General features: G+C 36.9%; 5 protein-coding genes and 1 long non-coding RNA gene across 13 annotated transcripts in view; 3 read left to right on the plus strand and 3 right to left on the minus strand.

The window, feature by feature from the left end:
• Nucleotides 1-584: 584 nt before the first annotated feature.
• On the plus strand, nt 585-8,888 carry stat1b (signal transducer and activator of transcription 1b). Of its 2 annotated transcripts, none has more exons than XM_084121882.1 (23): nt 585-700; nt 1,310-1,437; nt 1,528-1,672; nt 1,755-1,850; nt 2,134-2,223; nt 2,358-2,436; nt 2,572-2,666; nt 2,772-2,938; nt 3,638-3,796; nt 3,987-4,079; nt 4,198-4,257; nt 4,415-4,444; nt 4,799-4,889; nt 5,005-5,043; nt 5,113-5,196; nt 5,309-5,407; nt 5,497-5,632; nt 5,730-5,785; nt 6,637-6,731; nt 7,188-7,327; nt 7,447-7,635; nt 8,547-8,619; nt 8,718-8,888. In XM_084121882.1, exons 2-23 carry the CDS (start codon nt 1,310-1,312, stop codon nt 8,743-8,745), a joined length of 2,172 nt encoding a protein of 723 aa, XP_083978008.1. In that variant the 5' UTR covers nt 585-700; the 3' UTR covers nt 8,746-8,888. The 2 variants fall into 2 exon arrangements, with proteins under 2 accessions (XP_083978008.1, XP_083978009.1); XM_084121883.1 differs by having other exon boundaries at nt 2,787-2,938.
• Nucleotides 8,889-16,407: 7,519 nt separating this feature from the next.
• Nucleotides 16,408-69,335, minus strand: glsb (glutaminase b). Of its 4 annotated transcripts, none has more exons than XM_084121267.1 (18): nt 68,889-69,335; nt 49,872-49,962; nt 49,379-49,500; nt 45,057-45,186; nt 44,878-44,957; nt 41,557-41,720; nt 41,372-41,430; nt 35,788-35,820; nt 35,637-35,695; nt 34,887-34,953; nt 34,562-34,612; nt 33,399-33,575; nt 31,952-32,083; nt 29,446-29,538; nt 19,431-19,492; nt 19,273-19,349; nt 18,998-19,061; nt 16,408-18,060 (listed from the first exon to the last, which is right to left on the minus strand). In XM_084121267.1, exons 1-18 carry the CDS (start codon nt 69,170-69,172, stop codon nt 17,904-17,906), a joined length of 1,902 nt encoding a protein of 633 aa, XP_083977393.1. In that variant the 5' UTR covers nt 69,173-69,335; the 3' UTR covers nt 16,408-17,903. The 4 variants fall into 4 exon arrangements, with proteins under 4 accessions (XP_083977393.1, XP_083977392.1, XP_083977395.1 ...); XM_084121266.1 differs by having other exon boundaries at nt 49,872-49,968; XM_084121269.1 differs by lacking the exons at nt 16,408-18,060; nt 18,998-19,061; nt 19,273-19,349; nt 19,431-19,492 and adding an exon at nt 26,304-27,836.
• Nucleotides 69,336-76,234: 6,899 nt separating this feature from the next.
• nab1b (NGFI-A binding protein 1b (EGR1 binding protein 1)) lies at nt 76,235-99,650 on the minus strand. 2 transcript variants are annotated; one of them, XM_084122716.1, is made up of 8 exons: nt 99,389-99,650; nt 94,496-95,301; nt 94,084-94,217; nt 92,385-92,436; nt 87,960-88,079; nt 86,013-86,181; nt 80,334-80,474; nt 76,235-79,329 (listed from the first exon to the last, which is right to left on the minus strand). In XM_084122716.1, exons 2-8 carry the CDS (start codon nt 95,297-95,299, stop codon nt 79,250-79,252), a joined length of 1,500 nt encoding a protein of 499 aa, XP_083978842.1. In that variant the 5' UTR covers nt 95,300-95,301; nt 99,389-99,650; the 3' UTR covers nt 76,235-79,249. The 2 variants fall into 2 exon arrangements, with proteins under 2 accessions (XP_083978842.1, XP_083978843.1); XM_084122717.1 differs by lacking the exon at nt 87,960-88,079 and having other exon boundaries at nt 79,113-79,329; nt 99,389-99,522.
• A 12,053-nt stretch (nt 99,651-111,703) lies between these two features.
• LOC311087950 lies at nt 111,704-113,938 on the plus strand. Its single transcript, XR_014607397.1, has 2 exons — nt 111,704-111,821; nt 113,540-113,938. It is a non-coding gene; the product is annotated as an uncharacterized lncRNA (long non-coding RNA).
• A 12,124-nt stretch (nt 113,939-126,062) lies between these two features.
• Nucleotides 126,063-135,366, plus strand: nemp2 (nuclear envelope integral membrane protein 2). The gene is made up of 9 exons (XM_084122177.1): nt 126,063-126,290; nt 128,960-129,069; nt 129,163-129,394; nt 129,468-129,540; nt 130,359-130,452; nt 130,763-130,877; nt 132,678-132,903; nt 133,343-133,531; nt 133,769-135,366. The coding sequence occupies exons 1-9, from the start codon at nt 126,200-126,202 to the stop codon at nt 134,073-134,075; spliced, it is 1,437 nt and encodes a 478-aa protein (XP_083978303.1). The 5' UTR covers nt 126,063-126,199; the 3' UTR covers nt 134,076-135,366.
• Nucleotides 135,367-135,533: 167 nt separating this feature from the next.
• Nucleotides 135,534-144,179, minus strand: part of mfsd6b (major facilitator superfamily domain containing 6b) — a 12,710-nt gene continuing 4,064 nt past the window's right edge. The window contains exons 3-7 of one of the 3 annotated variants that reach the window (XM_084122174.1): nt 140,663-140,760; nt 138,931-139,092; nt 137,905-138,003; nt 137,537-137,814; nt 135,534-136,224 (exon numbers count right to left, since the gene is read on the minus strand). In XM_084122174.1, coding sequence (XP_083978300.1) covers nt 135,964-136,224; nt 137,537-137,814; nt 137,905-138,003; nt 138,931-139,092; nt 140,663-140,760 — 898 coding nt within the window. In that variant the 3' untranslated portion in view covers nt 135,534-135,963. Of the gene's footprint in view, nt 136,225-137,078; nt 137,264-137,528; nt 137,815-137,904; nt 138,004-138,930; nt 139,093-140,662; nt 140,761-144,179 lie in introns of those variants that run through there. The other 2 variants (XM_084122175.1, XM_084122176.1) reach the window with 2 other exon arrangements.

Here is a 144,179-nt window from a genome sequence, read left to right on the forward strand (position 1 = left end):
AAAACAGCACATTCAAAAGCCAAGGGGTCCCCATGAAAACATCCCGTGGCATAGTATTATGATAGGGAACTGACGCAAATCCTAGTTTCGTTTCTCTGTTTAATTCCTGCATTCAGTTCGTTTAGGTCTCGCTTTCTCAGAAAACGCGTGCTTGCCTTGATGGCTATGCCATGAGTTTCACAACCCCCCTCCCTCGCTCCATCCAGACCGCAGCCTATCAGAATGAAATACTGCTCCACGGAGGTGCTCCAAATGTATTTTTTATTGGTTGAAGGAACTTAGCTGCTTATATTATGAATGTTTTTTTTTTTTAATTATGTATGTATGTATTTATTATTCATTTCTAGTGTGTCGCTAAGTTTCTGTTTTCTCAACAGTTCCTATTCTGTAATCAGATAGTCAAGGGAGGGCTGTGCTTCGCTGGAACAGCCATTCGCTAAAGGGGCGTGGTTATAGTGTACGCACTAGAACATTATTGGTTGTCATCACTAGGATATTTACATATGGTAATTGCAGCATTCCGATTGGCCTACAATGACAGCGTGGGCTGTAACCTGCGTCGGTTTTTCATGCATAACCATTTGGGGGCCACTGAAGAGAATAAAAGTCTGAAGCAGAGACAGTTTAATCTACGTGTGTCTTGTCTACTTAGCCCGAGAAATACTGCTTTTGTGCCTTGACCCAACTTACATGTTGAAAGGTAATTTTCTGTTACATTGTCTAGCGTTTTATCTGTGTTCGTTCTTGTACTGTGGGAAAACTGAAGAATACTATAGTATAATGCAATGTCATGTAAAGCAGTTTTGTTTACCATGGAATGAAACATCAGACATAGTATATATTATTTTATTCTGTTACATACAGCTTTAAAACTAATGGATATTAATTGTATGATAGAATAAAAGCATTTAATTAATCTCTAAAATTATATTTAGTCCTTTAATCTAACTCATGTCATAAAAGGACAGTAATGAGTGTGAAAGTCATCAAACCCTTGATTTTAAGTGGTTTTAATGGATGAACACAGCACTAAAACTCTAATATTATGTTTATTACATAAAAAAAAAACCTTTTTATCAAAGTCTAATTTATAATTAAATATTATTACATTTGTGCATTTTTATAACACATTTTATTTATTTTATTTTATTAACTGTTATTATTATTATTATTAGCTTAATGCCTAATGTTAACATAACTGCGCATAAACAAGGTGTTAGGTGACAAACGTCAACACAGACAGGATGTAGTATGTAAACAGTTAAAGTATTACAGTATATCATAATGGTTTGCGTTTTTATGTTTGCAGATGACGCTGTGGAACCAGCTTCAGCTGCTGGACGCTCTGTATTTGGAGCAAGTGGACCAGCTTTACGATGAGGCTTTCCCCATGGAGATCCGACAGTATCTCAGTCAATGGATTGAAAGTCATGACTGGTGAGATTTTTTTGTAATTTCATATTTCATTTGATTTAGTAGCATCACGAATAGCTGAAAATAATTTTTATGCATTATTATTGGTTGCAGGGAATCCGTTGCATGTAATGTATCCTTGGCCACCCTACGCTTCCATGAGCTCCTCAACCAACTGGATGAGCACTACAGCCGTCTCAACCTGGGAAACAACTTCCTCTTACAGCATAATATACGCAAAATTAAGCGTAACCTACAGGTGCAAAAAAAGATTACATTCAATTTAATTATTTTCATTATTCTAGAATGAAATGGTAATGGAATTTATCGTCTCCCATTAGGAGCACTTCCAGGAGGATCCTGTTCACATGGCTATGATCATAGCGAACACTCTGAAGGAAGAGAGAAAGATACTGGAAACTGCACTTAGTACACAAGTAAGGCTTTTAGTCTTTCGTTGGTTGTACTTTATTTTACAGTCCTGTTCCCCATGTACATACTATGTACTTATTATAGTAATAATAACTACAGTAGGTACTAACCCTCAACCTAATCTCCTTAACCCATGTAGTTACCTTATATTACCCAAGACTTACTTGGATAAGTACACTAAGTTCACGTAAATGCACCTACTGTAAAATAAAGTGCAACTGTTGCGTCACAGCTGTCATTTCAAACTTTCGCGTGTGTTGTCATTCATCTCTGTAATTTTGTTTTTAGGGTAAAGGGAACTCATCACAGGGGAATTTCATGATGGAACAACAAAATGATTTGGGCAATAAAATCAACAATTTGAAGACGAGCGTGCAGGTAAAACATCTCTAGGTTTTGGAGCTGATATTGAATCTTTTTGGGTCTTTACCACAAAAATTACCCACATTTCCGAAAAACTATGTCTAGAAGTGACTACAATTTCACAAACTGTGGAATATTTGCCTCTCTAGGAAATAGAACAAGACATTCAGGTTTTGGAGGACGAACAAGATGAGTATGACTTCAAGAGAAAGACCTTGCAGAGTCGAGGTAACAGATACATTCTTAGCATTTCGCCCTGGTATGATATCAGATGACATTTTGGGATATCTGTTATTGGTTAGATCAATGTTAAATTTTAACAGAGTCTGAATGAACTAATGATTTTTATTCTTATGGTTTCAGTGGAACTTGATATGAATGTCCACAAAACAAAAGAGATCCTGCAGGAGGAAATGGCAATTCGACAAATGTTTATGGCGCTAAGCATGAAAAGAGAGGTAGGTCGAGATTATGGGAAATGCACTTGCATGCAGATTTGTGTTCACATCAGTAGGAATTAATGTTGCCATTTTCTTCAGTATCATTTCTTTTCTACAATATAGCATATATGTGTGCAGGTGGTGATAAAGGAAATGGCTAACGTACTGACTCTAGCAGAGCAGATCCAGCACACACTCATATCAGATGAGTTACCCGAGTGGAAGAGGCGACAGCAGATGGCTTGCATCGGTGGTCCGCCCAATGCGTGTCTGGACCAGCTGCAGAGCTGGTGAGAACCTCTCCAAATTACCTGTATTGCTAGCTGGAAACAAAATAATGGGTGCTTTCTGCTTTCCAAACGGAAGGCTGGATCCTAGTAAGGCTGCATATCTCGGCTGCCACGTCATCAAGCGCCACCGAAGGCCGTCTCAATTTGAAGGACCTTCGTTCCGAACGCGTCCTTCATTTAGCTCATTTTGAAGGTTGCATCAAGTGTATCCTCCGCGTCCTTAAATCACCCACAATCCATTGCACACATTCCCAATTCACAAAGAACTGATGAAAAATGAGTAGGCATTGAGCTTGTCTGAGTTCATTATGACATGTAAGGAAAAAATAATGTTAACTAATAACTTAATAACTTAATTTTGTCTTTCAGGAATTGATTGGATCGTTGTCATTTGCTTTTGCTGTGATGTCGAGTGATGTCGAAGAGGGAGGGGGAGTTATTTTGATTAAAGAATACAAGGGCACATGAATTGAAAAAAAATGATGATGTGTGCACAGATAAATCATTTATTATTAATAATTTTCATTTTTTATTTTATGGTGACTTTAAAATGTTCTTTTTGATAAGTAAATCATTTTTATTATCAAATAATTAGCTGGAGATAATGAGCTCATATTGCCCGTATATTTGTTTTGGTGCTGTCCTTGGTACTGATGTATTATTTTTCTATAATGAGCTACTGCATGAATTGTGCTGCAGGTTCACAGTGGTGGCAGAGTGTCTGCAGCAGATCCGTCAGCAGCTGAAGAAAGTTCAGGAACTGGTGCAGAAGTTCACCTACAACAACGACCCCCTCACTCTGGGCAAGAGCCAGCTGGATGAACAGGCACTTTCACTCTTCAAAAACCTTATATCAAAGTGAGACACAACACCGTGACTATTCTTCCCTTTGTATGTAGAAGCTGCAGAAAGACAAACTGCTGGTTATTGATACAAGGATTTGTGGGTTTAAGGTTCACGGGGGAATTTAATATATTCTGTGGTTTACGTCACTTCTGAAAGATCATAGTTTTGAACAGGATGACAGCGGTTGTGACGTGTCTTTCAGTTCTCTTGTGGTGGAGAGACAGCCGTGTATGCCCACACATCCTCAGAGACCCTTGGTGATAAAGACAGGAGTTCAGTTCACAGTCAAGATCAGGTGGGTTAAAGTTACAGTCACTGACGCTCTAAGTCTTATGTCACTCAATTTAGATGGTATTTCAGTGATGTTGATGTGTAGCCAATATCCAATCTAAATATGTTTTATTATTTTGTAGATCACTAGTCAAACTCCCTGAACTGAACTGTCAACTGAAAGTAAAAGTCTCTATTGACAAGTAAGTCATTTCTGTCTATCTATCTATCTATCTATCTATCTATCTATCTATCTATCTATCTATCTATCTATCTATCTATCTATCTATCTATCTATCTATCTACTGTATTTATCTATCATCTGTGTATTCATACAGTATATTTGTTTTTCTCCTGTAGAGATTTAACAGAGAATGACACAGTAAAAGGGTACGTAACATATTACGCCGAAACTCAGAGTTCAAATGTGATCTATTACTATAATGTGTTTTGAATGAGTCGATGTATTTAGATAGGTTAACAAACATTTAATTGTGGCCCACACAACAACCACAAAAGCTTCTGCAACCCACATTTGAACAAGACTGCAATCCTGCAACTATATTACTATACTGTACAGTATTACAGTGAGCAATGTAATAATCACTAGATAATAAGCCTGAAATACATAATGACAAACTCTGATTCTGTTTTGAATAAAATATTTGAATGGCTCACCATTAGCATTTTAATACATGCCACCAAAGCTCAAATAATCCAATTGTCTGTTTTCTAATGTCCTAGATGTAGAAAATTCAATATTTTAGGGACAACTTCTAAAGTTATCAACTTAGAGGAATCCAATGGATGTCTAGCAGCTGAATTTCGCCATTTGGTATGTTGTGGAAAACCCCCAGGACAGACAGATAAGACATTATTGCACATCATAAATACATGTTAATGTCTGATTGAAAACTTTGAAAGATTGAAAAATTGTTTTCTCCCCACAGCAATTAAAGGAAATGAAATGTAGCAACAGAACCAATGAGGTAGGCCATAAAACACATACACTGAAATGGATCATTATGAATGGCTGATGTATTTTTCTTTTATTACAGACTTCTCTCATCATTTCTGAGGAGCTGCACTTACTTAGATTTGAAACTCAGTTAATTCAGCCAGAATTATGTGTTGATTTATCGGTAAGGTACTCTGAAACATAGTTACAATGTCAGTAACATGGGTAGACAAGACATTTGAACTGTTGATCAGACCAGTAATTCTGACCTGACCTGTTTTATTGTGATTAAACAGAACATATCACTTCCTATTGTGGTGATCTCTCACGTGAATCAGTTACCTAGTGCCTGGGGCTCCATCTTATGGTACAACATGCTCTGGAGTGAACCCCACGTATGTCCGTTTCCCATCATCAGTGCTTTTGTCCTCTACTGATGCTTCCATTCTGACTCTCGCCGTCCATCTCTCGCTGTCTCTCTCAGAATCTGACGTTCTTCTTGAATCCGCCACCAGTGAAATGGGAGCAGCTTTCAAAGGTCATAAGCTGGCAGTTTTCTTCTGTCACTAAACGAGCGTTGAACTCTGAGCAGCTGAGAACGCTGGCCGACAAACTTCTTGGTGAGTTTATTTATATTTTCTTATTTCTTAATAAGAAATATTATTTATATTTTCTTAATATATAGCACATTTTTTCAGATTTCGTATATGTTTTCAGGTCATGAAGCCCAAGGTGACCCCGAGGGTCTCATTTACTGGAATACATTTTGTAAGGTAGGTTTATGATAGTGACTGAAACAAAGACAGGAAAGTTGCTTTCGTTTTCTTTTACCGATCTCACTTTTGTTTGTTCCTCTGCTGTCAGCACATGATTTACTGATAAAACAAAACTTAGAGAGAAAACTGAGACTGTGGAAGAACCTGATACCAAATAGAACAGCTGGGCTTTTAGAACTCGACACTAACTGAATATATATATATATACAGTATATATATTTATATATATATATATATAGTAGTCACCATTTGAAGTGAATCAAAACCTTTCATCAAAGTTACCCATGAATTTTAAATAATACCCGTTCTTGTCTTAGGACAACTTTGATTAACTTTTTTGAATCACTTTAAATGTCTATACATACAGGTGAAACTCGAAAAATTTGAATATTGTGCAAAAGTTTGTGTATTTCAGTAATTCAAATTAAAAGGTGAAACTAATATATTTAGTATATATATATATATATATATATATACATATGCATGATTATACTTTTCGGAGGGCCGACATTTCTGTATTTAAAATCCTTTTTTTTATTGATTTGATGTAATATTCAAATTTTCTGAGATTTTGAATTTGGGGTTTTCATAAGCTGTAAGCCATAATCATCAAAATTATAACTTTTGCACGATATTCAAATTTTCGATTTTCACCTGTATACACACACACATACACACACACACACTCACTCACACACTCACTCACACACACACACGCACACACACACATATACATATATACTGTGTAATAAAAATTGTCAAGGCCATACCATATCCACTTGCTTTATCTAATCAAATGGAGGTAGTATAAATGAAATAATAAAATAAACTTGTGTGTTTTCACCTAGATGTCTCCTAATGAGAGGGGTCTAGCGTTCTGGCTGTGGATGGATGGAATTCTGGACCTTATTAAAAAACATCTGCTCAACATCTGGAATGATGGGTAAGAGTTCCATCATTATTATTATTATTATTTAATTCCAATTCTAATTTCAGTTTGAAATTAATTAAAGTCAACACGAATTCAACATTCACCCCATTTTCTTTATTAATATATCTTTCTGCTCTTATTGTGTATGATTCAACAGTCTGCGTTATTCCAAATAAAACTAATTGCGGTAACACTTTATTTTACAGTGGCATTGTTACATGTTACATGTAGCTACTATAGTAATAACTATAAATTATGCATAATTACATGCAACTAAGCTTAAACCAAACCAAACCCTAATCCTAACCCTATAGTAAGTACATGTAGTTACAGTACTTAAATGTACAATTACAGTGTAACAATGACAAATTCATTCACATTGAAATTTGATGGATATTTTTATTCAATGCCACAAGCTACCAAAAACTTTATTTATATATTTTTTTAATTTCTCATAACAATATGCAGGTATATTATGGGGTTCATGAGTAAAGGGAAAGAGAAGGCTTTGTTGATAGACAAACCCCCGGGCACTTTCCTTCTGCGCTTCAGTGAAAGCTGTCGAGAAGGAGGAATCACCATCACGTGGGTGGAGCATTCACAGGACGGTGTGTGCTGGTTTGAACTGAGTATTTTATAATCATTTTAAAAAACAAAACAATAATAGTGTGCATCTGGCAGTCTTTTACTGCACGTGAATGAGTATCAACATGTGTGTAAATTATAGGTAAACCTAAGATGCATTCGGTGAAGCCCTACACTAAATCAGATCTGGCGAACATCTCTTTGCCTAACGTCATCCGGGACTACACCCTCACTGCTTCAGAGGAGGTTCCAGTGAATCCCCTCGTCTACCTTTACCCAGACATCCCAAAAGATGACGCTTTTGGTCGCTACTATAGCAGCTCTTGTGATGGTAGATACAAGTCCATTCATTCATTCATTGAGTAAAAACAGGGGTAAGACATGAATGTAAAAGTACATCATGTGGCCAAGATTATGATGCAGATCTCATGGGTGCAAAAAAACATCACTATATAACACAAAAGGTACATAGTATATTTTAAAGGGATAGTTCACTCAAAAATTCTAATTCCATCATCATTTACTCACCCTCATGTTGTTCCAACCCCATAAGCCTTTGTTCATCTTCGGAACACAAATTAAGATATTTGTAATGAAATCTGAGTGATTTCTGTCCCTCCATTAAAAGTCTATTCACCCAAAACTATGACAATTGAAGACATTCATAAAGAGATTGTAAAAGAAATCCATATGAACCAAGCAGTTTAATCCAAGTCTTCCGAAGAGACACAATCGCTTTATATGATGAACAGATTTAATCTGATCAGCAAACAATGCTTACAGCATTTAAGTTTGCAAATCTCTCAGGTTTCATTAAAAATATTAATTTGTGTTCAGAAGATAAATAAAAGTCTTTTTTGGAATGACATGAGGTTGAGTAAATGATGACAAGGGTTAACTATCCCTTTAATATATTACAGCACATTTCTCTTCTAACTGTATATATAACTGTATATATAGTATATAGTGTCCCCAAATATATAGTCAGTCACACTTAACAATGAATTTCATTGCATTAAGAAACAAAATATTGAACCAAGTACCATTTTTTTTTTTTTTAATGAGAGAGCACAAGCACTTTTTTCAAGCAAAATGGTTGACAAAATTTTGTTTGTTTGATCTGAAGTCACAGAAAACAGATGTAAGTGGAACTGTGTTCAAAAGCATTTTAGGACCACTGTATGTTAGAGACCACGTGTTTTGTCAATATCAACACACCTTACATGTTCTTTTGTCCATCAGATTCAGAAGAGATGGAGATAGACAAACCCATCAAACCATATATAGACAGACGCATGATTTCTGTGTCAGAAAAGTAAGCAATTACTTTTCCTTACTTTCTACTCTCTTTTTTATATGTGTATTTCTGTTTCTAAAAAACTATATTCATGTTTTATTTATCCATATTTTTAGCCCTGTTTCAAGACTCCAAAAGTGTTGAGCACATTAAGGCAACGCTGGTTTGAGGAACTTTTCTCCACCGATGCATCTAAATTTAATCCAAATTTTTTGGGGAGAATATGATCCTGTTTCTAGAAGTACTGCATCTGTCACAACTATAATGAACGATGGAGACAGATAGTGATACCCAAAGGATTCATCTTTGCACAGATCTTCTCTCTACTAAATTAGTCATAAAAATATACTACATTTATTCTTCACTTCTTATGTGATGAAAAGAAGCCATTTTCTTTAGTCAGATTACAGAATACATTTACAGCTAAAACAGTGTAATCCTATTTCTTTATATATATATATATATATATATATATATATAAATGTGAACATATGGTCAAGAAACTTGCATTTTGTTGTCACTGAGAATGTATGTAATAATTATATTTAGTGAGTCTGCGTACCAGTCTCTCATGCTAGATATATGAATACATGCAAATTCTCTGTTTCTGTTAAGACATTTGTTTGAGAAAAACCTCCTCTCTTTTGTGAAGTATGTATTTATTTTTGCACATCAAAACAATCTTTACTGTATATACCATTGCCATAATTGCACAAACACACACTCTGATTTCAGTCAGCCAGATACAATAATAAACAACAACCGACCCTCTACAGTCAGCAACTGCTTCAGATCCAAGCTGGAATAATTTTGTGATCTATTTTTGAACATTAGACAGTGTTACATAATGTGAAGTACTAATAAAGACTATTACATGTTGTTTTTCATGTAGTTTAAACATTTTTGTTTTTTGTTTCTCAACAGCGGGTTCTCTCATTCTATGGAAGCATATGGGTTGCAATATTCAATTTGAAAGATTAAAAAGAAAATGTATTACAGAAATGATTAGGTATGTTTAACATGTTCAAGCAAAAACTGTAGCAAAATTATCATTTAATGCAATTTTTCTTAATTGCATTTACACTCACAGTTAAGACACTTGTGATTGCATTTACATGAAATGTCCCGCAATTAATGAAGCAAAATTGTGCAATGTGCATATTGAAAATGCATTCAGAGCCGATCACGCCCCGCCCCCTCCCATCCTGTCAATCTCTGCGTGAGTTGGCCCCGCCCCCACCCAAACATCGGCAAAATAGGCTCAATCGTTTTTACTTCGTTTGTGCTGGAATTTTTTGTTTGTTTGTGCTGCTTCGGTTTTTTTAGATATTAAAATAATATTTGTAGGTCATTCTGAGGTTACCCAGCCCCCACATGCTCCAAATAAAACAGTCTCGTTTGTTTGTGCTGGTTTGTGCTGCTTCATTTAATTGCAGGTGATGACGTCACCAGTCCCCCAGCTACGGTTTTTAAAATATTAGACAATGAATTATAGACGTATAATTATAAAACCAAACGTTGCACACATGTAATGGAAAATGTAAATTTAAATACAGAAATACATTGCCATTTTACATATTGCATTGTCATTTTACATATTGCATTGACATTTTGCATATTACATTTCAAATTGAATATTGCTACCCATATGCTTCCATATCTTTCATCCACCATCTTACCAAAGCTTAAAGGGATAGTTCACTTTAAAATGAAAATTATGTCATCATACTCACCCTCATGTTGTTTCAACCCTGTTTGAATTTCTTTCTTCTGCTGAACAAGAAAGGAAGATATTTAGAAGAATATCAGTAACCAGACAGTTTCTGGTCCCATTGACTTCCATAGTATATATTTTTTCCTATGGAAGTCAATGGGACCAGAAACTGTCTGGTTACTGATATTCTTCTAAATATCTTCCTTTCTTGTTCAGCAGAAGAAAGAAATTCATAAAGGATTGAAACAACATGAGGGTGAGTACTGTATATGATGACAGAATTTCCATTTTAAAGTGAACTATCCCTTTAAAGATAAAGTATGTAGTATGTTCGTCTGAGGCCACTAGTGGCAACAAACAGAACTGCAAAGTGAAACTAAATATTATTATTTTTTAAATGCAACGAATTGACGCGCTTATCTTTTAATGAAGAATTACTTAACGCTCACAGGTAAATTTATAATGGTAAATTAGAAAAGGTTACGTTGAACTTTCAAGCAATCATAACAAATAGAATCACATTTTTTTAAAACTTTTTTTAAGGAAATATACTTAAAAAATAAATGTAGTGTTTTTTATTTATTTATCATGCATTACACAATAAACCCAAATAAGTCAACCAAAGCATGTGATAACAAGTCAATATCTGTAATTTCCTCTATTAATTTGTCCAGTTTCTAGTAGTGTAGGCTTGTGAAAGTAGTAGTTGCATTTTATTCTGAACATGCATATCTTGACTGAAATAACTTCCTGCATGGGTATAGCGTAACAAAACCAAGCAGGACTTCTTACAGGTGCACTACTTTGCTTCCGTTAGGTAAAGTCTGTTTCTCTTCCTATAAAGCATCGAACTCCAAAATTAGATCCTTGTTTCAGGCGGACCTATTCTCTATTTCTTCTGCATCCTTCTATTGGAATAAGTTTGACCTTAAAGGAGCTGTATGTAAGAAATGTATTTCAATTAATCATAAAATGGCCCTGATGTCACTAGACATTAAGAAATCATGTTCATTTCAAATACTTATATCACTGACAACAGTAGTCCGGCCAGGATATTGTCATTTAAAAAGTGAAGTTGCAGCCCTCAACTGATGTTGATGTTGTCATCTTGTGTTTTGGCCTGATGCCCCACCCTCCACCTATCTACCAATCACGAAGTCAGTAGTGTTTCGGCATCCGGGTTGCCAGCTCTGCTCTAGTTACCACAGCTGCAGCTACAAACATTCCTGCTGGATTCTGCAGCCTATCTGGCAACCTCGAGTCAGGGGGGAGGGGGAGGGGATACACTGCTCTACAGTAATTTGAAAGTGATTGCAGTACCAGTTTTGGCCACAATCTTACATACGGCTCCTTTAACATAGACTGGGAAAAAGTCTGGTCCCTACCCCAGAAGTTCCTTTTAACTAACAAAATTAAAGAAGTCTCGTTCAAGTTACTATACAGGTTTTACCCCACAAATGTATGCTTAAATAAGTTTAAGAATGACATTGATGTAAAATGCTCCTTTTGTGGCTTACATCCTGAAACTATTTCACATTTATTTTGGTCTTGTGAATTCACATATAAGCTCTGGAAAGACATTAATTCATTTTTAGTTGACAATATTCTTCCTGAGTTCTCCCTGTTCTACAAAAATGTAATTTTTGGTTGTTTTAGTGACTGTGGGAAGGACAATGATGCACTCTTTCTAGTAAACCTAATCTTATTTGTTGCCAAATTCCATATCCATAAATGCAAATTCAGTAATAAAAAAACACTTTTTTCGGTGCTAAAAACTGAAATGGAACAATATATTTCTACCATCTCTTCCATACAAAACAAAAAAGCTGTTAAAACTGTGGTTAATTGTACTATGTTTAATGTGTTTATTTGATTAATAATCTTGTGTTTTGCTCAGTGTCTGTATTTTTTTTTCTCTCTTTTTTTGTGTATTTCTTTAACGTTTGCTCCTTTGATTGTATTGTTGATTATCTTCAATAAAGTAAAAAACAAAAAACAAAAGGTGCACTACTTTGCTCTTTGTTCCGCAATATTGTAAAGATACAGTATATTTATAATAATTTTATTTTGTGTAGCATATTTATATTTCTCGCACTAGGAGCACTTATGAGGACATTGTTTACATGGCTACGATCATATCCAACACCCTGAATGAGGAGAAGTCACTTGTTTGTAAAGTAAGTTATTCATACCTTTTAATATACTGGCATTCGTCGAAGTAGCCTATACGTCTAATAAGAAGTTGACTCATCACAGGAGAGTACGACGATGGAACAACAAAATGATTTGGACCATAAAGTCAACAAGCTGAAGAAGAGTGTGCAGGTAAAGCATCTTACTGTAGGCTAATTAATATGGCACTTTACTCTCACTTTCAGTCATTCTTAAAACATGAACATTCAAATACACAACAGACTCGTCTGTTTGGATATTTTTCATTAACTATATGAAACTATCTCGAAACATTCAACACAGTAGCTTCCTTTTATTTCTTCAGGAAATAGAACAGGACATTCAGGTTTTGGAAGATCTGCAATATGAGTATGACTTCAAGAAAAAGACTTTGGAGGGTCAAGGTAAAATGAGAGCAATATTAAGTGTTTCTGCTCTGTATAATACATAGCAATGGATCATGTGCATCGTATATTCAGACTCCAAAGTTTACATACACCTTGCAGAATCTGCAAAATGTTAATAATTGTAATAAAATAAGAGGATAAAAAAAGAGAAGAACTTTCACATAGCAGATGTTTACATTTACACCACAAGACAAAATTATAGCTGGATTTTTTTTTCTTTTTTAAATAAAGAAAACATTTAAAAAGTGACTGTTAATACTTTGTGTCGTTACTTTTTGAAAACAATGATCACGGTAAATTGTAATGTTTTCTGGGAAACAAGCATGTAGCTTCAGAAGGCCAGTAAATGAAAAATAGGGCATTAAAAGACAATTAGAAAATTGTACACAAACATTTACACAGGAGGAAGTGTTTCATAGATGACAGCTTAATGGACATTATCATTATATTTTCAGTGGAGGCTGAAACAAAGGGTCGGACAACAACAGAGATGCAACAGGAGGAAATGGCCATTAGACAAACGTTTACTGTCCTAAACATAAAAATAGAGGTAGGTCAGTAAACACACCTTCCCATAGAATTAACTAGAAATGTGGGGTAATGTCTATAATGTACTGTATATAAATCAGTGGTACACTGTAAAAAAAACGTTGCTGCCTTAAATTTTTCAGTACAATCAACTTGGATGTTTAAGTCATTTCAACTTACATTAACTTAAAAAAAGTTGCAAATTGCATAACTTATTTTGTTGAGTTAAAGCAATGTAAAAACATCAAATCAAATCAAGTATAACCGAAAAAACTCCATCAAGTGACCTAATGGTGTCCTAAAACTCCATCAGGTGACCTAATGGAGAAAAAAAAAAACCTTGGGAGAACCCAGGCTCAGTCGGGGCCAGTTCTCCTCTGGCATTTATGAACTAGAGGCCGGATTGTAGTTTGAACTGTAAGATTAAAAATATTATATGAATGCCTGGTCGAAAAGATGCGTCTTTAATCTAGTTTTAAACTGGGAGAGCGAGTCCGAGCAACGAACAGTATCAGGAAGACTATTCCAGAGTTTCGGAGCCAAATGTGAAAATGCTCTCCCTCCTTTGGTGGATCTGGATATCCTAGGTATGACCAAAAGCCTCGAATTTAGTGATCTTAAAGAGCGCGATGGATTATAGGGCGATAGAAGATCCGTTAAATAGACTGGAGCTAAGCCGTTTAGGGCTTTATAAGTCAGTAGCAATACCTTGTAATTAATACGGAACTTTATAGGTAACCAATGTAGTGATGATAAAATCTGTGTTATATGATCATATTTTCTTGATCTAGTAAGAACTCTAGCAGCTGCATTTTGAACTAACTGTAGCTTGTTTATTGAGGATGCAGGACAACCAGCTAATAAAGCATTACAGTAATCTAGTCTCGAGGTCATGAATGCATGAACTAACTTTTCTGCATCAGAAACTGATAGCATATTACGTAGCTTAGCAATGTTTCTAAGGTGGAAAAAGGCTGTTTTTGTAACATATTAAATATGATTTTCAAAAGACAGGTTACAATCGAGTATAACACCCAGGTCTTTTACTGTAGAGGATAAAGTAACAGGACATCCTACGATGTCAAAGTTGTATTGTGAGAGGTTCTGTGGGCGGTTTTTTGAACCGATAAGTATTACCTAGGTAATACTTATCGGTTCAAAAAACCGGAGGAAACCGCGTAATTTTCTTTTATTAAATCCAGACAAGACAGAGCTCTGTCTTGTCTGGATTTAATAAAAGAAAATTACGCGTCATCCAATCTTTTAACACACTCTGTCAATTTGGATAATTTAGCGTTTTCATCCGGCCGTGATGAAATATATATTTGAGTGTCATCAACAATGGAAACTAATTCCATGTTTCCTTATAATATTTCCAAGTGGCATCATATATATTGAGAATAATAGAGGGCCCAACACAGATCCCTGCGGCACTCCATAGTTTACTGAAGTTATGATCAAAAACATGTTGTCATAACATATTGATCCATCCCTTTAATATAGCACTGCTCATATCAGATGAGTTACCCGAGTGGAAGAGGCGACAGCAGATGGCTTGCATCGGTGGTCCGCACAACACGTGTCTGGACCAGCTGCAGAGCTGGTGAGAACCTCTAGCAGGCGCTGTTTATGCCATAAATTACCCATAATGCATCCTGGGCAGAAAATAACAGCCAACAAATGAGAGCCATTATTATGCTGTTTTTTCTGTTAATACCATTAAAAATACTAAGACTGCCTTTTGTAAACTTAAGCACTGTGACGGAGAAAGTGTCCCACATATGTTATTGAGGATATAGCTCTCTAAAACTTCTCAATCTCATTGTCTGAAAAAGGTGAAAAAAACTTCTGAAGAACATGATTTTCAGTATTTTGAAATTGATTGACGACTGGGGCAAATAGCTCCAAAATGACAAAAAACATATCATAACAGCAGTCTGTATGCCTCTTGCCCCATATTACAAGTCTTCTAAAGCAATATGATAGCATTTTGCAAGGAACTAACTAAAATACCCCTCTTGCCCCCTCACTCTGGGGGCACTAAAAACGCGTTGTTTTGTGTGTGTCCCTTTAAATGCAAATGAACTGCTGGGCACAGAGGGAAGAGCTTCAAGAGCTTGTGTGTGTGTGTGTGTGTGTGTGTGTGTGTGTGTGTGTGTGTGTGTGTGCGTTATCAGCTCCTATTACCTCACGCAGACAAGCACTAAAATGTCAGAAACTGTTCTGCCTTTTATGTTTAAACTGGAGTCGAACAATGATGGAGAGACTCAAGAAGAAGTGACAACATGTAGAATGCAACAGGATGTTTATGAATGGTTAGGTGATGAATTTTGGAGTTAACTATCTTCAAGTCTTTGATTAGCATATTCTGTCATGATAATCTGTGATAAACAGTGACTTTTATTTTTTGGCCGGGCAGTGCATTACAATTTCAGTTCACCCTCCAATTCTGCATCTGTTCTGAGACTCTTGTATGTGTGTTTTTTGTCCTGGTAATTTACACAATTTTGGACTAAAATAAAATTCTGTTCTCCTTTAGCTCTATAAGGGATGAATGAAAATATAGGACAGTACTACAGCACGTCTGGACATCATGTGCTCGTGTGCTCAGCCGGACTCATCTGATCTAAAGGATTTATGCTTTGAACTGGTAGAGCATTAAGTTAGCGATGCCAAGCTCATGGGTTTGATTCTCAGAGAACTTATCAAATGTAGCCTATACCTTGAAGTTGTTTTGGATCCATTGCATAAATGTAGGAAACAAAATAATTTTGTAATTGTGTTAGACAAACATCTCTATTACTTTTGCTCATGGTTATTAATTTCAGAGCATAACTCCTCCTGTTTCAGCTCTGAACATGACAACTGATTGTTGAGGTTGTTGTGCAATTACTTTAGATATACATTATAAATACAGTGGACAAAACTACATAAAACACTGAAATTCTGCTTTAGTGAGGTTATTTGTATGAGAAAATCACACCCTTTTAATTACCAACAGATTTTATTAATTATTGCACATCAAAGCTAAATCTTTACATACCATTGCTTTAATTGTACATGTACACACACCAACTTTAGTCAGCCAGATACAGTGTAATATAAATCAGAAAAAAATATTTGCTTCAATCCGATTGTATCTAGTGAATACTGAACAGAGTTAAAGTGTCTTTAAAATAGTTTACATTCATTTACTTTGACAAGTGTTTGGTCCGAGTGAACAGGGTTGACATCATATTTCCTCTGCTAAAACAAATGTGTATAGAAACTACACTTACAGTAATTTAACACGTCATCAATTATAGTGCAGATTCAGATGTTTGCACAAATACATGGTGTATTTTATTTATACATAATGAGCAGTTATAAAAGAGTTTTTATAGTATACAACAAGCTGGTGTGGATGTAGGCATAAATATTATTTATAATGGGATTTTTTTAATTTTTTTTTTAACTTCATACAGGTTCCTGTATGTAAAATGTCTCAGTAAAATGTAGTTTTATTTTTGGGATTGCAACATTGTGTACTTTCTCAAAATCCAGGCATTTTGGGGGACCTGCATGCTAATATTATATGATTGTGCGTACACTGAAGAATAGATATAGACTAACATAAATAACATGAATTTGGCAGTGGTTAAAATGTTTAAATCATGTGCTATAATGAAATAAAAGTGGTATACATGTAAAAAAAGTTATCTACAGTTTTATTCTCTACTAGGAGTGCATGCAACTTTTTTATATTATGAAAATAAATCCTTTTTTTTTTTTTACTCAGGACACATTTTTGCATTCCTCCTGCAATATTTTGTATTACTACACAGCCCGGTGGAATACTTCATTCTGATTGGTCACAGATGCGGTGAGTAGACATGTAATAAGCAGAATCATGTCGTTATCGCTGGTCAGCATCACAAAAATAATCAACCTGTCACATGAGATCGCGGTATACATCACAACAGGGAATAAAAGACTCGCAACTACCGTTTTCATGCTGACTTTGGAAGAGGCTATACTGTATGTTGTTCAAAAGCTTTTATATAAAGTCGTGAGTGTTTTTGTGGAACCGTGCCAGATCTCAAGAACGCATCCTGTTTGAACGGCTTTACTAAACAGGATTGTTTGGTATCAAATCTATACTGTATAAATATGTTTAACCGTTTGTCATCAGGAAAACAATGGCATTTGATTTGTTTAATCATTCACATCCACACCTCAATCACCTTTTCACTTGCACAAAAGAAGATAAAATTTCAGCGCCTATTAAGAGCGTTTCACACCACTGAATACGGACATCATCACTACTCACACCCTGACTTGCGATGAGGAAGTTGAGAACAAGCCAAAAATGTCTCACAAAAGCATACAAAAACTAGGCTACTAGAGACAATGACAAAAAAAAAAAATGTTTTGACAAAAAACAGCAGAACCAGTCCTTCAGTGAGTTGCTCCAGAAGAGTGTCCTCTAGTGGTGGGAATGGTTACGTCTCCAGCATCCCATCCAGGTTTTTTTCAGTGGTCTCTTTATCTGCGACAGGATTGACCGCTGGGCTGTACTTACTGGTGTACTCCTGTAGAAGCGTGAGCACCTCATGATGCCCGAAATGTGTCGCCTCATCAATCGGTGTGTTGCCCCACCTGAAGGAAATATAAGTTATTTTATTTTCATGACCCTTCCAGTCATTTGATTACTATATAATGTATAATAATATATCATTATTAACTCAGAAATATTTGATCTATTTTTGCTCTGTAATTTTTTTTCATTTAATTATAGAATTATTTTACTTTACAGTTTTAAATTACAACACTTAAATGGTTAATTCATCCAAAAATGAATATAAACAAAGGCCTTCTGAAGTGAAGCCATGCATTTGTGTAAGAAAAATAGCCATATTTATAACTTTATAATCTAATTGATTATAGTTTATAAAGTTTTAAATATGGATATTTTTCTTACACAAACGCACGGCTTCACTTCAGAAGGCCTTTATTAACCTTGATGGCTTCAGGGTGAGTAAATCATGGGCTAATATTCATTTTTGGTCACTATCCCTTTAATATGTCTTCATTTTTACAACATTGGAGATGTATGTTCCTATGAGAAATGTAAAATATATTTATTTATTCAAAATAATTATTATTATATAAATGAATGTATATACATTAAAATTATACAAATAACTTTAATTTATAAACATATATTTTTTTTAACTATATTTTTCTCTCTCCCTTTTTTGGATTTATGATATTATGGCAGTGGTGACAATATTTATGATATTATGGCAGTGGTGACAAAACTGCCTAATTTTTAAGCAATTTTTTTTCTTATTTATATTGAAAGGCTGTGGAACCTCTTTGTACTATGCATTGTGACTGTACTATGTTTGTACTTTTTTTTGTTTTTGCTTTTCTTACTTTTACCTGTGTAAAATTCAAGTGCAATGTGTGTATAATTACTTAAAATACAGTCGCTTAATTTCTGATTAAAAAGGCTAAGAAATATTTACTCTAAAAATCAAAAGTAAATGAACCAGGCATTGGTGGCTGAATGTTGGAGAGTGTTTTTTCTCACCTGTCCTTGGGACCAGGATTCACCTTGCAGGCCTCTAGCAGAAAACGCACAACTTCAACATGTCCTAAAATCAAAAGGAATATATATATATATATATATATGTATATGTATATGTATATGTATATGTCATCTGGATAACTCCCCAGTGCTATAATATCTGAAGACTTATATTTACATTAGACAATCAGATACCAACAGATATAATCTAAACCAAGCTAACAGATACCAATGGTTCTTGACCCCTAACTAAAGTGACGGCATGTGCAGTGGTGTACCCTCAGCGGCTGCTACGTGAAGCGCTGTCCTGGAGTCATAGTCCCGCTGCTCCATGTCCATGGAGGACAGTGCAAACCTGGAGTCACCATAAGGGAAATGTTACAGAAGTAGAATAGAAAACACTGTAGAGACTTTTAGGCAATAAAGAACTCTGTACCTTCTCAGAGCAGACACATCTCCTGTGTAGGCAGCAAAGAGGAGGTTGATGACAGATTTCACCTGGAATGATACAAAAGAGCCTTTGTGGAATAGAAATAAGTTATTATGGACAGATGGTGGGCAGAAATGGACGCCTCCAGAGCGTCTCCTTTAGCTCTAGTGGACAGAAATGAACAGAGAACTGGTGAGAGGAAACATCCAATCAAAAATGCAACTTCAATTAAGTGCACTGAAACACAAACACCTACATTTTTCGGGTGGAAAGACAGGAGAGGAACAAATTGAGTGTTGCATTTTAAGCCTTGCATATAATAATATGCATATAGACTCATTTTATATTACTTTTTAATTAGGTAACTTCTAAACGATTAAAACAATCGTTTGCAATTACTGTGATTTTTACATTATAAAAGTTATGGAAATTTCTAGAATTATTCAGCAGCCAGTCTTCAGTGTCATATGATCCATCAGGAATCATTCTAATATGCTGATTTGCTGCTCAAGAAACATTTCTTATTTATTATCAATGTTGAAAACTGTCGAGCTGATTAATATTTAATATTAAGACACTTGCCTCAATCAAAACATGACTTAATTTGATTTTCTAGCAGGATAAATTTGGTTTTAAGCAGCATCTGATTATATAAAAATAAAACAAACAAGCAAGCCATGCAAAAAGAAGAAGAAAACCTTCATGCACTTTACATGCAAGCTTGTGTTTTAAAGCTTGTGAGACAGAAAAGCACCGCTAGGGGGCATCAGCAACCCTTCATGTTAGTCAGCAAATCTCAAATACCAAGACAGAAACAAGACGACTTACAAAAAAAGTGCCAATCTTGCTGCAATTCTCCTTTGTGAATTTTTTTCTGCCTTTCTTATTAAAGTTTTGTTCAAAAACGTAATCATAAACCAACCAAAACAATCAATAAGAATAACCATCAAATGTTTGAATACATATCTACAAACTGGATCAGTTTTACAGCGCATAAACATTTGAATTTAACCCTAAACAAAACTGTACATTAAGAACAAAAAAGAGAGATGACAAACATTAATGCTTAATGATAACACATTCAGACAGTTTACTCAAACTTTCATGTTCCTGGAGAAAATGTTAATAACCCTGTTACCAAATTTTGGGACATATCTAGTCTAAACGCTAGTTATCAACAATAACGACAAGATAACAATAACTTTAGCGTCCACACCAAAGAACGATAACGCTCTGTTTATTCTAAGCTCGCGCTGCAGGTTTGTCGTCTGTCACTTTAAATGCTCGAGCTCTTTAAAGCAGGATGGATTCTGATTGGCTGTCAATGTTTTTACCACCCATAAGCTGGAAAGAAACCTTTTGGAAAGTGAATACAAGTTTCTCTGTGCCGTTATTATAGTTACGGTGTGGACTCTGCAATTCTTTTATATTTATAAAGATTTTTAGAACTGTATCTTTATCGTTAAGGCCCGTTCACACAAAGAATGATAACTATAAAGATACATACTAGCGGGCGATATCGTTCTGTTTATTCTACGCGCGTGCTTGTCTGCCGCTTTAAATGCTCGAGCTCGTTACAGCAGGATGGATTCTGATTGGCTGTCAATGTTTTTATCTTTCACCAGGTGGATAAAATCATTCTTAAAGTGATTCCAACGATATATTTTCTCTGTGCCGTTATCATTAAAGCTGGGATTTAAAGTCTGCTATTCTTTAAAATTGAGAACGATATTTAGAACTATATATTATCGTTATCTTTATAGTTATGGTCCTTGGTGTGAACGGCCCTTTTAAAACTTTGATTTGTGTGATTTTTTTAACTTATTATCGACGATAAACATCAAATAAAAATGAAATAGGCCAACAATGTATGAAATAAAATGAAAACTACTAAAGGAGTAACAAAATAATTTTGACTTAATTGAACCATTTGAAGGAATAAATAAGTTAAATTATATTTATTTTAATTACACAATATGCTTATCTTAAAATATTCAGTATTCTCACTTTCCTTTTCACAGACATAGAGTGAAGTCAAAAAGTGGGAGAAGGTGTCAGTGTCTTTGGCCCAAAATATCATCCGAGAAATGTCAGTCCCATTACGTGTGTGTTTAATTATAATCTCTATCAATGTAATTACATACAAGTCAGTAATGTCTTAAATTGAAAAAAAGGGCACTATTCCTGTTTGCTATAACGTGTAATCCTCATTCTCCAGAAATGTGCATGCTAATTTCAGATGAAGTCAACTAGAGCAAGACAAACTTGCGTTTAATGTTTAAAACTGCTTTAAGGTCATTTTGAATGTTATATAACATCTTTGCAGGCCCTTGCTAGGAAGCTAGTAAATTAGAAAGCAAGCTAGATAGATGTCAGTGTATCAAGTTGCAGTGTGCCATCAGCATGCGACCCACAACCTGCTGTGTGAATGAACATGTAACATGAGTCAGTGTTTAGATTCACATTAGAGCCGCTGGATAAATAAAAAATGAACATACAGTTTCATTCCAAAGCATAAACTACTACATATTAGGGGTAAAATGATGATGATCTTCAGATCTTAATATTTGTCTCAAAATCAGGCATTTGGAATGTAACTGTACATCAACATAACAAAAGATGAATTAAATATATTTAGCTGCATTTCTAATGAAGTATGGATCACAAGGGAAAGTTAATAACAAATGTAAATAAATAGAATGTAATCAATGTAATAAATAGTCATGGAGAGAAAGTTGACTACAAGGAAGTCCAAAATGTGGGAAGCATCAATAACTATTTAGCACAAGAACCTCAGGTTTACACAGGGGTGCTTCATGTGCTTGCTGTTCCTGCACAGCTTCATTTCTCTTCCTGGATCAATGGAAGGTTCTTTCATCACCTCATGCCAATGAGAACAGGCTGTGCTGAGAACTGATAAACAATACATTTCAAAGACAGACTAAACATTAATTCAACACTAAAGCACAACAGAAGGCAGCAGAGAAGCACTGGACAGCAGCTCTTTAAAAAAAAAAAAAAAAAAAAAAAAAAAAAGTTCCCATCTTCTGAGTGATGAATTTACATGCCTTTTCCAGTTGTGCCACCATTACTGAATAAAGATTTAAAAAATGTTTACAAAAAGATCATCTTTTAGATAAGAAAATATTTTGTATAAATATAATTAAAAAGAAAAAATTTATAATTATATTTAATACAAAAATAAATGTTAGAATTATACTCAATTATATATAATACACAATTTTATATATAAATTATACTTTATAATAAATGTGAAAGAATTTATTACGATTTTATTTACCATGATTTTTCAGGCCTGAAAAATAAATAAATAAATAAACATCACAATTTGAAAATTCCATATTTTCCATGAACATGGGAATCCTTTCATAGAGATATTGTCCGTTATGTTTTTGTGCTGAGGATTGTTGAAGCTGTCATAAACCTGTGGTTTTTGTGTAGGCTGTATTCAAATAGGCCTTTTTAAAGATACAATATGTAGGCAAATTTTTTTCACCGCTAAGGGTCGCTAACCTCTTACAATAACAAAGGCGTAGATTGATGACGCAGTGATAAGTGGAATGATGGGACTTGCTGTCATGCTGATGGACATAATCATGTTTATGGATGAGTGAAAACATTTATGTTTTTTATGTTTGACTGTGGTATGAAGCAGGGCGCGATTGCTAATAAGAGACAGATATCAGTGCCATACGCGAGTCCCGCGGATATAAAGGAATAAGGACATTTAATTCTACCGAACTACCCGCAAGTGCTGAATTACTGCTCACACATGTCAGTTTATTTGACGAATTAAACTTGTGAGGTAACGCAGCGCTGTTTCACTTGGTCTAACGTTACACTATCATACTAAACAGCATTTGAGTGTGTTGAAAGTTATAATGTTATTCTTTGTGTTAATTTGTTTGCTATATGAGACTAGCAGTAAGCTAGATCAACATTATGATCATACTGATCGTATTCTCACATTTCATCATGTTGAGCTATATACATTAGCTCACCTGTCCAATAAAGTACGTGCAAGAGCGGCGTCCCTGCCAAGTTATGACTCGTGAAGCTCTGTCAAGTCCAAGTTAGTCGCGGACGTGGAGCTCTCGGCATCTCGAAAACGCCACACCGATATTGATCCTCATTTTAGTTCTCTCTTTGTCCCAAAGTCTGCTTGCCATGGTCCATAATGTTTGAACGAAACAAGAACACCGCTAGACGTTACACACTACGCAGTTGTCCACGTCTGTCGCAATCGTTACGCCATGGCTATGGCAGTACAAGCGGAAACCAGGGATATTACGTCATTGACAGGCGACAAGTGAACAGGGACGGACACTTTTTAAAATTGTGAATTTCCCTGAATTTACAAATTCTTGGAAACATTTAGGATAATAGAAGTACACAAATTAAAGAAATATATAACACTGTGCAAGTGGTTTTTGGATGTTTTTGGATATTTTGATACAAAATTCGTGCATATTATACCTTTAAGCAAAACTATGGCACTCTAGCAAACAAGGATGAATTTTTTTTTGTTAGACACACTTTAGAAAACATAAAACAGCAACAAAAGCGAAAGCAATTGATTTCAGGTAACAATGTGATGAGATTAAATACATTTATTAATGATACAAAAAAAGAAAATCAGAACAAATGACATAGATACACAATGAGAAAACAAGAGAAAATAAACAGAACTGTTATGACATGAGTGAAATCAGAAATAATATATATTGTGATGAGGAATTTTGACAGCCGTTCTGTTAGAATCAGGCCAGTAAGTAATCAGAGCGAGCAGCTTCCTCAAGCGATAAACTCATTGACTGTTAAAGCAGTCAGTAAGATCATGAGAACACTTCTCCTTAAAAGCATATGACTGAAGCAGCATAAGACCATGACATGAAAATAATAATACAAAAACACACACACAAAAATGGTTAAACTAAGCAACAAAGCCCACAATAGTTTCTGCAGATATACTGTACACAAGCTTGTGAAAGCATATAGTAAATTATACAAAAATAAAATTAATTTATAATGTAAACATTAATATGTATACACTGCAATATATTTACAGTTGTAATCAAAATTATTCAACCCCCATTGCAAATCGTATTTTGCAAAATGTACAGACTTTTAGTTGTTTGCAATTAATAAATAAAACAAAAGTCATTGAAATAGCTCAACACAACAAATGTTTCAAGTGGTTTCCTCAAATTCAACTGAAAATGCAACTTTTAATGAATAGAATTCTCATGATGAATGGGCTCAGATTCCTCAGAAACGCTGTCAGAAGCAGGTGTCTGGTTATACATCTCATTTGTAGCAGGTCATAACAGCAAAAGGGTGTTCTACTAAGTACTAAAGATGCTTGCTATGAATAATTTTGAGACTGCAGAAGTCATTAAAAGTTGCATTTTCAGTTGAATTTGGGGAATCGACTTAAACATTTGTTGTGCTGAGCTATTTCTATTACTTTTGTTTGATTTGTTCATTACAAACAGCTGAAAAGTCTGTAAATTTTACCAAAATAACCTGGTTTGCAATGGGGGTTGAATAATTTTGATTACAACATATATGTATATATATATATAATTAACTAAAACAAATTAAAAGACGTTCTTGCAACACATAAAAAAAAACCATATATATAATACTTAAAAACCTAATAAAGGCAGCATCTTTCCCATTATAAAACAACTGCTGAAGCTAATTGAAGCTTAGTATGATATAAACCGACATTCTGAATTATCAAGGTGCAGAAATGTTTTTAGCAATAATATATGATAATAGACAGAGCAGACGGAACAGTGGAAGGAGTGTAACATTATTGATTTCACCTTAAATAAGGCTGAGCAGTACTAGTGGGGCTCTATGATGCAAGAACTGCACATTACAACAGCGTTCAGGACATGGAGACATCAAGACAAGCAATTCAGTAGAAACGCATGCGACTAATCTAGAAATCAGTAACTAATTTGGGTCAACAAGTCCTTTTTAACCTTACTTTTGGATCACATTGTGTCCTAAGGGAGAAGCAATTAAGGAACAGTTCAGCCAAAAAGTTAAATGCTACTTCACCTTCATGTAAGGAACATTTTTGAACCTTCATGCAGCTCTTTTCAAAAGAACAACAGTTTATAGTAACCTGTCAATCTCCAAAAAGTACCAAAAAACAACCATAAAAAGGGGTCCATATGACTTGTGCGCTATATTCCAAGTGTTTTGAAGTTATATAATAGTTTTGTATGAAGAACAGGCAGTTATTCAAACATCTTGTGGAGCACTCTAGGAGTTTAGTCAAAGATTTCTTATCCTGTTGCACCCTCTACAGGTCATGATCAGCGACTTGTCGATAGTCAAGCTTAAAGCGTCATGGCAGAGCATTATAGTCGACTAGTCTGCGCAGCCCCTGATATATAAATATACAGTACATGACTTGCACACTACATTCCAAGGGTCCTATTTTAACGATCTAAGTGCAAGGTCTAAAGCACAGGTGCTCTTAGGGTTTGTCCAGATCCACTTTTGAAGGTTTCATTCGGGAAAAATGGTTGGCGCGTGCGACGCATTGTCTAAAAGGGTTGTCCCTATTCTCTTAATGAGTAATGGGTGTGTTTTGGGCATAATGTGAAATAAACCAACCAGAGTCTCATCTCTCATTCCCTTTAAAAGCTATTTGCGCTCGTGCCATGGCGGATTCGCTATTTACATGGCGGAAAGACTGAACGCGTCTCCAGAGCGCAAACGGATCTGCTCGTGAGCGAGGTTAAAGCGCGCAAGCAGATCATCTACCGGACAACCCGGATTCCACCATATCTTTACGTACACAATAATAATCTTTTACATTGTTATCCTTTTATTTTTAATATTTGGCTATTTTGTGTGCTGCTGCATGTCCCTGTGTGTTTAATAAGCAGAGTGTACGCGCGTTGTGGACCCGCCTATAGGCGCACGTTACTAGTGCGCTCTTTAAATAACAAAAAAATATTGCACCATTAACTTTAGACCAGGTTTTTGTTGGTCAATGGAGTCTATTTTAGTTGCCTCAAAATAGCAACGCGCCAACAATGCACCAGACACACATAGTTTTCAGACCATGGGCGCACAAATAGGCGCAAATGCATTTGCTATTTTAACAACGTGGCGCAGGACGTGAAAATGATAACTGCGTCGGGCTGAAACTAGCATAACACACTTGTGTTTTGAAGTCATATAATAGTTTTGTGTGAAGAACAGGCAGAAAATTTGCCATTTTCAAAAGATTTTCAGTAAACAAGTCATTATTTTTCTTTTCCCTCAGAAAAAGCTATTACATAGCTTCAAAGCCTTTTTTTATGGGTATTTTGGATGAAGAGTGGGAAAAAAGCTGCATAAATTTTAAATTCCTCAAAAATGTACCTTTGTATTCCACTGCAAGTCAACATACAGGGTCAAAATGACATGAGGGCGAGTATATAATGACAGAATTTTCATTTTTTGGACGCACTATTGCTTTACTTTTGTTTTAGCAACACACATAGAAAAACAAAAATATATATAATACTTAAAAACTTGCTGATAAGGGCACCATATTTCCAAAAATAAAACCACTTCAGGCGCTAATCGAAACTTAGTTTGATTTAAACTAAAATGTACTTTTGTGTTCCACAGAAAAACAACAACAACTACATATGGGGTCAAAACAACATGAGGGTAAGCAAAGGGTTCCTTTTTTGGGTGAGCTATTGCTGTAATTCTGACTGAAGGTCATCCTTTCCGGCCACCTGTACAGTACTTCCTGCAAAAAGTTTCAGAGAACATTCATGTGGTCGTGACACCATCAAGTTAAAGGCCACACTGAAAGACTCCATGTGTGGTAAGAGGCGTCAATTATTCATGACCACAACATGCCATTGTAATGAAAAACAGAATCACCTGCAGTCTCCGTTCAGCAGCCAATCCTAAACTTCCACCAAAAAAAAAACAACTGCTGGTCTTTGAGAGAAAACAGAGCCTATAAATCACACTGCACCTAACATCCACCAAGCAGCATTGCTTTAAGCATTTGCTCAGATAGATAAACAGAAGCCAAGGCACACAAGTCCATATCCTCAACCACAGTCATTCATATTCACTGAGAAAGATACAGTGACTCTGGTGACAAACCATACACGTGTTCAGAATGAGATTCATTGAAAATAAATAACTGTTAATTTACATAAATATATATTGTCAAAAAGCTTGTTGAGGTTATTCAGGTCAGTTTTAGTTGCCATCTCTGACATTCTCCATCCTGTAGACTACAGTAGTGGAACTGTCTTCATTGCACTCAGTGGGCGAGACTTTTGTCCACACAGTGTCTTTGAGAGCCAGCTCTTTCTGAAGGCTCTCGTAATCCATGGGTCCAAAGGTTTGCGGCTGTGTTGAGCAACACGGAGAACAGATTAGTTTTTTAGGGGCCTCCAGGGAAAGTGTGAGACTCACACTGTTCAATATGGTGATTTTATGAAAAGATTTCAAAGTCAACAAAAACAAAGCGAGCCCTTGTATTCACAAAGCTGGGAAAATGTCAAAACAGGTGCGTCTTATCACAGAAATTGCACAAGCCTCATTTAGGTGTCAGTAGGCAGCAAGTCGTGATCATTATTAACTGATGACCAGTCCCACACGGAATCTGTGCACGCAGATTTCAGATATGATTTTAGATTTCAGATGATTCACATTAAATAATAACAGTTATTATAATACAATTTAATTTAATACAATTTAATTACATTTTAGATTGAATAATATAATAAATAATATAGAATATTATGATAAATACAATAATGCACAGACATACATTATGTGAGTACGTTATTGTATTTATCATATTTCATATTTTTTATATTATATTATATATATTTTATTAATAATATTATTGAGTCAAGTGACATTGTTATCCCCTGAGGAAAATTTCATAATGAAGATCATAAAAATTGCACATGCCTCATTTAGTTTGCACTAGTCGGATTTAAGTCATGATCATTATTATCTGTGCAGCCTTACATAATAATAATAATAATAATAATAATAATAATAATAATAATAATAATAATACAAAATAGTATAATATTTTACATTGTATTGTAAAATACAAATAATGAATAATATAATTAATAATACAGAAATATAGAATACATAAACTATATAGACAGATTATACATGTAGTATTTTAAATATAATAATAATAATAATAATAATTATTATTATTATTATTATTTAAAATGATATAATAATTGACTTTTGACAACAATTAATTTTCTTATTAAATAATTGGGTTTGCACGAATCTGTAAAATACATGTTTTTTTTGTTTTTTTTAAAACTTTTTTCAACAACAATTGTCTCTACATTGATTTTTGTAATTTTTTTAATCGGGTCTGTATTCAGATTTAAATATTTTAACATATTTTTTTAAAGCTATTTTTTAGCTATGTGTAACATTTTACCATGTTTAAATGCATTCCACAGATTTTTCTAACGTGGAAAAAGTCTACAGATTCCATCTGGGCCTGCCGATTATGAATCTGAGGATGCAGACTGAAGCAAGCAAACAAAAACAATCTCTTTGGCTAAAACGGCATAAAACATGGGAAATTAAGAGGTGGCACTCAACATGCAAAATTAAAATCTCATGCAGAGCTGAGAACTTTGACGAATCAACGCTGCTCTTTTCTCGCTGCTTTAGCTGTGCTGCTTCATTGAGACGACAGATCAGCAAAAACGGCCGAAACCAACAAAACTCTTTGGGTTGTAATATAGCTAGCTAACTAGGTATGTAGTGTCAAAAGGCTCCAGCAGGGGGCGTGGTGTTTGTGCATGTACCAGGTGTTTAGTGGAAATAAGCTTTCTCTGCAGTATTCTCAGCTTCAGAGTCTTAAGTAAATTATTATGTGCCGTCAATCATACAAGACGTGGTGTAATTATGCTCCGATGGGGCAAGTGGGGAGGGCAAGACTGGCTGGCAAATAGAAGAGGACACTCACCCGCTGGTCTCCTCCCTCCCGGCGAGGATCGAGCTTCTTGGCAAAGTGCCTCAGGTTGTCATAGTTGTGAAAGTTGAACAAGGACACCAGATCCTACAACAGGACAGAAAGCCACAGGAGTCAGTCTGAGAGGTCAAAGGCTCAAAGCGCACACAACTGTGTATGTCTGCGTTGAGTGTCTCTAGGTGGTCTGCTAGTGACAGGAGATTGTGCAGTGCATTTCAAGTTTTCATTAGAGCCTTTTGTACCATCATAATGCTGAAATTAAACTTCATCACAATGTCATTAAACTCCTCAGCTTCCTGTTTTCAGGGTCATCTGAGGTTTAGTCCATGTGATCTTTATATAGTCTTTAAAGGTGACATTTCAAGCAGTGCCAACAGTATCCGTTCCTTGTTTATGTTTAGCTTGTTGTTGTTTATTTTTGTGTAGCCGTTCTGAAAATGTAATCAAAATTAACCTCATAAAAAGGTGACATTTCAAGGTTTAGAAGTGTGATGTTGATTAGGAAATGATTTACTGGTCCATTGTTTTAGACATAAGCAAAAGTTACAGTTACTTCCATTTTAAGTGTGAAACACCAGTTTAATATATTTTACTGCATTTTCAGGGTTAGGAGAAACCACATTTTTAGTTATGTTCTTTATTTCTAAGTATATTCAATTTCAATTCCCTTTAAAAAAAAAGAAAAGAAAGTCTTTCTTAGGACCTGAGAAGCAAATTACCATGTGCTACATCTCCATTTTAGCCTTTCAGCTAAGATAATGTTTTTAAGTCCTTATACTAATAAACTATTATTATTATCATTATTATTGGTAATAATAATAGATTATGTGTATATTAGTAAAATAATAATAGTTTATTATTATAAATAATAGTTATTAATAATAATTAATTATTATATCCGCATCTACCGTTTTGTTCTACTATCAGAAACCCAGAAATTTTCTTTTAAGACACTGAAGTTTGTGTAACACAAGCAGTTAAACCTTGAAGCTGACCTTGAAACTGCACTTCACTTTGTAAACTATGATTTATTTTAAAGGGCTCAAATATTCAGAACACTCCCTGAATTTGAAGAAAGAGTTGGCAGGAACGTCTGAATGTCTAATATTACGTCCATTTGCTGTTTTATGACCCCCTGACTAGCCAGTCTTTACTGTGACTGTGAGACTGTAGAAATGTGTCAAACTGTTTATACCATGATATAAAATTCTGGACTGGTCTTACTGCCCTGCTTAATTAACTCCACCAATTAGCTCTGGTTCTGTTCCTGGGGTCGTTCCGATTCAGACTGTACCCACTAATGAGTCCCAGACATGGAGTCTGATTTCCTTAAGACACACAGGGCGTAATTATAGATTCCTTGACCTTTTACAAGGGTCTGAGAGGCTGTCGAGATATTCAGACCCTGAACCAGAGCTGGTTCTCAGAAAGACCTTAAAATAACACTGACAGATTCTGATCATTTCAGAGTTATACGATGGGAACCACTCATGAGGACAGGATCATGGGATCAAAAATGCAGCAAACAGAGAAGACTAACTATAGATGAAAAGCATAAAAGCATATTTCTAAACACAAATTCTGTTTCTTGTACTGATTGCAGATATGTAACTACAGCTAGGCAATATAGCAGTACAAAAATAATAAATCTCTATAATTTTTAGGCCTCTGACAATTTTCAATATATAATTCAATATAATATTAATGTATTAACCCAACTGTAAAATACTGTACAAATCTAGTTAAAAATAATCTATCATTTTACACACAGTTTTTCACTGTTTTTAAATGAATAAATAACTAAACTGAAACAATAACAAAACATAGCAATAAACAACTAAACTACCGTTCATAAATTTGGGGTCGGTAAGATTTTTGTAATGTTTTTGAAAGAAGTCTTTTATGCTCAGCAAAGCAGTAATACAGTAAGATTGTGGAATATTACTGCAATTCAAATAACTTTTCTATTTTTTAAATAGTCACATGATCACATGATCCTTCAGAAATCATTCAAATATGCTGATTTGGTTCTCACGAAACCAAAAAAAGTTGTGCTAGTTAATATTTTTGTAGAAACTGTGGTAAATGTTTTCAGGACTCTTTGATGAATAGAACATAGAAAGAAGAACATTTATTTTCATGTAAAAGTCACTTTACTGTCACTTTTGATCAATTTAACATGTCCTTTCTATAAAAAATAAATAAATATATTATATTGATGGTAAATATACACTACCGTTCAAATTTTTTGGGTCAGTAAGATATATTTGTTATATAAAAATGTTTGACATATCGCCCGATCCCACACGTCTTACATCTATCATGTGAAAAGCACATACTTTACATCTCTTCACAAAGGCATGTTTAATGTCCTTGCATATCTTGGGTAATCATTAAAACAAAAATCAAGTTTCCAGTACATGAGTAGAACTTTTTAAAATTAATTTTTAAGTGTTTATATTGTGTGTAGGTGTGTTGAGAAACAAGAACATTCACATACCGTGCAGAACTGGATGCCCCTGACACTGTTGCCAAGTTTGTCTAAGGGCGGAGACCAGCACATAATGCCCATCACATTGGGCACAACCAGCAGAATACCTCCAGCCACACCTGACTTGGCTGGAAGACCCACCTGGACAAAAATTAAATACATTAAAATAACATAAAACAATTATATACAAACAAATACTAGAATAATAGTTGAAGATGTTGTGTTTGGCTAGAAGATACTGGGTGAGTTCACTGAGAATGAATAGAGTTGTTTATTTTCATGTTATGTTTGTCATGTTATGTTGTCATATTTAATGTTATAACGTGCTTGGATTAGCATATACAGAAGGTGTGTTTGTCCAGAAAAGATTATTGCACACCACAGTTTCGTATGTTCTACCATGAGTAGTTGGGGAATAAGCCACAGGGTTTTGTCCTGAAATACTGTGCGCTATAGTGATACAACTGTTTAATGAATTTGAAAGAAAAAGTGCACTTTAAAGGGGTCCTATTATTCCCTTTTATGAAGTCTTGATTTTATTTTGGGGGTGTACTAGAACCCCAAACTATACTGTTTCATGCTTGATCGTTCAAAAACGATCAAGCATGAAAAAAAATAAAAATAATTATATATATATATATATATATATATACACACACATTTTTTTATATTATTATTTTTTTAAACATATTTTACATTAATCACAGAACTCTCTCCCCAGTCTGGCTTGAACACGAACATTAAGGATGGCATAAATTTTAAACCAAGCCGAGCCCGATTCAGACCCTGACAATGTTAACAAACAAGTGGATCGTCCAGAACGGATTTCATGCACAGACTTTGCAAGCACGGATTTCACAGGACGTTTCAGAGTGGTATGTTTTTTGTAATTTTCTCATACATTATAGATAGCCCACTAGGGGCCTCAGCAAACTTCTAGCGGGGCCTCGAGGACTTAAAATGTTTTAAAACAGAGATAAAACATTAATATAAGCTAGATATTTCTTATTTTAATCCACCCCCTCAAGAACTGTTTTTTTTTTTCTTTGAAATATTATAAAAGTGTAATGTCTAGTCCAATAAAAGTCATAATAAAATATAACCCCATGGGCATTTTTATACATTTTATAAATATATATATTTTTTTTTTGTTATTTCAAGCTCTAAAATATTTTATCAGGTAGAAATTTAGTAAAATTCTATCCTTTTCCTTAATCTACGTCCAGTATATCACAAACAAGTGGAATGTCATGGGGCCTTTGAATATTGTTGTGAACAAAGATAAAGGTAAGAATGACAAGGAAAATGTGAAATGTAGAGAAAAAGAGGTACAAATTATGTTGTGAAATAGTACCCCAAAATAACAGGAGGTGAGTTAGCACACGTATTGTGTGAACTATTGTTTTTTTAGTGGGTGTGTTTATGCATGTGTGAACCTCCATGCACAAAAACTTACATGGAAGGCAAACTGTCCAGAGAAGTCATACATGCCGCAGGAGTGCATGAGGCTGAGGGTGTTTCGCACGGCCTCGGGGCTCAGCACACGCTCGCCTGTGATTGGACAGAAGCCGCCGTTGGCCAGCGTGGCAGCCATGACGCTAGCACTCTCACAAGTTACCTCGATGGAGCACAGCTGCACATATAGACGCAATCACAAATAAACACACATGAATAAGAAATATGATTAGGCCAGGATGCCTTTCAATAGGTTTCATTTGGCAGCTTTTGAAATGGATTTTATTGGTGACAAAAACCTAAGAATGAGACCATTTGTGTGTTTGTGTGTGTGATCAGGTGGGCTGATCCCATTACACACAACACATGATCTCAGAGGCACATGATAGGAGTCAAGGGACAGGGTCACCAGACTGCATTCTGACATGCTTGTGCCATGCCAAACTAAGCCTGAACTGTCAATTCTAGGGTTGGGCATCAACAGGGAGTCGCTAATTTGATTCTGATTCACAAGCTCTTGCTTTGATTTCAATTTTGATGTGATTTCATACTATTTTGACTAATCTGGGAAGACACTACCGTTTAAAAGTTTGGGGTCAGTAAGATATTTTCAATAAAATATGAACAATTTTATTCAGCAAGGAGAAATTAAATTAATCTAAAGTGACAGTAAAGACATTTGTAATGTTACAAAGATTTATTTAAAATAAATGCTGTTATGTTTCACAGTTTCCACAAAAATATTAGGCAGCACAACAGTTTTCAACATTGATACCAACAAGATATGTTTCTTGAGCACCAAATCAGCATATTAGAATGATTTCTGAAGGATCATGTGACCGTGAAAACTGGAGTAATGGCTTTGCCTTCACATGAATACGTTACATTTTAAAATATATTAAAACAGAAAACTGTTATTTTAAATTGCAATAATATTTCACAATATTATAATTTTTTGGATCAAATAAATGCAGTCTTGATGAGCATAAGAGACTTCTTCCAAAAACATTAAAAAGATTATGACCACAAACTTTTGAATGGTATGTATTTCAGTTACAACGTCAACATTTTGGAATGCTATCCCAGAATGCTTTGCAACAAGTTCATAACTCTTATGATGCAATCCGACAGTGACACAGAAATGAAAGTCATCTCAGTACACACCTGAAAGTAGAAGTCCAGAACAGCAGTCATGTCTGTGCCATCTGGAAAGCACTGCATACAAGAGAACGAAAGGTTAAAGTCAAAATTCAGAACGTAAGGGGCCGTTTACACAACATCGTTTTGACAATGGTGTCGTCTGTACACGAAAAATGCAATTCCTTTAGTACATAGTTGTCGTGTAAATGTACCCTAAATAGACAAATAAGTCACTGCATACAAACAGGCAGACAAAATGTGAAGGAGAGAAATAGAGGGATTGCTGGGTGCAATAAATCAAGGGTGATAAAGACACTTAACCATCTCAAAAACGCCCTGAGAAACTAACCTTCTTTTCTTTCAGGTAGTAGCCAATTGCGAAATTCCTGTCTCCTGACTCACGCTCCGACTGGAATCTAGATCAGGTGAACATTTAAGATAGATCATGTGAACATTCAGATGCCTCAATTGAACCAACCATGCAAATGATTAGGGCTGCACGATATTGATGAAAAATGCGCTATGCGATAACTCATTAAATAATGCGATATTCGATACGATAATGCTTAAAGTGTGTAAAATAAACTTAAATTATCTTTAAAATATTTTTCAAATTATATGACCTACATACATGTTTCACATTCTTTTTGTGGCAAGAAAACATCCCTACAACTTCTGAAAGTGAACAGCAGTGTTTTACTGTAGCATAAGAAGTGTTATTTTAACATCAAACCACTGGGTTTAGGGGTTCAGGAAGGCCTACATTAGGTTTATTTAACAACTGAAACTGAATAATCAAATGTAAAAATAAAACACTGCTTAGTTTTCACTGTATGAATTAAATATATACTGATTCTTATTAAAGCTACAAAAGTTATTCAGCCAAGAGCAGTGAGTGATTTTCTCTTTGTCTTTTGTTCATGACCCGTTATTGCAAGCTGTTGCGATATGCATATCGCGATATATACATTTGCGATATTTTGATATATTGTGCAGCCCTACAAATTATGCATTACATAAAAACAGAAATTGAAAGTGGACTACTTATTTTAACTGTATGATCCATGATCACATCTACAGAAATTGCAGCTCAACATACGTGGCATTGCTGAAACCAACATATTCATTTCCTGCCATCTTCTTCAAGAAGTTCATGACCTGCAGAAGAGAAATCAGAATAGGTTAATCAAAGTTAATCAACAACAACTGCTGTGAAAAGATTTATTGTAATCCTTTGCTAATTGACTCACATAATCAAACTTCTCAGCATTGCCTGCTCTTTGCTGAAAAACAGAGGGAAGAAATAAAAGACATGTAAAAATATTTTGCCCTCATTGAGTGTTTATTATACTTCTATTCTAATAAATCATTAAAATAGATAAAAAAAATACATTTTCAAAATAGCATAATGGGGAAAACATTTATCAGAAGAGTAACCAACTCATATTGATATTGATAATTTCATTCCTTAAATATTACCAGTACAACGCTAAAATCTTCATTCCTTAAATATTATACCAGTACAATGCTAAAATCATCATTCCTTAAATATTACCAGTACAATGCTAAAATCATCAGTTAGTAGTCTGTTGTTAGAAATCAATAAGAGGATAATAATCATTTCATGTTTACTACAGTAAAGTACTGTTATGCTCTACAAAGGAAGTGATGATGAACCGCTACAGAGCGAAGACTGGAGTTAAACATGTACATGAAGACCTGTAGGCCAAACAGAGAAGTGTGTCAAAAACCAGAGTGGATGTGAATCAGCATCTTAACATCTTAAGATGATGTGTGAGGAGGATCTGTGCATTGTGTGTTGATGCGTTTCTGAGTGAGTGTGGATCAGTGTCCAATAACCTACAGCTTCCTGCCAGACTGAGTGTGGGTTTAGACACCCATCAAATGAATGCAAAGAGCTAAGAACCATTGAGCTTGATAACATTACTGCCATTAATGAACACTGACTAATGTGGTTGTTTGACTGTCTGTTAGATTGCTGAACATCAGGGGTGTAAAGTACTCAAATAATTGCACTTAATCACTTAAAATTGTATTCTTACTCAATTACATTTCTATATACACTACTGTTTAATAGTTTGGGGTAAGATTTTTTTTGTAGTTGTTGAAAGAAAGTAATAGTTTTACTCAGAAAGCATGCATTAAACTGATCAAAATAGTAAAGACTTTTACATTGTTATGATTTTTTATTCTTTCTATTCATCAAAGAATTCTAAACAAAATGTATCATTGTTTCCACAAAAATATTAAGCAGAACAACTGTTTTCAATATTTATAATAAATAAGAAATGTTTCTTGAGCCCTAAATCAGCATGTTAGAATGATTTCTGAAGGATCATGTAGCCTCAGCCTCAGATGGGACATCCCGCCCACTGACCAACCACTGGTTGGCTGACCGTCTGATGCATATGGCACACAAACTGGGAAACACTTCAGGAGTTTCGAAGTCATCATCTGATTGGTTGAATTCTCAAGGTTTTCTGGGAGACGTGTGTGTCGAGCTCTTTATCGGTCTGCCTGAAAACAAAGCCGCCGTGACGCCAAACCCCCTCATGGAAGAAGAAAGCCGTCCTGTTTACAACTGTGACAATGAGCGCTTATCATCAGGATCAAGTAAATTCTTGTTTTTTCAAAAGTTTTTGAAGTTCAAGGTGCCATTGTTGCAGTAAACTTGCACAATGTTCTTGAATGTGTAATTTATTAGATGCATGCTGTTATCTGGTCTGTTATCGTAGGGACAGACTTACATTTTCACGCCCCTAAAATGTCACGGAACAGGTCGAGACCGTTGACACTAAAGTCTGGAGTAATGGCTGCTGAAAATTCAGCTTTGCCATCACAGGAAAAAACTGCATTTTTGTATACATTTAATTAATCTTAAGTACAATATTGTATACTTATTCAGCCAATTAAATCTATTTTAGTCTAAAATGTAATCAGAAGCCATGACACCTAAAGCAATTTAATTTGAAGATGAACCGTTGTTGATCTAAACTAGAGTCTATAATGCTGCTAATTTCAATGGTTTGCTAAAAGGTTCAATCCCATTTATTTGTATAACACTTTTTACAATATACATGTTTGAAAGCACCTTTATATGAAAAAATAAAATAACACAAATATAAATAATAGAAAACAACTGTGTCATACAAAATCTTTTTGAGCAATACAAAAAGTCATAAAACAAAAAAAACTTAATTATATGAGCTGCTTTTGTTTCTTTATTCTGTTTAATATTTAATAACAATTAAATGTGGAAACCTTTGTAATATTGTTTAATACATTTTTTTTACTCAATTTAAAAAAGTCCCAGTGCCTATAATTTAATGCAAGCACACACTTTTTGTACTTTTTACACCCCTGTTGCACATTATATCTTACAAGAGGGAAAAAGCTGCATGAAAAAATGCTGAATGTACTGCACCCAGTGTACTTCAGAAACCCACAAGGGCCATGCATCATTATTTTTTATCAAGCCCTCAAGAAAAAATTCAGAATAAAATAACGCATGGCCTCTGTGGGCTTCAGTAGCTTCCAGCACTAAAGATCATTTAGTCCTGCACAGATGCTCTATTTTATGCAGTGGCCGTCTTATTAAGAAACACAATGGCACTACTGATATTTTAGTATCCAGGCTTGTTCATGGGGAGGGAGGAAAAATGGAAAGGAAAAATTACCAACGTCATTGACCTGCAGCAGTGGTCAAAAAATCCCACAGATCCTACGTCTGCAAAATATGCAACAACATAAAACAGCACACAGAGCCTTCAACAGCATATCACACGCTTTTAGTACACGCTCATGGCGGTGCTCAAGGACTCGGAAGGAAGGGGAGGAAATGATGTCATGCGTTACTTAGGTGCAAAGGAACCCGACAGGCACGACTTACATTCAGCACTGACCTATCAGAACACATCAGAGGGGTGAAAGACAGTTTGCGTCACACCACTATCATTCACAGGAGAACAATATGGGAAGAGCAATCACAATGGTTGAGTTCAGGTTTGATGGGAGATGTGAGGCTGAATTTCAGTTTACAGGATGCCGGACATTCATCACGCAGAGTGATGGTGCATCCTTTTAATGTGTGAATTGGTGCTGGGTTCAAATAAATTCTAGGGCTGTCAATTGAAATTTTAATCAAAATAATTACATGGTTTGCAACAAATTAATGAATAAAATTGCATATTACCCATATTTGCTGAGAAAAGCCCCCAAATGAAGATAAACAAAAGATTTTAAAGACATTACAAAAGATAACTTTAGAAGTCAATGTATTGTTTTGTCCATTTACAGCGTTTTTTCCATGAAAAAGCAGCACTAGACACTAAGTAGATTATTTTTGTAAGATTTACTGGACTAAATTAACAAATTAAATTGACAGCCCTCATAAATGCATACAAATTTGAATAGTTTCTCTTATGCAAGCCTGTCGAAGCGGAGAATGACAATAGCTCCTGTCTACCCAGCTTGGAAAAGCCTTCTGGAAATGTGTGTGTGCGGATTTGTATGTGTGTTTTGTTTTGAAATTATAACTTTGCATAAAACATAGACATGTATTCTGTATACAAGGGCTCAACTGTGAGCATATTGTAGAGTGTCAACTCAAGGCAATATAGACATTGCATTACAAAACCACAATTAACCCAGCTGGAGTGTTTTTCTTGTCTTGTGTGTTTGCACATGGACCAAAACACATAAACGACCAAGGTATATCAGCTGTGACACACAAACACAACCAAAAGGTGCAAACAACTACAAGAAATACCAGCCAGGCTTCATAAACCCACTACTCTAAATATGTAATATGATGCATTTTAAGGATGGGCGATATATCCGATATTCACAATATACTTGCACTGATTTTTATGGTGATATAAAAATCAAGCAACACTGTGAATATCATATCGATTTTAATGTAAAGTTTCATGAAAATGTTTTAAAAGTGTCTTAAGTAGCAAAAAATTTAGCATAACATTTAACAGCTTTAACATACCAATGTAACCTTCCTAGAACTATTGGCGGAAGTACCCGTTTTTTGGCGTGTTCGCACTGCAGGAAATAGGAACGATTTTAGTCTTAGGAAATCCTTTTGGAGGAACTAATTTAGCTCCTACTTCAGAGGAGGGTCTAAACCAGCACTATAGGAACTACCAGTGGCATTAGTATACGTTGGGCGAACGCACACGAAACAAGTACCCGCCATTTTTAAAAAAGCTGTGTAAACACACTGATTATAGCCTACATGTTTACTCCAAAAACTAACTCTATGAACATGGAAAACAGTGATAGATTGGCCTTTTAACCTTTACACTAAGGAGAAAACAAGCATGGTTTACATAACTTCAGAGTTCACAACAATTAGTTCTCGTGGAACCACCCTGGTTGCTAGTTCCTAGAACTACCCGGAAGCCCCTTATTAATCTTTACATAAACCTATTAAAAAATTCGGCTGCGCATTTAATATAACAAGGTTCAACACTAAGGATTAGGGTTGGGTATTGTTTGAGTTTTTTTTCGATACCGGTGCCAAAACGATACTTTTCAAACGGTACCGGTGCCTAAACGGTGCCTGAACCGATACTTCAGTTACTACAAAGAGAGCCTCAAAACGATGGTGAATGACATTAAAGAACGGCTTTTTTATTGAAAAAAAATTTAACAATTTTTTTATTTTTATTTTATATATTAAAAATTTCAAGTAAATATCTAAATATAAGTAGTTTAAACACAAAACACAAAAAAAATGACATTACAAATTCACAATAAAACCTAAGCTTCTGGTTACATACCGGTTACTTGGGAACCGGTTCCATATCGGTGCCCGGTTTCGGTACCCAACCCTACTAAGGATTTTTTTTCACTGGCTCAGTCGGGCTGGTTGATTTTTTCACTGGCCAAGTCACAAAAAAAGATATTGTTTTCATTGTTTTTGACCTACAGTATGTATGTAAACAGTGCTTTTTTGTATGTCTAACAGTAATATTCGGAAAGGAAATATAGCTACAGAAATTAAATAAAGTAATTAAATCTTATCGTGTTTGAATGGTTTAAAAGTATTTGAATGGTTCATATAACGATCAATATTTTTAATGCGTTAATTTTGACAGCCCTAATAGAAAATATAAATGTAGTTATTTTTTTCTTTAAAGAACTACTAAAAAAAAAAAAATAATCCCACAGCTTTTTTTTTTCAGAAAAAAATAATTTAACAAAATATATACTAAATTAGAACATATTTTTTGTGCAAGTTTTATGTAAATCACTCTTGGGGCCTTTTCTGAAACATTCAAAAAATGCCTAATTTATATAAAACTAAACTTAGAAATACAATATATTTATAAGGTTATATATTTTTTGTTATATCGCCCAGCCCAAGTGACAAGAGAGGGTGTAAAAAATGTGGAGAATAGAAAGTCTGGATGAATTTTACTTGAAATTCATTGCAAACAGACTTCTAACAATAATGGTCCTGAAAACAGGATGATCTCCACTTATTGTAGTTGAAATGAAAGTGGAGGCCTTGAGTAGGTGTACTGTGTACAGTAATTAAAACAAAGAAAAGACAAGAAGCGCCTAAAATACACACTGATGACCAGTTGGTCTTAGTCTAGGCAGCATTGCTCACAATTAATTATTCATACAGTCTATAAAATACAACATGTAACCTTTATCAACAACATTTGGCCAATACCAAATAGTCTGTTCTGGCTAAATCAAATTAGGTAAATGTGAGTACAGTTAGGAGAAGTAGTTTTTTACATGCAATTACTAACATGAAAATGAAATAAAAAACAAGTGGAAGATGCTTACCTTAATAAGAGAGGTACACACGATTGCACCAGCATTCACCATTGGGTTATGGGGTTTCTCTGTGGGAAAATAACATTTCTTATGTTCCTTAGGGTTACATGTTTAAAATGTAAGACACATGCAGACACTGTTCCCTGATTATAGAAGCAAGCAGTCATGCGTAAGCTGATGGTTACAATTCTTACCGTCCTCATCCAGGAAGAGCTTGTTGAAGCGTAAGCCACTGGGTTCTTTCCCAATGAACCGGTGCACATATTCAGTGCCGTGGTCGTGCACGGCAATAGCGTACTTGAGCGGCTTCACGCACGACTGCAGGCAAAATGGCACTTTAGTGTCACCCACTGTGTGTCTGTGTAAAGGAGTAAACAGAGATCAGAACTAGAGATATCATCCTATGGTCCACATAAGCAAACAAACAAAAGAATAAAAGGAAGCTGAACCTGAAGGCCACACTGTGATTCTAACATGATATGAAGATGTTCTGACAAACACACTCCTCTTTTCGCTCTCTCTAAATACAATGAGGAAAAAAAAACTTTTTTTTATTATTTATTACTCTAAAATAGTTAGTGGTGTCAATCAGGGTTTTTCCAGGGTCAAAAATCCACACACAAAGTACCCTACACATGTGAACTGCAAGCCCGGTACTGACAATAATACCCCTCAAAAATGCAAAATGATCCTATTTATTCATGAAATAAAAAATAATCACTGTCAGGACAGATCATAAAACAAAGTTCTTAGAATTATTTTATATTTAAAAATCTGTAAATGTATATGTAAAAAGTCCCTGAGTGACTGAATAGAAAAGTTACAGTAGAAATAAAATGAACAAAGAAAAAGTGGCAGGTGTATTATTTAGCATTTACACTCCATGGCTTAATGCACAGATCATTTGACATACAGTATCAGATTGTTTTGTTCTGTCCATTGTGATGTTCATCACTGTCAATCGGATTCAATCACGCATTTAAACACGGTTGTGAGAAATAGCGCGAGGTGCACAAAGCTGCACTCTTGCGAAAACTCCTTATAATCAATGAAGCTGTCTATGCTATGCAATGAATATCTTATTGACATCGTGTTTATACACTCACCTAAAGGATTATTAGGAACACCATACTAATACTGTGTTTGACCCCCTTTCGCCTTCAGAACTGCCTTAATTCTACGTGGCATTGATTCAACAAGGTGCTGAAAGCATTCTTTAAAAATGTTGGCCCATATTGATAGGATAGCATCTTGCAGTTGATGGAGATTTGTGGGATGCACATCCAGGGCACGAAGCTCCCGTTCCACCACATCCCAAAGATGCTCTATTGGGTTGAGATCTGGTGACTGTGGGGGCCATTTTAGTACAGTGAACTCATTGTCATGTTCAAGAAACCAATTTGAAATGATTCGAGCTTTGTGACATGGTGCATTATCCTGCTGGAAGTAGCCATCAGAGGATGGGTACATGGTGGTCATAAAGGGATGGACATGGTCAGAAACAATGCTCAGGTAGGCCGTGGCATTTAAACGATGCCCAATTGGCACTAAGGGGCCTAAAGTGTGCCAAGAAAACATCCCCCACACCATTACACCACCACCACCAGCCTGCACAGTGGTAACAAGGCATGATGGATCCATGTTCTCATTCTGTTTACGCCAAATTCTGACTCTACCATCTGAATGTCTCAACAGAAATTGAGACTCATCAGACCAGGCAACATTTTTCCAGTCTTCAACTGTCCAATTTTGGTGAGCTCGTGCAAATTGTAGCCTTTTTTTCCTATTTGTAGTGGAGATGAGTGGTACCCGGTGGGGTCTTCTGCTGTTGTAGCCCATCTGCCTCAAGGTTGTGTGTGTTGTGGCTTCACAAATGCTTTGCTGCATACCTCGGTTGTAACGAGTGGTTATTTCAGTCAAAGTTGCTCTTCTATCAGCTTGAATCAGTCGGCCCATTCTCCTCTGACCTCTAGCATCAACAAGGCATTTTCGCCCACAGGACTGCCGCATACTGGATGTTTTTCCCTTTTCACACCATTCTTTGTAAACCCTAGAAATGGTTGTGCGTGAAAATCCCAGTAACTGAGCAGATTGTGAAATACTCAGACCGGCCCGTCTGGCACCAACAACCATGCCACGCTCAAAATTGCTTAAATCACCTTTCTTTCCCATTCTGACATTCAGTTTGGAGTTCAGGAGATTGTCTTGACCAGGACCATACCCCTAAATGCATTGAAGCAACTGCCATGTGATTGGTTGATTAGATAATTGCATTAATGAGAAATTTAACAGGTGTTCCTAATAATCCTTTAGGTGAGTGTAGTTTGTATAAGGAAAACGTGTATATGAAAGGACATAAATATTGTATAATGAAAGGATTCGCGAGCGTGCAGAACTCCTGCTGAGACAAACTGATTGGCTACAAAGCTCAACGCTGCAAAAACACATTGAAAATAGAAACCTTTGACGCTCTGCACAGAGTGCTTTACATAAAACACTCACGGGAGCACCGGTACTGCAGAACAGCAGATATGGTCGCATTCAAAAATCAGATAAATCTTTGGCGGGACAAAGATTAATTTTTGGCAGCTGCCATAGTATGTTTAATGCAGGAAAAACCCTGTCAATATGCAGTGATCATGTTATCTGTCTTTTTTTGTTTTTTGTTTTTTTGGGGTTGTTGTGAGATTCAAATTGTGAATATGTTATTATGTAACAACACATTTCAGAGTATGACCTATTGTTGTATGTAGTTTTCTATTTATTTCATTTAGTAAACAACTTTAAAACTGTAAAATTGTGTGTAAAGATCAGAAAAGAACAAAGTGAAGTCATTCCATCAATTTCTGTCAATAGGTCAAGGCTCTGGCAGTGTTGTTGACTAAAAGAGCTAGTTACTGTGTAACAGGTGAATGGCCATAGCAATTACTACAGAGCTATGCAGGCACCGCATGTATCTTTACAACAAATTCTATAGCATGGGGTAAAACATATATCTATGTCCTTATTATCAGAGATCAAAGGATGTACCGTGACACACGGGTCTAAATATTGAGGGAATCATTAATTACTGTGAGTTTATAGTCCTGTTATCCATGATTCTCACATAAGAGGCTTAACATTTAGCATGTTTTTTCTCCACTGGATGACTAGTCCAGGAGAATAATGGAGCATTTATTGAATGATAAGATTAGCAGCCACTTTATCTGATGGTTTTGTGACCAATATATATGAAGTATTTCCGGTACTTGTCATAATGTACATAGTGAATGGTGAGTGATAGCGCAGTTCAAGTGGTTTGGTTAATAAATACCCAAAATGATTATCAAAGCTTGTTGAAATATGAAAATGTAATGCTACAACTGCAGTTCAAAGATTTTTTAGTGACAAATGCAGTGAAACCATTCACTGATCTCAGTAGATGATGCTAAAATAAGTAGATTAACCTAAAATAATCTAAATCTCATGCTAAAATAAGTAGTTCCTGTCAGTAGATGAAGGTGTAGGATTCATACCTTTGTCCATCTACTGTGCAAAGGGAAACGGCCCACAGATCTGGGCTGAATTTGGCAAGTTGGGGAATGTAGTCAGCAACCTGTGATCAAAAGAAAGAAGTGAGCAGAAGCAAAGGCTGTATCAAGTAGAAAAAAACATTTTAGTTGAAGTGTTATTATTTCCATTTCTCTCATCTTACCAGGCCCCCGGAAAGATTACGGCCTTTCTCATAAAGTGTATCGATGTGGGAGGCGAAGGTCTGGAAATCAGGGATGACAAACTTTTTCCGGAAGGCCTGGGTTAGGAGAACAATGTTGCTCTGGACACACCTGAAGAAACAAGAGCACCACAGAGCTGAAGAATGTATACCTACTAGTGGCTTGCTCAGCATTTATGGGGGAAAGAATGTATTTTTGTCTATCTGTGTAATTTTTTCCCTCCCGAGTAATTATACACCGAGATTAATCTGTTACTTAAATTAGACATAACTATTAACTCCACTATATGACCAATCTGCATAAACTGGCTACTTTATGCCATCAAAGTTGTGCATTTTAGGGAGACAAATGATAAAAGTGAACACTTTTGTATGAATTAAAGCCCTCAAGAATCAATGCAACACACATTAGAAAAACTCTTTCTTGAAGCAATTGTTTACACTCCCTCCTCAGGAAGCTAAATGTTTATTTCCAATTTGATCAAAAGGTAGAGGAGAAAAACGCTGAATCTGTTCCAATGCATATTTCTCGCTGAAAGATGAAAGATTTATTGTAAAATGTCAAAACATCTATGGCGTGAGAGAGGAAGCCATGGCTGGTTTCACAGAGCTGGGTGATTCACTTCCACTGCAGCAGAGAAAAGTACAGCGTTCACAGGCATCATAAACTCAAACGTCCCCTAAGATTGTGTCTGAAATATTGGTCCAGTTGCTTCACCAAGGTCCCTGAACAGACAGACAAGCTCACAATAGTTGTGCACTGTGCTGCTGCTCAGATTTATGTGGTTGTGGATGTTCAAAAGATAATCTATTACTTATATCTGTAGGGCAGGAGAAGCTAGAGAGCAACCAATTTTTTTTTAAATAGCATATTAGCATCCTACTATTTTCTGCAGTATGTTTACTGTGCACCATATACAATCTGTAGTCATAGAAAACCTGGATATCCAACCACTTTTGCAAAAATATGCATCGTACATCAGAGCACATGGCGGTAGGTACTATATCCCACAATGCAATGAGCCCAACTTGACTTCTTCCTTTTCCAGAGTAAAAGTAAAGAACACATACCTTGAACAGTTTTTCTTGATTAATTATTTAATCATATAAAGAATTTTTTTACAGAATATTTGATTTCAAAATGTGAAATCATCTGGGGTTTTTTTCCTTCAAGATCATAAATGGACACCACACACTAAATTAAACATGTAATGTAATGAGTATTTGTGCCAAAAATGCAGCACATTACTGTTTGAATTTAATGTTTATTGTTGCATTTCACAAACTGTTTAATTTACTAATTTATATATATTTTTTAAAACAGCAGGTGTATGCAGTATCCGAGCCTTATATACTGTATAATGCCTGCTATTTTTCACTAAAGATGCTCTCACTCATTAAGTACTTGTACTTGTTTTTTTATTTCGTTGGCTTTTCTTCGTCCCAGTGGTCTAGGGCTTCACATTAACACATATCGGAATAAATACATGAATTTGGTTTCATTTTATCTTTCTTTTGTTATTCTTTTTCATCCACGTTTCCTTTTTAACATTTCCTACTGCACACGTCAGTCAAATTTTTAGATAATTTTTTTTTATCTCTCTCTATATATCGTCTCTCTCTGTCTATTTATTGCCTTGATCGCCATGCAAGGTCACTCACTGCCATAATCTATCAAGCTTCTACAAGCTGACACCACTGCATCTATCTCTTCAGTCTGTAATGAAGCTGTCAGTGGCAGACAGATCGACCGGGGCGGTAAAAGCTGAAAAACAGACATCTATCAGGCTGGTTATGGAGGGAGGTGTTTATGGATCATGCCAGAAGAGTGACACAAAGCTAGAGGGAGCAGATTGTCAGGGATCGCTTGTGTTGCCAAAAGACAGCGATTACTAACTATCAATAAGATGCAACGTGCCGCCCATCAACCACAACTCTTATGCAAAGTATAATATATGCAATCAATCACCTATGTGTATTATCTAAATGTGTGGGGACTGTTTTAAAATCCTGATGTGTTTGTCAGCAGACAGGTCCACACAGAGTCATCAGTTTCAAGCAGAATCCTGTTAAACAAAACCTTGCAAGGAGAAAGCACTTTTTTATCTCTCTCTTTTCACCTGCAGGGCATTATTTTGACTGAGAAATGAATAATTTCTCACCTTGAATTACCAGGGAAACTGCATTTGGGCTAAATATAGTTGGGCTAATGATACAGCGGGGGAAATAAGTATTGAACACATCATCATTTTTCTCAGTAAATATATTTCCAAAGGTGCTATTGACATGAAATTTTCACCAGATGTTGGTAACAACCCAAGTAAGCCATACATACAAAGAAACAAACAAAAATAAGTTCAGAAATTAAGTTATGTGTAATAATGTGAAATGACACAGGGAAAAAGTATTGAACACATGAAGAAAGGGAGGCGCAAAAAGGCATGGAAAGCCAAGACAACTGCTGAAAACTTACAGTAATTAAAAAGCAATCCAGCCCCCTGTCAGTGGAAATTAATAACAGCTGGTTCAGTCCCAAATGATGGCCTACAAAAAGGTCTCATTGCCAAGGTGTCACACAAGACACATCTCATGATGGGTAAAAGCAAAGAGCTGTCTCAAGACCTTCGCAACCTAATTGTTGCAAAACATAATGATGGCATTGGTTATAGGCGCCATTCTAAGCTTCTGAATGGTCCATTGAGCACTTTTGGGGCCATAATACGGAAGTGGAAAGACAATAATTTCACCATAAATTTGCCTCGACCAGTGCTCCTCGCAAGATTTCTGATAGAGGAGTGAAAAGAATAATCAGAAGAGTTGTCCAAGAGCCAAGGATCACTTGTGGAGAGCTTCAAAAAGACCTGCAGATAGCAGGTACTGTTGTCTCAAAGAAAACAGTAAGTAATGCACTCCACCGCCATGGCCTGTATGCACGCTCACCACGCAAGACTCCATTACTGAAAAAAAAGCATGTTGAAGCTCATTTAAAGTTTGCTGCACAACATTTGGAAAAGCCAGTGAAATACTGGGAGAATATAGTGTGGTCACATGAGAGCAAAATTGAACTGTTTGGATGCCATAATACACACCATATTTGGAGGAGAAATGGCAGTGCACATTACTCTAAAAACACCATACAACTTGGTGTTGGCTCTTGGACAACTCTTCTGATTATTCTTTTCACTCCTCTATCAGAAATCTTGCGAGGAGCACTGGTCGAGGCAAATTTATTGTGAAATTATTGTCTTTCCACTTCCGTATTATGGCCCCAAAAGTGCTCACTGGACCATTCAGAAGCTTAGAATGGCACCTATAACCAATGCCATCATTATGTTTTGCAACAATTAGGTTGCGAAGGTCTTGAGACAGCTCTTTGCTTTTACCCATCATGAGATGTGTCTTGTGTGACACCTTGGCAATGAGACCTTTTTGTAGGCCATCATTTGGGACTGAACCAGCTGTTATTCATTTCCACTGACAGGGGGCTGGATTGCTTTTTAATTACTGTAAGTTTTCAGCAGTTGTCTTGGCTTTCCATGCCTTTTTGCGCCTCCCTTTCTTCATGTGTTCAATACTTTTTCCCTGTGTCATTTCACATTATTACACATAACTTAATTTCTGAACTTATTTTTGTTTGTTTCTTTGTATGTATGGCTTACTTGGGTTGTTACCAACATCTGGTGAAAATTTCATGTCAATAGCACCTTTGGAAATATATTTACTGAGAAAAATGATGACGTGTTCAATACTTATTTCCCCCGCTGTAGGTGCATTTATACGATCATACTAATAGTTCTGCAGTACATAATATGTAGTATACACACTGTATGCAATGTGCTTGACTTCTTAACCATCTGAAGAATTGGTTTGATGATCAACCAGATTCACCAGGAAAAATTCATGCTGGTCCACCAAGCCATTTTTAATTAGGGTATGATGAAAGATGACATTTCACAAATTCAAACATCTGAATCAGAATCAACCCAGCAAAATCAATTATATTTTAAAATATATTAAAACAGAAAACATTGTAATAATGTTTTAGAATACTGTTATTTATTTTTTGATCAAATAAATGCAGCTTTGGTGAGCATAAGAGATGTCTTTCAACACTTTAAGAAAAAAATCTTACTGACCCCAAACGTTTGAACAGTAGTTTACACACGATCAGAGCTGCTCAATGCTATTTTTTTAATATATTTTCCTAATCATTCTAGGCCCGCAAAATGTCCAGCTTTTTCCATGACCGTGGCGTGCATATATCCTGAATATACTACAGCACATTAAAAACAGTGTCAACTTACTTTTTGAACAGATGTCGGTCCAGCATTACGCCATCTGCCGTGGATTTGAGGGTGACTTTCAACATGTCCATACATTCTTTCAGCCGCGGATCTCCCGTCCGAAGTCCAGTGGCCTTCAGTGCCTGAATGCACACATAAACAAGAGATTTCCATAAGCACAAATAAGAGTTAACAGCTCATTTTCAATGCCATTATTCATTACTATCATCAATCAGAACACTCTTATCAGTGGGGTTTTACATCGTTTGTAAGCCAGGTTAGATAAAATAACCTTGGTGTAATGAAATATGGCTCTGTGCCCCATTTAGAGGCGCTGATAACAGCAACAACACATCAGTAACTGTACACACTGACCCCATCAGTCCTCCCTTCGGTCATACTATTGCAAGGAACAGTTGACCTACTAGCAGGAGATGTAAACAAAACATGCTACAGCCGATAATATCTATCCCTGTGCATTTAAACATGTGTAAAGAGGAGTGCTGTCACTCACGGTAATGAATTTGTGAGCTGGGATCCTCTCCTGGCCTTCTGCAATACTGTAAAACAGCAGGTCCTCCAAGCTGGGCAGAATGCCAGCCTTCCTTCTCCTGGGACAAGAGAGAAAAGAGCATTGGCACTGAGTCATCTGACTTTAGAAAATGACCTTTACCATGACAGAAACTACAGTCACAGGATATGACATATTATGTCAGCCTGGAGTGTATTTGAACACTATAATATTTGGTTAATTGGGGTTAATTTCAGAGAAAAACCTATTGCAGAGAAACAGAGCCATGCAACAAAGTTTAACAGAAAAAGGAGAGTCAATAGAGTTAAAAAGCCAATGATATTTCTTGATATTCCTGTGTTGACGAAATAAAAAAAATCTTTTTAAAACAGGTAATTGGGACAGGACATATACATATATTTTGTAAATAGCCAATTTAATATGTAATAAATAAATATAATTATCAATAAAATGTCTATTTAGTGTTTCCATGAAAATATGACAACACGTATATTCTAACTGTGCTGATATCTACAAAGATCATGTTACAGGTCTTCTGCAATGCAAACACACATGAGCATTGTGCAATGCAGCATAGTGCAGAGTCAGACTCACATTTGCCAAGTTCTATTAAGAGCCGACCTAACTTAGAGCCGTTAAGAGTCGTTGCATTATCACATTTAGATGGCTTTGAGTCTAATGGAGCTCTGTGTAAGCTGCTATGACACTGAGCCACAACAGAGTCTGGCCAGGACTGTATTTCCTACCAAAACATCCTCTCACAGACCACTTTCCCACTACACCACACACTAATAACATTTCCTTTCCCAAACTTCATTTCTATTAGCTCTATTCATTTTATGTTTCATTTGAATGCATTTTATTTGAGGACACATCTAAAGGTTTCATGGATATGGTACTGACAAACGATGGTTTTGATCACTAGGGTTCATTTGTGAGGATTATGAAACAGAGAAAGGAAAGTTGTTGAGAAAGGATTGATATTGTTGTAGACTAGAGGTGAAAGATTGGAAGTGACGATTCAAATCATACTTACACACAAACAAACAGCAGGCAGAGCAATGGGGGAGAGAAAAACATGCAGAATGAATGAGAAACATATGACAAACATATCAATGAATTATGACAAACTTAAAATGCTGAGAAAATATAATCAAGAGCCTTTCATGATGTATAATGTACTAAATTCAGTTGCTTTTGCTTCTTTTGAAAACAGATCGTATAAATACTGTTTAGAAGTTGGGGTCTGTACGGTGGTTTTCAAGAAATTAATACTTTTATTAAAGAATGCATTAATCAATCAAAAGTGACAGTAAATAGGCTACATTTATAATGTTGTTAAATAGTACATTTTAAAATATATTAAAATAGAAAATTACTTTAAGTTGTAATAATATTTCACAATATTACTGTATTTACTGCATTTTTGATCAAATAAATGTCACCTTGGTGAATATAAGAGACTTCTTTCAAAAACATTTGAAAAGCAATTTTACTGACCCCAAATGGGTCTATTTCTGTTTTTGGCCTGCCTTATAATTGAACATTATTAGGAATGTTTCAGGTTTAAAAAAAAAGAAAAAAAAAAAGGCTGTTGATAAATTTGCCGTAACTGATTACTACAGAGAATCATTTCAACTCAAACCTAATAAAACCAAATAAATTGATACAATCAAGCACTTACTATGAATAATTCAGTAAAAGCAGTTAATTATAGCTATAAAACTATAAAGCTATAAATCGTGTTTGCTTAGGACTACTGTTGTAAGTGTTCTGCTTTTGGTTATGCTTTAATGATGTAAGTTCCCTTCATGTTGACAGCACACAGACAGTTATGACAAATATTTTTCAGATATGTTTCATGCCAAAATACAGGGTTAATCGGTTTTACATTGTCATGAAATTTAAATGAAAACAAAGCGATATAAACTTACACAGATACTATCACATCAGTCTTTAGTATTTAGTATTTTTAAAAGTATTTTAATGTTTACTGCATGCCTGGCCCCGCAAAATGATGGATTAGCTGACACTATTTTCTGTGGAAATCAACATTTTGCCAAAAAATACATATGGAACATTACTGTAAGAGTAAGTGCATGAAAAAGAGAATTTTATAAAAGATAATGCAGAAAAATAAACTAAAAACAAAAAAAAGTTACACACAGGAATATCTGACGATACAACCCACAAACAGTCATTATGCAAAAAACTATTTTTTGTTTGTTTTTCCAATTAAATTGATATTATATTACGCAGGATGCAGACAAAGAACTGATGAACTTCGATTTAATTTGAAGTGAGGTCACTTGAAGTACAAACTGAGTTATGTGATTCAAAATCAATTGTGTGACGATCAGAATTGCGGTATCAGCTTGCAGCTGAAACAGTCGGTTTGTAGTTCTGGCTAATGAAAAACAAAAGATCGAAAAAAGGGAAATGGGTGAATCATCGACACTGGACCTTTGGGATCTACTTAGCACTAAAAGTCTATGAATTACAAAACAGCACATCTGTCCACTCTCCTCTCCTTTTGTCGGTTGTCTCTCCGTCTCTGCAGTGTGTGACCCTAAACGGGATTCCAGAGATTCTCAGAGCGCCTGATAGCTCATCGCCCTCCAGCAGACTTAATAAAACAAACATTACGCGCCTATTTACACACCACTGACAGCTCAGAGAAGACAAACCCAGCACGTAACCAAAAACCACAGACCGTGCAGAGACAGTCACCCGACAGCGGGGAACTTGGTGGCACAATTTTAAAGCTGCACAATTATTCAAATAAATAATCAAGACTTTTGTGTAAATCTTTTAATGTCCATTTTATTAAATCACAAATTTGAAATTCATTAAATCAGAATGAAAGTAATTAATTACTAAATTATGATATTCATGATCTTTTTCAAATAATAATAAGGATGTTGGCGGTACTGATAAATCAGTAACCGACAACAATTTGTTTGACCAATGTAATCGGTTCAAAATATTTATTTAACAACAAACTTTGTTTAATCATTTACGGTAATTTACATTTGTACATGAGTGGGGCACTATAACCATCATCTTAATCTGTTAACTCTTTCCCTGCCAGCATTTTTTTTCAAAAAGTTGCCAGGCAGCGGCAGAATTTTTGATTACTTTCACAAAAATGTCATGGCCCCCAGAATATTTTGTTGTATGAATATCTGAACATACAATATATCAAAAGAAAGAACAGAGCATATGCTTTAAAAACAAGCAAAATTATTCTAGCTTCATGCATTCTTTTTTTTAATCAACACTTGAATGTGAGTAAGTTTCATAAAACAAGCAACATTTTAAACAAAAAGCTGAGAAAATCTAATTTTTGTCAAAGACTACGTCTGGATAGGATTCAGAACGATGATCAAAACAGATTTAGTAGTTCGAGTCCATCAACACCCCCAAAGCTTCACAGTCATATACTGTACCTCGTCCTGGGTCGACATTTTATTCGGTAACGTTAGGCAGTTTTGATTTATATGCTGTTGACAATTGATGATCACGTTATTTTACATGCAATGCTTCTTGCACTTATTTCTGCTTCTTATTCGCCTGTGTTTTGATCCAGAGATTCTGTACTCTTTCAGAAGATGCATAATAGCGCCCTCTACCGTTTAACAGTTAAAACATGGATTGCCGGAAAATTCTGTCAATGGTGGGGAAACACTGATCTATATAATGTCATTCTATATAGAGGGAAACAGTTAAAAATCAGAAAATATGAAGCGCACAGCATAGAAAAAACAGTGTGGAACCAATTTATCCAAGAAAATTACGTAGTTTAAAGCAAATTGTTAAAAACTAACTTTGGCAAGCCTCAAACACTATATATTTCCTCCACGTTTCAAGGGAGATTCGATCACGATGCATATGTAGAATGATCACAAAGATTATGTTGACCTTTTTGACAATACATACAACACCTTTAGCCTTTGTCATTTCTATTGGGTGAGGTCAGATTTAAAGCTTGTAACTGGTTAAAGGGGTGATGAACTGAGAAATCAAATTTTCCTTGAGCTTTTGACATATAAGAAGTCATCATACTATAAGAATATCCTGTAAGTTTCAGAACTGAAAACGTCCTTGTTAGTCCAATAAAAGCTGTTATTGACACCAGGCACAGCGAACGACAGGTTTTTCAAAGTGGGGATCTATGACGTCAAAGGGTATCAAACACCGCCTCCGCAGAAGAAGATCAACGCCTACTTCAACACTGCCTGTTTAGCCCTGCCCACCGATTTGCGCATTACATGAAACTCATTATAATATGCAAAACTGTTATCCAATCATAGCAGTGGGTGTTTACTTCCAAGTCTTCAATGCGGCACGCCCATAAAAACCGAGCGTTTCAGGAGCTAGGCTCAAAACCAGGGTAGAAAATAGCCTATTACTTTTTCATTTTGATGTTTTTGAATGTAAAAACCAAGCGAACGTCATAAGTTGACCTCAGACATCAATATAAAAAAAATTAAAAAAGCCAGTTCATGACCCCTTTAATAATGGTCAGTGATAGGCTTAAACTAAAGGAACCTGACATAACTTGCACTGTAACACCAAAGTCTCCTGGATAAATGCTCACAAATGACTCAATGCCATCATTCACAGGGAAAAAGGACAAAAGCATTAGATAACTGACCTTGCATTGATCACATTTATGCAAAACACACAGGAGAGGAAGTATATTCCCAGAAATGAGGATATATGAAACTGAAAATACATATTCACCATCTAACTATATAGAACTTCCTGTTTTTGTTCATTACACAAGTGGTCACAAGGCATTTGATTGTGTTTACTGCACACTGTGCAAGTTAACAGTTGTTTATTGGTTTATTTGTCTAAACAGCTTGACCCTCAGAGCGTATTAAACTTCATGGTGGTATTAATGGACACTTGATGCTATTCATGGCTTATGTTCTTCCTATCTGTGAACTCGTACAGGGAAGGCCGATGTTTCAATCAACAGAGTTCCCATCTGGTCCTCGATCAAAAGATTCTGACACAGGAGGTCTTGACTTCAATGCATCACAAAGTATACACCAAGTATATATGAACTGATAATGAATTTTGCTACTTGCATTAGAGGAAAAGCTGATTTTACAAGTAGCTGTTCAATAATAATAATAATAATAAAAAAAAATTAAACAAGTTGTGAAGATACAAATAAGGGTGCTTTCACACCTGAGAGTTTGTTTCGGAAACTGGTGCGTTTTCTCCCTTGGTTCAGGTTTGTTTAGGTATATGTAAACACAACAATCGTGCTTGGATCCGCACCAAAAAATGCCTGAACAAGGTGGTCTCGGCCCAATTGCAAGCGAACTATAATTGGGCGGTTCTCTTGAGGTGTGAAAGCAATCTGACCCAACGGACCAAATGGTATAATTCATAACGGGAAATGTGCTATATAAATAGCAGTAGTGTCAGTGAGCACATTAGTTATCACAGTCGAAAACCATGTTTTATGTAATGGTCAATAAGCAAGATGAAGGCTGATATTAAAAAAAAATATTTGATATTTTGATATTTTCCTTTTTCAGAAAAAAAAGAAGAGAGGATACACTGACATGGCGCTCAAAGTGCCAGGAAGTCATTTGGAAGTGAAAGATCCAAACCTTCTGAATTGTAACAAACAGTTGCCCATCCACACACTGTCTGATAAATCTGGTCCATTGTCTGGATGAGTAACATACTGGTAGTTATACTGTCCTCAAGAGAACCATTAGATGCCCATCCAACCCTGCTGTACGTATAGGAAGTGAGAACAATACTACATCAGTTAGTCAATAATCCATTAAGAATTTCTTCTTCCGTAGACCTTGAGAAACATGACAATTTTCATTTTGGGGTGAGCTAGAGCATATAGTAGAGCATACACTAGAGTACCCTGGTTACTAGAGTATACATTTGTTGCGAAACAACATCCTCAAAAACTGTTTTACAAGTTCAATAACTTGCTTTCCAGTGACAGATGCTGTAACCTATAAAGCTGCTGCCTAAATTATGTTCAGCTGACAGCTCTCAGTGAAGACTGAAACAAACCTGGTGCATTAGCCACTGTATACAATGGCCAGTATAGGCTCAGGGTAAAGTGTTTGTTTTTCAGAGTGCATGGGACAGGTAGGGGATATGGAAAGGACAGACTGTGTTCTACAGTTACTGCTGCTGGCAGTGGTATTTCATCTAAACCTTGTGCCAAGTGGAAATACGTATTCTGGATACAGGTACTGTAGGTGAGGTTGTTCAGAGTTGTTTAAGATTTAATGTAACTAAACGCTGTAAAACTGACTAGCTCTACAATCTGTCCTTGTCTCAAAACTTATGAGTATGAGAGCATTGAGACAGGGATGTTTTAGTACCATAACAAAAACACCAGAGTTGAAAAGTCTTGTTCATTTCCTTGAATTAATTTAAACTGTCCGTTTAAGTGAATCAATTCAAAAGATCAATTTCACGCAGAATCAAAGGTGCTTGGCATTTTTCCATAAATGAAAATGTATGTGGGTATTGGGTAAATATTACTGAACTACTATGAACTGATACTGTATATTGGTGCATATAAATAAATGATTCAACATAATTTTTCAGTATGTTCATTTAGTGATAGGATTGGAAGAACTAACATGACAATTATTTTACTAGATTTTTATCGCAATTTACTTGCGTATATATTTACTTATGCATGTATGTATGTATGTATGTATGTATGTATATATATGATATTTTTTTTAAATATCAAAAAGTCAAAACAGTGATATTTAGAAATATTAATACAATTTAAATTAAAAGACATTTTATATTTTAAAATGTAATTTATGAATTTTCAGCATCCTTACTCCAGTCTTCAGTGTCACATGATCCTTCAGAAATAATTCTAATATACTGATTTGATTAATGTAGGCTATATTGCTCAACCCTACAACATTGTATACATTTTTTTGCTCAAGTAAAAAGTAATTGGATTAGGGGGTAATTGTTTTTGCCCCACCTTGCAAAAAAAACGTGCACATTTTTCCAATGTTACGGTGCTGTGCCAACTGCCAAGTGACGCTCTGGAGGATTGTGGAAACTTCGGTTGCGCCTCTGTGAGGCCCTTAGGGTTGAGAAAGCATGCACCTCTGCACCACGTGCAATTCAGAAGAACATTCACTGCGGGTTTCACATGTCAGATAACTTCACTTTACTGACAGAGTGCTGGGAGATCAACTTATCAGATAATAACTTTAATTGCAGGTATCACATCTTCATGTTCATTCACCTTTTGTGCTGAAAATCCTAGTCATTTGTTGACAGACTTGTTATTGAGGCATTAGATTTTACTGACATGCCAGACAACCAGTTACTAAGATGTACAGCAATAGTGGAAAACTGAAAGTAACAATCTGACTGATTCAGAAAATACCAGCTCACAAAGAAGTGCATGTGTGCATGTGACAAAATGAGCAATAAAAATCCCAAAGACGACCTAAAAGGGGTGACCTATTGAAACTAGAGTTTGCTGCTATGTGAGTTTCAACAAGCTGAAATGAATACAGAACAACTTAGCAAATCGAATAGCAACATCCTGGCAACTAATCAAGCACCACTCGTATTTTCTTTATGTGCCATTGCATTATAGCCTATTCATCTACAGTAGTATCGTTGCTATAATGATCAAAATCTGATTAAAAAAAAATTCTCTGCAGGGGCCAATGACAGCTTTTAGCAATATCTTCACTGGTTTGGAAAACAAGTTCCCCGGCACACAAGGACGAGAGCTCAGTCCATTTTTCACACTCTGTCGCTTTGGACAATTACCCGAACCGCCGGAGAGAGCTCAAGCGACAGGAGGTTAGTTGTCAGCGGTGAATCAAAAGTCAACGGATGGCTTTCCAACAACAAATTATCATGACTCAACAAGTACAGTGAAAGACACGGTTTCAAATAAATACTCGATAAAAGGTGATCAAGAGCACAGATGGCATTAAATTGTACTTTTGGCACATAGACCATATGTTTTGGCACAGAAACACACCATCCTTTTGTTATTTTCAGGCCAAAGAGTCAAAAGGTATAACCCCTCGTTGCCTCAGATATATTCATTGACACCATGTTCAGTTATCTCCTGGAGAGGGTTGACCTGTGTCATGCTGAAGGAGCCATGCATCATGTTACACACAGAGAGAAAACTAAAACATTGTGACTGATGTCTTCTGAACTTCATAAAAACTCATATTAAACACTGATTCATTTAAGAATTAAACAAGGTGTTAATTTAACTTTTGGCGCTTTTCCACTACACAGTACCAGCTCGCCTCGGCTCGGCTCGACTCGACTCGGCTCTGTTTGGTTTTCCACTGTGTAAAAGTTGTACCTGTACCTGCTTCCAGGTACTTTTTTTCGTACCACCTCCGGCGAGGTTCTAAGCGGGCTGAGGCGAGCTGAGGCGATACTAAAATGTGACGTTAAATCACGGCTGACTGCTGATTGGTCAGAGAGAATCGTCACTATTCACTGCGTCATCATTGCACGCGCCAGACGCAGTATCCTGAATAAAAAACAGCAAAAACAAAAACAAAAACATCCAAAAACAGCATACACTCGATTTCCTCCATTGTCCTGTGTGTGTGGGTAGCGGGCGCGTCTCGCGTAAAAGATTAAGTCACGGCAGTTTCCTGCGGCGTCGCTATGACGACCAGGTACTATTGTGGAGGTACTATCTGCAATGGAAAACGGAGCGAAAAGCGAGCCGAGCCGAGCTGAGTCGAGGCGAGGCGAGTCGAGTCGAGCTGGTACTGGTAATGGAAAAGCGCCATTTGAGTGCCACAAGGCTCAATTGACGATCAACGCGTCACGCTGAAGCTGATGTTTCACTTCATAGAGATCATTGGGAGTGATTCAAAGCATTGAACATGCCAGGGCTGCACGATTAATCGCAATTAACGTGAAATTGCGCTTGACCCGTTTTGGCTTATTGCGATTATTTTTTTTAAAGTGTAGCAGTAGCTTGTCAGTGACGTACAGCTCTGTGATCAGTAGTAAACGCTGCTCCATCTGAAAGCAATGCAAGTTTGAGTTGCTTATAACGTGCATTTCAAAAAGCAACAAGCGTCAAACATATTTCCAAATATCGGAAGCATTTATGAACCAACAAAAGACAACATGTCAACGTGTTTATTCAGCTACAGCGATAGTATGATGCCCATATATCCTGAAATGATGTGTGTTGTCTACCGCAGGGCATATTTGGAGTTTCTGGGTGAGACCACCCTTTGGCGTTCAGATGGAGCAGCATTTACTACTGATCACAGAGCCGTTCTCGTAATCAGGTGCGGTTTCATTTCGATAAATCATGCAGCCCTAGAACATGATGTTATCAGTCATGAGAAATCCCCTCAAGCCTCAAACGAATACAACAACAAAGACATCTTCTTTATCTTCTGACAACTTGGCAAACTGATTTCTTCACCTGAAGGACAAACACAGGCAATCTCAAACGCTCAGTTCTGCTTCTAAATTAAATAAGGGACCAATTTGGAAAGCTCGAAATGTTGCAAATGGCACAATATTCTAATAAGGATTTTTATCACAAAATTTGCACATAAATAAGTAATAAGTAAAATATTTACTCACTAGATTTTAAAACAAGGCCAGTATTAATCTCAGATTAAACAAAGGTCCATCAGAGCAACTGCACCCATACTAAAAAAAAATCCAAAGGCTGATTTATAAAAGACAAAAAGGCAACATGTTCTAACAGTTAGAACAGGGGTGCCCAACCCTGCTCCTGCCGATCGACTGTCCTGCACAGTTCATCTCCAACCCTCAAATGCCGAGTCCCAATTCGCCTACTTATACTACGACCTAAAAGTATGTACTTTTTTGTGAGGAAAAAGTACATACTTTTGAGTGTGTAGCAAAAGAGTATGCACGTTCTGGGACTTACTTCGATGACGTCATGCAACGTGAACTTGAACGTGGTTGCCTAGTTACGCACACCGCGACTGTTAACAGAACATTTTACATTTCATTCATTCATATCCAATATAATTTTATTTACTATTCCCATCTTTTTATCTTTTTTTCCTCATCGTTTTTTCCACAATACATTTACAATGTGTTCTACCAAATTGAGCAGTGAAGCAGGGCGTCGTCGTAGATTAACCAAACGCAGGTCGTTTGTGAGGCGGCTGGTTCTGACGTTCATGTGCAATCGTGTGCAATGTGTGTAACGAAAGCTACTTATTTTCTGAGTTAAAATATTTAAAGTTTATAGTATAACTATTGTTTAACATATTTTAAACTTAATTTCATCATTATGTATAATACTCAAAAATACCCCGATGAAAATGAACCATATGCTTTTACTATAGTAAAAGTGTAGTAACCATGTGTCTTTTATTTGGACTGATAAAGTTAACATTTGTACAGCCACAGTATTACAACAAATAAGTCAGTGTGGTTAAATATAGCTTTAATTAGGGTTAAACATTTGAATTCTTACACTTAAAAACTGAGGGCGCATCTCCGCTGCTGCGTCCGACTGTCATGTTTACATCATCACCACCATCCAGTGTTGCCAACTATTTTCAAAGGAAAGTAGCTAACGCCTCCCCTTAAAGTCGCTAAATGTCGCTAGATGACGTCATACGTCAATTAGCATATTCACGACGTCATCGCGGCGTACTTGCGTTCTGCCTGCCTAATGTTTTTTCTCATTAAAATCATGCTCACATACTGTATTTTAGTAACATAATAATATAATATAGCCGAATATCCAATAAAGCACAACTGCTCATTCACGTCTGTAAGCTGCCGTGCTGCTGCTCCTCTCTCAGCCATTCACTGAACAGGGTAGACGCAGAGAGAGGTGTGTGACGGCAGGGAGAAAGCAAAACTCGCGCTCGCAGGACTGTGCTGGCAACATTTAGAGGTTACTGAGGTTTGTCCAAAAAGTAGCTAGATTTGTCGCTAGTCGCTTTTTTGAAAAAATGTCGCTAAGGGGGTCTGAAAAGTCGCTAAAAATAGCGACAAAGGCGCTAAGTTGGCAACACTGCCACCATCACCACAAAGCTCCTCCCTCCCGCACGCAATGGGTTGTGGGCAATATTAGCCGTTAGAGTGTGCATTGATCTGCACTTCGAATTCTAACCGGAAATAGTAGACCATCCGGGTATCTTGGGAATACTCATTTCAACATACTACGATTTGGGACGTACTAATTCTAGTTTCGCATACTATTTAGGATGGATAGTATGCGAATTGGGACTCAGCAAAACACACCTGAAGTGAAGCAACCAATTAACGTCTTCTTCTTCTTCTTATTTAATGGCGGACTGCAAACAACGTTTAGGTGCATGCCGCCACCTACTGTACTGGAGTGTGTATTATCATGTCATTTTAAATTCTACTCCATAACCCTGAGTTTTTTAAAAAAGTAAATAGAGCCTTCCTAGTGATTCTTATTCCTTCTCCTTCTGATCCCAGTATCCCTACCAGATTCCACTCCCTCCCTGCCTCCTGAACCTTATCTTTAAGCACCTGTCTTTCCACTTCATTCAATGTACAGTACAATATTACATGTTCAACATTTTCTTTAACCCCACAGTTTTCACAGTTCTCACTATTCCTTTTCCCCATTAAAAATAATGTGCCATTCAGCCCTGTGTGATCCACTCTCAGTCTTGTCATTACAATTTCCTCACGCCTGGTCTTTTCCATGTAATTCTTTATACAGACACTTTTTTGTATTTTATAATATCTCCTACCTTTCCTGTCTTCCTCCCATCGTTTCTGCCATATTTCAAGACCTTTCCTTTTAACCACTGCTTTACCTTCGCCTTTTCCTAATGGAATTGTAATTATAATTACTTTTAGCAGTGCCTCTTTGGCCAGTTTATCTGCCATCTCGTTCCCTTTAACCCCCTCATGTGCTGGCACCCAACAGAACTGAATATTTATGCCACCCCGATGTAATCTAAATAAACTGTTAAAAAGTTCTATTAGTAGATCCTCTCTTATTGATGTTACTGCCTGAATACTTTTAATTACGGCCAAAGAGTCTGTGCACAGTACCACCCTATCAGGTCTGACCTCTTCAACCCACTGTAGTGCAATAATGACTGCTACTATTTCTGCTGTGTACACTGATAACCGGTCAGATAGTCTTTTGGAGAAATGGATTTTAAATTCTGGTATATATATTCCAACTCCCACACATTCCTGTTTATTCTTGGATCCGTCTGTATAAATCTTTAAATAATTATAGTAACTGTTTCTTATGTAAAGGTTTGTTTTAACTCCTATTTCCTCCATTCTCCATTCTCTTTTCTTTTCCAATATATTAATATCAACCTTTACTTCTGGAAAGAGCCATGGTGGAATTCTACTAACTGGATTGGCCGTGGTGAAATTTAAGGCTTCCAATTTATATTCCCTCACTCTCATTTCTCTTGTCCATCCAAAACCAAGCCCCTGAAACTGGGAATACTCCCAACATTCCTGTATTGTTTCTTTTGCTGGGTTTTCTTTCCCACTTCCTTTCAATCTAATCCAATACACCATCGCCAGTTTCTCTCTTCTCAACTCCAAAGGTATCTCTCCTGCTTCTATGAGTATAGCATTAATGGGGGTTGTCTTAACCAATTAACGTCTTCAGGATCGCTTGAAAATTAAAGGCAGGTGTGTTTGATTAGGGTTGGAGATTAACTGTGCAGGACAGTCGATCGGCAGGAGCAGGGTTGGGTCTGATTTAATGATTTTCAAGAGTATGTTAGCATTTCTGTGCTCTAGATATCCAGTCACCAAACCCATCATGATGGAACATTACAACTACATGTGGAATAAAAATAATCAGCAAACTGCCTTATGAATGTGTGAAATAGAATGAAGACCAGAGTGTTGAGACACAAAAAACCTAAAAGAAAGAATTGAAATCTCCTAATATAGAAGTGAGCCAATCTAATAGAGGTGGAGAGCAGAAAGGCCTTCTGGGATTCCCAAGAGATGAACTGACATTTCACAGATCAATAAGAGAAACGTTTGCTGACCTTCAGAAGGTCCTTGATGAAAATAGTGATGTGCAGTAGTATGAAAAAAACTAACAAATCATCTCATCTCAATAGTATGTACCACCACAATGTAGTTATATTAAATAACCATGTGGTAATGCATATCTCTGCATAATCCAATGATCTAAATAACTACTTTACAAATGAAAGGAACTTCATCCTTTAAAGAGGATTATTATTACTATTATTTGATTATTTTCTCTTTTTATTTGGAACTTGGAAGCAAATGAAAAGATTGTATTATTCATAACAAATGAATAGCAAAAATATCTTCATATTGCCACTTTATGTAACATCAGAACTAAAAGCAAAAGAATGAAAACAGCTAAACTAATGTTAAAAATTAATTCTAAATTCTGATTGGACAAACCACACTGGTCAATCAAATATTTTTGTTACATAGGGATCTATCACAGAAGTATTGGGATAAAAGTTTATAGTTTTAAAGAAAATATGAGAAAAGATTAAATATGTTTAATTATAATATTATTTGTTTAATATTCAGTTTCACTGATAATTAACGTATCATAAATGTAATAAATAAGAAACATTTCAAGAACATCTGGTGTGAAATTGAAGTGCATATATTCAATTTTTTTTATTTTTTTTAATGCGCTCATAGATTTTTCAACTTAGGAGCACATCTGCTCCTTGGGAAAACAGTAAGCGTCAAGCTCTGCATTTAAAGCAGAATGATCTCTATATCATAGTATATATCAGAGCAATTCTAGAATAAATATTCCTCTCACACTTTCTCCATTATAACCTGTTAAGTCTTGTTGTCAAGGCAACAGCAGTAGCTCTGGGAGTCTGTGACAGCATGTGTCTGGTGATCAGCTTCAGGTCCAAACCAGCAGCCTGTGGTCTCACTTTCACCCATAACATCAGCAGCAGACTCCTGAAATTTCCATTCACCTCTCCTCACCTTTTTTAAACACTTTTTTAACACTTCACCTTTTTTACCTCACCTTTTTTAAACACTTTGAATACACAGAATATCCCCATGACAACAAAACAATCAATTTCTAATTTCCAAAGGAATGCAGAGTTGATTGCTTCAAACAGGACGTATCCCTTTAAGTGTATCCCAGAAGTATCCCTTTAAGTGTGTGTGTATGTGTGTGTGTGTGTGTGTGTGTGTGTGTGCGTTACCACACTGATCTGACCAGTCTTAAGAAATCTCACAGAATGGAATGAAACAATGTGTGAAATCAGGTGTCAGCTCACAGCTTCTCGCTAGAAGTATCAAGCCAATTAATGATGAGTAAACACAGCACAGTTAAAACTGGTCTGTTTATATAGAGGTATTTTGGATTGGATTGGATTGGATGGGTGGATGGGGTTAGTGTTGTCAAAAGTACCGACTTCGGTACTGACATTTTAAAAATGTGACGATCCCAGCATTTCCCTCTAGCATGGGAATGGTTATAATTGTGCTCTTACAAACTATTCTAACTCAAACGTTCTGGGAAAATGTTTTTAGATAAAAACTGAAAGAGGTGTCAGAAGCTTAGTAATGGTGACGATGAATTCATGGGACCGTGGTGTAGTTTGTTTATAGCTTTTTACTTCTGGCGACTGCATTTAGGCTTCAAAATTCATAAAAGTTGAGTATCTGTGATAATTGTATTGACGGACAAAACATGCAAGTATCATAAAATTTTGTTGATCGCAGAGCTTGTTTTTAGCGATAATCCAAAGGGGAAAATCCTATTGGTTTTTTGTCGAGGGAACCAGCGTGATGCTAACTGCCGGTTGGCCAACAAAGTGACGTCAATACCTGCACCACTCTATTGCGTTCAAGCGCTCAACATATGTCTGTGATTGGCCATTGCGTTCACGCGCTCAACATATATGTCTGTGATTGGCCATTGCGTTCCCGTGCTCAACATAGATGTCTGTGATTGGCCATTGCATTCCCGTGCTCAACATAGATGTCTAGAGGTGTTTAAGAAACCGTTCAACAGCGCTCAAAATGCTAGAGGGGAAATGCTGGTATCGTCACATTTTTAACATTTTGACTACACTAGATGCGGTCGACCACTACACCATATCCATGTAATTACAACCTTACAGCACTTTTAACTTTGTAATAATCTGCATTACCCATTAGTCCAAGTTCAATTAACACGTCACTAAACAGGATTATGCTGCACGTCATCAACTTTAATTATGCCAGCTGAACCAATGCCCATGTTTTTCATTAACAGAGTAGGCAAGGGCAGCAGAAATTTGAACAAATATTGCAGAAAACCACCATTAATTTTACTCTTTGTCTCAGACTGTCTGGAAAACAGCAGTCATCTTGCTCCTCCTTGAGGCAGAATGGCATTCATGAGAGGATGATCAAGCTCTCGATTAAAGTCTCTCTACAAGGACAGCACGAGCCTTCTGCGTCATCTTATAAATAATCCATACGGACAGACGAGCGATGAGTCACGCACACTGTGTGAACCACAGGCAAACAGAAGAGCATGAGGAAAAGACTGCCAGGGATATGTTCATCTATAAACATGGATAATAAGTTTGGTTATATATAAGAGATGAATGCTCCACTGAAAACACTGTAGCAGATCTCCCCACACACTCACTGGCTGTTTGTGGAAGTGCATTTATTGACATTCCACAGCTGCCGTATGTGTGGAGTCATAATGTAGCAGCTGATAAGAGCCGCCGCCACTCCCCTCTTCAACTTAGCACACTAATGCTAAACATTTGTGGTTTCATCATGATTCATTCCAGTTACTCAAAACTTTTACATGCATTCATAAAAAATCATACTCGTTCCCTAAATCATTTAGTGGCACTTTCTGCAAGTCATCAGGAGGAAACAAGACTTTCTGTTATGAATGAGTCACTCAACAAATTAACTAAAAACACTGAGGCATTCCGATCTTATTACTGTGCATTCAGTTAAAGGCACAATATGTAACTTTTTTGCTTTAAAAATAGCAAAAATCACTATATCTATGTTATATATTTTTTTTAGTTGTTTACTTACATTATCCCGACTGTTTCCAACAACTTTCAAACCAGGAGAAATTTTCATTTAATTCGAAGACACGGCACGTTTCTTTATTTCCGTTTTGTCGCAGTCAATGGCGTCATATCCGCGTTGTCCCTGGTTTCCGCTCGTGCTGCCATGGTAACCAGAGCTATGAACCAGAGCCGTCTGATAGTAACCAAGACGACAGACGTGGACCACTGTAGTTCGCAATGTCTATCTGCACGCTGTTGTTGTTTCGTTCAAACATTATGGACCATGGCAAGCAGACTTTGGATAAAAAAGGAGAACTAAAACGAGAATCAATATCAGCACTGTGTTTTCGAGATGCCGAGAGCTCCACATCCGAGACTTCGACCACTCCTACATGTACTTTATTAAACAGGTGAGCACATTTACATAAAACTAATCAATGTTATATAGTTCAACAATGATAAAATGTTAGAATATGATCTGTATGTTATTCTAATGTTGATAGCTTACTGCTAGTCTCATACAGACAAACTAACACATTTCAACACATTCAAATGCAGTTTAGTGTGATAGTGTAATGTCAGACCAAGTGAAACAGCGCTGCGTTACCTCACAAGTTTAATTTGTCTAATAAACTGACCTGTGAGTAGTAATTCTGCACTCACGTGTAGTTCGGTAGAATGAAATGTCCATATTCCTTTTATATCCGCGGGACTCGCGTCGCTTGTGGAGCTGATAGCTGTCTCTTAGCAATCCCGAACTGCTTCATATCACAGTCATGATAAAAACATTGATGTATTCAGTCACCCATAAACATTATTAGATTGGTCGGCTTGACGTTGACGACAAGATCCATAATTCTTAGCAAATGTTGCGTCATCAAACTACGCCTTTGTTATTGTAAATAGGTTAGCGACCCCTAGTGGAGAAAAAATTCCATACTGTACGTTTAATTAATGTATAATTTTGTTAGCCTAAATAGCTTGTGTGTGCATGGAGTTGGAACACATTCATAACAGTTTCTTTTCTTGTTGTGAATGACTAAAGGCCAATCACACCAAGAACAATAACTGGAGCTGGGTTGACATTATCGTCGATTAATCGTTTTTAATCAACCTTCACTTTGATGAACAAACATCGATCCAAATCAATCTTTTAGTTGATGTTTTCTGTTGATGTGTGAACAAAACTTTACAAACATTATTTGCAGAGCACCTTCCTTCCAATTATCACGAGTTGTTCCAATTCATTCATTTTCTTAACGCCCCAGTTCATTGAGATGATTCACGAATTAGATGTTTTTGGTTATTTCACTCACGAAACATACATCATTCATTAATTTTATTTAAAAAAAAAAAAGAGAAGGCCGATTCATTCATAAACTAGGGCTGCATCCGAAATCATATATTTCCCTACTTTATAGTAGGCTAGCCAGATTTTGAAGTGTGCATGCGGTGAACATGCAGTGAACATGCAGTGAACACTTTACTATCCCATGAATCTACAGGAGAGGATTTGAGAATGGCAGTGAAGTGACGCAACTGACGCTGGTAGGTCACATGATAATGACAACATGACGAATAGAGGACGTCCGAATTACATTCATAATACACACATTCATACTATATAGAACATATTTTTTAGTGCTCGTGAAGTACTTATTCGAAATAAGTGCCTAACGTTAGTCAAGAGAGCATGCGATTTCGGACGCTGCCAAGCTGTTTCGTTTAAAAACTAAAATTTCGTTCAGTCCGTTCAACCAATGAAATGCTCACAGCCCACACTCGAATACAATTGGCTCGAGCTATATAGCTGGTCTTTGATGAAGGTGTAGTGACAAATTGGGTCACCCCCAATGTTCAATTATTCACTTAAAAGGCTATTATTATTATTTATTAATTAACATTAACAATTAAAGCAACACTAAGGAACATTTTTACCTTAAAATAATGTTTCCAAAATCGTATCAGTGGTTCATCCAAGTCGTAACAGGGTGAAAGGCACTTCTGGATTTGCTTTGCAACCCTATATCTGCTATAACCACACCATGCAAGTTTGCCAAACCGGGTCGCGTTTCTGTAGTTCGAATGAGACATAAGAAAACTACAAATTTGACTTGCTTTACGTCAAGCGTTACAATAGTCATTATTTAGTTTTCCTTCGTTTCTGATGTCGCAATACATCATACTTTCATGAAATCATGCAACATACTCTACCTCAGTGGACATCGTTCATTCCAAAGCCGGTGCTAGATAAACAGCGAGTGTGCGTGCGACAGTAGGCTGCAGGCGGCGAAATTATTTACGACAGCGGTAATGGACAATTCCACTTCCAACCTGTAGGGCGACCGAACAGGAAAAGTTCCTTAGTGTTGCTTTAATTAAGTTTAAGAAATGACGTTCAATTGGTTTTATTATGCACTAATGTGTTTTCGTACGCATTTTATAGTAAGCTATGCTTATTTTAAATTAATATCATTCATACTTAGGATAATAGTTAACTGACAGTTTGGGGAGATCCGATTTCGAGGGAGGACACGATTTGTCATGACAACGGAACAGGAGTCACGCGCTTCAAAAAGCAGACACTTCTGTGAACGGAAAATACAGTCAGTGCATGGAGGTGAACGAGACCGATTCACTCACTTACAAAGATTCGTTCAAAAACTATAATGTCAAGACGTTGGACTGTCCTTCACATAGTAATAGGGAGTGCCACATTACCAGAAAGAAACACTGTATACGTGACCTTAACCAAATTCTAATATATTAATATTAGACAGACTACACATGTTCTCCACCCACTTGCAGTAAAAGTGTACACACAGCGCCACGTTGTCAGCCTTTCAGGAATATTTTGGCTCGTGTGCTGAACACATGCCATATACTTCTTCTGATCAATAACCTTGAATATCTCATGCGTCATGACCAAATGACAAATAAATACATTTCGTACTTATCTGCCGTCGCTTCCACAGTCTCATCTTTCTTCACCGGCTCTGTGGGTTCAATCGCACCATCGGTCTTTGTACACAGAAATCTTCTCCCAGCTAAAGGCTGAATAAAAGGTCTTCCATTGTAGACAACCTTTAATTTAGATGTTCTGTCATCCCGATAAGCAGCGCTGAAGCAGTACGCGTTTGGTAAAGTCTTTTTGTGCCTTATAATGTTAGAGAACGAACGCTTAGGGCTGGTTTGAATCAACTCCTTGAGCACAATTGAAGCCCTAAACTGTAACATCTCAGTCTTGTCGAGCTAAATCAGTTTAATGTCCTTATTTTGAAAAATACTAGGAGACAACTTGTAGTTCCAGAATCAACAGCACAGTCAATTTCCACACTTTACGCACCTACCAAGTACAGGCTAAGCCTAGAGCATTTTAGTGACGAACACCGAGCAATGCGTTTACGTACACGCCCAGCTAACGTATTATTGAGTAACGTGCTAATGTATGCATGTATTCTCTCACATCATTGGCTGAAAAAAACATGTTTCATTTTTGATTGCCAATGCATCACATCCTGCAATGACTCACTGTATGACCCGCGGTGTATGTTTTTGTCTTTGACTTTGTAATGTTGCTTTTTGAGTATATAAGAAATTGAGTGAATGCTCATTATTGTTGTCCTGAAAGTGTTTGCACATTTACCTTTTTAGCATAAACTAACACAGTACTCACCCTGGCCACCACATGTTTGAACTGTTGCCGTCTGGAGGACGCCTCACATCACTGGACGGAACGCTAAGTAAATTAATTGTGTGTGCAAACTCAGCAATAAATAAATAATAAATAATAACATTGTACACTACATCAAAAAAATACAAAAAAACTTCAACTTCAATTTGTTTATTATAGATAGGTCTAATTGTCAATGCAACAAGGTTTTTTTTTAAGTTTAAGTTTTTCCATCTAATATTTATATTTTATTTATTTTAATTTAACTTTATTTCAATTACAAAAACTTTTTTTAGTTTTACTTTGCAATAACAAAACGATGTGCCTATATTTACCTGATATTTTATATCATATTCTATATATTATATATGCTATTTATATTATACTGTATAGGGAGATCAGAGTTGTTGTCACACTTTTTACTCCAGTGAATATTTCTCACGGTTGGAACAATTACTATCTATCTAAAGCAGTACCGTTCAGAGAAACATCATTATAGCTGACATACATGCACATCTCTAATTAAATGTAAGCCCTATATGGAAAAATTCATGCCATCAACTGAGTCGTCATCCATTTTATAAGACCAACTTTAAATTAAATAAATAGTCATACGTAATGATGCAATTTTAAATTATTACCTGTAGATTTTAATCTGATGCAAGAAAATGTTAATATAAGATGAAACTGGGCGAGATGTTAATATAAGATGAAACTGGGTGAGAAGTTTGCTAACAACAAAATTTGATTGTGGCATGTTTTAGAGAAAGCTGTTTATCTCTAATGGCTGTAAAATGAAGAGCTCAGGTCTGCATGGAGCTCAAGAGAAACCAATCACGACTGATGTTTCCATAATGTAAAAAGAGAAAATAACTGGATTCTGGTGATCAGTTCAGGTGTTGCTCTGGGGTTGTGCAACCATTCAATGACAGTTCAAGGACCTGTCAAGCGGTCTTTATGTTGGTAAACATTAGGGTGGACGCTGTAGTTGAAATAGCTTACTATTATTGCCTGAAGTTATATTCTTGTGCACCACAAAACAGGCCTCCAAGTGCACCAATCCCATGAAGCATTGGGAATGATGGTATTGAGTCAGTCTAAAACAACTTATGTATTTGAATATATCTGAATATTTTGCAATAAACATTAAATAGAATGCATTCTATACCTACAATTTATGACTCGTTGTCAATAGTAATCTGTTGAGTAATGCTTCGTGGAACATGAACAAGCTTCATGTTTCCACATAAGATCATTTTTCCTGGGAGTGGGAAAACTACTTATGTAACTGAGGCCACTGAAAAAGTGGACAGTCGCTGTTGTTGTGCTCTACTACAATCCAGCAAGTTGCAGATTTAACTCTGATTTTATCAAGAGAATCATATACAATATCTTATTAATCTTTTGATTATCCAGAAAAATAAAAGCCATTTTGTTCTGTATCAGAACAATTGTATTTTCTGTGTGAGTTTGTCCTTGAGGAAAACATTATAATATGAGTCATTCAGGCCTACCCATTCTAGAAACTTCTAAACTTTTACAAGGCCTAAACCAAAAAAGAATGTAGTGTTTTACGCCTCCTACTGTCACAGTGAGGTAATTACACGAGGTTACGATTTCACTCTTGGTTTCAAAAGAAAATAATCCATTAGAACACGTATACAGTCTGATGCTGCCATCTTGTGGAGAATGTGTGAGAAATTGGATTTAGCCAAAACATAGTGGTGGTATCACATGGTAATATCACGGTACTTCAGTGGTATACCATGGAACATTTCTGAAAAGTAATTGTATTAGCCTTCTTATAGCTAATGTAAATCAGTTAGATCTAAATAACAGTATAGCAGACTAATTACAATGCATAATATCACTTGTCACTCCCAATAATGAAGATGATTATTAAATGCTTAGTTTTCACAAATTAAAGATCTGTATATAAATAATATAATAAACAAAATAATAAATAAAATATAAACAGATGAAAAAACGTATACTTCAAAATGTGAAATGTTTAAGTGTACTAAATTAATAGAAAAAGCTGGTTTCTGAAACACCCAATGCCGCAACTTGTTTCCGGTCTTAGATCATCAGACCCTCGCCTGGGTGACCCAGCCGGGGATGATCATTCCCTTCTTGATCCACAGAAGCTGTGAAAAAAGCTTCATTTGTGACTATGATGTTCTTGGTGACTCTTGAATATCAAGGAGAAGCAAATCCCCTGCAGCCCACCTCCACCCATGCCTTCTACATTCCTCTGCCAGCTCGAGATACTTGGCCTTCTTGCGCTGGTGGGCCTCCTCTATCTGGGCTTCCCAAGGGACAGTAAGTTCCAACATGACCACTTGCTTGAAACAGACCAAATCTGGCCTGAGTGTCATCCTTGCAATGTTTTTCGGATAATTTCAGCTGCTTCCAGGCCAAGCTTCAGCTGCCAATCACGAGCTGAGGCTAGCAGCCCATGGGCTCCAGCTGAGGTTTCTCTCCTGCCTTGACAAGGGTGATGTTGTGCCTTATTGGGAGCCGGTGTTTACTCTGTTGGATTGCGATACAGATGGTGTCAGCTACTGCCTTCAGAACCATGGCACCACCTGTACCTCCCTTCTCCCAAGACTTTCGGGCAGCAGCTCACATAAGATGTGCTCTAAGGAACCTCTTGCCAGGCACAGAGGCCATGCTGGGGTATTAGCTAAACCCCAGCAATGCAGGTTGGCTGGGATTGGAAGGAAATCATACACTGAATGGATCAGAAACTTGAGTCTAGCTGGTTCTGTCTTCCAAAGTTCTGCCCAGGTGATCTTACGTGGAGTTGTATGGTCCCAATTAGTCCAAGCTCCCTGCTTGCACATAGCTATTGTTACTACTACTGTTATCTACTCCGGCTTTCGCGTTCCTCTTCCACTTCTGCACGGACCTCTCCTTGGATCAGCTGACGTCTCTCTCTCCCCCGGGCTTTGTCGTAGCATAGTCTTGTGTAGGTACAATCCACAGAGGCTACCAACAATTCGTTGCCCATATTCAGTACACCCCCCTCAGGCACCCCTGGGACTATCTCTCAGAAGGGCTTTCCGTAGCTTTGTGTATGCCATGACGGGAAATAAAAATAAATCAAAATGCTAGACTCAAGATCCATTAGAGAGAGAGAGAGAAATAAAAGAAAAATACAAAACAAAATACAATACAATACAAACCAGTTATACTAATGTTTTCTCATAGGTGCCATATATATACAGTGAGGAAAATAAGTATTTGAACACCCTGCTATTTTGCAAGTTCTCCCACTTAGAAATCATGGAGGGGTCACAATGTATGATTTTTTAACTATTTATTTGTATGATACAGCTGCAAATAAGTATTTGAACACCTGATAAAATCAATGTTAGTATTTGGTACAGTAGCCTTTGTTTGCAATTACAGAGGTCAAACGTTTCCTGTAGTTTTTCACCAGGTTTGCACACACTGCAGGAGGGATTTTGGCCCACTCCTCCACACAGATCTTCTCTAGATCAGTCAGGTTTCTGGGCTGTCGCTGAGAAACATGGAGTTTGAGCTCCCTCCAAAGATTCTCTATTGGGTTTAGGTCTGGAGACTGGCTAGGCCACGCCAGAACCTTGATATGCTTCTTACAGAGCCACTCCTTGGTTATCCTGGCTGTGTGCTTCGGGTCATTGTCATGTTGGAAGACCCAGCCTCGACCCATCTTCAATGCTCTAACTGAGGGAAGGAGGTTGTTCCCCAAAATCTCGCAATACATGGCCCCGGTCATCCTCTCCTTAATACAGTGCAGTCGCCCTGTCCCATGTGCAGAACACCCCCAAAGCATGATGCTACCACCCCCATGCTTCACAGTAGGGATGGTGTTCTTGGGATGGTACTCATCATTCTTCTTCCTCCAAACACGTTTAGTGGAATTATGACCAAAAAGTTCTATTTTGGTCTCATCTGACCACATGACTTTCTCCCATGACTCCTCTGGATCATCCAAATGGTCATTGGCAAACTTAAGACGGGCCTTGACGTGCTGGTTTAAGCAGGGGAACCTTCCGTGCCATGCATGATTTCAAACCATGACGTCTTAGTGTATTACCAACAGTAACCTTGGAAACGGTGGTCCCAGCTCTTTTCAGGTCATTGACCAGCTCCTCCCGTGTAGTTCTGGGCTGATTTCTCACCTTTCTTAGGATCATTGAGACCCCACGAGGTGAGATCTTGCATGGAGCCCCAGTCCGAGGGAGATTGACAGTCATGTTTAGCTTCTTCCATTTTCTAATGATTGCTCCAACAGTGGACCTTTTTTCACCAAGCTGCTTGGCAATTTCCCCGTAGCCCTTTCCAGCCTTGTGGAGGTGTACAATTTTGTCTCTAGTGTCTTTGGACAGCTCTTTGGTCTTGGCCATGTTAGTAGTTGGATTCTTACTGATTGTATGGGGTGGACAGGTGTCTTTATGCAGCTAATTTAGGATAATAAATGGAGTGGAGGTGGACATTTTAAAGGCAGACTAACAGGTCTTTGAGGGTCAGAATTCTAGCTGATAGACAGGTGTTCAAATACTTATTTGCAGCTGTATCATACAAATAAATAGTTAAAAAATCATATATTGTGATTTCTGGATTTTTTTTTTAGATTATGTCTCTCACAGTGGACATGCACCTACGATGACAATTTCAGACCCCTCCATGATTTCCAAGTGGGAGAACTTGCAAAATAGCAGGGTGTTCAAATACTTATTTTCCTCACTGTATATATATATATATATATATATATATATATATGTGTGTGTGTGTGTGTGTGTGTGTGTCCAAATATTATATAAAATCAAAATCCTTTCATTAAAAAAAAAAAAAAAAAAAAAAGGCCGTATGTCCATGTCTCACTGAACACCTTATTTCCTATATGCACTAGGGGGCACTATAGGGTGCCCTTAAGTTAGGTTCTTCTTTGCTTCCATGAAAGAAAACGCATTCTAGCTGTTTGCATTGAACTTTTGATAATTTAACGCTATTCAGGCTCTAATATCTCTGTAGGGGGTCACAATATAGACAGGAACTGCTTTTGCAGATTCATTAGTGTGCACACATTACAGGACTGTTTATTTTATACAGCCTACAAGGGCAAAATGTTTATTTTTCTATTAAATCGCATCGTTCACAATGACTTGAATTACGCCTTACCAGGCGAGGCGCCGCAGCCGGTCTGACATCCGCGCGGAGAGGCTTCATTCCGGGCTGACTGTGGGCGGGCAGTGAGGTGGTTATCAGCACTGAGTTTAGACGCACACAGAGACAGTGCGTACGCACAACAAAGGGTGGAAGCACAACAGTGAGTCATTCTGCAGTTTCAAAATGTGTTAATATGATGTAGATGCAAATGAATAGAGGTGAAGGCATATCGACCCACACGCTGCCCTCACAGTCATCTGTCTGAACGCATGTCATCAAAGGCAGATAGGCCTACTTGAAAGATCAACATCAACTCTCATTTTAGTCACAATTATAGTAACATAACCGTTTATACATTTTATTTAGTCATATACACTTTATTTTACTCTAAATATTATGCATTTGTTTATTTTTTTTGTGCAAATATTTTCTTCTACACTACCCAGCCAAAAGGTTTTGTATAGTGCCTACATATGGATTTCTTAATATATGATTTAATTAATTTTTTTAATGGACCAAATAGCGAAAGAAAAGCATTCAACAAGTGTCCAGCATACATAAACCTTGTTAAATAAAGTTAAATAAAGCTAACTGAAATAAAACATAAATATTAGATGAAAAACTTAAACTTAAATAACTTAAAAGAAAAATTGCCGTGGCAACTTAAAAGAAGTTGAAGTAACTAATTAACTCAAATAAAATAAATCTAAATAGAAATTGGGAAAACATAAATCTAATAAAAAGGAAAAAAAACAACATAAAATCTTACTTAAAGTTCAATCAAAATGAAATCTGAAAATATAAATATTTTATAATAAAATAAAACAAATTCAAAGAGCATCCCAGAAGTTAGTTGAGAAAATTAATGGAGTAGAGACTTAATATAAGATGGTTTTGATGTATTGTGAAAACATTTTTGGTCATACTTGCATTTTGTGTCATAGTTGGATGATTTTACTGTAATTCTAAAATGTGGAGAATAGTCATAATAAAGATTGGCTTGTAGTGTAACTATCTTAAAAGCCATTTTTCTTTTAATTATAAAAATTATGAAGGCCAGTAATTCCTTGCTATGCATATCACAACTTCTTAGTAACACAAAGTTCAAAGCACAAGGGTATTCAGACCACCGGTCCACAGCTGTAGTCAGAGACGTACAATGAATCAGACTGAAACTGAGGTTTTCTAGCTATGGTAATTTACAAATTTTTATAAAAAATAAAAAAAAACATTGTCCAGTAGCATCTGTTCAATGAGTCACAGGTCTCAGTTAATATTAATGAAAACATTCAAATGCAAGAGATAATGAATCGATTAATAAATTCACAAATGAATAATTCTATCTGATTTTAAGGATATTTTGTGTTAACTGTATGTTAATCCACTTGATGTGCAGAATAAAATCTGGGTCCTGAAACAAAGCATGAGAAACACTTCAAATGGATGGGAGAATGAAAAGTACTTCACAATCAGATGTCAAAAAAATAGAGTTTAATGTTCATGTGCTGTATAACAAATTAAATATATTAGTGTTTACAAAACAATATGTGCAGGACTACCGTATGCATATCCTAAAGTACTCTCTACTCAAAAGTGATGAGAACAAGTTCTACTGACAACACAGTTTCATCCCACAGTCCAAGATGCATAAGTCTATTATACAAAGCAAGTACAAAGATTAGAGAAAGACTGATCATTTCTGTGAGTGGTTAAAGACGGTAACAAGCAAGGAACAAAGGTAGGCGTCTAGATATGTCTTGCTATATAGGTCATTGGTAACGATGTAATCAGTGAGGTCCAATCAGATTTTTTCCAAAGCAAATTTTGTTCCAGTGCTCTTAGAAAGCTTGATATTGCCAAGGCTTTAAGTCTCAGATTTTCATACAACTTCCCAAATCTCATTTTCCATTCCACCTAAAACGAACACCCAAAATAAACTACCACGCGCGAAGAATTGTAACGTGGAATGCTTTTAAACTAAGGCAAAATGAGGATAAATATTCTCCTAACCCACCGACTTTCAAAAATAGGTTTAAAATGGCACTTAAATTAAGATTTTGCATACTCGAGATCTCTTTAGTCTCTGAAAGTAATCCTAAAAAAATAAAAGCACACACAATATTTCCACACATTCCCTCAAAATACTGAAGTGTATGATCAGGACGTTAAAAATCGGTCTCTTTGCACCGATATAGAGGTATTTGTCATCGACACAAATACAGATTATATAACAGCTTGACCGGTACATTACAGACATGTAATTGCGGAAAACCTGATTATCTTGTGCCTACTTCACCTCACGTGATACTCTAGAACTACATAAAGAGTGCGACTCGAAGCCGAACCGATGATTTCACAGGTACAAGTCCTACAAAAACGCGCATCACCATTGAGAAACACGAGAAATGTTGAGCGGTAGGATGCAAATTCGAGAATCAAACACTAGTGCATATCAGTTTCACATACATTTGCACATTAGCTGAATCTAAGACTATGTCTACACTACGAAACAGAGTAGAAATACTATACAGTGAATGTCCTCTGAGGTTGGGACACCTAGACACGTTCACTGAGTTAAGTGACAACAGCTATCCGGTATTGCTCTACGACTAAATATTCAGAAATACAAATACATTACGTGATTATGATAAAGACTGGAATGGTGCAGCAAAGACGCCCTGTTTTCAAGTTCCAGTCAGTTGTGAATGTTTTTAAACTATTTACATGACTATTTCGCTAACGTTCAAGAGGGGAGACATGCTTGTCTATTTTAGCATTTTGTTGGCGTGTATAGAGTACGATGAAATATATTAATTGTGCTTAGTTTCGGAATAAACAGCCATTACTATTCGTTCAAGAAAGACAAACGACTGGCTCCGAGATTTCAGTGTTTAAATAGCAATGTGTACCGCAGTTTTCCTGTGTGTTACGCTAGTAAATTCAACCATAGCACCATAGTAGAGACTTTTAAATTCAGATTCGCTAGCATTGTCAACTTCCTTAAAGACCCCATGAGATTAAAATTAGAGTATTCATATATGTCTTAGCTCTGAGGTCATCTATATGCTAGTGTACTGCTAAACGCTGACAAAATTCAATTTTACGCATTAAAAAAGGCGCTTCGTCTTTCTCTTCTGGGATAAACAACCAAAAACACTGATTAGGGCTGCACGATATTGAAAAAAACCCCTGTGATATATATTGTGATTTGATTTTCGCCTTGAATAGCTATATTTGGAAAGAATTAATTCTAGAATGTTTGGGTTGATTTAGTTTGAGTGTGAAACTGTAGAAAATTAAGATAATTTAAAAAAGTTGGGAATTTTGCAAACTATCTTTTTAGGGTTGAGCAATTTGGGGAAAACTTGAAAAATGTGGATGTTCTTTACAAGAATCAACTCTCTTTCACATTCCTACTGTTCAAATACAATAATAAAATATGATTTTTTTGATTATTATTAAATAAAAATATTAAAATAAGAAATGTTGCAATAATTACACTGTAAAATAAAAATAAGAGCATTAAATAAATGAAAATTTACAACTGTAAAAATACAGTACTAATATTTACATCTTAATTTCTTAGACAATCAAGCTTTTATTTTGGCAGTTTGCTGGCAAATTAATATGTGCACAGTCGGTTTTAGAGTAAAACAAGGCCCTTTTCATTTACACTGCTGAAACTCATGAGCTGCACACGTCTAAATGAAAATCGCAGCCTGCATGATTTGACTATTGTGTTGTCATATTATAATATTATAATTTCGATATATGCAGCCCTAATATCGACGAGTCAGAGTTTTCTCCAATCAAATGCTCTCTAGAATGATATCATAACTCCTGCTAATAATACCACCTGTTGTCGACTAGCAATAGCAACTAACAAATCACGGTTCATATTTAAAAAAGGAACGAACCTTTTGATGTGTCCTACCAACTTCCTGTTATAATAGGAAATAGTCAATACAGGAAATGAAAGCGACTGCATGGGGTCTTTAAAGAGAAACGCAATCCAGGAGGCTCACTTAAATAGGCGACAACAACAGCTGCGTACTGACAACTTTAAAAACACTGCGTCCCTCTGTTTCAGTGAAATTATACATGCAATCATATATACATACAACACATACTGTATTTAAATAACATTTAACCGTTTTCAAACAGACATTTTCCATGTATGTACAAATAACGGACTTCGTGGTCCACACCGATAGGATAGCATGAAGAGATAAAAACAGGTGATTAGAGCTAGTGAGAATTGAACGAGTACAGTCAGTGACAGCACAAACAGTGTGAATCTACTCAAGAGAATGGAAATAAGGACTCTAGGTGCTTTGGCAAAAACAAAAATGGCGAGAAACTAAAATAAAATCTATTTTGAGGCAACGTCGGTTGTTAAGGCTCTACTGTAGTTGTGCTTGTTTAGTATTCACTGACAGACGACGTGTATTGTTGTAGGTTTGAAACGAAAGCATTCAGGGCTGCTATCTGGAATCCTCCGGCTCTGATTTGATGGTCTTCTTCTCAGAAAGGTTGAGGGCACGTGAAGATGCGTCTCCGTTTTCTGGAAAAATGAAGAGAAATGTTCTGGATTACTAAAACCCTTTATGCAATTAGTGATGGATAAAGCGTCTGCTAAATGAATGAATTAATGCATATATTAGCAATGACAAATATAATACGGATCATTCCTGTTATCATATGAGATGATATTGGATACAATTACACCATTTTAAAGACTGAAGTTAAATAATATTAACAATTTGGTTTGATATGTTTGCTATGTCCCCATGTGCTTCTAAAATGGAAAAACAACTGATTAAAAATAAAATAACAAATAATTATGATAATGATAATAATTCATATTTTCTATTTTTTACCATGTCCCCAAGTGCTTCTAGAATTGGAAAAAATGTCAATTTATTAAAAAGTGCTTCTAAAATGTAAAAAATGTATTATGAAAATAAAATAATATAATATAATATATTACAGGTGTTTCTTCTTTTTTACTTTTTCGAATCAAAATGTTTAAAACGAATGAATATCAAAAATTAACTCAGTTTCTCCTTGAGTACTTTTGAGCTTTTTTCTATCTTATGGTCAATTTAGTTCATTTTCTTGTCACCTTGAAAATATTCGAATTATAATGAATCAGATCAGAGCATTCTTGATCAGAGCATTTTTCTGAAAGTCTGGTGACCCTGTTATAGAAATTCTTCCTTATATTATAACACTAGCATATTCATATTTTAAAAGTTACAGAGTTCAAAAGGTACTGCAGGAATGACCCAGGTATGAAAAACAAATGTATCCAAGTCAGCCATGGAGCGCTAATGTCATGAGTGTGTAAGATAATGTGCATTTACCAAAAAAGCGTTTACTGGAAGTCACAGAGTGTGTGTGGGTCTGTTTCAGACCCTAGTGTGCCGTTTTGATGCATATGATGCTGACTTGAAATTCCTTAGGTGTCTTAGCCTTTATATAGCCTACAGTCGCATGCTTATGATGCCTCAAAATTGCCCATGTAAGCAGCTCACTAGGTCTCTTCTCTTTCCATTCAACACACACCTGTGGCTGCTGACATCTTGCTCTCTGCATTAGCGTGATGATGCCTCTTCAACTCATTCGCCAGCTGCTTTCCAAGAGGAGTGTCTCCATCTGATGCGCTCGGCCTCAGGTTGGTCACCCTTAGATTCAACGGTCTCTCTCCTGCAGAGAAACAATAAAACAAACCATTCATTTTAACTCATGTTCACATCTCTTTTCACATCGCAACTGTATTCATGATCGGCGTTTAACAAAACGCAAGACTGCATCATTATGTCCATTACCAAGTCCAAGCTAATGCTAGGAGACAAGCATTCCGCCTACCAGAAACACTCAGCACAATACTCTCTCTCACGCCTGCAACTGAGCTTCATTTGATACAAATGCACCTTTTCTTCGACTACAGCCTGCCAACGCACACGCCGTAATAGCCCGAGGACAGCGAATGCGGCTTGAAGCACATTGATAGCGAGTTGCATTCAGTGTGTACACCTCTGTGCTTACTGCCTCCTTCAACACAGCACATTAACCTCCCCTGTCCCTGGCTGGCTGATCTCATTTGTGTCTATTGACAGGATCAGAGCAGCATCATGACTAATATCTGTCGTTTTTAACTTAAAGCTGCTGGTAATTAAAGGGCATTGTGTTAATTTGAACATTGAGGGGACACGTCTCTTCCACCCACTCCTCATAATACCTCATTTTAAACCATAGAAGATAACGACCACTGTGGATAACAGGGTTGGACAAAACTCAGAAAGAATTTGAATTGGCCTCGTCCCACAGGAAATTGCATTGGAATTTGAATTTGATTGACAGGATGAGAAATGCAAATTAAAGAAACTGAACAGGTGATAATAAATGGTGTTCTTCCACCCTGGTCCACAAAGTCCGTCTGTCTGTATGCCCATTTATCTATCTTCCATCCATTCATCCATCTATCTTCTATCCAACCATCAATATATCTTCCATCCATCCATCAATATATCTTCCATCCATCCATCCTTCATCCATCCATCTATCTTCCATCCAACCATCAATATATCTTCCATCCATCCATCCATTCTTCATCCATCCAACCATCAATATATCTTCCATCCATCCATTCTTCATCCATCCATCCATCCATCCATCCAACTTTCTTTCATCCATCATTCAGATAGATAGATGGATAGACAGACAGACAGATTTGGGGTCAGTAAGATTTTTTTTTTTTTTCAGAACGGATGGATTAAATTTGTAATGTTACAAAAAATATATATACATTTCAAATAATTGCTGCTCTTTCAAACTTTCTATTTATCAAAGAATTGTGAAGCAAATGTACCTAAAATATAGCAGCACCACATTTCTCAACATTTTCAACATTGAACATTAAGAACTGTTACTTGTGCACCAAATCATAGTACAAAAACATAGTACAAAAATTATGAATTGTAGTGATATATTAGTGCTGGTAAATCGATTAATCGCATATATATATATATATATATATATATATATATATATATATATATATATATATATATATATATATGTGTGTGTGTGTGTGTGTGTGTGTGTGTGTGTGTGTGTGTGTGTGTGTGTGTGTGTGTGTGTGTACACACATATACATGCCTATATATATATATTCAATCAATTCAAGATCAAGAATGAAAATTCCTGCTAAGGCTTGAGATGGCATTACAATTGATATGTTTGTAAACCCAACAGCACTGATTCATTTCATTAAAGCCCTACCTGGGGGAGAGTCAAGGCTAAGGAAAGACATATTTAGGTCTCATCTAATTCTCACTTTCTGCCACTGCTTCTACCTCTTTCTCTCTCACTCATTCTTTCTCCGCAGATCCCATACGCCCACTCTGGAGTTCTGAGAGCGCATGGGATATTAGAAAGCTGAGAGGGATCATGTACTCAGAGAGTTCATGAAGGAGTTATTCTCAGATTTGTGGAGGGAGAGAGCTCTGTTGTGCTCAGCGCAACGTAAACAACAAATAATAATTATCCTAAATAATGAGAAGAGTGTCATATTAATGCAAAGGAGAAATAAGCATTTTTTTCCAAGGAGTCTATAATAGCTAAAGAAAGCCATCCATTAGCATCCCCATTCTTCTCAATGGTAGATGCCTGGCTGGTGCATAAATTATGAAAGTATGCGACCTGTGTAGTATCTGAAAAAAACAACAACAACAACAAAAAAAAAACAATTAAAGCTCATTTATTGGCAGATATCTGGTAAATAAAAATGTTTGCCCCCTCAGATTTTTGAGCCAAATGGATCTGAATGATTTTTTTTTGTTAATTTTTGATAATTAACCCTTTAAAGCGTACGATCACACCGGTGAGATTACAATGTTCAGTGCATCATGTTATCAACTGCTAAATTCAAATCTGCGTTCGCACTAGGGCTGGGTATCGAGTTAGCAAATTTCGATACCCAAGGAGTTAATCTCGTCAACGTCAGTGAGCCAATAAGCATGCAGCATGATTGGCTGAGACATCAAGGAAAAACACTAGTTTACGCTGGTTACGCCCAGAGACGTGAGTCACACGTGAGGCTTTAGTGTGTAAGCGTCCCAACCTCCATAGATGTAAAAGATGTGGAAAAGATCAAAAGTGTGGCTACATTTCACCCGGCTCGATGCCAACAGCGTGCAAAGCAATATTTGCTACAAGATAACTGCTGCCAAGACCAGCAACACGACAAACCCGATGAAGCACTTGACAGTGCACAGAATAAACTTTAGACTGCAAGAAGAACTAGAGCGTGTCACAAATGAACCGAAAATCAGCGTATAGCCTAATAGCCTCACAGACATGAGAAATAGGCCTATAGAAAGCTTGAAATGTCTACTTTTAATCGAACCATTATATAATCCAAATGAAAGGTGCATTTCTCTCTATAGGAGCGCGCACGTTAAGGCTGCACGATTAATTGCAATTTACATGAAATCGCACTTAAACCGATTTGGCGTATCGCGATTATGAAATTCCAAAGGCTGCGATTATTTTTTTATGCGCAGCTTGTCATTGATGTACGGCTCTGTAAACGCTGCTCCATCTGAAATCACTGAGTTTGAGTCACTTATAACGTGCATTTGAAAAAGCAACACGCATCAAACATCTTTCCAAACATGAGAAGCATTTATGAACCTATTGTCCAACAAAAGGCAACATTTAATAACATGCTTTTACTCCAAACTCACTTCATAACGACAGTTGAGCATCCTTCTGTGAGATAATGTGGCTTCTTACACAGAACAAGGCAGTTGTGTGTTTATTAGTCATGTTTAATCAATCAAAGCGTTTCAATCTTCTGTTTATTCAGCTACAGTGATGATGCCCATGGGATTTCCTGGAATGATGTGTGTTATCGTACGTAAAAAATGTCAACAAAGTTGTTGTTTTTTAAGGTAATATCAAGTAATGTAATCTTGTTAAACCATATTTCATAAAATTGGTATCGGAAAAAGTATCATTCAGGAAGCGGTATTGATGTTAAGGTATCGGTAACTGTATCGACATCGTCATTTTTTGAACGATAACCAGCCCTAGTTCACACTTTGGTTGTGCCCAATGTCCCAATGTCATATATCACAACTGTTTAGCGTTTTAAACCATATAATGCTTATTTTTTTTATTCTGACATTTAAATACAGATACAAGCAAAAACATTTATAGTTTGTAAAATATCCTTTGATGTCTATTGTCTATGGAAGCGGCAATCCTTTCAAATATAATTTGACATGTTTTATCCAATAACCTAGTCAACACATTGTGTAGGTAAACTGTAAAGTTTACTCTAATCTTAGAATATTGTAGGTAAAAAAATCAAAAGTGCCCTAAAGTTGTCATCTTTTTTAGATATTATGTGAATTTTGTCACAAGTTTGTCACACGGCCTGGGCAATTTGCGCAGAACCATTGAGTATTCACGGGCTGGTGGATGGGGGAATCAGTCCAAAATTGTACAAAAAATAAATTTTTAGCCTTCTGTTAAATTGACTAACACCAATCAACCGAACTCTGAACTTCAAAGAACAGCTTCTGATTCACAAAAAGTGCTGTGGAACGCCAAGATAAGGTGCAGATAGACTTGCGATGTTAGTGCTTAAATGATTTAAAATCTTTTGTTTTTATAAGCTACACAATACATGGAAGACTGAATAGATGCAGGACTTATAGGTCTAATAGGCTATTCTTAATATTCTGGAGTAAATGTGTTAATAATGTAATAATTAATAATAAGTATCTGATATGATGACATTACAGTAATTACAGTAAAATAGAGTGCATGATGCTCCTGATATTTAATATACCTAAAACATACAAAAATAAATGTATGCATATGTATGTGCATAAAATATGTGCATAAGTTTCTGTACGTCTTATTTGCTATTATTAAATTAAATTATAAAGCAGGGTGGCCAATACATATGAGTATCACCGTTAAAAATCCATGGTGTTGGTCGCGTACTGCTTTGCAATGCAAAAGCTCTTGTAAACAAGCAAACATTTGTAACTGTGCTGTGATGCAGATAATAAGTGCTCAGATTCTGTATATGTGCAGTAATTATCATCATGAACCAACACGAGGGTCAAACTGAACTCCAGAACGGGTGGCATTCTAAGGCACAAGATTAGCAGCAGAACGCAGAGCTGTGTTCATATTTCCACCCAGCATCCCCCTCCCCTCTCTGACACCCACCACCCCGCCTCCGCCTGCAGCTGCCAGATGAGCCCCAGAAATGAGAGTGCCAACAAGAAACGAGAAAAAAAGAGAGTCTGGAACAGGTGATGCAAGCTACTGAATTATATGAGAAACAACAACTGAAACGCCTCACCGGTTTTCGATACTGTCAAATGTGTACAAAAATAACCCGGATGGTCAATCAAGAGTAAAAGACAGTTTGTCTTCTTTTCTGATAACAATAATAATAATGATAATAATAATAATAGCTGTTTTTTGTGAAAATAAATTCCTTGACTTCTACATTCTCTTCTTCAACCAGTTCTCAACTGGTTTCGATTTAGGATTCAGACACTAAGGAGTTTTCAAACTTTTTGATGCAAAGGACCTCCAAATATGATACAATATAATATGAAATAAGGGTGTATTTTCATACAAGACCCTGTAAAAAAAAAAAAGGAAATTGAAAAGACAAGTAGTATCATTGTACTAAAAAGGATTTACTAAAATAATTATTATATAAATATTATTTTATAATAATATAATATTTGTATACTATATAGATATTATTATAATTATTATTATAAATACATTTGTTATAACATTACATTTTAGTTGACAGCACATCTGAAATTAACACTTTACAGTTAACAATTTTTTTCTACACTAATTTATGCATTTCTATTAAAATCTAGTGTTACTGATGCCAAGACATCTGACCAGTCTCTAGAAAAGAGAATGAAGAAGTAATACTATCAAATTTGGTGAATATGTTAAACATATTAACTTTGACAGCCCTAAAAATATTTAATTTTTTTTAATTTTCGAACCCCCTAGTTCGACCCCAGTTTAAAAGCATCTGAATTTGCTGACAAGAAAAAAAAAAAAAAAAAAACTTAGTTCTAAAAGGCCTGTCCTTGCAATAAATGGGCAGCAAGTTACTTTGGATAAAAAGCATCCACTATGTGACAAATAACCCATCATCTCTTATTTTATAAAGCACAAACTCACCCTGCTGGTCAGCGTTTTTGTCAGCTGAGAGGCCATTGCTGTTCTGCCTGTCTGAGCTGTGTTTGTAGGGCCCTGGTGGAACCCTCCACTCCAGAGCCTGCAGTCTGTCCTGCGCCGCGGCATCATGCAGTATCTCCATCTGCTTGGCCAACAGACGCTCCAGCTGAACCTATAATATGCACAGACAGCAGGGAGTCAGACAGGCGGATGTGTATAGCATCGTACGTCCAGTGTGACACAAATGATTTCCAATATTCGTCATTCACAAACAAACCACAACTGTAGTGATACAAAACAAAACTAACCATAAACAAACTACAGTCCAAATACCCAATGATTATTTGAATGCTCCTCAATCATATTTGCACATGAAACAGGGTTTAATTACCATAAATATTTCGTTGTGATTATATTAATGTTTCAGCTCTCTGATTATTATTAAAAGCTTGATTCATTCCAATAGCACCCCTCCTACATGCGCAATAGCATGCTACCTAAAGAGGCAAGCAAAACGAACTTTTACTGCTTGTTTTTCTTTTACACAGGAAGATGCTATTCAGTTACAAATAACACGTTTCCACTTCAAAACAATGCAGACAATGCATTGTCAATCTATCTATTGAAAAACAGAACAATTAAAGAGAAAAGACGGCACAAATTATGTTTTAAATGCTCAGAGGTTGCTCAGAAGATATAATAGAGAGATGCATCAACTTTGTCCCAGATGCAAAAGACAATGTGAACAATTCTAGCTAAGTAACCATCATTGTATGCAAAAGTGTGTAAAAATGTAATAAATAATGCACTCAAAGTATGCAGTGCATTCTTAGCATTAAAACTAAGGGTGCTATAGTAGATATTAGTATAAACTCTCCTTTTAAAATCATTATTCTCTCTAAGGTCAAGACTGTCATGGTACAGCAAAAGTGTGAAGTCATAAATATCTTTGCAGACTGAAATAAAATGTTTTTGGCCTTATAGTGTAGAGCTATACAATTAATAATAGACAGGAAAGCCCACATGATTTTATCTTCCAATAATATTGGACATTTTAAGTAAATATTGAAATCTCCGACAGTTGACGCTTGACGGTAGCCATTGACTTCCATAGTAGGAAAAAAATACTGGAAGTCAGTGGCTACCGTCAACTGTCTGGTTATCAACTACTTTAAAATATCTTCTTTTGTGTTCAACAGAACAAAGTAGCTCATACAGGTTTGGAACAACATGAGGGTAAGTGATTTTTGGGTGAACTATCCCTTTAAGAAAAATCTGATAAGCTTAAGCTGATAAACTGAAAAGTCTCCATTTGTTCTCCATTTTAATTATATAACTATAGTAATATAGTTACTTAAGTAACACACATACATACATATACACATATATGTGTGTGTGTGTGTGTGTGTGTGTGTGTGTGTGTGTGTGTGTGTGTGTGTGTGTGTGTGTGTGTGTGTGTGTGTGTGTGTGTATACATAATTTATTTTTATTACAAAAGAAATACCAGAGGTTACAAATTTGCTTTTTTAGAAGAGCCTTCAAATATCATGTTGAACAATAAGGGGACTTGGTGTGAAAAGGTTGAGAACTTCTGGTCTATGAGAACAACTGAGATAATTTTTCTTCCCTATAGAACATCAATCAGCAAAAAGCACTGAGAGTAACAGTACTTGCTAACAGAAGTATTTTTCATCAGTTAGAACATCCCATACACTTCCTTAAAAATATCCAACCAATGATAGTTCATATATTAGACCAGTTGACCAAAAGTAGGTCATGGTCAGGAGGACCAGGGAAGCTCTTGCAGCTATTGACCTGAAAACCTGCATGATAGGATACCAGAGCGAGACGTGTGGTGGTAGACAGACATGAAGACGGAGTCAGTGAGGCGCCTGAGAGCATTCCTCTCCCACACAAAAATAAATACACTGTCATAATGCAGTCAGTCACCTGGATATTCCGCCCAACCGTCTCCTCTCCTTTAGATCTGGCGTGGGCTAGCTGCTCCTTAAGGCTCTCCTGGCGCATGTGAATAGCCTGCAGCGCCTCCTGGAGGTCAAAACAGCCCTCCTGCAGATCGATACACATTCGATTGATATTTCCTTTTGATCAAAGTTTCAGAGTCAGTCAACTTAAAAATGAAGCGCATCATTTCTGCGAAATAATGATTTTTAAACCGGTTTCCATTCCATCCGCGCCCTGTTTTGGTAGGACACACCAACAGTCTTGCCAAAACATATGCCACTGGATGAGCCCAGTGTTGCTTAAAGGGATAGTTCACCTAAAAATTAAAATGGTGTCATTAATTACTCACCCTCATGTCATTCCAAACCCGTAAGACTTTCGTTCATCTTCGGAACACAAATGAAGATATTTTTGATGAAATCTGAGAGATTTCTGTACTCTTCATTGACAGCTACGCAACTACCACTTTGACGCTTCTTAAAGGAGAACTCCGGTCATTTTTTTGTAAATTTGGAGTGCTGTCAGTACAGAGAACAACGACAAAAATCGGTGTTGCCTACACCGTGTTATCCTCTTTTTAAAATTTGCACCCTGTTGACTTAAATGGGGCAAGTTTTAAACCTGCTTTTAGCCTCTTAACAGCCTTGATGTGTCATTACAAGTGCACAGCCAATGTGAGTGATTCCTTCAGAGTGAACACGGGTGAATCTGACTGCAGTAGATGTGAAAGATATGAATAAAAATTAAGTTAATTCAGCCAGCTTACATACCTGTATTTATTTCCTGTTTTCGGTCGAAGTCCATAGTAATCGATTGTCGAGTTCACGCGCGTGATCATAGGTAACCAACTAACTGCGTGAACTCGACAATCGACTACTGTGGACTTCGACCGAAAACAGGATGTAAATACAGGTATGTGCGCTGGCTGAATTATTATCATTTTTATTTATATCTTTCACATCTACTGCAGTCAGATTCACCATGTTCACTCTGAAGGAATCACTCACATGACCTGTGCACTTGTAATGACACATCAAGGCTGTTAAGAGGCTAAAAGCAGGTTTAAAACTTGCCCCATTTAAGTCAACAGGGTGCAAATTTTAAAAAGAGGATAATACTGTGTAGGCAACACCGATTTTTGTCGTTGTTCTCTGTATTGACAGCACTCCAAATTTACAAAAAAATTTGCTCAAATGTTAAAATTGACATCCTTCTCCTTTAAAACTAATCCTTATGAATTGAGCGGTTTAGTCCAAATTTTCTGAAGAGACACGATCGCTTTATATGATGAACAGACTTTTTGATCAGGGAGCAAACAGGAGCTCAACTGAACCTGCCTGACACACGAGAACAAACCTCATTGGTTCTTGCGGAAGCTCAAACGTGCTGCATAACACGAGAATGAACCTCATTGGTTCTCACACATCAAGAAAACATGCTTGAGCTTCTGTTTACCACAACTGATGTGTGAGTTGATCAACGTTTATATGTGAATAAAAGCCCAAATTTAGTCTGTTCATCATATAAAGCGATTGTGTCTCTTCAGAAAATTTGGACTAAACCGCTCAATTCATATGGATTATTTTTACGATCTCTTTATGAACTTTTTGAAGCGTCAAAGTGGTAGTTGCGTAACGGTCTATGGATGGACAGAAGGCTCTCAGATTTCATCAAAAAGAGCTTCATTTGTGTTCCGAAGATGAACGAAAGTCTTAAGGGTTTGGAACGACATGTGGGTGAGTAATTAATGACAGAATTTAAATTTTTGGGTTAACTATCCCTTTAATATGGCTCATAAACAGAATACTGTTATGATAGTGCCACAAAGACTTTTTTGAAGAATCAACTTAATTACTCAGTTGTGTCTGCATGATAATTGTTAAGATGAAGTATTTTAACACCAAAAAATTGACACATCAACTTTAAAGACAATATGTGTCATAGCTGAATTTGACCAGCCCCAGTAAGTCCACTACAAGAGCAATGGTCAAGACCATTTATAGCAATATGAATCAACCTCTTATTGGAGGTCAATGAGGTTAGAGTGACATTTGAAGAATACCTGAACAATTCGAGGACAAGATGTTAATCTCAACCACTTCAGAGCGTAGCTACAAATTTTTCACTAACCCAAAGTGAAAAAGAGATTAATTCCTCTGAAGCGAAAAGGTCAAATACTTAATAAAATGTCATCCCACTTAAATATCCCCTCAGGATGAGTTTCAACCCAACAGGCGGATGAAAAAAAAGAAGAACATTTTGTCCAACGGACTGCTCCGTCTAAATTATTACACGAAGGATGAGCTCGAAACTTCAAATGTTTACATGGGTTCCCATGGCTGCAAACTACCACGGACATTCCAGTCTTTTCACTACTAGTTGGGTGTTTGAGGCAAAGAGGTATCTGATAATAACAGCTCTGACGCAAATTTGCCAACACTCACGCAGCAATAATGAAGTCACCGAGCCACTCCTGTGAGTTAAGGCTTTTCTCTTGACACGGAGGTTGGTCTTCTAGAGCGTACAGACAAAGGTGCATGCATACGCCTGCATGTATATGCATGTGTCTTCAGACTCGGCCCCTTTTCACTTTGTGGTATCTGCGCAAATGCATGGGCGTGGGTGATTCCAAGTGCACCCACGTAATGATGTCACATCTACCTCAAGAATACGGGTGGGTGCACAACTGATCTCATTTGGACCTTGTCTGGGTGCATGTGGGCGGGCGGCTTAATCTCAATGGTGTGGATGGGAGTGTAATGTGGGCAGAGTTGAGGCCAGACAAGGACAGCGAGAGGGGGAGGGGAAGTTTATGTTGTTTTTATTTCTGCAGTTCAGACACAACACTAATAACTGTAAAACACTATGAAATAGTTAAACGTGGAAAATCCATTCTAGAGTTGAGTACAAATTAACTGCAACAAACAATGCAAAAACAACAAAGTAATTTACTGTAAGACACTACTAACTTAACTACAATTGGAGTAGCTTGACCAAACGGTATGTTGATAAAAAAGGTGACTCTCTCTTAAATGTAAAAAAAAACAAAAATTCACTGATTCATTCGAGCATGTGTTCTAGAGATCACGTTGCGTTTGTGGGCGGTATGTGTGACCAATCTGCAGCTCTAAAAATTCCAATAATTATTCCATAAAGGTCAATAATATGGTTATCAGAAATGTACCAACGAGAATTATTACAATTTTAATTAGCATGAAATCTAATCTACATTTACACCCAAACAGTATTCATTTACAATACATGGATCAAAACCCAAACTCCAAAGTGTAGCAATAACCTGCTTAAGTCATCTGGATTCGCTGAAGAGAAAGTGCAGATTGGGTGCCTGTCATTGCTTGTTGAACTTGCAGATGTCTTTTTCCAAACAATGGGTGAGTAATTCACTCCACTTTTGTATGTAGCTTTGCATAAAAATTTGTGATGAGTTCAGTGTATGCGCATGCTGTACACTAGTAAATACAGCCACCAAAATAAATATGCATTGAAACTGTAACTTGCTAAAAAAAATAAAAATAAGTAGCTTCCCCAATGCTGCTGTTCATTCACATAACTAGTGTGGGAACATGACGTAAATGTGAGGTAAAATGTGATTATTAAGTGAGTAACAATGCAAATTAGGGGGAAAAGGAAGTCACTTGGTAATTTGCCACTGTCTGATACTGATAAAGGCCTCATTTCTCCTTAGAGGTAGAGTGGGTAGAAACCACTGATTTTCCGAAGTGGTCGCATGTCTTTGCCCGTATGCAGAGTGAAACTAGGGCAGAGGTGAAGTGGGCAAACACCTGCTCTTCTTGAGACACCAGCCCAGCCCATAAGCATTGATGTGGGATGTTAGAAGTTTCCAGAAGATCTAACGACTGGACAGTGATCAAATGTGTCACTAGAGAGCCATGAATGGACAGCTGCCATAAAGCACAAAGGCCTCTTCACCAGACCACATCAATAAGATCACTATATATGTGCAGCTAAGTATAGGGCAGACTGATCAACGGATATGTAGGTTATGGAAAAATAATGACCAGGGGATGGCTAAATATGGACTTAAGGTGTGATCGAGGGAGTGGGTTTGCACACATTAGTCCTTTGTAACTTCTTCAGGCTAAACTTTGACCTTTCCCCTACACCATGACATGCAATCCTGATGGAGTTACCCCGCATGCTCCTGCAAAGCCCTCCCACACAGTTCAGTATGCTGACAGGCAGCTATGCAAACAAAAAGCCACTGGACCCACCCAGTGTCAATCCTGCCTCCTACAACAGTTTCCTCGCATATTGGTGTTAGCGCAGCAGCGCACATTAATAACAAAATGACTTGAGAAATTGCGTTGGAAGCTTCAGACAGATTACTTGGAGTTCAGGTTGGAGAAATCATGAAGCAATTTTACTCACCTCAGTTTTAATTCTCTTGGGCGAGGGCTCATCTCTGTCGCCGCATCGAGATCTGTAGGAAAGAAAATGAAATGTTTAGCCCTGAACAAGCAATGAAACACTTTCACAACAATGTGTCCTACATATCCTGTGTGTCCGGATAATATTATTTAAACAAAGTAAATATGAATGCAAAAACATTATATTCAATATACACTATCGTTCAATAGATTGGGGACTGTAAGCTTTTATTTGGGGGAATTATTTTTTAAAGTGACAATGAAGATATTTAAAATAAATACTGTTCTTTTGAACATTCTATACATCAAAGAATCCTAAAAAATAAACTCCTAATAATCAAAATGATTTTAAACAGCATAGCTGTTTTCAACACTGTTTATAAGAATAAATGTCTCTTGAGCTCCAGATCAGCATATTAGAATTATTTCTGAAGGATCATGTCTCTATGAGGATTTTAATTTATACAAGAAATGCCTTAAAGCAAGGATTTTCAACCTTAACAAACCCTTGACAACCAGAGTCTCAGCCCCACCTGGTACCCTTTCAACATTAACTAGCATTATTATATTAAACAATCCTTCTCAGATCATTAAAATGAAATAGAATTTCTATGTTTCTATGTTTTATTTATCTTCTGCATAGACCCCCTGAAGTAGTTTCATGGACCCCCTGGTTTAAAACCCTGGCCTTAAAGTACTAATACTTGCTTTACTAATAGTAGTTTTCACCTGCAACCTAATTTAGGAGTGCTCTTGGCAAATATCATTATGACGCAAGAAGCATTGTAAGAAAACTTGGCCTAGATAACTTTCGCAATATCCAGTCCATGACTGTGATGCAATCTTTCAAGTTTTGAATGAGTGACTGCAATTATGTAATGACAAAAGGAATTTTCCATCCACTGACACGCAAGCCTGGAAATCCAGAAAACACCTGCTTGGTCTCTTTGGATGGCAGGGTTTGAGTGTCTGATAAGGCTTGTGGTCCTTTAGATGCAAAAGGAGTGGGAGTGTTCTTATTTCTCCGTAGACCTCAGTGTAGCACTTCACACCTCAACACAAAAGCCACGGACAAAGCCGACTTTGATATCTTGGCTTGGCTCTAAGCAGACTACCAGAGAGCAGATCCTGAGCTGCTCACAATGCATTAGCATTAGCTATCTCTCTCTTGGCTTAAAGGCTAAACATCATGAATGATTACTCCAGTCACTTACGGGGTGTAAAAAATGATGCATGCAGGGAATTTTTATCCATTAAAGCAAACAAACAACTCCCCTACATTGTGCTTTTTCCATGCTAACCAGGCGGATTCTGCAGGATTTAAGAGCATTTTATGCACCGATTGTTTGGAATCTTCAAAATTTTGTGATCAAAATATGGTCAGGCAAACAGGTAGTCTCAAACTTGTGCCGTTGGTTAGGCAAACTTCTCATACAGAGAAGGTCGAACAAGCAGGTTGTCCTGTTCCAAACTTGTGATGTTGATTACCCGAACTACTCAAACAACAGAGCAATGTCTTTACAGTGCCACATAACACTTTTTAAGGAAATTAACATACAATGGTTTACTTGCATTGGTCTGTACATAATAAGCTGGGATAGGAGAAACTATTTAAAAACTGAAAGAAATTGCACACTTCAGTTTTAACCAAAGGTCCAAAAATAGTCGACCAAGGTGTTTCATGTTTGGGAAGTTCTTACTTGCTAGTTCTGTAGGTGTATTTGTAGGTGACTTCTCGGGAGACCTGACGTGCCAGTCCGAAAAGCTCATCTCTGCGAGTCAGCAATGCCACCTCCTTCATACAAAGCTGCGCCGCAGCCTCATTCACGGTCAGCTATGTAGAAACGAAAGATATTTTTTATTATTAATTAGACAATAAATAATAGATATTACAATGCACTAAGAATTAAACCAGTCCCACAAGCAAGCAACAGACCAACATGATATTTCTGTTGTAGCTAATTAATTAAGGAAACACACCAGCATCCCAAAAACTGTTATTTAGCAGGGACACAACATCATTTCTTACTAAAAGTACAGCCATGCTTTGAAGTGCATGATTTATTTAAACCCCAAAAGAACCAAAATAGGCGAGAGCCCCGTATAACGCACCTCATGCAGAGTCAGATGCTTCCCATCCTTCCTTTTTGAGTCGAATCTGCCATATATGGCACTATACTTGCGGATTTCCTCTTCCCTGTGAGGATCCTCGTCGCTCATATCGAAGATGTGGCTGATCATTTTGGCAAGCTTCTTATTTCCCTTCAACTGTTCTTTAACCTCTATGGCGTCACTCTTGGGCAAAGTCTGAGAGATTCTTTCCACGCACTCCGCCACGGACTGAATGGCAGCCGCGTCGAGCGCCTCTAGGCCATCCCGAGGGGAAGACGGAGAGCCCAGTTCTGCCGGGGAAAGGCTGTGCTCACTCTCTGTGCCATGACTGGCCCAAAAACGTGGCTCGCTGCCACTCTGGAGGGGTGAAACTGTGGCCGAAGAGTTCCCGTTGCCTGATTCTCCTTTTCCGGGATCTACACAAGCGGCTGCCAAACACTTGGGCACTTTGACTTGGGTGTCTCCACGGGCACCGCTACCAGGCAACAATGTGGGTGACCCTTCGGGCAGCTTGTAGACAGGAATGCTGCAGACGGGCAGGGACGTGAGGGGCTGATTGAACAGGGCAGGGTTTGTGACCCAATCGCGCAGAGATTTCTGTAGGCGTCTGACGTGCAGTGGCTTGCTGGCCATGCCCACGAGCGCCATGATCTCGAGAAACTCGTCCTCGCCGGCCTCGCAGAGCTGCTGAACATCGTCGCCACCTTGCTGGATGAAGGCATCGTAGTAGCACAGCAGGTTGGCCCTCTGAAGAATGCGGTAGAGCTGCAACTCCCCAAGGGTTCTGGGTAAAGTCGCTGCCATACCTGAACAAAGGAAGGAACAAAATAAGCAATTACAGGAAACAAAGCAAAACCGCTCGAAGGAGAGGACACTGGCTGCCACAGCAGGGGGAGGAAGAGAAATGTGTGGCTGGATCCAAGAGTGGCGACTATAAGAGAGCGCCTGTCAGGCTCCTGGGCTGCTGGGAGAGTCACATACCACACTCCACCTCTGCAACACGCGTAGGTGGACTCACTCAGCACAGGCCTCATTTGTTTCTGCCGGGATCTTGCTTCTACAGCTGCCACTGTCAGGATCTGGATCCGCAGCAGCAACGATAAAAGCGAGATTGGCTGCAAGCAAGGGAGGTGGGGTAATGGAGTCGTGTGGGAGTGGGACGGTAGGTGTGCGTGCTAAGAAGATAGCTTTCTGCATTTCACTTTAATTCTGCATTTCACTTTAATTCACCCACTTCTTCCTCAAAAGTATCCAGGGATTATGAATGTACGACACACACACACACACACACACAAACACACACTGCTCTCTGCAAACTTTGTCAGAGACTGTAATGCATACTAATGTGGTAACGGAGTTCAGTTGCTTATGTTTCTGTTGAGATAGATATGTTTTAGAAACGATATCCAAACCATGACAATGGGAAAACTCTGAGATTGGGGGACATCAGAATTGAATCAGAATAAACAACACATTCCCTAATTAAAGTTAATATGTATATGCATATAATTACCACCACACTCACAGAACCCTGTGGAGAACCTCAAGGAAACTGTGGAACTTCCAAATGGATCCCATAAGTTCCTACAAGAACTCTAGAGACAGTCGACGGTTTCTCGAGTAACCCCATAACAAGGGAATGGCATTGACACACTTACATTTTATAATGAATTTCCTTAAGTACACAATAGGAATGAGGCATATTCAAAATGATGCTTAGAGGTTCTCCAGAGAGTTCCTCCATGGTGGCAGTCTGAGGACTTCCAAAAAGGCTATCACGCCTTTTCAGTTTTACAGAAGTGAATCATATTTTGAGAATAAGAATTTAGGTTATGCATTTGTGAATATATTAAATTCTGTCCCCTAGAGATATCTCAAGAAACATCAATGAGTTTTTGCAGAAAATCACCAACTACTGTTCATCAATGGAATGTGTTTTTAGTAATTAATCTGTCCTGTTATTGTTCATTTAAAAATTAACTTGCACTGACATACACATCTGCATTTGCATTTTCCCAAAAGTAATTTGGGAAGTATAGAGACATACAATTTTTAGACAGACAATGCTTTTGAAAACACAATAAAACCTGCATAGCATACCCATGACAGCAAATATACATGACCAAAAGTTGCAAAACTTGCACTGTCTTTTATGGCATCTCTATGCTATACTTGTATACTTTAAGTTGAAAATTTAATACAATAAAATAAAAATGAATGTAAAAAATGAATAAAACTAGTAACCGCTTTTAAAGATCAATAACAATGCCAATGTTTGGCCTCAATTATCATTCTTTCAGTGGTGGTAAAAGATGACAGATGCTGCTAAATCATCGTGACTGTTAGTGTACTAGAGGTGAGTAAGAAAAGTATCACAGCGAGGCTGATTGTGGGTACTGATGAGTGAGTGTATGGAGTCTAATGAGGACGCCCCACTGCACAGCAGAGTGATCCGCCACTCTAATGGATGACTGAGGCCTAGACCCAAGTGAAGGGTGCCTTGTTGAAACCAATTCAGTATCAGCATGGATGGCACTTAGGCAGCAATTTATCCAAAGCTCCCTCTCCCCGCAGCATGCTGGGTTCCTAATGCTGGAGATCTAAGGCCAGGGCTTCACGCAACACGCTGAGAGCACTCACAGCACATACTCATGTTGCCCAACAGCGGCCTCTTATCAATCTAAATGAATAATGGATTCACATCGAGACCTGTCCTAAATAGTTGCATGAAGCTTTTGAAAAGAAGCTTCTCTGGAAAGGTGACCTATCTGTCCTATGCATCAGACTGAATGTTTGTGGAACAGCTGCTCTCCATATGAAAGCTATAAAGGCTTGTTTTAGTGAAAGGAGCATAAGGCATTACTAGAGGAACACAATCGATTCACTTAAGTGGAGGAACAACAACAAGAAAAGGAAACATTTGTGTGTACATAATCAACTGGGTATCTTCTAAAGGGATGGTTCACCCAAAATGTTTAATTCTGTCATGATTTACAACCTTAATGTCACTGCAGACCTGGCTGCTTTTGACCATATAATGAAACTGAATAGTGGGAAGGGGCTGTCGAGCTCCAGAAATGAAAAAAAAGCAACTCAAATTTTGGTCTGCTCCTCACACAAAGCCTTTAAACAACTTTGGAATAGTGTATTGGTCAGACTCTTGTCACCATTCACTTGATGGAAAGCAGCAGCAACATTCTGCTACACTTCTCGTTTTATGTTCCATGAAAGAGAAAATATCATGCTTAGAGTGAAAGGAGGATGAGCATTTCCATTTTTCGAGTCAGCTATTTCGTTAATAAAAAGGGGCATGTAGTTAGTTAATTACAAATATCAGAAGATGTAAAATAACATGCCACATTATATCTTTACAATATACCTCACAGATACAGATGTCTTCATCACCTTTCAACTGCAACTCAAGTTTAGCTTAAACCTTGATGCTCTTTACTTTTCAAAGCCCTTCAAAAGATGGATGCAAAGACACTAATTTAGATGGCAGTGCCTTTTACCCAAATTCGATACATCTAAGGGTTTTTTTAAGATAACGGTGGAAATTATTGGTGAGGAAAGTACAGAAGGAAACAGGCATGACACCACTCACAAGTTTACCACTTTGCATTTAATACTAGCATCCAAGTTGTTTTTTGGGGGGCCCAGTGTGTACAATGAAGTGGTAAACAATGAGTCATAAATTCACAGGACAGAAAACAATTCAAAACAAAAATTCCCATTACCTCATTTCAATTATTACTCAAATAATTAACTAAACATGAGACATCAACTATTACTAATGTTTATGGGAAAAATAATAAACCATTTCTGGCAGAAACAGCATTATATTATTATTAGGGGCCAAGCATCAAATGTAGTTTTATTATAGGCACTTATTGTACTGATATTATTCTTCTTCCATCACAGACTATGGAAGCCTATTGTTAAATTTGAGCTATAGAAATAGAGTAAACAAGCCGTTTCGAGATGGAGCGATCTTATAACTATTAATAATAATAATATTGCTTCAAGTCAGAATTAGAATATTTGGAGTTAAAAGATTGTCATAATCATGCATTTTGAATTGAATTTTGAATCTGTAATTTTAAATTTAATTGGAAAATGATTGATTTGCCATGGTCAACCAAACTGTTTGTCAGCCATTTAAAATTTCATGGAAAACATTTATTTATTTATTTTTTTATTCTGCCAATACCATTTTTCAAATTCATGTCAGATCATCTTCATAACATGCTGGCAAAATAATTTGTGTGCATTAACAAATGTGGTGAGTGCCAAATAAGAATTAGGCTTTATCTTGGCAACGGTTTGGCATACTGACACAAAATATTATATGTATCGTTGGCATAACACCTTGAAAATACCCAATCAATTATGTGACAGTGCTATAGCAGTATAAACAAACATTTATGCTGTTGGTGTGCTTGGCCTTGTAATATCTGCATGCAACTATATTAAGTACTATTATCCTACATAATATTTTATTTATATTTGCATATCTAGCTCTATCTATCAATATCTATAAATACAAATTATTTATAATAATATAACATTATATCCTATAGTATAGCTAACTCTTGAAATTTCTCTGAGCGAAAAAAAAACACATCAGCCTATGAAATTCACACATTTAAAAGCTATTCCACATTGGGAAAACTACCCTTGGAAGTGAAGAATCGCTAAGGATGCTGTACACACACAGCTGCCGACGACCAGACGCCCACGGGGGCGCGTTCACACACGGTACCGAGAGCTGTCCGGTCTGCACGGCGCGCACATGGATCACAAAAACACGCAGGAAAGTTGCACACAATGCATGAATTCAGCGCTCAATACATTTACAAGCGACATTGAACAATAGCACTGGCATAAACGTACCTTTTAGTTTTCTTTCTTTGTCTTTTTTTCCACCAAAACTCTTCCAAAAGCCCCGTCTGGTTGTATGATTATTAAAGTTCTGAATGATGACGGTCCGTTGAGTTACGCGACGCTTCACCTGACGTCCAGTTACGTGCCGCGCGCGCGTTCGGCGGATCAGCGACGCGTCCTTCGGCTCTCTGTTATTGAATTAACTCTCACACACTCTGTAGTTTGAACTACGGAGGGACTCTCAAACTAGTTGGTTTCCGCTCTCTCCCCTACTGCCAGAATTGGGATATTCCGCGCTTGCTACATTGCTCTCTCACTCCCACGCGCCTGCGTGACGCAGATCCTGGCGTGGGCGGTAGTGGCGCGTGGGAGGCTGCTGCATGGAATACCAAACCTCATATCAGCCGCATGCACCGCCTCACATATATATATACATGGACATTTATCATGTTTGTTGACCTTACTGAAAATACGCCAGCATAGGCTACAGCATAACGGTTCGGTGGCCGCCTGTACGCCCACACCGGAGCTATTCTTGCCCCCTCCTCCTCCAGTGCAAATTCACCTGCTGCCTACAGCCTGTCACATACTGAGTCCTTGTGCATTCCAGTGGGCCTCGTTTCACATCTTATTAGCTCTACCTGTTCCATTTATAGAGTTCTGCGCTGATGGCCAACTACAAGATCTGCAGGCAGTTTCATAAACAACATAATTACTTATTACTTTTAAAAATACACGTTCTAAAGATGAGTTAATTAGCTAGTGGAGGTCTGGGTTCTCGGATTGCAATTAAAGAAAACACACACACAAAACCTGCACACCAAAACTAGGAAAACAGATTTGGATTTCAAGTTTAGGAGTTAGGTTTTAAGTTTTTTTTTTTTTTTTTGACTCATAAAAATTAGCTAAAGATACAGATAACTATCAAAAACAGATTATTAAACTAAAAACATGCACACTAAATAATAATACATACGTGATAATATAATATGTGTTTGCATTATTTATACTGATTGGATTTTGCTTGGTGTATGACGTTTAACCAAAAGAGAAAGCTTTAAGGCATTTATGGCATGTGGTATTTATCATAATCATAGTAAATGCAAACACATGAACGAATCATTCTTTTGAGTTTGATATGATCTTTACAAATGAATTGGACTGAATCAGTACAGGCAGTTCTCAAACTGATTTGTTCATAGAAAACTGCCAAAGTAGAGGTGCTACATCTGAAATCGCATACTATAGTGAAAAAAATATAAAAAATATTTTTTTTATATTAAAAAAATCTTAATATAACAGCTTCGAAATCATTTCGATGTTAAACGAATTTGTAGTCGGGCCCCATAGCAAAGCGGGGTGGGGGGGTGTTCGCCACTGGCAAAACCAGCAATGAAAAAAAAAAGTTTGAGAGGTGGCGCCCTGACAAATCTCGCGAGAATCACAACTTGCTTTACGGCATGACGTCACATACATCATCAACATATGAAGCAGCCTCTATGGAAGACACTAGCACACCTTTTAGACGTGAATCATGCATAGGCGTCGATTTCGGTGGGGACGGTGGGTACGCGTACCCACCAGATTTCGTCATGAGTCATTTTGTACCCACCACTTTTTTGGTATTAAGTGTTACATATTATTACTCAAGTACATATTATTATACATATGTACACTTAAAACTGTCAAAAAATCTAACCAGAAATTTGGTGATCACTGATCGTTGTTTAGGTAGCCTACATTAAACAGTTCAGTGGTTGGAGCAATATGAGAGAGAAAATTTGGTGATCGTTGTTTAGGTACATTAAACCACGTAAAGCTTTTTCACGTTAAGGACTTATATAAAGCCCATGAGAACCGTGGGGAGTCAACCCACAGCCGCTCCGCTGCCCTGCTAAAAATGTGAAGCAGAAACGCTTAATGTCAGATAACGTCCATAATAATTTGACTTTTGGTTTGATTTTTTGACCGTGTTCAGTGGTTATGAGGAGCAATATGAGAAAGAAATTTGGTAATCATTGTTTAGGTACATTAAACCACGTCATGTCATATTGTCAACATGGTACTTATGAAGCAGAATAGTGGGTCATATGTCTAATGCTTTTTGAAAACTTAAGGCTTTCTTCTTCATAAAACGAGTCACATTTTTGTATACATTTTTATTTATTTACATTAGTAAGCTACAGGACATCGTCTTTCAAAACATGACCTGCGCGAAAGAGAAAAAAAATGAATGCATCATTGTACCCAGCACTTCTAAAAATGCACTTACGAATGCGTCTCTGTCCCCAGCACATTTCAACCCAAACTGACGCCCATGGAATCATGGCAGAGTCGACGAAGAAAACAAAGAAAGCGCAGAAGAGTGCAGAGACGGCTCTGCGTGAATGGTATTTATGACAGTAACGTTAAATACAAGTACTCCACACCGACTCTAGGGGTCGCTGTTTGAGAAAAACGGAAACTGCATAGTGTGCCTTTAAAGAGTAGACAAAAAGTACCAGGATGACCTACTTCTTCTGGCGAGATTCAGAAGTGTGCATACGATGGACACTTTACTATCCCATGAGGCTACTGGAGAGGATTTATGAATGGCACTGAATGGACGTAACAAACTGACGCTGGTAGGTCACATGATAATGATAACATGGCGACTGTAGTAGGCCTACGTCCAGATTACATTCATACTAGACACACTCATTCTATATAGAACATAATTTTTTAGTCGTGAAATAATTATTTGTTTGAAATAAGTACCTAGTCAAGTGTCCAATCCTGCTCATGCAGAGCCACTGTCCTGCAAAGTTTAGCTCCAACCCCAATAAAACACACCTGAACCAGCTAATCAAGGTCTTACTAGGCATACTAGAAACTTTATACTTGCGTTGAGGCAAGTATAAACTTTGCAGGACAATGGCCCTCCATAACCAAGTTTAGACACCCCTGATTGAAACAGATAGGTAGTAGGAAAGGTAGACCAAGTACAATTCAATATGCAAATAGAGAGAGGAGAGACTAGTCAGTATGCAAATACGATGATGTTGCAAATCTTGAATCTTTCTTTAAAGGGGCTGCATGTATAATGCCCTTTTTACTAGATGTAAAATATGTCTTTGATGTCCCCAGAGTGTGTATGTGAAGTTTTAGCTCAAAATACCCACAGATATGTTTATATAGCATGTTAAAATTGTCACTTTTTGAGGGTGAGCAAAAACGCACCGTTTTTGTGTCTGTTCCTTTAAATGCAAATGAGCTGTTGCTCCCGGCACAGAGGGCAGAGCTTCAAGAGTTTGTGTCCTTTTACCTCACACAGACATGCACTGAAAATTTTAAAAACGTTTAGCCTTTTATGTTCAAACCGAAGTCAGAAAAATGGAGAGACTCAAGAAGAAGTGACAAGATGTAGGCAACATTTCTGAATGGTTAGTTGGTGAATTTATGTAGCTTATGTGTAGTTATCTTCTAGTCATTGATTAGCATATTCTGTCTTGATCATCTGTAAATCGTTTTATATAAATTTTAGGGTTAGTGATGTTGTGTAGTCCCTACCAGCCGTTTGTTGTAGTCCTTAAAAAGCAATTTCTTTAAAAGAAAATATCTCCCTTTGCTTTGAACTTTGAGCATCGTAATTTTGCAGATGCTGTTTATGCTCAAACAGCAACATTACACACTAATTAAAGTTAGAAAAGTGAAATCATATTCAACCACCCCTTTAAAAAGTTTTCACAAAAAAAAAAAAAAAAAAAATTCACACCTAAGGCTGAAAAAAAAAAGAAAGAAGTACATTAAGCAGTTTGTGCTAAATTGCTTGCTTTTTAATAGATGAGGGTTGAGAACAAACCCAAAGCAGAATGTTTAAGCAATATCAATACAGCCATTCTTACTTTTGAACATGTACAGATGTGCGTGCTTTCTTTGAGTGTGGTCCTTGTGTAGTGAATGCCCACTGGGATACCCTTCTAAGGGGTTTGTGACTGAGAGACTTTCATTGTTAGTGACTCAACCAAAACAAACCTCTCCCCTCAGCACATCTCTTTATTGCTCCTCAGCGTCCGAAGCGGAGATTCATTGAGAGATATGTTTTTGGGGTCTGCTGCAGCAGGAAGAGGAGTGAAAAGGGATATGCTGGGAGGGGCTGTGGTCCTGTATGCAGACACTACTCACTCCTCTTTCAGGATATTTACACTCCCACACAAAGTGATTCAGCTGGCTCTAATCCCCCCCCCCCCCTCCTCTCTCTCTCTCTCTCTCTCTCTCTCTCTCTCTCTCTCTCTCACTCACACACACACACACACTGGATTAGGCTGCATCAGACACCCATGGCCAAAAGACTACGGCTGAGATTCTACTGCATGTAAAAAAGCGTGTGCTTTAGATAAACCGAGGGAGCAAGCTGGCTGACAAGACATTTAGTGAATTTGGAGTATTTTGTATTTGTTTGTGTGTGGGCAGCTAACATGACATGCAATTCCTCTGTCCTCAAAGCACAAGGTTGTTCATTTGATTTTGTATATGTTCGTCATTTGACTGGACAGCAAAGGACACTGATTTTATCCATATCCATATCAATTCAAACAGCGTTTTAATTCAAGTAAAATTATCTTCATCATGAACTGTGAAATATCGAATAATATCAAAATTATATCTAAAGGGAATTTTTGTCAGCACAGAGTCCTTTGGAATGACTCACATCTCTTGAAAAAGCTGCTAATCAGGACCCAACAGGAAGTAATTCTGACTCAGAATAGCATACTACTCTTATTTCTGGCATATACTAAAATAGTTAGATTGTGCTATTCTGAATTCAGCCATTTAAAAGCATTAGGTTAGGAAAAGGGTAGTCTCCAGAAAGTTTCCAGACAGACTGATAAAAAAAAAAAACTAATTGATTCTGGAAGTATTTTTTAATAGGGATTTTATCAAAAGTTACCTCATAACTCATCAAAAGTTATCACGTCATTTGCAGTGCTTCATGGAAGTGGGCAAAGCTCCAAAGAATTCTTTTACTGCAATTTTCTCGCCACAATCCTCTAATTGGTGTTTTTTTTTTCCGAATCATAGGTAATGTTTTTCACCTGGAATTCCCCTTTTAACATGACATATTATGCTTTTTACAAAGTCTTCATTTTGTTTTTTGGGTTTACTAGAATAGGTTTTTATGCTTAAATGTTCAAAAGTCTCATTATCTTTCACATATCTTCTCACATTATCTTTTCACATTTTCACATTGTTGCAGCACCTCTTCCCAGTCTGTCAGTAACGCTCTGTTTAGTTCTGTGGCTGGTTGCATAAACTGCTTAGACTAGTCTTAACAGTTAGCTTTTTTTTGTTTTGTTTTGTTCATTTTTCCTAACTTTTTTAATTCAGTTACATAAAAAGGAAGATTGGTATAATTTGAATTGCAAAAGTTAGACTGATTACCTCTTGTCTATCTGCTTGTTGGTCAAACTAATCCTTACAGTGGCTAATATACAACTGACAAGTGGTCTCTATGAAGCCCCTCCTTCCAAAAACAATGTGCTCTGATTGGTCGGCTGGATAGTTGTATTGTGATTGGTCAATTGTGATTTTTGGAAGAAACTTAAGACTACAATCGAGGCGTTTCAATGAGTTTAGAAACAGTGCTTACTGATATAGAGAATAACTCCATTTGGAATGGACTTTGTGCTTTGTAACTTAGAAAACCTTTTTTGATACTCAAACAGCAACATTACACACTTAAGAATGTTGAAAATAGAAAAAAAGCAAAATATGTTGAAATAATGCAGGCTTCAACAAAAGCAAATACCACCGGTTAACAACCTCGTAGCTCACAATAGATCTGTCTTTAACGGTTTATAAGTTATCGTTAAAAATCAAGTGGAGTGATGGAGAAAATGAATGGGAATTTTACTTACGGAACCAGACAGTTGCACTCAGACTGCTGCAATCAGATAAGAGCTTACTAGAAGAACAAAAAAAGTGCATTCCAGTTTAATGTGTAATATGTATCAGACGGTCAGTGAACGGACAGTGGGTGTTCCGTGAATAGGGAGTTTTACCTGGGTTTGACGTCACATAAGAAATTTGAGATTTTAATACCGGTAAGCATCAAATACTGTAAGTGAAAGCTTTACTTATTGTGAAAGCAGCATATGTGAGTCATATGTAAATAATGTGTTAAAACAGCGTAATACCTTGAAATGGGCTTTAAACAGCATTTTTCACATTTAATTATTTAATTATTCATGAATTTGAAAATGAATTTAATTATTATACATGCATTTTAATGTATCACCAGAATGCAAAATCAAATTTCAATTCACACTTGTGTATATGTGAATACTCTACAGAATGTGTTTAATATACTTACATGTCGCTGTTAATGATATAAATAGCTAAACAACACTTTCAGTGTGCCCACTAATAATGGAGGGTGTGAGGAGAGAGAGATATGAGAGAGAAGGGGAGACAGAGAGAAAGTGGAGGTTGGGTTGGGTGGGGGGTGCCAGAAAGGGTGAGAGAGAAAAAGAAAGAGAGGGAGAGCTGCAGTACAGTAAAAGTCTTCGAATCTGCCTTGGTATTAGATGCTATTTTTAGGAAGTAGGCCAGCAACAGCTAGCAGCCCGGCGAAGGTGCCATGCGTGCTTGATTATTTTTTTCCTTCTTGTTTTCTCTGACAGATAGAGACGAACTGAGACGATTTCGGGTACTGATAAATGTAACAATAGTGTGCCAAAATTCGAATGAAAGATGCCAGGAAAATTATTAGACATTTCTGTTTTGACAGCTGATTGGCAGATGGCTACCTCGTCGATCCTAAAAATAACAACTGTTCAGTTGACAATGAGTTTAGAAAAGCTTGAAATCACCAAAAGCAATGCAACTGATTCATACGATGAATGGGACAAGTCATACTTTTCACTAAACAAAACAAACAAACAATCAAACCAACAAATCAAACATTCTTTTCTGCTTCACGTTAAAAAGTCCAACAGAAACCTATTAATTGGGTAATTATATTCAATGTAATATCTGATATACATATATATAATACTTTTTGCATCCTCCTTATTCCAAGACAACAGCTCTGAGTCTTCTCCTGAGTTTGGAGAACACCTGACAAGAGATCGGAGACCATTCCTCCATACAGAATCTCTCCAGATCCTTCAGATTCCCAGATCCATGTTGGCGCTTCTTCTCTTCAGTTCACTCCACTCATCAGGTCAGGGAACTGGTCATGGCAGAAACTTCTTTTCATGATTTTTTTATCTGTTGATATTTGATAGAATCCATGATACCATGTATCTGAACAAGAAGTCCAGGACCTCCAGCAGAAAAATATGCCCACAACATTAAAGATTCAATGGTATATTCAATTGTACTCATGGGGTACTTTTTATCCTTGTGTGCACCAAACCCATCTAGCGTGTTTGCTGCCAAAAAGCTCTTTTTTTTAGTTTCATCTGACCACAGAACAACTGACAACTGAATATGCTGGAGTTTGTTTTTGGATGAGCGAGGAGCATTTTTCTTGAAAACCTCCCAAACAACATGTGGGGATGTAGGGGTTGTTTGATTTTTCTGTCCCCAAGACTCAACTAATCTCAGCAATCCTCCAGCTGTGATCCTTGAAGAGTCTTTGGCCACTCAAACTCTCCTCATCACCGTGCATTAAGACAATATAGACACACGTCCTCTTCCTGGCAGATTCGTAATTCTTAATTATTGCCCTGATGGTCAAAATGGGGATTTTCAATTCTTTAGCTATTTTCTTACAGCCACTTTCTATTTTGTGATGCTCAACAATCTTTTGATGCACATCAGAACTATTTTCTTTGGTTTTACTCATTGTGATAGATGATTAAGGTATTTGGCCTTTGTGTTTCCTCATATTTATACTCCTGTGAAACAAGAAGTCATAGCTAGACAATTTCATGTTCCTAGTCACCCTGGTGTGCTAAAAAAGGTAAATGTTAATGGGACTATACTTCAGAGATATTGCCATTAATTCTGACTACAACAGTATATCAACAGAATTACATGCAGAAAGTAGCTCAAACAGTCTAGCATGGCACTAGCAACGCCAAGGTCATGGGGTTCGATTTTAATGCATGAACTGATAAAATGTACCTTGAATTCAATGCGAGTTACTTTGGATAATAGTTTCAACCAAATGAATAAATGTTATCTGTCAACCACAGATTTTATGAATAGACAATGAAATGATTTAATAAAATATCAACAATTGTGTATGTTGAAGAAAATACTTGCATTCATACCATTCAAAAGTTTTTAATGATTTTGAAAGAAGTCTTTCCTGCTCTCCAAGGCTGCATTTATTTCATAAAAAATACAGTAAATACAGTAATATTCTGAAATGTTAATGCAATTTAAAATAACTGTTTTTTTTTGTATATTTTAATATATTTAATTTAATCCTTTGATGGCAAAGCTGAATTTTCAGCATCATTACTCCAGTCTTCAGTGTCACATGATCCTCCAGAAATCAAATACGCTGATTTGCTGTTAAAAACATTTCTTATTATGATGTTGAAAACAGTTATGCTGTGTACATTTTTTCAGGATTCTTTGATGAATAGAAAGATCATTATTTGAAATAGATGTCTTTACTGTCACTTTTGTCAGATCAATTTAGTGCATCCTTGCTGAATAAACGTATTAATTTTAAAAAAAAATATTAAAATCTCACTAACCCCAAACTTTTGAACAGTAGTGTACAAATATGTAAATTCTGTTGTAACAATAGGCTCATCCTCTGTCATTATAGATGGATGACCTGATCGTGATCAACGTGATTTCTCTGGTTTTGTGTGATTTTATTTAATCTAATGAAAACAAATTTATGCACATGCAGTGCTTAAATTGTGGTTCTGGGTGTCAGCATTACATTGAAATTAAAGTGAATGACACTTGTCGAAACAGGGTATGTCAGAAAGGGCTCAAACATGGTAAATTACACTCAGAAGCAGGTGAGTGGGAACACCGTCAAGTGTTGCCCCTCAGCTGCAGTCTCAATTAATATAATTTACTCTCTGCACAAAGGGTCTTATAATTACTTCACCTCATATAGAAGCAAAAGAAACATTTGATTTGATCTGATTACACTTGCTTAGCTTCCAAGGAGCAGCTGTATAATCTATCAAAAACGTCAATAGCAGATAGGGATCCTATATCGTCTGATTTGTGCATCACACATCCTAGATTGTCTTTTACTCTGTGTCGCAACAGACCATAATCTAATCTCCAAAGTGAAACATTCTGATCCATAAATCTCAATAAAACAACTAAATATAATATACACATCGATAAAACAATACCATTTCAGTTTTGTATGAGTTAACAGGCTGATGCCTGTACATAAACAAAAAAAAATAAATTTAACATAACCACTGAAAACCAATGATATTCATGCATTTGGCAGATTCTTTTATCCAAAGTGACTTTCAGTGGTTTAAATGTAAACATTTTATCAGTATGTGCAATCTGTGGGATTCAATATTATTGGAAATTATTCGTTTTAGAAAAGCAATGGGAAGATCCAATTCAGACAGGATGATAAACTGATTGGTCGTCCTCTAGTGAGAGAAAGAGCATAAGGAGAGATGTGGGAAAGCACAATGCCCAACATACCATGTTAAGTTCAGAAAAGGAGAAATAGTGCGAGCGAGAGAGAGAGAGAGAACATAAGGAAATAAAGAGAGAGGTCAGATTGAGGGCAGTTCAAAGCCCAGGGGAAATGAGCCACAGGCCGTGGGCGTTGAGAGCGAGTGGGCTACCTGTTCTGTTCTGGTGAAGCCGATGTCATTACGGTCTGGGCACACAGATCTGACAGCTGCTCCATTAGTTCTCCAGTCGGTGATCAGATAAAAGATCCTTTTGTCCTGTGAAGCCAATATACACAAGAGCAAAGGGTCTGGAGGAGATTCAGCCAATTAAACCAAGCAGGCTTTTTCCTTAAAAGAATGAGTGGTTGATGCATACACAGAAATACATAGTCTTCTATTCTTTTATCTATGTGTGCATTGAAACCGCATTTTATAAGGCAGTGGTTCTCAACCTTTTTTGGGCCAGCGCCCCCTATCAATTATCTAGGTCCCTTACCAGGTCCAGGTCTGTCGTTGCTATGCAACCATGAACTATGCTCTCCATGACATGATGACAAGTAAGTATCAGCAAGCCCTTGCATTAGCTTTACTAGATATGTTTATGGAGATGATAAATAAAAACCCACCCTGTACAGCTATGATCAGCTGTTTGGCCGAACATTCGATGTTGTTACGGAAACGCCAAAGCTGATCGGTTGGTTTTTGTCACATGATGACCTGCTGTGCGCTTGTGGCATTCTGAAAAGTTTAGATGTTTTCGACCGCTTCGCTTCTATTATGAGCACGCTTGCCACGCGCCTACATGTGAATTGAAATAACAAATTTGCACGCGCATAACGGCCCCTGACTGGTTCGAGTTGGCACTCGGCAGCACTGCGGAGTAGCACAGTAGGCCTATCTGCACAGTAGCCTATACCAAGACACCTGCAATTTTGTTTATTTACCGCTAGAGCGCCAAAACTTACGGACTGCCGCTTTTATATATTATTAAAAGCTAAAAGCCAAATAACAGATTTGATTTGATTGAACAGTGGGAATATTATTATTATATAGTTTCCTAGAGAGCAAAAAAGTCATCTGAAGTAGAAATTAGCCTATATAACGGTGTTAACGAAATGCAACGGTTACAAATTTGACAATTGGGAACATCAAGGTTAAGGAGGTCCCAGAAGCGGATCTCCATGTCGGCCTTAACCATCCTCAGGTGGTCAGTGTAAACTCGGAGGAGGTCATCGGTAAGAGCCTCAGTCAGACACCTGTAATGAGTATTATTTTACAGTTCAATTGTTCTCTTATCTCCATGAATATTTTTAGTCTGAATTTTATTGCTTATTATTCAACTTAAATGTTTATTTATATTTATAAGGTAATGTGTGCTATAGGTGGGTCTGGATTTTCAGACTCAATATAATCACTCGAAATAATAAACATTAATGGTATTCATGGAAATAAAATATATTAGGCTAATTATAATAATAGTGGGCCTGTTATCTATTTAGTGTTGTTTCTGAAAAAAAGATCACCTTGGCCAGCTGGCCTATAATCTTCTAACAAGAATAAACACATATGAACAATTCAATTATTATTGTATTATTAATTATTTTTAACTATACCTTGAAACTATCCAAGCAGCGTTTCACGCTCAGATGTGACGGCGGAATTAATACATTACCAGAAGCTCTACCAAACCTGCTTGACACTCGAGAACAAACCTCATTGGAGCTCAAACGTGCTGCGTAACAGGAGAATGAACCTCATTGAAGCGAAGATGCTTGAGCTTGAGTTGATGAATGTTTATATGAATTCTTTATGAACTTTTTTAATGGACTTTTTAAAGCGTCAAAGTGGTAGTTGCGTGTCTGTTAATGTAGTAACGGGAAGCTCTCAGATTTCATCAAAAAGATCTTTATTTGTATTCGGAAGATGAACGAAAGTCTTATGGGTTTGGAGCGACTAATTTGAGTAATTAATCAAAGAATTTTCATTTATGACCCTTTAATCACTGCAGAATTCATTCAGAAAGAAACTTTGATTAAAAGTGCAAAACCAGCCAGCAGACCAGCAAACCAACTTAGGCTGGCCTAAGCTCATGTTTTTTTCATCAAGGAGACCAATTCACTTTTTTGGCTTGTTTAAAAATTATTTATTTCAATTTTGATCATCAATAAATGTAACTGTTTATTGAACATTGGTGTATTTTTCTGTTGTTTTGCTTCACACTGCTCTGCTTCACATCATGCCAAGGAACATCCCTCACGGCCTCTCTTTGCTTATTGCTTCATTCTCATTCAAATCTTTTTATCTATTTATGACTGCGACAGAGCTATGTTCTGATTCAATCACATGAGAAATATTTTTGTGAGACTGAAATATGCATCAAATCATTCCACTGAGGAGTTTGAATCAAATTTCGTTATACCTGTAAGGCCAAATTCACATCAAAATGCATTCTATAAAACTTTGAATCCCCTGTAACACAAGACACTGTGTGAAACGAGCATTGTGGGTACTTCAGACTTTTACTGGCGGTGTATTTCAGGCTGTGGAGAGCATATACTTCAACTCTACCCAATTAGTGTGGTGGCTACAAGCCACAAGGCCCGGTCTGAGCCCGACAGTCTCTGCATGGTCGCCGCGCTGAGGACGCCCACACGGCTCTGCACTCGGTTGCTCTCACACACAGCTGCTAGAGACACACTACTGTTATTCAGCATCTAAGACCTCCCTCTCCACACCACGACGCCCGCACTCACACACACATATAAACACGCAATTCACACTCGTTATGGTGCATAGGAGAAGAAGAGGAAGAGAGAGAGAGAACGTCCACAAAGGTGAACACGAACAAAGACAACCAGAATTTCACCTTTTTTTTTAAAGTATGTGTGTGAGGGAGGCAGAGAGTGTGTGAATTGTGCTGTGTGAGAGGGCGATGCAAGGATTAGATGCATGCATGCAGGGAAATAGCTGAACGTGGAAATTCATGCGAACGAACTTTATGTCTTTGGGTATCTTTGTAAACGTGTGCAAGTGTGGGCAGGTATTTATGTTTAGTGCGTTCGAGAGTTTGGGAGTGTGTGTGGGTGGGTGAGCTGCGCACATCTGTGTTTTTGTGTGAATATATCTGTGAGAGAGCATGTGTGTGCAAGCGTAGGCTGATTTCTAGCGCTTGGGTGTGTTTTGGTGTGGGTGGGGGGTATCTGGCATCCAAAGATAGGGACTGGGACTTGGAACCGTCTGGCTGTGTGTCGGTCTAAGATTTCCCAGCAAACTTTCCCATGGCTCCAGTGTGGAGTCAGAGGTCATCGCTCACATTGGTGAAAATTATTTTCTGTGATAGACTTCTGATGCTTTGGCTGAGCCCTCTGCTGCCATGGACTTTATATGATTACATATTTAAGATTCAAATAGCCAGATAGCCAGACTTTTGACTGTCAGCAGTCTGATTCACTTTATAACTTATGCTATAATCAAAAACCACTTGGACAAGAAAGGCCTGTTTGACTGACAAGAAAGGTTGCCAATTGTAGTTTGTTTAGTTTTTACATGGTTTTTAGGGGTTGGTTTATCTGTTTTACAATAGTTAATAGGCCAGTGTGGTGACTAGCTGTATAGAAAACACCCAATACATTATTAGAAAATATATATTAATATTAGTATAGAATAAAATCAAGACTTCATTAAAAAAATAATAATAATAATAAAAAAAATTTAAAAGCTTGGGGTCAGTAAGAATAAAAACAAAAAAATAAATAAAAAAAGGAATTCTTTTATTCAGCAAGTATGCATTGGATTGATCAAAAGTTACAATAAAGACTTTTATATATAGTTACAAATGATTTTTATTTAAAATAAATGCTGTTCAAGAAGCACAACTGTTTTCAATATTGATAATAATAAATAAATAAATAAATAATAATAAATTGATAAATTATTCTTCTGCACCAAATCAGCATATTAAGCATGATTTCTGAACGATCATGTGATTGAAGACTGGAGTAACGATGCTGAAAATTCAGCGTTGCCATCACAGGAATAAATCACAATTTATAATATATTAAAATAGAAAATTGAAATAATATTTCACAATTTTACTGTTTTACTGAATTTTTGATCAAATAAATACAGCCTTGATGAGCATAAGAGACTCCTTTCAAAAACATTAAAAACCCATACCCAAACTTTTTAACGGTAATGTAGTTTATCCAAAAATAGTTTAAAAGTTTATTTTAGAGAATATTTAACAAAATATGAAAGAAAGAAAGAAAGAAAGAAAGAAAGAAAGAAAGAAAGAAAGAAAGAAAGAAAGAAAGAAAGAAAGAAAAAGAAAATGAAAGGAAGGCGCTAACAATGATCATGGGATAATTGAAAAGCAAATTTGAAAAATAAATTAAACAGAGGATCTGAGATTTGTGTTAAAGTTCCCTCAGATATCCTGGAACGTTTTATGGATTTTTTAAGCATGTCCCCTCATGACCAATGACAGTGTAAATAGACTACAAACTTCCTGTGTAAGAGAGTAAATGTTTATTGTGTGTTTGTTCATGAATAGGCGTATCTCTATGTGAGAAGGGAACTGAAAGGAGAATTCTAAAAAAAACAAGCTTGGCGTGGGACGTGGAGTGGAGTGCTGTGACCCCAGAGTGCCACACACTCATATACACAGTTATATACACTGGAGAATCATTGACCTATATGAAGAGCAAAGAAGAAGAGGATCTGTGAACAGATGTCTGGTATCAACCCTTGAAGTGCCTCAACAAGTAAAGTATTTGCTAAATCATTTTAAGAGTTGAGTTGGTTTTTAAGAGTTTTGCAATTTCACTAGGGGCCTATCAATGAAAGCAATAGGCCACACAAACGTGGATGATAATTATTGTTTTTTTGTTTTGTTTTACATGTAGTGTTAAATGACATTTAAAAATATCTGCAATAAAACATCCAACTATTTTCTCTTTGTCTTTTGTTTTTGTTTAACATTAATGAAATAGGCGCAGCAGAAGGTAAATTAGGCTGTTGTCACTTAAAGGCCGTGTGTCCACCAAAGCGTTTTTTCACGCGGCTGGCGTGTTTTTTCAATTGTTTTCAATGGGAGCGCCGCGTTTTTAAAACGCTATGAGCGTAGCGAGGCGCTGAGCGTTTTTTTCACGCTGAAGCGTCGAGCGCTCTGCGTTTTTTACAGGTCGCCGAGAGTTGAAGAATGTTCAACTTTGGGTAAAACGCAGCGCTCATCACTGTCACTTTTTACCCAACCGACCAATCACAGTGGAGGAGGGGCGGGACTAATACCCCAACCAACCGTCACATTCTGCTTGTACAACGTCAACAGATGACAACAACAAGCATAATAACGGAACAAAATAATTTAAAACAAGAGCCAGAGAAAATACATTACATTGTATCGACATTTTAATATAGAATCAACACAGAAACAAAATATGTGTGAAAGGAGACACTAGACACTAAGGCCGTGTGTCCACCAAAGCGTTTTTAACCAGCTGAAAACGCTATGCGCTCTACTGAAAACGCCTATCTGTGGGCGCTTGAGAGCGTTTTGGCAGCATTGCGTTTTTTTTCAGTTGAGACACTTTGCTTGTTATGATACGGAATATCCGCGAGAGTGTTACTAGTATCTCATTTCACACATATTTTGTTTCTGTGTTGATTCTACATAACAATGTCGATACAATGTAATGTATTTTCTCTGGCTCTTGTTTTAAATGATTTTGTTCCGTTATTATGCTTGTTGTTGTCATCTGTTGACGTTGTACAAGCAGAATGTGGCGGTTGGTCGGTGTGGTATTAGTCCCGCCCCTCCTCCACTGTGATTGGATGGTTGGGTAAAAAGTGACAGTGATGAGCGCTGCGTTTTACACAAAGTTGAACATTCTTCAACTCTCGGCGACCTGTAAAAAACGCAGAGCGCTCGACGCTTCAGCGTGAAAAAAACACTCAGCGCCTCGCTACGCTAATGGCGTTTTAAAAATGCGGTGCTCCCATTGAAAACAATTGGAAAAACACGCCAGCCACGTGAAAAAACGCTTTGGTGGACACACGGCCTAATACATTAAATTTCATATCGTATGTCCCCAGAACACTTGGAATATATGACACGTGTCGCATGTGACCATTCAGTGATACTTTTGGGTCTTTTCTAAAAAGCTTGATGCTGGTCGCTATTCACTGTCATTACTGTAGCTATATGGACTAGCGTGATCAAGCGGGACATTTTTTGTTATTATTATTCTTTTGGTCCATAAAAGAAAGAAGGCCATACACCATTAGAAAAACACCATGGGTGTTCATGACTTCATTTTCATATTAGGGTGAACTATCCCTTTAAGACATAAATGGCTGTTTACCAGCAAGAGACAAATACTCATAAAATTGTGTCAAAATACCCGTCTTTGTGAGTATCTTGGTAAACACAGTCATTTATGGCTTAAGTGGACTTAAACAAAATCAAATGTGTAGCATTATATCGGGTTCTCTCTCTTTTTGAGACTCACACCTGTTAATAAATGTGGTTGTCAATCCCAAAAATTTACAGTGGCTGACACAAATTATCAAGCATGTCAACTTTCTAAGAGCTTAAAAGATAACATTTTTATTTCCATCTGCAAATTTTGGTTATCTCCGGTAGCTCTCAAAGTGGAAACAGTATGTCATCATGCACCATCATGTAAATGGTCATCCAATAATACACTGTCTGTTTTTAATACAATGATAAATTACATTTAACAGCATGTTTGCAAAAACCAAGTGTTTCAGAAGTGGCTGGGCTGAGGCAAAGTGTCATTTGAAAAGAACAAGTGGCAACTTATTTCATTCAATATGACTTTGAGAATAAATTGTGAACATGATATAGCTTTTGCAATGAGAAATACAGTATTCGAAAAAAGAAATGAAAGTATCTAAATGACTGGCCACACAGGCTCTGAATGGAAGATCAATAACTTGTTCAACAGCTCTCTTGACCAAGACAGGGAATCACATGAAAGCATCGCAAGCATGAAAAGAATGCTGTCATATCTAGCAGTTAATGAATAAACAAAGCATGTGACATCCTGACAGTCACAATGAAAGGACTATAAACACTCAAGAATGTGAATATGAAATGCTCACAGGGAAATCCAACAGAAATGAGACTGAATACCAGGCAAGGGAGATACCATGATCGCAAAATCAGGTTGAGGAATGAGATTAAGTCAATCAGTTTGAGCTGCATTCACACAGAGCTCATGGGGGGCTGTAATATCGTGTCAGTGACTATAATTTGGTATATGATTAAATTTCATCCTAATTCCCTTATTTGCTACGGGGATTGAGCAGTGTATAATCCCTGCAGTTTGAACACAGATGGCTCCCAGAGTGCTTTGCCCAAGGGAACTCTTGTCACACATCAAGGTAGCTTTGCTTTTACGATGGCTATGTTCACTGCATGGAGTAGATAAACCTACTTACGCTGTCAGCTTTTTTATGAAAATTATCATAAAGTAAAACGTATGTTTTTTTCTGCGAATGAAAACTTTCATTCGCAGTATTCTCATTAAATACTTTACAACAGGGGTTATGTTCATCAAACTTCCGTATTCTGTAAAACAGGTGGAATCAACACCTGTTCAGGTCTTACGTATGTGCTTCATTAAATATAAAGCTGTTTTACTCAAGATGCCTTCAAAGGAGCTACCAAAGATGAGCATTGTCGGTACACGATCCGTTCCACCTGCACGATCCGTTCTACGCATGCGTATAATGGGATTTTAGCAATATTGCGATTATACTTTACCTCATGTAAACACAATACTTAACTATAATCAACTCGTATTAAAACAGGTGGCGTACGCCGTTTTTAATCGCAGTATGCGGCCATGTAAGTTAAACACTTTAAACACACTAACTGAAGTGCGCGTGTATTTTTGTCACGCACCTTAAAGGAGAACTCCGGTCAATTTTAACATTGAGCTCATTTTTTGGTAAATTTGGAGTGCTGTCAATACAGAGAACAACGACAAAAATCGGTGTTGCCTACACCATGTTATCCTCTTTTAAAATTTGCACCCTGTAAGCGCGTATTCATTTTAAACTTGACATTAGGAAGTTTTCCCTGAACTCTGTCAACACGACTCACTGTCAGCAGTCTGCCTTCAAACAGCTCAAATAACGTGACAGCAGTGTATAAAACTGTTACAGGCACAGACATAATATTTCTGTCTTCATCACGGCACAGAATAACAAAATACGTCCATAAGAACCCGTTTGTTATTTAACGTACGTAATTACGCGCATGCGTGAAACGGATCGTGCAGGTGGAACGGATCGTGTACCGACAAGCATAACCCAGGCAGAGGGTGAACCAACTCCAGGGTTATAAGGAGGAAACAAAAAAAAAAAAGAGGAAACATGGCAACAACCTACACATCCCAGCATAAACAGCAGAGGTGGACGAAGTACACAACTTCCTTACTTGAGTAAAAGTATAGATACTACTGGTCAAATATTACTCCGTTACAAGTAAAAGTTGTAAAGACCTATTCTTACTTAAGTAAAAGTACAGAAGTACTCATTTTTAAAAATACTTAAGTATCAAAAGTAAAAAGTAAATGTCAATGCATTGTTTTATTATTGTTGCATTGTTGTATGTAATACTTAAATTACCGTATGCCTCTGAATCTACGCGTAAACACGTCTGATTGGCCATTGTTTTCAAGAAATCAACAGATACGTTTGTGATTGGCAACATTGCTCAACGCTGCAAAAGCACATTGTAAGTAAATAGAAACCTTTGACACTCTCAAGACCGGCGCAAACACCAAATCTCTTTCGCCAATATGCTGTACAGGGGAAATATAAAATATACCCAGCCAGTTTTGACAGGTTTTGTAAGATTCTGGCTCCCGTTTTCTGTAATATTTTAAGGATCTGTCATTATTAAAGGGGTCATGACATGAGAAATAAAATTTTCCTTGATCTTTTGGCATATAAGAGGTCTTTGTAACATTAAAACATCCTAAGTTTCATATCTTAAAAAAAAACATCCTCATTATGAACAAAGTATTTATTTAATCAGGCTCGAAAAACAGCTTGTTTTGATATTGGCTTATTTTGTGATGTCACACAGGCAAATACATTTGCATATGCCTGCCTCCATAACAAGACATCACTAATAGTTATACATCATCGCACAATAGGCCCCGCCCACTGGCATTCAGTCACTTAAGGGCTGACATTTGCTTACTGGATGTTCACATTGCATCAAAAGTCAATAGAACCCATTATAATCTCTGACGCTGTCTACACTGGATACAGTATACAGATGCGCATTCAGTTCCTGACATACTCCACATGCTTGAGTCTGTCGACAGGACAAATGGAAGAGTGAAAGAATGTTCATTTTGATGTGTCCAGTTTAAACAGCTCGTTTGCGTCTCTGTGACTTTGCAAGGATCCCAGTGTATGAAACAAGTGGATGGTTTATATTTAATGGCGTCCGGATCGCGTCAAAGGATGAAATGTTTATTCAAAGCGTTTTGTTTTGTTAACGAGGCACAGTGTAATGGAGAGTTCGAAAAGAAACTTTTGTTGAAAGATGGAGCAGCCAACTCTATTGGATCTGACAGCAGCTGTATCACTAACTGTAAGTAAATGACTTCATACTTTGTCTGTAAATGACGGTTTTATATGGATAATGTTTTTAAAACACTTACTCACATGCAATAGCGAGTGGGCGTTGATACTCTTTCCTATGCAATGACGTTAGCCAATCATAACAGTGGCCATTTACCAACAAGCCTTAAAGGAGCCGACCGTCAGAAACAGATCATTTCAGACAGAGGGTCAGAATAAGGGGTTGAAAATTAGATATAATACAAACAAATCCCATCATGTAGGAACTCAATGACTTGTGAATTACACCTGTGGTTAATTTGTACTTAAATACTGTTGGCTGAATTTAGAATATGAGCTAGCCCTCCAAATAGCCCTGTCAAATGCAAAGTGCCACTGCACAAAACACAAATTTCTGTCTGTTTGCGTCCAAGTAATTATGCACTGCCAACTCCCTAGAGTCAAACTCTGCATCCAATATTCCTCACAAAGGACTTAAGGGCTGCAGCACGGGTGTGTGTGCTGCCCACGTCTTCCTGTGTGTTTCAGGGCACCACCTACATTCGAACACAATAATGACCAGTGTCCTTCCCACCCCCTGTACACACACCACGTTAATGAACTGTAATCACATCTCTGGGCCCCTGGTGGACCTGGCTGTGTGGGTGGGGCTTCTACCACTAGCAGAGTCTGATTGCCGCCCACCCTTCCATCCATTTTCTGCGCAGCATGGCTAATGAGAAATGATTCAACCAATCAATGTGCAACCTTAAATAGAGGAATGAAAATAAATGGATTAATCGAGGGTCATGCAGTCCTGACATCACTCCAACCAGAGTCGTTTGGATCATTATGTGATGTGAGGCAAAAATCTGTGTTTTTGACACACATTATACATGAAAAATGCTTGGGTACATGGGCCGCAATCTGCAAAAAAGAAATAAAGATGTAAAAGAGATTAAACGAAAGGCATAATATGTACACTACTGTCAGTAAGAGTTTTTCTAAAGAAATGAATACTTTTATTGATGCATTAAATTGATCAAAAGTGACAATAAAAGATATTTGTAACAGTACGAAAGATTTCTATTTCAAATAAATACTGTTACTTTTTATTCATCAGAGAATCCTGAAAAAAATATCAAATTTCCACAAAAAATATCAATCAACATTGATATGAAATATTTTTTGAGCACCAAATCAGCATATTAGAATGATTTCTGAAGGATCATGTGGCACTGGAGTAATGATCCTGAAATGTGCATGCTTTGCCACTACAGGAATAAAAGAGTTATTTTAAATTGTAATAATATTTTACAATTTTCATTTTATTTTTGATCAAATAAATGCAGCCTTGGTGAACATTAGAGGCTTCTTTCAAAAACATTTAAAAAATCTTACCAATCCTAAACTTTTAAACTATAGTGTATTTTACCAAAAATTTTGTCTGCCATTAATAATTCATTCTTTCCAACATTCTTCTTGGAAAAAAGATATGCAAAATATGATCATTAAAAATATTCTTTATGACTGTTGGTAAACACAGCTGCTAAGCTTCAAAAATGTCAAAAAAGGCACCTTAAAAGTAGAGCCATATGATTTTTGTATCATATTACAAGTCGTATTGAAGCCATATAATAGTTTTGTGTGAGGAATAGACCACGTATGACCAAAAGTATGGAATACATGGATATTTTATTTGATATATTTGTGGACCACAGTCAGTTTGAACTGCATTGTATGCAAATGAGTTTTGAACATTCTTCAAATAGTCTCCTTTTGTGCTCCACGGAACATATAACAATGTACACTGCCTTTGGAATGGCATGAGGATGAGTAGCTAATTAATGATATAATTTTCAACTTTGACTGAACTTTAATAAAAAAACAACAACATTTAGCACAAAGCAAAGCATTAAAACATTAAGCGTTCCCTCAAGTATAAACTCCTCCTCAGCATCTGCACTTAGTTCTGACAACAAAGCAAACTAGAGTTAACACTGAGTATTTAATGACATGAGAATGACCTGAATATATCAACTCTCAATATGTTGTTCAGCATAAAGCAAAAGATGAAATCGCACAGCGTAACGTATTTTCCAAAACACCCTGTATCTTTAGATGGAATCGTCTGTTTTTTTCACGTTTGATGTTTACCAGACGGCAATTAAAAACAAGCTCTGCTGAGGATTGGTTCGCCCCACTCATCCGCCTACCAGAAAGACTCAGCCTCGACTGATTTCTTCAGCTCTCTGCTCATGTCAATCACAGCGTTTGCTCTCTGCAGCCTAGCAGCAGCTTACCGCCCTATCCTCCTTTAGGAAACAGGACGGAAAAAAAGCATAAACAAGTGAAAGAAAGAAAAAAATGAAGAAGAAACTGCCAATCTTCCAACTCGCAAAACAAAGATCACAAAAATTATAAGTATGCCGCTATTATAAAAACATGACACAAATGATTGCAGAACATGTGGCCTGCACCTCTTGAATGATCTCCACAACAAAGGAACAGAAAGATCGAGAGAGAGAGAGAGAGAGAGAGAGAGAGAGACACCAACATTGAGCACTTTCATGGGACAGAAAGCCTTGTGAAAGCCTTATTTGCCTTCAAAGTTCTCCAGCCATCCTGGGTGTAGGACGGGCTTAAGCGCACCAACATAAGGCCCAGCTCTGTGGGTGTCAGATTTTAGCCCACTAATCAAAAGCTCAGAAGTCCATCTCTGTTTTGGAGAGGCGTTTGTCCATGGAATCGGCTCTTTGCCAAAACCTCTTTTTGAAGTCTAGACCACAGTTGTTTTCATGAAACTTGTGTCTCATTTTGAAACTTGTGTCTCATTCTGTGACATACAATAAGGAGAATTAAGAAAAATAAACAGGAAATTTAGAGCCGCACTGCATAGTGTCCGTTAATCCACATTTACAATTAATGAGTGGTACAAAAGTCTGTTTTCTGTCAAGGCAAAACACATACAGCACAAAAACACTATTTATATATGGTTTACTGAACTTTTTTCTGAAACGTTTTAGTTGGATGTTCATCTAACATTTTTTTTTTAAATGTTACTCGTTTCAGAGTGTTCAGAGAACATTCAAAAGTAACATTCACATAATGTTTGCAAAATTATAAAATGGAATGTTCCCTTAACATTCGTATAGCCAAGAAATTTTTTTTTTTTTTTTTTTTTAAACTGTATGTTTTGAACGTTCAGAGAACATTCGGAAATAACATTTCCATAACTTAATGGGAAAGTTCTTAGAACATATTTTTGTTAGCTGGGATGTTGTTTTTTTGCTGATTTGAAATATGTTATTGATGTTTACAACTAGATGTACCGCATGGCGGTACAAAATATGACCGCCGCTCAGGCCTGCACTGGCTTTGCACAAAAAGAAATGACGTGGAGCAATTTGGCTGTATTGCGTGTTTATGTACCTAAAAAAAGTAGTAGTATGTGCATGTCTGTCTGTGTGTGTGTGTATGTGTGTGTGTTTGTGTATGTGTGTGTCTGTGTGTGTGTGTGTGTGTGTGTGTGTCTGTGCGTGTATGTATGCGTGCGTACATGTGTGTGCGCGTGTGTGTTTGTGTGTGTGTCTGTGCATGTGGATTTGTATGTGTGTGTGTATGGGTGTGTGTCTGTGCGTGTGGATGTCAGTGTGTGTGCATGCTTGCGTTTGTTTGTATTCCTGCATGTGTGTGTGTGACAGTTAGGGTTGCCAACTTCAGAAAAGGAAAATGCGGGACAATCGTGGTTATTTATAGGAAAATGAGGGACACTCAAAATATTTGTACTGTATCACACAGTGTACGTCATTTCAGTGTCTGCAGTTAAGTTTGTGTTTAAAAGGTTATCAGACATAAACACATTTGTATTGCTTAACCTATTTATGTATTTAATTCTAAAAATAATTTTAATGTCATACATGAAAAAAGTCACATTACAAACAAACCATAGTTCAAAATAACAGCATTTATCTAAAATAGAAAGCTTTTTTAACATTATACACTAGGCTTACAGTTCAAAAGTTTGGGGTTAGTAAGATTATTTTTTGGGAAAAAAAATAAAGAAAGTAATTGCCTACTTTTATTCAGCAAGGATGCATTACATTAATCAAAAGTGACAGTTAAGATAATGTTACAAAAGCTTTCTATATACTTTCTAAAAGCTTTAAAACATTAATAATAATCAGAAATGTTTTTTGAGAATATTATTCCCTCAGGTAGATTAACAGTTACATGTTTTCTTGCGTGGCTGGATGTTAGACTAATGATGAACAATAATCACGTTGTTTGCATTCGCCAAAATTGATTAGCCGAAATCAAAACGTGGACAGTGAAAGGAAATTACCGTTAGCGCGAGACGAGTCCGGCTTGAAGCGGAAGCGACCAGACGGCAGAGGATGTTCGCAAATCAAACAATGATTTGTCTCAAAACAGTGATTAAAAAAAGCTGTGATTGGATGATGACAGGTGTCGGTGATCATTCTCAAGTGTCGTCAGCACTGCTGCTGTTGCTGTTGTATCAGTCAGTGGTTTATCAGCTTGTCAAAAAACGGGACACGGGAGGTCACGCAAGGGACAAATAAATTAGGCCCAAAATGCGGGACGTCCCGCCTAATTCGGGACAGTTGGCAACCTTAGTGACAGTATCATCCTAAACCAGCAACCCTTCGCTCAACACCACCATCTACAGGCCGATGAGTGTACAGTCACTAAATGTGCACATAAATGAATTTATTTTATACCCCCCCCATGGATGAAATTCTACGAAACTTAGCATACCCCCAGAGGATGTCAAGTTAATCATACACATGAAATATGGTGCAGTTCTGAACATCTCAACTGAAGATAGGGGCGATTAAAGCAGAATAATATTGCATTTTCATTTTTTATGGGAGGGGCGCAAATCACAAATGAGTGATTATGGGCTAGGTTGATGTGGGCCCTTAAGAGCAACATACCATAAAAATTTCTTCATCCTCGGTGCCACGGTTCAGGTAGTTATTTAGGAAAAACTGAATTTTTTGGGTTTGGGGGGGGAGTGGCACCCGGGGACCAAACAAAATTTTTCCGTAAAAGTCTAGTGGGGCTACATGCCCACCAAATTTCATGTTCCCCGGTGTTTCGGTGTCCCTGGTATCGTTGACGAAAAAATTCAGTAGATGACGAAAAAAAAACAAAAAAAAAACTTTGACAATCCCTATATGACCGCTTTCGCTAGCTACGCTAGCGGCGGTCATAATAAATAAGCTTCAATAACATATTTCCATTAAGCAAAAAAGCAACAATGGTATCATAAATGTACAGTAACTTCTTTAGCTCATGATGCTAAAAATCATTTACAGTTACACATTGGTCTATAGAAGCTTGATGTAGTATGTGTAACTGTGCAATGTATTACCAGATTGCCAATTTTTAATCTAGATAATATTTTGAAGAATATGAGTAACCAAAAAGTTGATGGGCTCCATTGACTTCCATAGTATGGAAAAAATACTATGGCAGTCAATGGGGCCCATCAACTGTTTGGTTACTCATATTCTTCAAAATATCTTCTTTTGTGTTCAGCAGAAGAAAGAAATTTATAAAGTTTTGGAACAACTTGAGGGTGAGTAATGATGACAGAATTTTTGGGTGAACTATCCCTTTAATATTCTGAACCTGTGTCATGCAATGGTCACAAAACCATATGATTTCTTTAGTTAAAAATGTGAGGAATAGACCACGTTATGACCAAAAGTATAGACTACATGTCAATTTCTTAACATTTTTGGATCACAGTCATGGTGACTTTGAACTATCATTGGACAAAAAAGACTAAGAGCTGCATGAACATTCTTCAAACAATCTCCTTTCATGCATGGAACATATAACAGTGTATGCTTTGAAACAACACAAGGATGAGTAAATAATGACAGAATTGTCATCTTTCATCAATGTAAAGTATTACCAAATTTGCATCTTATTTACAATTTTCTCTTATTATTCTGATCTGAACCAGTGTTGTGCAATGGTCATGAAACCAGATGAGTTCTTTTAAGGCCCTTATACTCTGCATCAAAAACGGGACTTTCTGTACCTTAACAAAAACCACAAAACCTTCCTCTAACCAACTTTTTTTTTCTTTATACTTTCCCCTGTGGGACATAACCTTGTAACTGTCTGCAACAGCAACTGAAGATAAACCTCATCAGAGCTTGTTGAGTGCAAGGAGCAAAAATGCAGCAAAACGTAAAGAATATGTCATTTAAAAGGTTGATGGTGAAAAGAAATGCACTCTTTCATGGGGAATGAGGTTAGAATCCTTCCTAGAAACCAAAATGACAGCATCTGCATTAGTCAGATGCTTGCTGACTCCATGCAAGCGTAAGTGACAGTGGGTCTGAGCCTGGCGTGGGAGTGCCTGTCAGGAAAAGCCGCTGTTGTCTCTGCATCCTAGAGAAATGAGAAAGCAGCCGCCTGCTGTGTCTACGCCCACCACAAAAATCCCCCTTCCATTTCAAAGGGCGAAGACTGCACAGAGATGACATTTTCATCTGGTCTCCTCTAGATTTTGGTTTAACGTTTTTCTTCCCACCGCTTATATTTGCGTTTGCTACGAAACTGCATTTGCAGGACTAGACATTTTAAGACTGCATGCTTTATATTGCTGATAGACAATGGATTTTCCCACGTTCTCCACATTTAGGTAGATTGTAACGGTAATTCAATTTCCACAAATTTTTCTAGTTGTGATAACTTTTTTTTTTTTTTTAAATATATTTTTTAGAAAGATTTTAAAGATCATTTTAAAAAGATGACCTGTAAAGCATTAGACCTGAGCATAACTAGAAACATGTAGGCTATATTCACTATATAAATTTGAATTACTCTACTTTATTCTATTAGTTTCCATGATAACAGAACAGATTGCAGTCAGTACTGTATCTTACAATGCCATGTGTATAACCTTCTTCCAGTTCCAGTGTGATGAATAAATGTACCTTAGCATTTTTATACAAACAAGTTAAATATAAATCGGCTACATTTAAAATGTGTTTATTTCTTAAATGATAACCGAACTTGCTGAATTCAACATGCAATGTGAGGAGGTCACGTGACAGCAATGCAACATACTAAAACAATTGTTGTTGCATAATGCATACGTTTTTCATCTTTTATTAAAAACATCTCGGTTAATTGAAATAAAGTTTAAATAAAGAAATATTAAAAATATCAAACTATAAAATAGTTTAATACATAAAATAGTACATGTGGTGTTTACTTTCAAACCTTTGACTGCGGAGTAAGGCCTGACTAATCGAACACTAAACTCCCAAATGGACCTATTAAATGGAATCCATTAAGAACATGAAATGTGCTCTTTTGTGTATACAACGACTTGTTTGTTTTAGAAATAGAATATTAAAGCCTCTATACTTGATGAATGAATAAATCAAATATCGGGACCCATCATCCACTCTGAAACGGTTAGTCTGGTCTGGGTTACACGAATCCCACCGAATTTGAAACCGAAAACATTAGCTTAGCTCATGTTAGCTTAGCGGATTAAATCATCAACCTTCTGTGTCTGTCAAATCCATCCATTTAACACAATACTCCACAAAACATGGGGAAGTTAGCTGCTTTTATACCCGTTTTAACTCTATTGTGTGCTTACGGGCAAAGTGCAGTGGGAAACAGAGGATATTCATATGCAGGTAAATAACTTGAGACGTGCTAAACAAACAGCGGCATAAACGAACATTACTAACATTACAAATACGAAACTTTTACATTGTAATTGTAACTATTGGGTTTTGAATGTGACAAAACCACAGTTAAACCACTCTATATATCGTGAGCTGGACACATGCTGTGTGTCAAAATGGCGAGCTTTGTTGCTTAAAGTTTTTACTATGTAAGATTTTTCAGCATCCATTAAACAATAATCAGATTGTTTGTTTATTAACTGGTTTGTCTGCATGCGTCTGTAATCTTAATCTGTAATCTTGGTCCTTCTAACCTGTTCTTATCTTACCTTAAAGTCACCATTAAATCTAAATAGACAATTCTTGTTTTAATGGAATATTACAGTATTTGTTATAAATGATTTATCCATACAATTTTTATTTATTATTTTCTTATTTATGTGCCCTTGTAATCTTTAATCAAAATAACTTCCCCTCCTTCTTCTAACCACATATCCTCTCTGATGACGTGTTTACTGGCGTGAGGGCGGGACAACCTGTCACTCACATGAGATCACAGCAATAGCAAACCACAACCATCTAATCAATTCTAGATGGACTGATGCCTTGTCCAAATACCCACACTTGTGGCCTTGGCCACTTGAGAACGTGTGCATGTGACAGGAAGTGAGTGCGCAAGACTGTCCCATGTCTTAAAAATGCCAAAGTGCAGTGCAGTGCCCTTAATGCACACTAAACCAAGGCCATTCAAGGCAAAGGGTATCCCATCATGCATTAAGTTCTGGAACTCATGTGCCCCGAAATCGCGAGATGTCGAGGAAAACACTCCACTGTAATTTAAATTAATTAGATACATTTAATTTGGTTGTAAAAACATAAAGTGTTGCACATTTTATTGGTGCAAAGATAAGTATGGTATGTGTAGGCCTATTTTGTATAACATTTGCAGCTGTTTTAGAAGCACCACAATTTTAAATTTGTGTCTTCTGTTAGTTACATAGCGACTACTGAACAGACATGTAGAAGTTTATTTTAAAATGCAAAGTATTGAAAATATAAGAAATAAAAGCTTTGTAAACACTTGCAAGACTGTAAGTGTGTCCTATCGAGTAATCAAAAGTTTCACACACACTTGCAGTCTTTACGCCTATTTGAACACTTGGGCCAAATAGAGGAAATACGTCATGCAAGTAGACAAGTGGGAAAGTGCAAAGATCGCAAGTGTGGGTATTTTGCAGAGCAAATGGGTGAAGCTTACGTCTAGCCCCCTCTCCCTAGACGTCCAGCGAGGAGGAGCGAATGTAATTTGGGCCTAATGTGTGGAGCTAGAATATCCAACCACACCCTAACCCTACCACAACTCTATCGCTCCACCACATTAGACGTCCAGAGAGGTGGAGCTGGAGGTCATTTGGTTCTGCAGTGAGCACCTCTTGACGAATCAAGTCCCGTCCTACATTTTTTCTTGTTTGAGAAGTCATTTCACTTGGATGTACATCACAATAGTGAAGAAAATGCTGTCACAGCTTCCATTTCATACTGACTCCAAATACTGACTTTAAGAAGGCCTACAATCTCTCCGATACTCATTTTTCACTGGCTTATGATCAGGAACCATTCATTCACTCTCTGTTTCAGGTTCTTCATATTAGATCTATATTTTTGTCAATGCAGTAAGCTTGTGAGACTATATTTTTAGGCCCTGTAGTCCCAATAGTCTCCTATAGTGTCTATTTTTTTCCTCACTGTGCCCAATTTGTCTCAATGGGGAAAACAATGTGGGGAAAATTCATGAAATGAATGTCGTCTTAGCACAATAATTTCAATTGATATGTTTTATATTAGGGTTTATTTAGAACAATTCTGTTGTTCTCACTCAGTGTCATGTGCTAGTTACAGATACTCATGAAATCCACATTTTTAAATACACAATAATGCTTGTAAACACCAAGAGAAAAAAAAAAACAGTTTGAATATGATTTGTTAATATAATTGTAATCTTTTCATCACCAGATTCTATAAAAAGTCAGTGTTTTTGCAGATTTCCCAATTATAAGTTTTGATGTGACTGTTAGACAGTAGCAGCACATGATCTTATAGCTCAAGAACTGAATATTCGAAAAACTATAAATATAAAGTATAATAACAGTAACAAATGTGCATTCATTGTAAGCCAAATAATTTTTCCATTTCTTTCTGTCTTTTTTTAAGATTGCAAAATAAAATATGGTAATTTTTCCTATGTCAGGGATTTGAACCAATTTGACCTAAGAAAATGTATTTGAAAATCAATAATTTAACAAAACATTTGTATGTTCATGGTTCTCTGATGTTGGTTAATGGTCACATGATGTGCAAGTAAACAAATAGGCTAATATATTTCATCCATTTGGGTAAGTGTTTTATTTTGATGGTCTATTTATAAATGATAAGTAAGTAATAACTACTGGATTGAAGCAACCACACATGAACATGTCAGGTTTTTGGAAAGTGAGGATTGTGCAGTTGCATTAGTGCAGTGATTAGGATGAATTTAGTCTGTGGGCAGAAGCTTGTAGTCTGTGTTCTTTTCTGGGACGCTTCTGTACTGTTTTAGACATAGAGAAGAAGAAAATGGATGGCGGGGATCGTTAAATTAAAGCAGAGGAGTAATTCTGATCCTTTCCTGATTCTGACAGATTGCACCTATGTGAAAGGAGACAGTGCCCACGAGTATTCTGGGAGTCGATGCTTCTGTTACAGCTCTGGTACAGTAATCAAATGGAAGGATATCTGTTCCACCTTCAAGGTAATTTATTACATCCTACGGAGGCTGTGCTATTATTTTTTGGGTTAACTCCCACTTTAAATTGAATACTGACAAGACACATGCTCTTCAAAGGTAAATGTGACAAGTGATGAGGACGTCTTTGTTGTGTACCCGATGGAGACACAAAATTGCCACCATCCGGATGATCTTCTCACTGTTACTAACTGCTTTGTTGAATACTATTGGCCATCCACTATCCAAAAAGAGAAGTATTTGGACATTCCTCTGGTTGATACAGATGTCTGCTTCATGACCAAATCGGCTAGAAGCAATACCGTGTACACACTACACGTCTCCAAACAAAGTGAGCATCACACACCTTATTCTCATACAGAGTACTTGGGCACTGAATCATGATTGTTTATTTTATATTACAGGGTTAAATGGAATGTGCCTTCTGTTTTTTGTGTGTGGGTTGGCACTGTTTTTGAGAGCGGGAAACATATGCAGGTAAGTAGTTTAGATGTTCTCATCTAAAGAAAATCTCCAGTAGAATGTCAGATTCAGTTCCGATCAAGGTTTTATTTTTTTTGGCAAACCTTGAAAAAAAATTACACCACGCTTGTCTTTGTAACTTAACCATGAATAAGATAAAGTTTAACAAAAAAAAATTACATTTAAAGAAATGAAAATTATATCACTATTTACCTTTGTGTTGTTATTTATTTAAAATGTGGAACCAAAAAAGACATTTATTCAAATGTAAATGTGTAAATGTAACAAAGACTTTATTCAGATCTTTTCCATGTAATGGTAGTTCATAGTGGCCACATCTATCATGCTTCACAAAACAGTAAAAGCATGATAAAAGTGATTAGTGCAGCTTGTGTGTTCTAGTCCTCTGAAGCCATACTGTAGCTTTGGTGAAGAAAAGAAAGAAAATAGTTTATATATAAACACATACAGTAAAATGCAAAGGGTTCTGCTTGGGTATCAGTTAATACCCATTTGTGCTCTGTGGATAAGGGATATTCAATTCAGTACAAAAATGTAACGGAAATAATAAACTAAGTGCAATGTAGTGTTGTCAAAAATAGTGATTTTTCGATACATATCGATACTGAAAAATCTGAAATGCTTCCAGTACTCATTTTCCGCAGAATAGATGAATCTAGAGAAGATTCTTAAAAAACTCTCCCTTTGTATTCCATGAAAAAAAAAAAAAAAAAACATATAGATTTTGATAAACATAAGGGAGAGTAAATAATGACAGAATTTTCATATGTGGTTGAAATGTATTAATCTGTCCCAATCTTCATGGTTTCCAGGAGCTCACTGTTTTTCTACACAGCTGGAGTTTCATTGGGAGTCATCGCCATATTTGTCCTCCTGACACTTATCCTCCGAAACTTCATTCCAAAGGTGTGCAATGCTTCTGTTACAACCTTTATCATGATGCACTCTATCGCATGTTTCCTCACCAATCAAACATGTTGGATGAGTAGTATGAGTTTAAGCCTGTCAATGTTGGCATTGTCTGATGAGATTCAAGATAAAGGGAGGTGAAGACTCACTCCTCAACACATACAGCCGCAGGCATGTACATCATTGTAAGGTTGTATGTATGAATCAGGGTTGTGCAATCAATTACAGATTGATTAACAACTTGCAGGTTTGGGGTAGGTCAGAAGGTTAAGCACATTCACTAAGGCTCTGCTTCCCCCCCCCCCAGCAAGGGCTGTTCCTGCTATTGTTGGGTGCTGGCTCCAGTCTGTCCTACATCGGGATCCAGAGGATGTTAAGTGAATGGGATGACATTGTGACTGAGCACTGGATAGAATTACTGGGTAACTAGGCAACCTTTCTCTGTTACAACCCATCTTGCCCTGTTTTCCTTTGCAATCATCTCATCAGCCAATTAGATCAGACAGTAAGCCTTCGCTAATGTTAATAAATGGTCTTTCAAATGTACCTTTTGTGCAGTTTTACGTGTCAGTCGAATGCCTCGTGTTGTCTCTTAATTTTCTTGCCGTGTTCTTTATACAATAGAATAATTACTGTACATGTCATTTAGACAGATTATCCTTCTACACACTCGCTGCATATTTCATCAGCTGAAGCGCACACGCCTGAATCACATAGTAACAGTATAGAGCCGATTGAGATTCACCTTTTGTATCGTATATCTTGGCACCGTTAGTGTTATAATATGAGGGCCAAGTATTTTGAATGCTGAAATGACTGCCTCTTGACTGCTCAATAGATTCTATTCTCTGCCAAATCAATTTCCCTCTTCAAGCACTCGCAGTATGTAAATGCATCAGTGTTTTTGAATGCGAGAACTACAGGCATATTAAGATTAAGCGAAAGAAGCTGCCGTGCTGCTGGAACATTGATTTCTATGCCTAAAACAAAAAGGCTCTGGGAGGATTACAGCCCCAGTGTGTGTTTTCTGGCCCTTTTATTTCCTCTGGCCGCTTTTTTTTATTTATTATTCGTTGTTTTCACAGATATAGGCTACTGTAACATGAAAAGAATAGTTCACTCAAAAATTAGCATTTTGTCATTTTACTCACCATCATGTTGTTCCGAACCCATGACTTTCTCATCGTCTTTCTTTTTTTTAAATAAGTGAATGGGTACTGGGTTTGTCAAGCTCCAGAAAAATCTTGCAGTACAGTCCATGTCTTGAAACCATGCAAACACTTCTGTGAGGATGAGGAACTAAATTTGTTATTTAGTGATAAATGACTACAAAAATGGCGCATTGACACAATTTGTCAACATTTTCTCCTAACCCTGTTGTTTTGGAGTTTAATTGATTCATTTTTGATTTTAGAGCTTCATTTGAAGGCATTGTTGGTAAATAATTTCTTGAATTTCACATAAAGCTTTCGTATAGTTTGAGAAGTCTTGGAATGAAAAAATCAGATGGACTATTTTTTATCATGCTTTTTTTTGTTGTTCTTTTGGAGCTTAACAGATCCAGTCCACATCCACTATCAGTATCTAGAAAAAATAAAAATAAAATTATACATCTCAGTTTTCACCTAAAAAAAAATTACTTTAAAAAACATTACAAAATTTACTGACCCCAATGGTAGTGTAGGTTAGGAATCACTTTAGGCTGAGTAAATAGTAACTTAGTAAATTAATAGAACCAGTAATATTTGAAATGCATTATATTTCACCATTGTTCTTTTGTTTGTATGCTTCAGTATTCAGTATTCCGTAATGTTTGCATTCAGTGAGTGTAGGTTTGGCAGATACACCACGACATCCACTGTTATTGATGCAAGTGAAGGCTTGCCTTAAAGGAATAGTTTTCCCAAAAATGAATGAATGTCAAAAGATGTGATGCAGAGTTGTTTCAACGTGTATATATCTATTGTGACTGTTGTAACTGAGTGTGCTTTGTATGTATTATTACTGTTGATTAATGGGCTTTTAATGAATGACAGGCAAGCTCAGGCAGGCTGCTTCTATCCCATTCAGATTGGGCATGCTTTTTTTTTATGTTACCTTACATGCATTAAACACCCTACTCCTTTACGTAGCATGCATGCATGCATGTATGTATGTATAGAAGGTCGATTAATGCCAAGCTAAAATTTAAAAATTATTTCTTTTTTTCTCTGTGTCTGCAGTATATGTGCTCATATTAGGCTCATTTAGCTTTGCTGTGTGCTATAAGCATGGCCCCATCACCAACAAACACACCCTCAACTTAATGACCTGGTGTATGCAACTAGTAGGCGTGGTGTTGCTTTACCATGGGATCACATTCCCCCCTGCCTACTACGTACTGATTGCTGTCCTGTTGTGCTTGAAGATTCTGCCCTTGGTCTGGAGCCTTCTGGTGTGGATTTGCAGGTGAGGAAAGCACCATAAACAGTACTCAAAATTTCTGAGTGAAACAGGATATTCAGTGAGAAAAAACACTCTAGTTTAAGGTCCAGTTCTCACTATTACCATAACTAGTTGTTTATTAGCATGCATATTACTAGGATATTGTTTGTTTATTAGTACTTATAAGCACATATTAATGCCTTATTCTGCATGAGCATATTCTACATCCCTTAATCATACCACAACTACCTTACTAACTATTAATGAACAGTAATTAGGAGTTTGAGGCAAAAGTCGTAGTTAATAGTGAGAACTGGGCCTTAATCTAAAGTGTGACTATAGTCCCCAGCCAAATAGGAAAGTTGTTTTAAATGCAAAGATTACACATTATTTCATCTTTTTTTGTTTATCAGTTGTTGACTCTTTAGTATTAAAGGGTATATTTATGAACTTCTGCCTTCAGGCTCTTCTACTCATTCCTAAGCTTGTTCCGGAGGAACAGACGGCCCACTGTCAGGCTACTGACCGAGGAGGAGTACAGAGAGCAGGGAGAGACCCACACCAGAGCCTCCCTGGATGAACTACGGGAGCACTGTAACAAGCCTGGCTTTCCTGCATGGGACACCGTGTTGAGGCTCAGATCACCGCAAAAGTAATTAAACATCTGTAATCATCAAAATGAGCATGTTTGAAAGGGACATATACTGTAATGGTGAACAGGATTTTTGACATTCACAGTACAAAGTTCCTTACTCAGTTTAATTCATGTTTAGTGAAAAACTGTTTTAAATGTGGTGCAATTTTGCATGGATATTTGAGTGAAGGAGAAAAATGCTATGAAATGCTAGATGACCCTTTAGTCCTAACCAGTTGTTGTCATCTCTTTCAGGTTTGCTGAGTTTCTGCGCAATGGGAGCCACATCCCTCAAGAGGAGCTTCAGAGTCATGAGAATCAGTACGGGCTTGGTGGGGCGTACTACGAGAACGTGCTCTTCAACAGCAGCTCCAGCGACACCCAGTCGCAGAGAGGAGACGCAGAGGACAGTAGCGAGGACGAGCTGGTGAGAAACAATCCTGCAACGCTAAATAATCTCCCCAGTCCTGCTGTATACGCCCCAGCCGTCTGCCCGTATCCCCCTGCCACCTACACCCCTCAGCCAGTACCCGTGGATCCAGAAGACCAGGATTTCTTTTGAAATTGTGCCGCAATCCGTAGGAAGAGTGATTTTTATGTTCATTTTAAAAAGACTTTTTGAATTGCACAATATTTTTAGGAAGGAATGACTGTAGGGAACATTAGTGGGTCCATGAGGATTTTAAAATAGTCGCTCTCTCTCATTTGTTTGTTTAAATGATCTCTTTTAAGGCAGCGTGGGCTGTTTCTATATTTTTTAAGCAGTTTGTATTCTCATACCCAAGTGATGCAGAGCTGGGAATAACACTGTATTGTACATACTGTATGTTAATAGCATGTGTGAATAGATGTTGACTGCTGCTCTCAGGTATATTATAAAATCATCAGGACATCATTGCACTGCTCAAGAGAATGACTCCACACATACAGTATAACAGTATTGTGTAATTTAAGGCAATAGTGCCCTCTAGTGTTGGTTAAAGAAACAGGTCACCTAAAAATGATAATTCCTTTGTGGAAAACCAAAGAGGATGTTTAGCAGAATCTCCAAGTTTTCTTTCCAGTATTCACATTTGTAAACGCGTTTTGTGTGGGCATTATGGAGCCATTCACTCAAAAAGTTTTTTTCGCTGATTTTCCATTGTTTTTCTGTGTAAACATAAACGGACCTCTAGGGGATGTTTTACCTTTGCCCTCGGGTCTTTGAGTCTTGACATGGTGTTCTTAAAGCGGGGCGCTCAAGAATTTTTTTTTTTTTTTTGGCTCATTTTTTGTTCCACTGCCATGCGTCTCACGTCATTCATACAGAACACGGTTTTTTTTTTGTCGCTGGTTTTCTACGTAAACGTGCTGGACCAGCAGGGTTTTAAATACGAAATTATGATTTCAGAAGAATAAAGTTTATTATGTGGAATAATTTTATGGTGCTTTTTGGTATTTTTTCCTCAGAAAAATCTTACAGAATTAATACAGATATTATATTTCAATGTTTCTGCTTTTGCTCAAAATAATTTTTGCGTTCTCCCAAGTTCCCTCGCAAAAGGTTTGATTTTTTGCTGGGGTAATGAATTAGTTTTACGAGCGAATGCAATGTTTCCCTGTTAGCAAAAACATTGAACACACAAATATATTCATATATATTCTATCACATTTAGAATTTTACATCCATTTAAAATGAATCAACTCAAGTGGATGATCTGCATCCATCCATGCAAATGTAAATATTTACGTCCTGCCATTTCATATTCTTTCCTTTTTATGGAACTTTTATCTGAATGTATGTTTTTATAAATATTTCACTTTAAATTGTTACCATTGTATTTAATTAAAAACACATGGCTAAATTCTCAACCAGAATATTGTATTGTCTTCATATGTAAACATGTCACTTACACAAATCTGCGAGGCAGATTGTTTCAGACACTGTGGCAAATCAATACCTTCAGACGGTACATATAACTATGCACTTGGTTTTAAAGATTACTGTATATATTTAACAGAAAAGAGCGTGGCTTTAACATTTTATACAGAGTAGATGTTTTTTATTTATTTTTAAATTTGGTCAAGTTATGGAAGCACGATTAGCAAAATAATTTATACAGAGTGCAAAGCAACTATGCTTCACTATTGCAACATCAAGTGCCATGAATATTATGCTGAAGCACCTCAGCTGTTGGATTATAACCATTAAACACTCAGTAATGTGCAGCTCTCATCATAGGCATTGACCTTCAAGCACTCTTGTACAAATACAAGACTTTGCGGTTAAGGAAAGACATCAATTTTGGCAGTGCAAAGCATATCGATTCTATTGCCTTGGCAAACAAACCCCTTGATAATCTAGAATACCAGTCGGTCAACATAACATTTTTGGTCCGAAGACAACTGCCACCTTTTACACCCCATACCACTGTATGTCTTTAAATCATAAGGCTATATCCCAAAGAATTTCAGTTCATTGTTGATTTTGGTTGTGCTTTTGGGGGCAGCTGTTTGGAGTGTCCTGGCAAAGGAGTTGAGTTTTCTACTGGTTCTTTTCGCCCTGTGGATGGAGGCGGTTCTTCCACAGGAGGGACAGGATGTGTGTTTTGAGGAACAAATGCATTGGGAGCAGGTCCTTGGGAGGGATATTCTGCTGGACTTGATGTATTGGGTTGCGATGGTGTGGATTCATCAGCAGGTGGCGTCGCTGAGGTCTGCTCACTTGTCTCCTACAAGAGGAGGACATCATAGGATGAGTGACAGCATGGAAAGGTTGAACATTTCAAAATTATAGACTGAGGTGAGGTACAATTTTAAACAGGGTGCTCTAGGGTTCATTTAAAAAACATTGCTTACAGGTTAATTTATTTTTAGTTAAATGTATTTTAGTATCCTTAGGATGCTTTTGTGGTATTATTTTCATAATAATTAACATTTTCATTTTCAGTAATATTCAAAATATTCTATAAATAGGGTTAAGATTAAATTTAATTAATGAATCAATGATGAAAATACTGTAATACCTGTTTTTATTTAATAAAAAATAAAGACAGAACAGTTATTACTGTGATGCATAAATACTTCACATTTTAAATTATATATCTTTTGAGAATCTAGTTTTAAAGTTAAAAAATCATGTAAAGATGTATATATATATATATATATATATATATAAAAAAAACCAACCTGTTATTATTTTGGGGTGAAATATGATCTAGACACGTTATTGACATGTTTCGTGAGATTCACCAACCAAGCATTTGTTTGACTTCAAATAGGTATGAGTCACTGCTTATAAACATTGTGCACTTTTCAGTTTAGCTCTTGTATGGACAGCCACATGACAAATAAGTCACTTTTTTTTAATCTACATTGTGCCAAATGCGACAAAAACATACAGATGTCCATGTAAACAGCATTTCCAAACAGCATTTCCAGACTTTGAAGATTTTCTCAAAAATACATAAATAGGGCATTACAATAAAGCCTTGACATGTAATATTCTCCTGCAGAGAATAGACATTTTGACAAAAAGCAGTTGAAGCAAAGCAGCATATTTTAAGAAAGAACAAGCAAAACTGACAACAGAAAAACATTTATTTTTAGAAGTTACTGGCACAATGGTGTTAGTAAGATTCACATAAATTATCCAATAATACATAAAGAATGAAAGGAAATTCAGTAGCAGACTGACAGGACTGCATGCAGTTTTTGTGTGTGTAAAAAAGTCAAAGTGCAAAGACAAAGTTTTTTTTTCTCACCTTTCACCTGAGAAAATGACAGCATAAATGCAAAGAGAAAGAGTAAATAATTAAGTAAGTAAAAGGTATCAAATATAATTAGCCATCTATTAAATGTCTACATTTCCCCACATTGGCTTTCACAATAATTACATACCAAAAATCCAAGATGACAAATTAATACAGATACAAATAAGAAAATTAGCAGGAAAAGGTCACGAAAGAAATGTTATTAAACAGCAAGAATTAAACTTTCACCTCCTCATGTCCACATCCCAAATCACAAAGGGTGCCATCCTACCTGCGGGGCTTGACTTTCACCGAGGTTGTTATTCTTTGTCAAAGCCGCCATATCTCTGATCTGACAGAGGGCGAAAGCGATGGCGACCCAGGGGGAGGAAGACACCACCCAGGCCGGCTTGTTGGTGTCTTCTAGCTCTTCCTGATGCCTGGTTTTCCTAAGAGGTGTCTTTGATTCGGGATTTGGCTGAGAGGCAGAATGGTTCTGCACCAAGTCAATAGTGGCGATAGGCACTGGGCTGGAGGGAACTGGGATGTTCTCAGCCAACATCGAGTCCTCTGTGAAGAGCACAAAGATGTTATCAATGAGCTGTTGCAGGTTTTACAGCAGCAAAACTTTTTGTTGTAAAACAGCAGGAAGAAACATACTTTTATCCTCATTCTGACCTAACAGCCACTGTATCAGAGCGAAGATGAGTAATGTGACCAGAGAGGCCATTCCAAGGCCTCTGAAGGTTTCTGCAGCACCTAAACAGGAAATTTGCAAGATGAAAAAGGAAGCTTGAGAGGAAACAAGCCTGAGACTGTCAGATATAAGTTATTCACACCGGAAATCACAATCTAAACATTTTCTTCTTCTTTTTGATAGATTTGATTTACATTCAGTTGGGTACAAATGTCTACAATATATATATATATATTAAGTACAGTATACTTTTTAAAAAAAAGTACCATGTTTTTAGGAATGAACTGCTGTATAAAATCAGGCAAATGATATATGAACAAACCCCTCTGTTAAAACTTTCAGAATATAGATAGGAATAAACCTAAAGTTTGATGTTTGATGTGATGAGATTTTCGGCTCCGTGCAGGAGAAAAAACGAATTTTGAGAAAACAGCCTTTAAAGATATGTATTGTAACTGAAATCTACAGATGCAAATAGATAAAATGCAAAAAAATAAATTCCAAAAAGTGTATTTTTGTACTTCTTTCCACTAGTCTGAAACAACACGGTATGAAAAGCCAAATAGCCTAAAATTGACCAGTGCTTGAAAAAACAATGTTTTTGCCTGTAGTGCAAAAATTCACCTTTACCACAGGCAGTATTGCCAAGTCCGTGGTTTTCCAGCAGAAATGGGATATGTTTAATTTAAGTTGGTGCCATGGGTTGATTTCCACCAAGGAATGTACAATTTCGGTGCTCCAACACCACCAAAATACCCCCACCCCACATACAAATTCAGCTGAAAATTTGGCCCCCAGGGGAGAAATGTGCATTGGGCTATTCTGGATTGGCAATTGGCATTGTTTTGTTGCGCAGACCTGGCAACCCTGACTGCAAGAGTCTGATTCTTTACAACTGTGTCTAAAAATATAACAGCATAAAAGAATGTATGAGGCAAATGTATGGTATGTCTGTGACGCCACATGGTGTTTGTTTGTAGATGTCATACCAAAAAAGTTGACAAAAACTCCTCCTAGCATGGCTCCACAGCCTCTCCCCAGTCCCAGGTGCAGACCTTGCAGGATCCCCTGAGCCGAGGTGCGCAGGGCTGGCGGGACAGCGGCGCTCAAATACGAGATGCATGCCGCCCACACTGATGCATGTGTCAAACCTGCACCACAGATTATCATAAATAAACACTTGTGCATCCGCTTGAATAGATAAACACACTATTCATGAGTTCATTGTAATACATATGACCACAACGATCAGACAATATTTGCACTTGCTAAACAAAACAAATTTGAATAAAATAATAAATGAAAAGCAGCTCTATACTAGTTTTAAATAACATGATTTCAATCTGCTTCAAGTTATCAATAAAAGTTAACCAGGAACCAACTATAAAATGTAGTTATTTTCACTGTAAATTTAACAAAAATGGCTTATATATTAAATAATCATATGATAATGCCTATTTTGGTATAATCTAATGGATTAACCTTACTTCATCACGTGTGATTATTTGATTACTCGTTACTTGATAAAGGCGAAACAAAAAATATTAATAAAAAAAACCTAAAGACTGAAAACAGTAAAGCTAATTTTATAAAACAGTTATGACTCGAAATTCTGCCATAATTGAGGACGCTGTAAAATAAAGTACATATAACATATAATTAAAATCAGCTGAATTATATATTAAAGGTGGCACATTGCTTGCAACTATAAACAACAGAACTTTGATTCTTGTTGTACCTATCAACATCCTTCATTATGTTTTTTTTCATCTTGGATTGATCTCACACTGTATTTTCATATTCCTCCTCTGTTCCTTCATAACTTACATGTGTAAATAAGCAGTCTTGCCTACTGCTAGCAAGCTAACTATACGGTCTATAATGTCATGCTGCGCAGCCACAATTAAAGGGATGGTTCACCCAAAAATGAAAAGTCTGTCATCTTTTACTAGTTTGTTCCAAACCTATATGAGTTTCTTTCTTCTATTGAACACAAAAGAAGATATTTTAAAGAATGTTGGTAACCAGACAGTTGATGGGCCCCATTGACTTTCATAGTAGGATAAAAAAAAAATACTATGGAAGTCTGGTTACCAACATTCTTCAAAATATCTTCTTTTGTGTTCAACAGAAGAAGAAAAAAACCCATACAGCTTTTGGAACGACATGATGAGGGCGAGTAAATGATGAAAGAAATTTCCTTTTTGGGTGAACTATCCCTTTAATGTAAATGTCCGTTACACCCATGTGAGGTGGCAACAGGGCCGCCCTGTACAGTATGTCAATAGTCAACATGTTTGCAAGATAATAGTGCTAAAGCGGCAAAACAGGCTTTAAGAACCTGCTTCAGAAAGGTCCTGACATTTTCCACTCACCACTGCGCTGAAAAAGCACTTAACACAAAAAAGGAAGTTTAGTCTTTTAAGAACTGATGTTAAACAACATTTTTTACCAAGTATCAGAAGCACATTTCTTTCAGCTTTGAAACAAACAGCAATGTCTTTATTTCTAAACTGTAACTGTGTGATTGCAACAGGGTTTCTGATGTGAAATAAGGTGTCGGAAATACTGCAAAAACAGCTGAATCATGTCCTCAGATGAACTCGAAGTCAGATGTGTGCCACTCGAGAGCACAGCCCTCCAATCTAAACTCAACTTCCTGTTTGATAATACCACTGCAGCCACTCAGGCGACACATATCAAAAACACCTTATTTCTCACCTTGAAGCACCTCCATGGGTAAAACTATCCATGCATTCTCCAGGTAGGAGATGTACAGATAGCGTGCAGTGTTGCAGGCCAGTCCGATATAGAGGACTCTAAAAGAGAAATGCAAACAGGAGACAGAAACACAATTATGTATATTTCATATTATCATATTTCCTTCGAACATATCAAACAATGCTTTTGTGTACAATGAAAATGTCACTCTGGGTGTGGCTAAACCCTTTGCTTTATAAAGCCTATTGTAGTTAAGGCTGGGTGCTGCATTTGCTGGTGATGTCAGTCTCTATTCTGACACCAGAATGAATGACTCACTCTGTCCTAAGGACGGGCTGTCTGGGAGTGTGACCACACGAGAATTCATCAGTGCTAATGTATGAACACTGAATCTCGCACAGGAAAAAACAACGTTAATGTAATTAATACCAGTTAAATTCGAATAATGTTCCCTGGAAAACAACTCTAATGAGACTGGTACTTCAAAAAATAAAAATAAAATGAAGCATCTCATTTCAGCTCTACTAGAATCACCAAGTGTCAATTATAGTCAGCACGAAATGAAAATACCCTGTTATTGATCTTACTGTGAATGATTCATCCATATGATACGGGATTCTTTATTACCTAGTAATTTTTAATCAAACTGTCATAACTTGATCTTCCAGTGAAACGACAGGTGACAGGTACTGTATGTTGTTCTTCTCCTAAAATCTGGTCAGCTTAAAGGGATAGTTCACACAAAAAATGAAAATTCGGTCATCATTTACTCATCCTCCAGTTGCTCCATACTTTTTATGAATTTCTTTCTTCTGCTGAACACAAAAGAAGATATTTTGAAGAATATGGGTAACCAAACAGTTGATGGGCCCCATTGACTTCCATACTATGGAAGTCAAGGGTTTGGTTACTGACATTCTTCAAAATATCTTCTTTTGTGTTCAGCAGAAGTGGGTGAACTATCCCTTTAAACCCCACCCTTTTTACGATCACCTGCAAGCTCTGTACTATACATCACAATTTGGAAGAAATGATCTGTCGCTACTTCTGTTTCATCATGACTTAAAATAATGACTGTTTCCAAACAAGTTTCTCAAACACTCTCCCAGCTGGTCATTGGTTTAACAAATATATAGCCCCGCCTCAAACTCACACCATTGGTTGAGTCAGTATTGCTGTTGTCGGGCTGATCAGGACACTCAAACACAGCAATGCTCTGCGCCACAGTGTTTACACATTTTGAATCAACCTACAAATAGCTTACTTATAGTTATGTGCATTTTAACAAAAAAAAAATAATACACAAAAACCTTCAAACAGGAGATTTAAAACTTTTTTACTCCATGCAACTACATGCAAAAGCAGCTCTGGGAGATATTCATGCAAATGTTGACTCTACTAACTACACAGAACTTCTGTACACTGTGTTGGCTCTGCCACACCCATATGCCTTTAGAAAGCTTTAGAATTGATCCACAAAAGAAGCAAGCTCAGTGGATCAATGCTGGAAAGCCTAGACAATGTGTGATGGGGCTAATGACAGGATAAAGTTACACGCCTCTCCGCAGGCATGACTGAAAATAGGCCACTTAACAAAGGCTACAGAGACTAAACTGAAGGTATTACATGGATGAACAAAACATCTTTGCCTCCATGAAGATTAGCTTTTCTGGATTTAAATTTTTTATATTAAATTTTTTAAACACACAGGAATTTATTACTAATTTATCTACAAAAAAAGTCAAATTTAGCAAATTGTTTTTGGTTATGTAAGAGAAACTGGCCTGGTTTCACAGACAGGGCTTAGATTAAGCCAGGATTAGGCCTTAGTTTTTATAAAAGTGCCTTAGAATTTTTTTTTTTTTTTACTGGTGTGCATCTTGAGACAAAACAAAAGCACTTACATATTTTAAGAAAAAAGGCAAGTTGATTTCACTTAAAACAGCTCAAACAAGCATTTTAGTCTGGGACAAGGCTTAAGCCTTGACTGAACCAAGGGGAAAGTCACAATTGTGAGATATAGCCTAAAGTCACATTGTGAGATATGAAATCAATCACAATGTAAAATATAAAGTCACACTGTAAAATATAAAGACACATTGTAGAGTTCAATTCCAAATTGTAAGATATAAATAAAGTGACATTGTGATATATAAAGTCATAACAGAAGCAGTACTGCAAGTTTCACCACCTCAGGTACATTAGATTTCGTGACATTTTACAATCAAGTTGAAATAGTCAATAGAAATAGTCAATGTTGTAAGCCAGAAATCATTTTATATTTTGTAGCTACAGTTCTGTTACACATCTAGCTTGCTACTGCTACACTACATGTGCTTCAGACTCAAAATGTATGCTAACAATATTCTCCATCGTCAATATATGACGATGCATACCCCCCAAACCAGTTCAGCGGAAATCCCACCCTGCAGCCTGTAGGTTTAGGGATCAGTGTTTGGTGTAGGCAATCAGTACAGTGATTGACACGACCAATGAAATCTTTAGAATTAGCTGCAGGTCGGGATTTCCACTGAACTGGCTTGGGAAAAATAAAAATAAAATCACGCACACCATCATATCAAAAAAGGCCAGAGAGACATTAACCTTGTTGATTTGACACTAAATAATTAGCTTTCCACAAAACATCTGTTGACCTATAACATCTCCATAAACTGGGAAGTGGTCACTGAAACTGTCTGATAATTTCTGTGTCGCAAAACGTCTGGCAGAGATGCTGCCAAATGCTACCAGTTAACATCATTAATAATGCAAAGACTGAGCCACCAGTACAACTTCAGCTATCTCTTAAGGTGATTCATCTTGTTCACTCTGAAGAACCGGTGCTCTGGGAAATGCCACACACATGAGAAATACCACAACGCAGATAGAGGATGTGAGCAGACCTTTCCATGTGCCTGTTTACCAGGGCCCAAAAATGCATGGTAAACATCCTGGAAAATGTCTGCATCTTGGATTTACATTGTGTGCCCAAGCTAGGCAGTGCCCATTTTAGAGCTTAGCCAAAGTCAACAATAATTACTGAGACACATTTAAACAACCTTTGGACTTCTCATGTGTGTCTAATATACACCTCTATGGCACAAATATACCAGTCTATATGTGTTAAAAACAAGGTAAGGCAAAAAAAGAAGTGCATTTACATCACTTTTAACCAGATGTGCTTGGTTGTGTTCTCATAAAATATTGAGCTACCAGCAACCATTGCATAAAGGCAATACTTTGGCACAGATCCAAAATACATAAACTAAACCCACCATGCTAAAATAAATTGTTGCCTCTACCCATAAAAAGATTTGCTCAACACTAATCCCTGAGCACTGATGGGTCTTTAACTTTTGTGAACATCAGAAGACTGTCTTTGGCATATCAAATGCAAAATAGATTGTTTAAAGAAAGACAATTAAACAATTTTGTTTAGAAAAACACAAGCCCCTTTAAAGCCTTTCTAACTATATCTGTCCACGTTGAGTCAGTAACAGAAATTGTTGTAGCTGCC

The sequence above is a fragment of the Abramis brama genome (assembly GCF_963993115.1).
Source record: "Abramis brama genome assembly, chromosome: 8".
NCBI classification, from domain to species: Eukaryota; Metazoa; Chordata; class Actinopteri; order Cypriniformes; family Leuciscidae; genus Abramis; species Abramis brama.

Coding starts and splice junctions, on each gene's coding strand:
- stat1b (XM_084121882.1), top strand. CDS start 1,310: ATGACGCTGTGGAACCAGCTTCAGCTGCTGGACGCTCTGTATTTGGAG. Junction 1,438..1,527: donor TGGATTGAAAGTCATGACTG/GTGAGATTTTTT, acceptor TATTGGTTGCAG/GGAATCCGTTGCATGTAATG. Junction 4,445..4,798: donor GAGAATGACACAGTAAAAGG/GTACGTAACATA, acceptor CTAATGTCCTAG/ATGTAGAAAATTCAATATTT.
- glsb (XM_084121266.1), bottom strand. CDS start 69,172: ATGTTACAGTTTAGGGCTTCAATTGTGCTCAAGGAGTTGATTCAAACC. Junction 41,721..44,877: donor TGCACAGTAGATGGACAAAG/GTATGAATCCTA, acceptor TCCTTTACACAG/ACACACAGTGGGTGACACTA. Junction 32,084..33,398: donor CTGGACAGTTTGCCTTCCAT/GTAAGTTTTTGT, acceptor ATTTTTGTCCAG/GTGGGTCTTCCAGCCAAGTC.
- nab1b (XM_084122716.1), bottom strand. CDS start 95,299: ATGGCAGCGACTTTACCCAGAACCCTTGGGGAGTTGCAGCTCTACCGC. Junction 94,218..94,495: donor AGCATCTGACTCTGCATGAG/GTGCGTTATACG, acceptor GTTTCTACATAG/CTGACCGTGAATGAGGCTGC. Junction 88,080..92,384: donor CCAAGAGAATTAAAACTGAG/GTGAGTAAAATT, acceptor ATCGATCTGCAG/GAGGGCTGTTTTGACCTCCA.
- nemp2 (XM_084122177.1), top strand. CDS start 126,200: ATGGGGAAGTTAGCTGCTTTTATACCCGTTTTAACTCTATTGTGTGCT. Junction 132,904..133,342: donor CTTCTGGTGTGGATTTGCAG/GTGAGGAAAGCA, acceptor TTCTGCCTTCAG/GCTCTTCTACTCATTCCTAA. Junction 133,532..133,768: donor AGGCTCAGATCACCGCAAAA/GTAATTAAACAT, acceptor CATCTCTTTCAG/GTTTGCTGAGTTTCTGCGCA.